The 121,896-nt window shown below is 42.3% G+C and overlaps 2 protein-coding genes across 3 annotated transcripts; one reads left to right on the forward strand and one right to left on the reverse strand.

Annotated features, from left to right (window-relative positions):
• Nucleotides 1-54,940: 54,940 nt before the first annotated feature.
• map1lc3c (microtubule-associated protein 1 light chain 3 gamma) lies at nucleotides 54,941-56,711 on the reverse strand. Its single transcript, XM_010905869.5, has 4 exons — nucleotides 56,551-56,711; nucleotides 56,410-56,465; nucleotides 56,226-56,332; nucleotides 54,941-55,307 (listed from the first exon to the last, which is right to left on the reverse strand). Exons 1-4 carry the CDS (start codon nucleotides 56,609-56,611, stop codon nucleotides 55,124-55,126), a joined length of 408 nt encoding a protein of 135 aa, XP_010904171.1. The 5' UTR covers nucleotides 56,612-56,711; the 3' UTR covers nucleotides 54,941-55,123.
• Nucleotides 56,712-59,267: 2,556 nt separating this feature from the next.
• On the forward strand, nucleotides 59,268-119,098 carry strn (striatin, calmodulin binding protein). Of its 2 annotated transcripts, XM_010905867.4 has the most exons (18): nucleotides 59,268-59,647; nucleotides 89,543-89,646; nucleotides 93,374-93,450; nucleotides 94,249-94,330; nucleotides 100,377-100,547; nucleotides 101,395-101,530; nucleotides 101,771-101,921; nucleotides 104,510-104,620; nucleotides 106,589-106,732; nucleotides 107,146-107,282; nucleotides 109,422-109,597; nucleotides 111,033-111,080; nucleotides 111,612-111,733; nucleotides 111,958-112,125; nucleotides 112,979-113,119; nucleotides 113,498-113,599; nucleotides 113,794-113,880; nucleotides 115,443-119,098. In XM_010905867.4, the coding sequence occupies exons 1-18, from the start codon at nucleotides 59,426-59,428 to the stop codon at nucleotides 115,610-115,612; spliced, it is 2,349 nt and encodes a 782-aa protein (XP_010904169.2). In that variant the 5' UTR covers nucleotides 59,268-59,425; the 3' UTR covers nucleotides 115,613-119,098. The 2 variants fall into 2 exon arrangements, with proteins under 2 accessions (XP_010904169.2, XP_010904170.2); XM_010905868.4 differs by lacking the exon at nucleotides 104,510-104,620.
• The last annotated feature ends 2,798 nt before the right edge of the window (nucleotides 119,099-121,896 follow it).

Consider the following 121,896-nt stretch of genomic DNA (forward strand, 5'->3'; position numbering starts at 1 on the left):
CTAAAGAATATTTCAAATTAAACCAAGAATTGAACCGGGCAGTCCACAAGTGCAAACCTAAGACTATCAAAGATCTTGAAATGTGTTACATTGAGGTATGGTCCAAGATCCCAACAAAGCTCAGAGCCAACCTTGTCAGACTCAGTGTTTTCTGGAAAAATATCTTACTACTAATTTAAAGATTTTGTGTTTGAGAAATTATTGTATTGAAATAAAAGTATACGTCTCGTCTTCTTGTTTGAGCCCAAAATATGACTCATTATGACACAATATATTCACTTTTGCCTAATTTCATGACAGGTGCCAATATGTCTTGAGTTCATGTTCATGTCCTAGGGATTCTATAAGCCTGTGAGTGTGTGGTGTTCTCCAGGTGCCCATTAATGTAGGTGTATATATGTGTGTGGTGTTCTCCAGGTGCCCACTACTGTAGGGGTGTATATATGTGTGTGTGGTGTTCTCCAGGTGCCCATTAATGTAGGGGTGTATATGTGTGTGTGGTGTTCTCCAGGCGCCCACTACAGTAGGGGTGTATATATATGTGTGTGGTGTTCTCCAGGTGCCCATTAATGTAGGTGTATATATGTGTGTGTGGTGTTCTCCAGGTGCCCACTACCATAGGGGTGTATATGTGTGTGTGTGGTGTTCTCCAGGCGCCCACTACAGTAGGGGTGTATATGTGTGTGGTGTTCTCCAGGCGCCCACTACTGTAGGGGTGTATATATGTGTGTGTGGTGTTCTCCAGGCGCCCACTACAGTAGGGGTGTATATGTGTGTGGTGTTCTCCAGGCGCCCACTACTGTAGGGGTGTATATATGTGTGTGTGTGGTGTTCTCCAGGCGCCCACTACAGTAGGGGTGTATATGTGTGTGTGGTGTTCTCCAGGTGCCCACTACTGTAGGGGTGTATATATGTGTGTGTGGTGTTCTCCAGGCGCCCACTACAGTAGGGGTGTATATATGTGTGTGTGGTGTTCTCCAGTTGCGCACTACCATAGGGGTGTATATGTGTGTGTGGTGTTCTCCAGTTGCGCACTACCATAGGGGTGTATATGTGTGTGTGGTGTTCTCCAGGCGCCCACTACCATAGGGGTGTATATATGTGTGTGTGGTGTTCTCCAGGCGCCCACTACAGTAGGGGTGTATATGTGTGTGTGTGCTGTACTGTAGGAAGATGTGACTACTCAGCAGACTGAATGGAAAATTGCCGGAGGGGCCTGCAGTGTCGGAGCAGATGGGTGGGCCAGCATGGTGCACCCACATGCCACTGCGTCTGTCTGTCTGTGTCTTTCTGTGTGTGTCTATGTGTGTGTGTGAGTTTGTGTTTGTTTCTGTCTTCATACTTGTTCTGTAAAGGGAGACATGACGAGGTCTCCCTAGTTATCATGTGACCGTCTTTTTTCCCCATTTGTCTCTATGCCCCATCACATTTGACTTGACATGTTTGGAGTACAGTATGTCAAAATGGGACCTTATTATCTCTTTATCATTTTGGAATGAAAGAACTTTAAGAAGACGTCATTTGTTTTTTGGACACAATAATTTGAATGACAAACACAAATACGTATTTTTAATGTCATATCAACCACAATTTTATATTGTCAACTTCTTATGCAAGTAAGGTTTGGTTACTGATCAAATCCTGCTAGGCTACCTAACATGGAAAAGCACCTGGTTACTTAGAGCACGTTGTTTGCCAAGTCCTACAAGTAGGGTGATTTGAAACACAGAAACACTTTAGCCATGAACACTCACTTTTTCTGTGCTTTCAAACACTCACACGAGGTGAAGGCATGTCCAGCTAACTGAAACACACAAACACGCACATACAGCTGGAGATGCTTTATATTTAAGTTATTTAGCAGAAGCTCTTGTCAGGAGCCACTTACAGTAGTGAGTGCATGTGATTTTCATACTGGTCCTCCTTGGTAATCGAACCCACAACTATAGGGTTACAAACCCCATGCCCTTGATCTACAAACACTACCAGGGCTAGAAAACACAAGCACATGCTATCACACGCAGCACAACAAAAACTCACAGTGTTACAACAGTTTTCAACATTTGTCCAGCGAGTATAGAAAAACATCTAGGATCAATGCGAAAACTTCGCTTCATGCAAGTAAAGGACAAGATAAGCAGGATCTCCTGCACAATGATTAGCAATAGCGTTAGGTATTCATTCTGACTGGTCAAGTTGTACACTCACCTAAAGGATTATTAGGAACACCTGTAAAATTTCTCATTAATGCAATTATCTAATTAACCAATCACATGGCAGTTGCTTCAATGCATTTAGGGGTGTGGTCCTGGTCAAGACAATCTCCTGAACTCCAAACTGAATGTCAGAATGGGACAATTTTGAGCGTGGCATGGTTGTTTGTGCCAGACAGGCCGGTCTGAGTATTTCACAATCTGCTCAGTTACTGGGATTTTCACGCACAACCATTTCTAGGGTTGACAAAGAATGGTGTGAAAAGGGAAAAACATCCAGTATGCGGCAGTCATGTGGGCGAAAATGCCTTGTTGATGCTAGAGGTCAGAGGAGAATGGGCCGACTGATTCAAGCTGATAGAAGAGCAACTTTGACTGAAATAACCACTCGTTACAACCGAGGTATGCAGCAAAGCATTTGTGAAGCCACAACACGCACAACCTTGAGGCGGATGGGCTACAACAGCAGAAGATCCCACCGGGTATCACTCATCTCCACTACAAATAGGAAAAAGAGGCTACAATTTGCACAAGCTCATCAAAATTGGACAGTTGAAGACTGGAAGAATGTTGCCTGGTCTGATGAGTCTCGATTTCTGTTGATACATTCAGATGGTTGAGTCAGAATTTGGCGTAAACAGAATGAGAACATGGATTCATCATGCCTTGTTACCACTGTGCAGGCTGGTGGTGGTGGTGTAATGGTGTGGGGGATGTTTTCCTGGCACACTTTAGGCCCCTTAGTGCCAATTGGGCATCGTTTAAATGCCACAGCCTACCTGAGCATGGTTTCTGACCATGTCCATCCCTTTATGACCACCATGTACCCATCCTCTGATGGCTGTATAATGTTTGGTGTAATGTTTGGTGGTAATGTTTGGGAAAGGCTTAAAACAAAATTCACACTCACACACACACAACATTCCTTTTTCGTCTCTGAACAGATTCAAGTGGCTGCCCAATCCGCAATGCCTTACAAAACCACCATTCTATTTAAAGGGGCACTGTTTAGAATCCCTCCTGTAATGTTTACAAGACTGAATTGAAACAATAACATGACTTGTCTCCACCTCTTCCCTTGCTGAGAACGGAATGGCTTTATAGGGTGGGAGGAATAGTACTAGCTAGTACAGGGTGGGGGAATAGTACTAGCTAGTACAGGGTGGGGGAATAGTTCTAACTAGTAGAGGGTGGGGGAATAGTACTAGCTAGTACAGGGTGGGGGAATAGTACTAACTAGTGCAGGGTGGGGGAATAGTACTAACTAGTGCAGGGTGTGGAAATAGTTCTAACTAGTACAGTGTGGGGGAATAGTACTAACTAGTGCAGGGTGGGGGGAATAGTATTAACTAGTGCAGGGTGAGGAAATAGTACTAACTAGTGCAGGGTGGGGGGAATAGTATTAACTAGTGCAGGGTGAGGAAATAGTACTAACTAGTGCAGGGTGGGGGGGTAGTACTAACTAGTACAGGGTGGGGGGAATAGTACTAGTTAGTACAGGGTGCGGGAATAGTACTAACTAGTACAGGGTGGGGGAATAGAACTACAAGTGTCTATAGCAAGTATGAAGTTGGAAAAGCAATTTTCTACCGGCTGAGCTACATGTTTTTCGCAGTTGGACAAACGGTTCATACAGATGTGGATCTGATGTGAAATGGCTCGGTACACATACACATACACAGACATAGACACACACACACACACTCACACTCATACAAACACTTTACACACATGCATGCACTTTCGTCTCTTATACAGATTACCAAGAGAGTGCATGTGCACAGTCAGTGGCATGCAAACAGTACACATTCTCACATGAATGCACAGATGAACAGTCATACCCTCACACGCAAGGACACTCAAACACAAACACAACCCCCCTGGCAGCTGCTCTTGGGTCTTATGCTTTCTCCCCCTCTGTCCTCGTAACCTCGGATTCACCCTGTTACAAACACAGCCGAAAAATCCTCCTTCCTCGCTCTCCGCCTCTCTCCCTGCTTTTCTTCTCTCATCCGTCTACCTCCCCTTTATTCTGCTCTCCCTTCCTCCCTCTTCTCCAGACCCTCATCCCTTTCTGCCTTTGCATTTAATCTACGGAGCAACAGAATCATCCACCATCACTCTCTCTTCCTATCTCTCCCACTCTCTTACTATAACTGTCTCACTGTCTCTGCAGTGTTCTTTCTACATCTTTATCCCTATCTCTTTCTCTCTTCTTCTCTTTCCGTATATAGCTGTCTGTCTTTCTCTCTACCTTTCTCTTACTATTTGTATCTCTCTTTCACTCTCACTCTCAAATAGTTAACCTCCATTCAGCCTCATAAATAATCGGTAACAAAACCAGAATATTTTGTATTGCTAATAAGGCATGTGTCTATCAATTATAAGCAGTGGTCAGACACAGACCTGTTAAGTGAGATCTGCGGGGGCCTTTCACACAAACACCCAAAACAACACCCACTAAAACACTTACACAAACACAAACACACACACACACACAGACCCAAACCTACCTTACCTGACTCATAGAAATGGTAAACTGCTGTAACTAGCGTTTTCCCATTTTTTATCTAATAAAGCGTCCCACTGAAGGGCTCTGGTGTCATCTCTTACATACACATGTACACATGCACACAGAACCATATACATAAAAACACAACATACACACACAACCATACACACACAACCATATACATACACACACAACCATACACACACAACCATACACACACAACCATATACATATACACACAACCATACACACACAACTATTCACACATAACAGCTGAACATCCATCCAAGAACTACTCATTCCAGACAGGATTACACTAGAGAAAAAATGAAGACGTAAAAAACTCTTGAAAACCGTAGAAATTGAATCAGTCTGGAATTGTGTATGGGCTTCTCAAACTGAGAAAGGGAAATCGTTCCATTCTGCCCTTAAGGAAAAAAAAATACCCAATTTGCTCCCAACATGCCAGCATACACACCTCTCCCATTCTGAAGTTTGGGTTAGAAAAGGGTCACTTCTTATCCGGATGGATCTTTTGTGCTAATGGCACCTAAAATAGTAGATCTCTTCAATCTACAACTAAATTAGAACATGAGCATCAAGCCTTATAGAAAAGAAAACAGCTGGCTACATCAGATGTATATGTTACATAAGGAACCCTGTTGTCTGATATTTATTTTGTTACTATTTTTCCTTAACAGGTAAGCTGATAAAGAACCAGTTATTGTTCACAGTTGCAACACACAGCTGCACTTGAATACAGTCACAAACACAAAGGTTCAAACGAATAGGCAAGAAATGAATTAAGTATGCCTATATGACGCCTTAGTCAGAAGTAGTGCGCTATTTAGGCAATAGGGCGCCAATTGTGACACATGCTGTATGTCTCTCCACCCTACAGGCTTCTGTGCTTTTCAACTTGATATTCTTCAGAGTCTAAAAACAAGTCAATGTCAGGGAATCAACCACAGTCACTCCCTATTGGTTTCTAAACGTTTTCCCCATCATGCCAAAGTCATGGCTTGCGGTCAATTGGTCGACACACCCCGAAGCTCCACCCTCCAGTAATAGTCTGGTTAGGGCCTAGTATATCAAGGGGACGGAAATACCGGAGACCATATATTCAAGAGCCGGCATGTTTATGTGCGTAGTTACAGTGGCAGACTATATATAGTCGCTTGCAGTGGGAGTATCACTTACATCGCCCTCAACTTTCAGCTGTTTGCAAGTGGAGGAGTTTTGATTTACGGCTGGGTGGTTTATGTTGCTGTGTTGAGGGAAATAAAAAAAAAGGATGTGCGCTCATCCCACGTTTTATAAGAGAGTGAATGTCAGTGTTGATTATGTTGATATTCCCTGAGACAGGGAACATTTACATACACAACATTTTTATGTATGCAATGCTTTTGTGGACTCATCCAAAGTAATGTGTGTGTGTGTGTGCATGCGTTTCTGCCCGCCTGTATTTTTGTCAGCTCGTCTGTCTGTGTCCCTGCTTACATGCCAGCAGGTGTCTGTGTTTGTGTGTGTCTCTGTGTGTATGCTGCTGCCTTAGCGCGTGTGGCTACTGAAACCTGTCCTCCCAGCATCCCTCTGTCACAGCTAGGCCATCTGGGATGTCAATAGGACCCCTAGTAACAACCCCATAAATCCCTCCACAAACACGCTTAGCCCACCTTACCCAGAATCCTCCATTGCACTGGTCCGGCTCCCTGCGGCTGACGCCAGGTGACAGGATTAGAGAGATTGGACACAGCAGGGAAGGTGTGTGTGTGCGTGTGTGTATGGCTGTGCGTGCCTGGGCATGTGTGTACATAAATTCAGTGCTCTCCAGCAACCTGGGTAAATATGAACATTCATTGTTGTAAAATAAAATGTAATTGTTGTTAATCAGCTTGATCTTACAGCATGAAATTCAAATGACTAAGATTTAATTGAGTGAACATATTTTTTTTTTTTATTATTCAAAAACCTGTGTGACACAATCATTGGCACCCATAAAAATCTTACGAACAAATCTAATTGATGTATATTCTGATGAGGATTTAATTTTTTTTAGTCTTTAGAAATAAAGATTTCCAACCATGCTCCAGTATACCTATCGACCTGTATTTTTCCTGTGTAATATTTATTTAGCCAATCTGATTTTATTAGCTGGCTAATAGGAAGAATCAAGTAAATGTGACAAACCTACAGGAGGGTAACAACATGAACATGGATGGAGTTAAACCCTACAGGATGGTAGGAACAGGGTTGGATGTAATACAAACAGGAGATCTCCCAGTAACAGGGTTGGAGTTAATACATACAGGAGATCTCCCAGTAACAGGGTTGGAGTTAATACATACAGGAGATCTCCCAGTAACAGGGTTGGAGTTAATACAAACAGGAGATCTCCCAGTAACAGGGTTGGAGTTAATACATACAGGTGATCTTCCAATAACAGGGTTGGAGTTAATACATACAGGAGATCTCCCAGTAACAGGGTTGGAGTTAATAGATACAGGTGATCTCCCAATAACAGGGTTGGAGTTAAAACATACAGGAGATCTCCCAGTAACAGGGTTGGACTTAATACATACAGGAGTTCTCCCAGTAACAGGGTTGGAGTTAATAGATACAGGAGATCTCCCAGTAACAGGGTTGGAGTTAATAGATACAGGTGATCTCCCAATAACAGGGTTGGAGTTAAAACATACAGGAGATCTCCCAGTAACAGGGTTGGACTTAATACATACAGGAGTTCTCCCAGTAACAGGGTTGGAGTTAATAGATACAGGTGATCTCCCAGTAACAGGGTTGGAGTTAATACATACAGGTGATCTCCCAGTAACAGGGTTGGAGTTAATAGATACAGGTGATCTCCCAGTAACAGGGTTGGAGTTAATACATACAGGAGATCTCCCAGTAACAGGGTTGGAGTTAATACATACAGGTGATCTCCCAATAACAGGGTTGGAGTTAATACATACAGGAGATCTCCCAGTAACAGGGTTGGAGTTAATACATACAGGAGATCTCCCAGTAACAGGGTTGGAGTTAATACATACAGGAGGGTAGATCTCCCAGTAACAGGGTTGGAGTTAATACATACAGGAGGGTAGATCTCCCAGTAACAGGGTTGGAGTTAATACATACAGGAGGGTAGATCTCCCAGTAACAGGGTTGGAGTTAATACATACAAGAGATCTCCCAGTAACAGGGTTGGAGTTAATACATACAGGAGGGTAGATCTCCCAGTAACAGGGTTGGAGTTAATACATACAAGAGATCTCCCAGTAACAGGGTTGGAGTTAATACATACATTGGACCTCACCAGGATCCTAATTCAGGAACAGACGTCTTACCCATTCATGGTTCAGATTCACATTAGCCATAGATGATCTGTTCCTAGATCTGTTGTCATACTGTAAGGGCAAGCTTTCTCCAGCATGAATGATAGAGAAGGGCACTCCAGTCCTTCAAAAGAGCCAGGCAGCAGGAAGCCTGATTGATGTTTGGGCTGAGAGACAGTAAAATCCTCTTTATAATCTCTCTCGTTCGTTCTCTGGAAGATCTAACAATAGCACTCCCTAATCTCTCTCTGTCTCTTTCATTCTGTCTCTCTCATTTCTCTCTATCTCTGTCTCTTTTTTCTCTCCTCTCTAGCTGTCTTTGTCTCTCTTTCTCTGTCTCTCTGCTGTGAATGGGATTGTGGTGAGATGGTGGTGGCACGCAGTGCGGTTTTAGAGGGGGAGCTGGTGCTGGGGGCTGGGGTGGTTGTTTTAGTGTAATGAGGATGTCTCAAAGTAGGACAAAAGTAAAGACTCTCTCAATTCAATTGACATTGCTTTATTGGCAATGCATAGTGTTCTCTCTCTGTCTCCTCCTCGCTTGTTGTCCATGACCCGTGCTTTTGGGAAAACAGCCCAGTGTTGGGATACTTCAGCCCCGTGACAAAACGCCTCTTCCTTATTTGTCCCTGTTCCCCCACCACTCCCTATCTCTCCGCATTACAGTGTTGGGTAAAATCCAGGCCACAGAAACACACACCAACACACACACACACACACACTTCGACATACACACACATTGGGCAGAGTCATGCCTTCATTACCCTGCCTAAGCTTTTTGCAGTGCTCCTCTGGTGTTCTATAGTGTTCTGTAAACCCCCCCCCCCCCCCCCCCCCCCCCCCCCCACACACACACACACACACACACAGTATAAGTTATAGACACCTACCTGTCTTGGCAGGCTCTAAATCAGGCAAGGCCATCCTGGCATTCTTCCCCCTCAACCCCTCTGATTTATCTGACTGCAGCCTTCTGAGAAAAGCCTGATGGTATTTGGGTGTATGTCCTGTTTCCAGTTAACTACCATTGTACTGTACTGTACCGTCTGAATAAGAATTGCTTTCCTTAAGGACATTTGTAAAAACCCAGAATGTCTTTCGCTGCAACGGCGCTGCTAGTGGTAAACAACAAGGAGAAGAAACACAATCTACACAACCTAACATGTATTTATGTGCATTTAACCATTCACATGTCCAGTATGAGTCTATCCAGACGCGTGGAGGTAAGCTAAGTAGGCATGCAGTAAGATGCAGCTGATCAGTTAACAGGTAACTGTTTGGAGGGATGTTAGCCCCCATGGCACAGATGGCTGGTTGCCGTGGGCCACAGTTCAGGGAAAGAAATTGCTCCTTCGATCTTGATTGACCTGCACTGCCCACATGCCCTTAGCAATGAGCTTGCCCGACCGCTTCCTGGATTTCGGGTCATGTCGGACCACGATGGCTGGGCCAGTGGCAGTCCATGTGAGGTTTTCACTGGAATGTTTTGTGTAATTACAAAAGCCAAAACTGAAGTTGTTGACATACGGCACTAAGCGTCGACGGAGACAGCCACACACTCTCTGTCTCACGTAGCTCGGCTGGTTGAGCATGGCGCCAAAGAGACGTGTATGCACCCGCTACTCTAAGTCGCTCTGGATAGGAGCGTCTGCTTCATGACATGGACGTGAAAATGTAGACTCTGACAAATGCCTGTCCCATTTCAAAAATGACACTGAGGCTGCGACGACCTTTCAATGTCCTGCACTCTTGTCCTTTAGCGGCACCGCTGAAACAAGCCACAGCGTTGGGTCCCTTTTGTGTGCGTGTGGCCCCAACCGTGTGACAGCGGGGCTGGGGGGGGTAGTGGGCCTCTCCTCCATCCGACTACGCCCTTCAGTGGGCTCTCTGATGTTACTGATCCTCTCGCTGTCCTTCAACCGAACCCCCCTCTTCGTCGCCCAACCGGCATCCACCCTTTGAAGTTCCGTATAAACGGTCGCGCGCACACACCACCATCCAACAGCTGTGACCTATCAGGCCCCCCCCGCCCCCACCCCGCCCCCGCCTCCCCGCGCCGACTGGAAAACGGATACCTTAATGGACCCCCCCCCCCCAAGGCCTCTGAAGTGTTTGGCAGGGCTTCATGGGAGTATTCCTGGGTGACCGGAATTCATTGTACGCCCCCCCCCCCCCCCCCCAACCACTCCACTTACCTCCCTTACGCCATATCAAGCCATGGGTGGAGGGGGGTGGGACAGGGATAGAGAAGGAGGAGAGTGGCGGCATTGCAGAAAAAGAAACACAGAAAGAGACAGAGTGAGAGAAAAACAGAGGGGGGGGGGGGTCGAGACCACTGCAGCATAGCACACAGTTTCGAAATAGCTCACAGCTTCCCTCCCCCCCTCCCTCACTCCCTCCCTCCCTCCCTCCCTCCCTCTCCTACAGCAGTAATGCGAGCGGCCACTTAACCAGGCCCCGGGACAAACTGGGGCGTTATTGTCGACAAGCGCGGCGACTGAACAGGAAAAAAAGGGACACAAGAAGTCCTGTATCATGTTTGCGTTTTCAAGGGTTGAGAACAAGGAGGGGCCTAAGAGGAGGAGGTTGGGAGAGCAGCCAGGAACAGAGGAATGCCGAAGACGAGAAGTCCATATGTTCGCCGGTGAACTGTTGACTCTGTCGAAAGTACCAAACAGCGACTGCCGCGAGAGGGGAAAGATTTTTCAAGGGGATCCTTGGCCTGTGCTACATTACCGTACCACACGTCGAAGATCTCCGGCATTCAAAAGACTGCTAATCTACGGTTATCTGAGCACAACAAGTGTTGCCTGATTTCAATCGACCTTCAGAAAGGGACGGAAGAGCAGCTGAAACAGACTGCTCTAAAATGTCGAGAACATCGGTAGGAAGTGTTTCCGACTACGAAAACAGATGGAAAACAGAGTCCAAACAGAGTGAGAAAAACGCAGAGAGGCCGATAGTGAAAAAATGCAGGGGTTGGATGTGAAGGGGGAGAGGGAAAGGAAAACACTGAGGTAGCTCTGGGCTGCGTCTCCTGGGGGTCTAGTCTGCTCCCAGCAAACATGCCACTGTTGACAAGCAGGAGGTGGATGAGAGAGGGAGGGAGGGACACAGGGAGGGAGGGAGACAGGGAGAGACAGACAGAAAGACAGTGAGCAAGAAATAGCAGAGAAAACGAGAGAGACAGACGTAGAGAGAGAGAGCAAGAAAGATGGAGAAAGGGAGAAGGACGGAATGAGAGAGAAATAGAGAGGCAGTGGGCGGACGTCTTCCTGAGGCACGTTACTATGGCTGCCAAGAAAAACATCTAGAAACTGACGGGCCGAGAAAGCAGAGGAGGGAGAGAGACGGATGGGGGGTGCTGTTGGGGTGGGGGGGGGGGGTGCAGAAAGACAAAAAAGTACTTTACCTCCAAGTAGTCCCCGGGCCCTTTGACATCAAGGCCCCAGCGCTCATCATAAGAGGGGTGGAACCAGAGACGAGACAACAGGAGCGGACGTAAGCCAGGTCAGACAAAGTGAGGAAAAGAGACATTGGGAGGGGTTCAAGAACTCCACGAATTGGCGCGTCGTCTGCTCTCACCGTGAAAAACCCAGCGTTCCTAGTGTGCCAGAGTTCGCAGGGGAGGAAGGAAAAAGATCTCAGACACACTGTTCCGACCTGAATCCAACCGAATTCAAACTTGTTTAAGAGACTGTACGTTTCCTGTGAACCTGCCTTGGTTAATGGACCGGTAAAACTATGCAAGCTAGAGCAAACACTAAAGTAAACCCTTAAAGTGTTTCAAAGATGTGTGACAGTATTTGAATACAGGTCGGAAAGTGTTGCTGCATTCTTGTGCAATGACTACAACGACCCCAAAAAGTGAGTGATTCGTTTTCTGCTCACCTGAGAAAATGTCTCGTACTGAAGAGCAGTTTTACAGCGTGAACAAAGCAGTTTATTTGACAGCTGCCGCCTCTCAAGTTCAATTGTGTTCAAAGAGCACCTTTTGACAACTTCAACCCTTGTTGGGGTGTGTGTGCGTCAATGCTTGTGTTGATTTAGCAAATTCCTCTACAGATCTCAACCTCCCAAACACACACCCCAAAAAAAAAGAACCAAAGAAGACAGAATTATGTAAGGTTGAAGCGTTCTGCTAAATCAAAGCCGCCAACGACGATCTGACACTGTCAATGGGCCTGGAATACATAAACAGGAACATTGCATCACCATAGTCAAACAAATGTTCTTCAAAGTGGACCGTGTTATCGGACAGCATGAAAACCACTTGTAGCTGGGAGATGCATTTTACACAGCTAGCTCCCTGGGGATGGGCTGTGTCTATATGCAGAAGGCATAGCACGAGATATGAGCTCGCATTCCGATGGGAATGTGGCCGTGCGGGCCAAGTAGCTTTCCTTTCCTGTCATCCGATGTTAATCCCCACATCCTTGGCATATTGGCAGCCCACGCTTCTGGGTGAGAGCAGGGTCACACGGCCCGAAAAGTCAATCATTTCGAAAGGGCCAGTCAAGGGCCCTCCCTTACCAGCCGTCCTCCACCAAACAAGGCCTCACATTCATTGTCTGCGGCACTAGTAGGAGGACTGTGTGCCTGGAATTCCATGGGCAGGGAATTTCTTTTCAAGACCTAATGAGCAACGCAGCGATGACATTTGGGTGCATGTTCTCACACCTGGTGACTAGTAGAAACCTGTTGAGTGGTTAAAGAGTGTAAATGTGTGAAGTTACAGATGCAGAAAAGGATTTGACGTTCAGGCAGGCTTTGACAGGGGCAGTCGGCAAAGCGCATGTCTCTATGAACTGGATGTACGGGTGCGTGCGTGTTAATGAACTAATACCACCTAAAGCTCTTCACAAGACGCCAGGAGTGGAAACCATGATTTTTTTATGGCCATCTGCCAATGTTACTCATTTATTTTTCACTCACAACTCTTGCGCCACATACACACCCATACAGTTGCATAGTAAACCATGGAGTCACCCACACACATATACATACACCTGCTTGTACAGTGACACACACACACACATAGAGTGCGGTTAAAGGTCACAACCGAAAATAAGTATGTTAGGAGGAAACATTTAAATAATAGTCATCTATATATTATAACTTCACCAACAAAATATTATATTGCATTGGACAAGAGGGAAAAAAAGAAAATCAGAGGTCAGCCACCAACCTGAAAGACAGGGAAATGAAACAGCACTGAGATCAGCATAATAGGTGGCCTGAGTTCGGACATATGAGCATGTGGGAACCTCAGTGGGCAGATGGGGAATTTTGGAGATATAGATGTGGAGTCGGTTACTACTACGAGTTAATGGAGGCTTGATGAGAACACAGACCGAAGGTCAACGTCCAGACGAAAGGTCAACGTCCGGGCAGTTAAATCCGAGCTGAGATTGGTGTGTGTAGGAAAGTGTGTGTGCGTGTGTGTGTCTGAGTGTGCGGGGGGGGGGGGGGGGGGACACACGGTATCAGACGATTGGTCAGCTGATAACACTGTTTACAGCATTGTCGAATCATCTTAATGTGGATGTGGAACATAGGCTCTCCTAGCCTGGCAGTTTGCACTTGAGGGCTTAAAGGTCAGGGAATCTCCCGGCAACCCGGCTCAAGTGATGTGAAATTACTTTACTGTGTGTGTTGCTATGTGTGATACACTTTTATGCAGACATGTAACAGCGTCACTAGGGAAAGTCTTATTTACAACATAGCAGGGTTAGAGAAGAAAAGTACAATGTTGCATAGTGTTAGAATTTAATTTACTTTCAGGTTAAGGCATTACAATTTAGGTCTAGAGTTAGGGCCAGGTTACGTTTAAGCAAAACATTATGGATTGGGTTAGGGTAAAGGTTAGGTTTAGGGCTAGGGAATAGGGAAGATGGATTTCTAGGTCAGGGTTAGGTCCCCATAAGAATAGATAGACAAACATGTGTGTGCGTGTGCATGCGTGCCTTTCAGCACGGTCATTTAGGATCCACAGTTTGAGTGCTCCCAAGGCAGGGTCGAAGGGCATATATTTCCAATGCCCCCCTCCCCCCCGAATATTATGGGAAGTACACTGTAACAGTCTTAAAGCGGAACAACCGTCATTTGATCATCCATCTGAAATCTCCTCACATCTAAAAAGTCCAACCTTGCAAACCAATCAGTATCGGAGAAGGGGGTAGGTCACTTAGAGAACAGCAGATTTTTCACGGAACCTTAGTCATTTGAATAGGGTGATCATATGACTGTAGTTCCACTTTAAAACCTCGCCAATTGTCCATGATTCATAGGCCTCATTGGCTTTTAAAGGTTCAGTTTAGTGAACAATGGTAGACATTAATAGATTATTTTCAGTTAGTTTCAGGCCTCATTCATGAACAAAATATAATGTAGGACAGGGTGTTAAAGTTTGTTAGTGCCTAGTTAGTGAGCATGCTCTGCATGAATGAACATGACTAACAAGACAAGGATGATATAGAATGTGATGATGACAAAACATTTTTAGGAACCTTCTGTAATTGCCACATCAGGTTGAGCAACTTCCTTTTGTTCCCATAGATCAGAAATGCTGTTGAGCTGGTGACTCGGGTCTATGGCAGTTTCAGTTGAAAGATGTCCATGTATCACGCAATTACATTGTCTTCTTGGCAACAATACCATATGCCAGAGGTCAGCGACTTTTTATACCAATGATTCCCAATTACCAAGGATTCACAAAAATACAATAAATGACAATATGTGATATCATTGTCAAATTGAGGCATGTGAGAACAGGTCAGCAGTTTCAGGAGTTAGGGTAGAATTTCAAATCTCGTTCATCCTTTCTAAATACGCTACATGGTAATTAGCCAGGGCCTATTTGTTATGGTAGGTCACAGAGCTAACTTCAGCTTGCTTGTTAGCTTGCTTCAGCTACTTTTACTAGCCAGCTCATAAGCACATGGGAACAAGTCAATGTGTTTAGCATGTTCTAATCTGTTTATTAGGCATGGGGAAACAAAGAGTGTTCATACCAGTAAACATCGAACACGGTCAAATAGGGGGAACTTAAAAGTGTTTATACTGTAAGTGATTGTGGTGTGAATTTTCTTTTGTGTATGTTTCACTGCCAGCAATAAGCCATTACTGACATCAACCAAGCAGCAAATGGTTTTAGGTCCCTTGTGTAAGGGCAGATCAACAAATTGGTTGCTAGGCTAAAACGGAAGGATCACATAGAAGTAGATAAAAAAAAATCCAGGCTTGATTTGTGTCAATTGTTAGGTAGCTACAATCCTAGATAAATCTATGCCTTGTTTGGCTACATTTGAGAAGTGCATAATCTGTCATATAACTGCCACTCATTGCTTTCAAAAGGGACACAAACAATATGAGTACATTTTTACTACAGTTTAATATAATATTCCACTAAGGACATGGGGTAGAAGAGTTTCTATACGTGTTTCTCAAAGTTGATGTATTACCAGGGACTATACATTCACATGGAAACAACATGGCAAGACAGTCAAGAGATAAAAATATTATGTTATTTGACATTACATTTTATATCTGAAGTGCCCCCAAAATGTCTGGATTCCAAAGATTTTCTGTCTGTCATTACACAATGGTTTATGTGCGGTCAATACTTTACGGATTTCTTTAAGTTCTGAAAGAAGTGAGTACCTCATTCCGTCACACAGCTGTTACATTTAGCAGAACTGCATTTTTGACTGTTTGCGATGTCTGGACAACCTTTGTCACTGTTAACTCTGGAGGAGATTTCAAACCCTCCTCCTAGGTACCTACACGTCACTCAATGACCTTCAGACACCCACTTACAGAGGTCACCCAGCCGTTACCTGGCAACCTAGCTCCAGCATTGGAACACCTTGTTGCCATGTCAACAAAATGAAATGCTGGTGGAAGTGGGCTGTTTTGTGCTCTGAGTCAATGTCGAAAGACTGGAAAGAAACCTCCTGCTAGGGTTTTGATCTTTGGACGTTCTTTCGAGACTGACGAGGGTTGCATGGGGATGTTTTCGACATTAGGCCACGCCTCTAAGTCACCCCCAAAGGCTCCTATTTCCTGCATCTCATTAGCAGAACAATGACTGTTGGCGACTAGCAATTTGTTCCACGTTCATTTTTGACATTGTGTGTTTTAATGTTATGACATTTTGGATCATTCTGAAACATTGGATTATTACTTTTTATTCAACTACACATTCTAAGGAATTCTAATAATGTTAGCTTCCCTCAAGCAGGCTTTAGCTATGTATAGTCTAATCTAGTTCCTCTTTCGCTTCCTAACTTATGGAAGGCACTCATTTCTCAATTCCTGCTTGTAAGGATATCACTACACTATGCACACACTCTAAAAGGTCTTCAAAGGGTTGGCAGCTCTTGAATTGTTGTCCTGGCAACCCCATCCCCCCTATTGACAGTATGGGCATTACTTCCAGGGCACGTTTCGAGGAGGTGACCAAACAATACACCACCAGCAGACAACAAAACAGGACTAGAATACTGAGAGTGAAGAAAACCCACAAACTCAGCTGTTGTGAAACTGATTCTACTTTGGGGTTTCAAAATAGTGAGTCGAGCTGCATGAGAACAAACAGTGCTGCCTTTCGCGAGGGCTAATGTTGCACTCTCACGATTGAGATATCAATGTTTATTCCTTCGCCAACTGCCAATGGCGGTGTGATGGATGAACAGATAAACAAAATGTGATACCAAAACAGCCATGATGAAGACCAAACGTTTGAAAGGGATTGATTACTGACACACCTGGAAAATATATCCTGTTGTAAAATACTATTTCCTTCCAATTTGAAATACAAATTTCTGGCGTCTGCACAAAGACATCCGTGTAGGCGTAATTTCCAACATCACTGAAAAAGCCTTAAGGTCCGCGCAGTAAAAAACCTCTCCCTGAACATAAAAAAAGAAATGAAGAAGCTCGTCGTGTACTTCGAGAGACATAAGAGAAAGCACACCACTTGGATAACGACAGTAGAGCTGTAGAGAGGGTCAAGACATAAATTGCTCAACCACAAAAAAACTATGTGGGGAAAAAAAGTGCTACAACGCCTCTTCGACCTCAGGTGGATAAAGAGGACCCCAAAAACGACTACCGATGCATCGGTGCCTTGTAAGGCAACTTCACCACCCACAATTGTATGGTTTTTTGGGGAGTAGTGATGTCAGCCCGATGTATCACGCTTTCTGACATCGAGTACATGTTCTCCACACAATGCCGCAGAAAGGCCGCTATGATTAGCATGGACCTCAGAACCTTGAGCCATGGGTTGTTAATGCTGCAATCAGGAGCATCATGGGCAGGACAGACGATAGGAATATCTACCCCTGGGACCATCACACTATTGAACTAAGAGCCTATTTTGACCACATCAATTGTCATGCGAACCATTTAATTTCACGAACACTAGCATAATGTGTGAAAACAACATTTGATTTGCGCTAGTAACAAAAACTATTGTTGCGTGTAAAGGATAAGATAAAACACAATAAGATGTTTTATCTCTGACAAAAATCTGGCATCAAATCTTGTTCATCTAAATAAAACTATTGTAGTGTAAAACTATCTATCTGCTTTTCACACTCACACACAAACACAGCGTCTAGCTAATTCACACACACTCACCATGAACACAGTTTGTCTCGCACACTTTCTCACACATCCACAGTCAACGTTCACACACACACACACACTTCTTTACACATACACACATCAAGTCCATGTGGTTGTCCCAGATTTATAATGAACACTGGTGCTGATGCAGAACACTGGTAATTTAACATTTCTATTGATGCCCATTATTTTATTTTGCAGTGCTTGTTGGACTTAGTTATACACATAGATACTGATAAGCAATGTGTAATTTTCATTTGTAAATACGTAGAATTTCTAGTTTTGTTGACACCTCCTTTTTCAGTTTAAGTCATCTTTAGTATCTTATTATTTTACAAGACATACATTGTTTAAATTAATTGGGTGCACACACAACAAAACCTGCTTTATTCTTATGCAATCAATAAAGCAATCAAACTCTTAAAGTTGTTTGTTGTGCTGTAGGTTTTCTTCCCCTCGATGGAATTGCCAGTGCCTGGGCTCTACCAAATGAACTGTCCCCAAAGGTCAGTCGGCCTTGATCGCACAAGTGGCAGTTAAACGTGAGACAGCCTACCTATTCTCCACAGCCAAATTAAGTCACAGAGTGTAACTGGGGATTGACCTTATCACTCTGGGGGATATCGCCATGGGGCGAAAAAAAAAAACGAAGAAGGCAGCAGATGACTGACAGACACTTTACAAAACTTGTTTTTGTTCAGGGTGTTTACACAATTCCAAACCAAACAGGCATATACTCACTGACAACTGATATATGACAGCTGTTTTTTGCTCGGCACGGAAGGGAAGAAAACCGGCCCGAAACAGGGAGGCTCCATCTGAAGTCGTTCAATGAGAAATGTTTTGTTACAGTTTTCCATTGCTCAATAATAATAATAAAAATGTCCTCAATGAATATGGTCCTGATATATACGCTACGGATAATCATTCCATCCTTGTTTTGCATGTGTTGGACAGCAGTTGTACAACAGCCCACTGTTCATCTGGTTATGTAGCTCGTAAATCAATGGGGTATGCTACGGAACAAGGCTGTGGCCGCCTCTATAGCAACATCAGCTTGGGACGACCTCACCATCTAAAAGACAAACAAGAGAGAGAGAGAGAGAGAGAGAGAGAGAGAGGGGCAGAGAGAGAGAGAGATGGATAGAGAAAGACACGTAACAGAGAGAGACAAACATTGCAAGAGTGACATGGACAATGACAGAATAGACAAAAAGAGAGAGAAACTGAGAGAAAAAAGAAAGACAGAGAGAAAGAAAGAGACAGAGGATGACCGAGAGAAAGACAGAAAGCGAGATAGGGCAAATGGGAGGGGGGGGGTTGGGAAGCTCATTAGTCATTACCAAGACCAAAGTGTTGTTAAACTGTTGATGTCATTCTGGGACCTCTCCCCACAGTCATCTCTCCAGGGTGTTACATCAGCCACTATGCTTGAGAGTGTGTTTGTGTTTTTGTGTGTGTTTGGGGGGGGGGGGGGGGGGGGGGGGGGCGGGGGCAAGATCAAACATCACATGCCATGCCTGAAAAAAAACAAGCAATGCATTAATTGATTTGTTAATTTCAGCTTTCTGTCAGTTTAATTCAGGAGGGCCACAAATTGGGGAAGACAGATTAGCTGCAAGTCTGAGATTTTGGGAAAATATGTGGAGGAAACGTAGGGTGGAGAGCCCACCAAACAAAGCAAAATGTTAATAAAAAGACATCCATGTACAACCCCATTTCCAAAAAAGTTGGGGCACTGTAAAATGCAACTAAAAACACAATGCAATGATGTGCAAATCATTTTCAAATTCATCAAATTCAAAGTGAGCACTTTTCTATTGAATGTAGGGTTTAAATGATTTGCACTTCATTCCATGCTGTTGTTCTTTACATTTTACACAGCATCTAAAAACATTGGAAACAGGGTTGTACTTGAATTTTGGTCGAAAGTTGAAATGACATCTTTTTCAGGTTGTTGAAAGGATGGATAATAAATCATTTTGAAATCAATATTTTAAAGGATTCAGCTGCGGAAAACTGAATTAAAAATGTATCTTACAAATCAATCCGTTCCAATTTTTTAATCAGAAAGTCATAACAGTAGTAAATGTGTATACTCAGGTATGCACCAATTACCTTAATGCAGGTTTTAATGCAGGCCATCCCAGACGTTTCATAATAAAATTGTAACCCTATACTGGCACGCCAAAGTAAAAGCTTGAGGATTAATTGAATACGTTTATATTATGGTAGCTTGCTACATACCGTTAGTCACACACACACAACAAATATTACTAAAATGTTTAACTTTAACAAACATATAATATGTTACTTATTCTGACCCTTATAGTCCATTTTCGATTGTCATGAACAAAAATATTTTATACAATTCATTCCCACCGTTACGCTTCATTGTAGCTGTCTAGAGAAAGTTTAAAATCGTTCTTGTTTGCCAGTGAAAACAAAAGAGGGTAAATAGGGAAAGATATGAAATAAACATCAATAACGTAGATGCCTAGCTATAAACATGCATTAGAGTTGTCATCAGACATGAAATTTCAAGCCTGGTCGGACACAAGCCTTATTAACTGAAGTCCAAACCCAGGCCCAGTCCAACATCACAGAAATATATTGATCCCCAACCCTTAAAAAGGCCCAATAAAAAGGGTCAGGACCTTTCCCTATAACATATCACTGTTCCGATAACATGGCAGAGAGTGCAGCTAGTTATGTGATTATAATACATAGCATCCATAGCCAGTATATCTTGGGAAATTCGACAGATGCTGGGTCTGTGTTGTTTTATTCAGTCTCAAACTCACGCAAACGCAAACATATCTAAAATGTCAGAAAAATCTATTTCCCAAATTCCATAATTTTTTATACTTTGACATGTTGGAATAAAGATTTTAATAATTGTTTTAAAGAAAACATATCCTCTTTGAAATCTGATAATATATTTAGCATGGTTTATGTTGTTTGGAATGTTATAATTAAAACATATTAATTTATGTGGGCTACACTAACACATTCCTCAAGACATTGGTTTTATGAATAAATAATCTTCAATATTCACTCCTTATACATTTTATTCTTCATTATACCACCAAAACTAACTTTCCTCAAATAGCTGTTCTTCATACACAACATTAAATTGTGACAATCAGTATAACACAATACATTTTAATTCTAAATAAAAAGTCATTCTCAGTTTGTTTAATTGAATTTAGATTCAGACAAATAAAATAATTAATGGATTACAAAAATTGTAAATTAATTATTAGAGTAATTAACTATTATTGACTACTGTATCAAAAACCTGCAAATCTCTCTAATACAGAGGTAGCTGAGGTTTCCAGTTAAGGACGGATGCTGAATTTAGTGACTGGTTTCCTTTTTCACATTCCTCTTAAGATTATTATTTAGAAGCATAAAGGTGAGTAAAGACAGTTCTTATTCATTTGAGAAGAGTGTGGAAAGCACATGTAATAAGCTAGCACAATTTACGATTAACAACGGTATATTCAAGAATCTTTTATTTTCCATAAAATTTGGTCCAAAATGGACAGACAAAACTTGACCCAATTTGGGACAATTGCTCTACTATTTTTAGGCAAAAACAATGGCTATGATGGACCATCCTGATATTGCCTACAATTTAGCACCCATGGACATCATGTGCTGAGTGTGCTATCTTGCTCTTGATATTCTACCCACTAGCGATTAGCTTTCGATCTCTGCTTTTTCTCTTCCCCCACCACCGCTCGCCGTTCCAATCTCCACCCCGTCACCCCTCCCCAGCCCAGCCGTCACATTGGCAAAACAAACACGGTTACAGTCGGAAAGCTTCAAAGCCCCTCGCGCTTCAGATAAAGACATCAAAAGACGGCTCTTTTCTTTTCAGATGTAAATTTGTTTTTTGTTTTTTTTCGCAGGGCTTCTTTACGCTTGTGTGCAAAAATAAACGTTTCAACGGTGTCACAATTATTCACTGGCACACATGCACACTCTCTCCCTCTACACCAGCTGAGGAGAGGATGTGAGGGGCTTTGTGTTTCCTTATTTGGGTATGGGGTTGGGGGGAGGTGGTGGTGGGGGGGGGGGGGTTGATGGACGGGGGTGGATTAGTCAAGCTTTCATGGGGTTGACGGGATTATAAGGGATACGACGGAGGGGGAATCAACACTTGTTTGCTGATGTGGCAGTATCTCGCTCTGCTAATTTGGAATGGGAGTGAGGGGTGTGTGTGCATTTGTAAGTGTTGTTTGTGTGTATGTGTGTGTGTGTGTGTGTGTGTGTGCCGATAGATGCACAGCCCATGTAACCCCAGAAAAAAGCAATGTGCGAGAAGCCTGTAAACCAATCGATCAGACCCTATTTAGGGAACATTCCATGACAGCGTAACAGAACCACTGTACAGGGTAAATCAGGCTTATACTGTTGATTTGAGTGGAAAGAAACCCCTAATAAGGACATTGCTTCTTCCTGATACAACACATTGAAGTGTAGTACGGACAGAATTGTCTCAATAAATGTCTCCCCACAATTCTGCAATTCTACAATTGAATTGTTTGCTAAACCATATATAAATATTCTGTATATTCTCATAATATAAAGAATATTCACACTGCTCCATAATATATTTAAAATATTCACACAGTCACATAGAATATTCAGAGTAATCACAAAGTTAATTAGAATATTCAATTTCCTGAATAATATTCTCAGTATTTAGACATAACTGTAAGGATAATTCTGTAGAACAGTCAAAATAGTCGTAAAGGCTGGCTGTGTGGCATAGTCAGAGAAGTCGCAAATGTCGGTCACACATTGACAGTTGTGTCTTGAACCGCAGCTTGTAATAGTCTGAAAATTCCCACAGAATTGTCATCTAGGGGATGGAAGAAGTTCCCCCGGCTTTTAAGGGTAAGGTAGGAAATGTGAAGTTACGTGTGGCAGAATACAATATTCATAGCGGGGTGAAGCGAGGCCTGTGGCCATTTTGACCACTGGCTCAGTGTGTCTGTCTGCGTGTTTGCGCGTGTACCGAGACCAACTAAAGCCACAGCATCTGTCGTTGCTCTCTTGTAACATGCACTCCGAGGACCTCTCCAATGACAACGTGACGAGCGCATGGCAGGGCGGGCTCCGTGGAACGCTTTCCATGTGGAAAGGGATATCAACTTGTTTGACCTTTCCTTGTCTGGGATGGGGGAGTGTTCCCTCTGCCCTCCCTTGCCCCCCCTCCAGTAGATTCCCCGTCCTTTGCATATGAAACACTAAAGGGGGTATTGGGGGACGACTATTTGACTATTTTTAGAAGAGGCTTTTTTTGGTGAGCAGCTGTACCTTGGAGACATTTTCAAAGGGCTGTTTGACAAACGACAGTGTTGGAATATGGGATCTGAAGACAACCCAGGAGAAGACCCAGCTGTGTGATACTCCATCAAAGGACTTGGGTCTGCAGCGCCGCTGCTGATGCTCGACGTGTGCCAGTTTCTCGGCCACACACGTACACACTTGCATGGAAATACGAAAACAGTCTCTCACTCTCTCTCTGTTGCAAACACCCATATCTTTCACTCTCTGTCACAAACAAACAATCACACACATATGCACAATAACCTCCCCAATGTATGATTACCGTCTAATCTAGCAGGTCGACTGCACCATCTGTGTTTGTGACACAACGTACCAGGCCTCAAATTAGTCTAATCTCACCATTGAGATCAGGATATGGGATAGTCTCAGGCTAGCGCTAATTGTGGTTCTCTACGCAGCTGCGTATATCCTACGCTGGGAGAATAGCCAGAACTGGCTGGGACTCTAAGCACAGAAACAATGAAAGAATGCCACATTTAGCTGAATATGACAGTTCGACTTCTGAATAAAGAGAGCAAGGCTGAATCCCATGGCTCAGAGTTTGGAGTCAGCGTTTTCAACGGTATATGCCGAACTGTGGCAACACTTTGGAGGGATGAAAATAATGCTGCCATAAATGAAAAGTCTGTTGAACAAAGTTAAAGGATAAGGCCACAGCCACACAAGGTTTAATCCAAATCCATGTTTTCCAGGCCTTTCTCAGTGGGAGCCATCAGACACCTGCAAAAAGCTCTGTTAGTAGAGCATAGCGCTTGCAACGCCAGAAGCTGTGGTTTTGATTCTGACAGGGGACCAGGTTGGAAATGTATGCATTCACTACTGTAAGTCACTCTGAAAAAGGGCATCAGTGAAATGACGAAAATGTAAATGTAAACCTGCATGGTCAGTCATGGTTGTTGACCACAGAATGGAATTTGCTTTTCTCCAAGAGTGTATGTTCTGGTAAATACTTCCTAGTTAAGTAAACTGCCTGATTAAGTGAAAGGAAGCAGAACGGCTTGGCAAAATGTGTATTGTCTCCTGTGAGACAATACCTATATTGCAAATTGGAAACAGAGGAAATTGGAAGGGGGAGTAGGAGTTTAATAAAATGTTTTCGGGTGCAACAGGGGATCACATTAATTTGGGCCAGGAGAAAGAGGAGCAACAGCACCACCGTTTTGCTGTTGCCTGAACACCTCTCATGAAATGAAACATTGGCAAGGTTCTTCTACATTACTATTGTCAGTGGTAGAGTCTAACCATTATGGGAAAATAATTGGTAGATGTTTTTACTAAAAGACCAACATTACTTTTGCACCCAATTGTCAAAATGATGGGAACAATTGGTGTGTCACTATAATGAAGAACAATTGATGTATACAAATTATGTATTCTTTTAGTCCTATGCATTCTTTATAAGGCAACTTCCAGCTTTCTCTTTGTGTATTAGAAACTACTTAAAAATAAGTATTAAAGTTTAGTTACCTTTGTCAAAAATGGAGGCTAATTGATGTTGTGTCGAAATTCCACTGTGGGGGCTTGAAAAAAACCAGGCCATTTCTAAAATAGGCTAATATTTTCTAAACAACAACATTGCCATCATCATCATATTATCAAACGTCATTTGATAGATGGCGATGTTGTCATTGGCTTGAAATGTCAGTGAAGAGTAGCTAGCGGGGCCAACGTTAGCTACCTGAAATTTGGTTCGACTCAACTCCTGTCAATATTAAATAGCTAGTTAACATTATACAGTATGAAAAATCTATTTGGTGACATTTAATTATGACAAAAGGTTTAAATACTAATTATTTGCTTTCTTTATAGGTGGATTTCTGTTTTTAAGTCTAAGTAATGCACTTTCGACCAAATCTACATTAGTTCTTATTGAGAATGCATTAAGTAAAATGCTAATAGCCCTAAAACAAACATTCAAAACCTGACTGTGTCGAAGTGTGCAATCCATGAATACAAGACAGTAATAATGAATGATTTAACAATGTTGACCAAATAGTCACCTTTGACCACAAATGTACAAATTCCCGTTGCAGTTTAAAGTATTCAATTACGTGCAGTGGAAGAACCTCAAACATTTACACAAAATCCACTGTTACACCACGCAAAGGAAATCCCAATCAGCTATTGTTGTCAAATGCAAATGGCCCTGGCCGCGCAGTATTGTATCCAGTCGAGGACGGAGGTGATAGCCTATGTTTATGCGTGCATGTGTGTGCGTGTTTGGGAGGGTTTGCAGTAGAAATGAACACTGCAGATGTTTGAGCTCATTCAAAACAGAGCGAGAGTGGGTGGTGCCTGAATAGGCTGAGACCTCAGAGTCAGCCGAGTCACACAACAAAGACAGACGGATGTAAAAAAAAAAAAAAAAAAAACAAGGAAGGAAGAGGAACTTAGTTTTTCTCTCTCTCTCTATTGGTGCCGTCGACATCAGACTAGAAATGGAGGGAGGGAAGGGAGCAGGGGCCAGGGAGTGCAGATTGCATCATATGAGGGCTTGTCTCTCTCATTTGGAGGTGCCCTGCCTTTAACAATGTAAACAGGAAACAAGAAAAGGGCTGTTTTGAATGTGAGAGGGAGGGAAGATTGAGGAGAAGGAAAATAAATATGTTTTAAATAAAAAAGGCTAGTGCCTTTTATCATCTCAGTTCTTCCCCGGGCAAAGTTGGAATGGGGGGGTGTTGCTGAAAAAGTAGGTGCAGCTCAGAAGGTTTCCGATACCTCCCAGCTCCGAACATACCCAATAAAACACAGCCTTGAGGCCCTGTTCCAAAATATTTGTATTCTGTAACCTGAAACAAAGACTTCAAAGCCTCTGAACATGATATCCACATTGTTTTCCTTAATACTTACAATATGATTTTGGTATTTTGTGGTATTAGAAAGTAATTTTAACCACCCAAAAACCCTTCCAAATCCAATTTTTTTCCAGTACCCCGAGGCGTTTAAATATGAGAAACTATATACTAATTAATGTGTTTTGATTTCCATTTCCCTCTGTAGGAGCTTGCTTACATGGGGAGGTGCGGTTCACTTAGCAACAGGCCCATAAGTTAGCCTTTTCCCCCTTAGGTCAATCTGTTGCGCTAGTTAGCAGTTAGCATATGTCTTGAGGAGGAAAAGCAAGATGGGTTACATATGCAGTAGTCTGGTTTAAGGGCTGTTTGTGTTGTGTTGCCAACTCTAATAGTCCTTGCCCCTAAGAGTTGGAGACACTGCATATACTGATCTAGGACCAGGCCTGACTACATATGGATGTGGACATGAACAAGGCTGTCTACCACACTTGGTAAGGCTGTAGAGGCTGCATGGGAACAGAGTTCAATGACATCAACAATAAATTAAAAAAACACAGCACAAACAGATCAGTCTCCATGGACTGTTTTTCTTTATTTGTATTGTAATAATCAGTCAGTTGTCCAATGACACCTGTCCTTTGAACTTGAAAGCCTTTGTTGCCCTCCTTCCCAAAGAGCCAGAATCATTATTAAAGTGATCTGACTGTCTTGAGATAAACTATCATCAACCGACAAATGGCATCCTATTCCTGATTGAGTTAAAACATTTAAGGCTTCATACAAGCAAAGCCGTATCGCAGTATTTCCACAGTAGCTCTTTAACCCATGGACATTAAATCAAACAAGATCTCCAGTTGGTCTAAGCCTTCTACTACTATATAGCAGACTATGTAAAAAACTCAATGATGGTTTTGAATGAGTACTTGCATGTACGGATTTGGGTACCTTTGGAACACAGCCTGTGAATATAAAGACACGTTCCCACTTCTGTAACCATAGACTCTGCCTCCAAACAATACTCGGTTATGACGTTACTGAAATCACATAATGTGGGGGTTAACTGTTGTCACAAAGAGGAAGCACAACGCTGCAGGGAACGTCGCATTTCCAGAGTTCCGTTTACAGTCTGGAGTAACAGTGCCATCTGGGGGTGTTCTACGGTACTACTACCTGTACTAATAGGACATCACAAGGATAAGACGTAATGAATGAAATGATGTTGCACAGAATTCTGTACAAGAACTATAGGTTTAAAGAAACATACATATGTGTGTATGCGTGTGCATCAGTGGTAGTGGGTATTTGTAGGTGTGTGGGTGTGTGTGAGTGGCGTGTGTTTGTATCTGTGCGTGATTGCATGTATGCGCCCATGCTTCCATACATGAATGTGTTTGCCTGTTAGTGTTGGCGCATGCGTACATGAACAGTTATGAATGGACATGCACGCATAAATGTCTGTGTGTGTGTGTGTGTGTGTGCCAGCCTGTGCCTCAGCATAAATGTGTGTTTGTGTGTGTGTGTGTGTGTGTGTGTGTGTGCCAGCCTGTGCCTCAGCATAAATGTGTGTTTGTGTGTGTGTGTGTGTGTGTGTGTGCCAGCCTGTGCCTCAGCATAAATGTGTGTTTGTGTTTGTGTGTGTGTGTGTGTGTGTGTGTGCCAGCCTGTGCCTCAGCATAAAGATGGAGGAAAACACACACTAGGTGGCTTCCTCTTCTTTTCCACTCTTCTTTCTTCTTCCATTTCTTCTTCTCCAAATCTGTCACACCTCTCAGAGGACAGTGCCATACAGGGTCCAGCAGCAAGATAAATGAAAGAAAACATTTACATTTCTTATGGCACTAAACTAGAAAGTCCTTCAATGTTTTGGTACGTTTTAGAACTAAATTCATTCAGGGTTTGTTATCAGACATTCTCCTCAGATGACAGGATTTGACATTCCTTGAAAGGCACAGCTGTGCTGTTTAGCGCCAGGAGACATCCTCCTGATGTGGCAGCCCCAAGAACCTCTACAATTTGAAGGTTAGGTTAAAATAGGAAGTCATATTTCGGCTGGACCTTGCATTTTGTGATTACTAAATTAATTTCATCTTTAATATTCCACCTATCCACTTATATGGTGCACTGAAAATACTTGCTAATATATGGGCACCATATAAAGGGATATTTTAATAAAAGGTGTAATTCGGTGGGGTTTCATGTCATTATTATTATTTATTTCTCTTTATTTTGTTTATTCAGTTTGTACCCCATATTGTCAAATTTTCCATTTGACTTGTCGGGGCAACTCCAAAGCAGATTAGAAGATCAAGACGTTCTCAAATGCTTTCAGATCTCTCAAAGCTGTTCTGCTTCTTACCATACTCCTTGCTTTTGATATTATTAACATATTCTTTCTAGACATTTTATTAAATTATATATTATATAGTCTTTTGACAACTTTTCTGTTCTCCCCAAAATGCCAGTCCATTTTTGTAATTTCCAAAATGCAAGTTTTGTTGTTCCATTAACATCAAGTGGAATTACTTACAGTTTTGTAATTATGTGTATACACACGCTCAAGAGGGCTTCACAAATACAACTCTGGAAAAAATTAAGAGACCACTGCACCTTTTTCTTTCCTTTCCAGATAAGTAGAAAAAGAAAGTTTTGAGTGAGGAACATAAGAGTTCAATTTGCAGTGGTCTCTTAATTTGAACCGTTCTGTTCCTCAATCAAAACCTTCCTTTTCGACTTTTTTGGAAAGGAAAGAAAAAAGTGCAGTGGTCTCTTGTTTTTTTCCGGAGCTGTATATACATAACATTTTGATTTATGCTTGATAAGTAATTTCTGTGAAGCAATATCTTTCAGATTTTCTGTGAAAATGTCACATCCATAACGTTGGAATAGCCCAGCATACTTTTAATATTTTTTTTACGCCATCCTGTTTTAGATGCTAACTAATGATTTTGCATGTTGTAATCTAGCTGGTGAAGTGAAATGTTAGTGGCTGAAACATCCATGGTAAGGAATCAGGCCAGGAATCAGATTCTATAGCAAATAGGCAGGAACATGTTGGTACATTAAGGTTCAAATATATAACGTACTTCAAAAAGGCTTAGTAAATTCATAACAGCACAAACAATACCTCACAAAGACAATTACAACAAGGACAAAACTCAACAGGCAAGAGGTGATGGGAACAGGTGGTGCAGAAAACAGGTGAACCAAATTGAGGTGATAAGGAGGAATGGCTGAAAATAACCGAGCATAGATGCATGCCCAGGAATGCATCTTTTCAGGGAACCCAGGATTCCTGGCAACAGCCTTCATAGAAAACATAGAGACCTAACAAAAAAGCAGTCTGAGAATATGGTAAAAATATGGATTAAAATACCAAAATAAAAACGTATATAAAACAATAGATATTTGAAACAACAAGGTTGACCATGCCCATGTGTCCTGGGCCTGGCAATAAAAATTAGTGCAAGAAAGGATTCTGCTTGAGATTTGCGTGAGATTTACTGAACTCCAGTGCTGCACTATGCAGAGAGAACAGATCTCACGGGTAAACACCAAGTTCTGGATATTACAGAATTGTTTATCCTTAACATTCTCAAGGACCTAAACCAAGTATATTTACAACCATCACCATATATTTTTTTGTAAAAAAATAAAATAAAATAAAAGCCAAAATGAAAAAGTGGTAACCATTAAATCGAATTCTGTAGAACTGGTCCACATGTGCTCACACTGGAGCTAGAATGCATCTGAATGAATGAAAGAGAGCAAACTGGCCATAAGCGTGAACACACTCAGTGCAATAAATTAGAAATCAATTTATTCATGTGCATTTTCTCGAGTCTACATGTGCAACTATGCTTAAATGAGCCATTACATTTACAGAAAATAGTTGTTTGGTGCAGTATTACCTCTATATTTAGGTCAAATGATAATTAGCATAGATAGTTTAACTGACAATGCCAATATTGCATATTTAGTACAACACATTGGTACCCATATATTGTCGCATTGGTAACCAAGAGATTTCAGTGGCTCTTTATACAAAAAGAAATAGAGAAATTCCCCATGTAACGCTATCTTTCCCATGCCAAGTAAGCATTATTTAAAATGGGGCTTTTGTTTTCGGCTGAATACTGAAATAAATTGCTGCCTACTTTAATTCTCGCTAATATCTCGCTGGAACACAAAGAACTTGATTTCAGGTTTTTGGCAAAGTTACAACTCTAAAAAATTGAAAGTACCTCTCCATAAACGCATCGGGTTTATTCGTATAGCACATTTCATACACAGTGCAATTCAAATTGTTTATATTAGATTTTCATTTTTTTTATAATAGTAAAATAAATTGCAAAATGACAAAGCATACAAATAAAAACATCACACTTAAGAAGGTTAAAAGATTATTAAAAGTTTCCTAAAAAGCAAAGTGGTCTATGTTGGAGTAAGTCTAAGATTTGCGGGCATTTTGTTCCAACCCTGGGCAGCATAATGCTGTCTCAGCAACCTCTGACCTTGAACCTTGATGACCTGAGGGGTCTAGAGGGTTCATACTGAGAGGTCAGAGATGTATGTTTGGGGGTCATCTACATAATTATGATAAGCACAGGGTTCCCACTGGTCAAGGAATTTTAGGAATATCATGGGATTTTAAAAAGTATATTCCAGAAATGGAAAGTCTTAGTTTTGTACTGAAAATGTCTGTGAACTAATAAATAAAGCTAGCAAATTGATGCGTTTAAAATACTTTGGGCTGGTTTTTGTGCACAAAACTTCCTTGGTTTTCCGTTCATTATAGAAATCCAGCTTTTTAGTCAGTGAAAGTCAGGGAAAAGTCAGAGAATTTGACAACTGACTTACAGTGGGAACCCTGTAAGCATTTTGTTTCTTTGCTTGATTTGGGCTGACGGTACCATATCATTGCTGAATAAAAGTGGCCCCAGTTTAGAGTCTTGCGGAACTCCACATTTCATTTGAACGGACAGAGCTGGGGGTCATATCTTTGCCGGTTGCTCTGGCACCCTCTATCTCCTGGCCATATTCTTTCACCGTTGTCTTGCAACCTGTTTCACCTGTTCCATCTTTGCTTCTGGCCTCCATCCTGACGTGGTTCCAAGGGTAGACAGGTGTGTAGGGGCGTGGCTGGCCCAGCTAGTTTGAGGTATTGGTGCAATGCTGATTTGAGGGGTGTGGACGCATTCATGCCACGCTAGTTTTTGGAAGGTGAACAAAGAACTACTTTTGTATTACATTTGCATGCCTGATGTGAATCGAAAAGTTCAAAATTATGTGCACAATAATGGTACAGTTAACACTCGCCTTCAGTGTGTTCTTAGCTTCAGGCAAAACTAGGAACTGTCAAACAAACGTTCTTATTTAATCTAAAAAGTAGCATTTTTATATTTAGATATAATCAATCCATTGGGGTTAGTGAATAAACAGCTCTGGAACAATCCATGTTTTTTTAGACTGCAGTTTGGGCCTCCTAAACTTTTAACGTTTAAAAGTTCGGTGTCTAGGGAGGACACCATAAAAAAGACAGAAAACCATAACAACTTGCAGCTCAGTGGTCTAGTTCTGTAACTGCCCATAGAGGCTTTTACAAATCTTGTTCAAATAGAGAGCAAGTAGCTTCTTGACCAGAGCTGAGGAAAATCAATGTCAGATACGACATCAAGCAAGCAGACCCACCAACCTCTAAATCTGCTATTGCACCAAAATAAGAGAAAGAGAACCCGGGGCTCCCACTGAGAGGCAGTGTGCTTAACCATTATGCCATAGTGCTACACATTTGCCCAGTGTCGGTATAGCGAAATTAGATATGCCATGCATTAACATCATGCCAAGTTTTAATATTTCACTAGACACCTTTATGCATTGTGTTAAACTGACTAAAGTTGCTTATTAAGTTTACCTCCACCACAAAAAGCATCTATAAAATGTATAGCTTTTGCCACTAACCATTTTAAAAGCTTATTAGCCAGTAACTACTAACTTATTAGCCAGTTTCTACTAATTTACTACAGGTAATAGTCATAACAATTGAGCAATTACTAGCGAAACTGAAGATGAACTATACACTGCCAAAGCTATTTAATTGCATGGCACATTTATATTTTTTTCTTTCATTCATGACATTGATACAATAACTATCAATATAGGTGAAGATAAATGACATTTTTGTCAAGTGAAAAGACGGGAGAATCGTGAAAACCCCTCATCTTTTACTTCCCAGGGTGTTTTGTTCCAGCTTATAATACCCCAAAAGCATGCACAGATGCGTACTTTGAAAATCCACCGGAAACGGTCGCAATATAACCTTAAACTGATTTATTTTAGGCTTACTATAACTGAGCTACTGAAGGTTGTATCCAGCAAAGTGTTTGTCTATCTGAAAAAAAATGACAAAGCTGTAAATGGCACATCATTAATTTTATTGTTAATATTAAGATACTAGCAGGAACAACAACTATACAAAGTCCTCATCCCTCAATCGATTTAAAATGTGGCTTTTCATTTTGACTTGACACTTGTAATGACGAGGCGTGTCAATGTAAATGAGGAGGCGTGGCCCAAAGGCTGGTGGGAGGGTCTGAAACGAAAGGGGTGCAGTGGCACCTTATGGACACCAGGGGGAGCTGACTGCTGGGAAGCACACTGAGTTTGACAGGACAGTATATACAGGTGCTGGTCATAAAATTAGAATATCATCAAAAAGTTTATTTATTTCAGTAATTCCATTCAAAAAGTGAAACATTCATTCCACAGAGACTGATATATTTCAATTGTTTATTTCTTTTAATTTTGATGATTATAACTGACAACTAATGAAAACCCCAAATTCAGAATCTCAGAAAATTAGAATATTGTGAAAAGGTTCAATATTGAAGACAACTGGTGCCACACTCCAATCAGCTAATTAACCCAAAACACCTGCAAAGGCCTTTAAATGGTCTCTCAGTCTAGTTCTGTAGGCAACACAATCATGGGGAAGACTGCTGACTTAACAGCTGTCCAAAAGAGACCATTGACACCATGTACAAGGAGGGCAAGTAACAAAAGGTCATTGCTAAAGAGGCTGGCTGAGCACTAGAGCACTTCATGCTTCCTGCTGCTGACCAACTTCATGGAGATGCAGATTTCATTTTCCAACAGGACTTGGCACCTGCACACAGTGCCACAGCTACCAGTACCTATTCTCAATTGGCCAGAAAACTCGCCTGACCTTAACCCTATAGAAAATCTATGGGGTATTGTGAAGAGGAAGATGCGATACGTCAGACCCAACAATGCAGAAGAGCTGAAGGCCACTATCAGAGCAACCTGGGCTCTCATAACACCTGAGCAGTGCCACAGACTGATCGACTCCATGCCACGCCGCATTGCTGCGGTAATTCAGGCAAAAGGAGCCCCAACTAAGTATTGAGTGCTGTACATGCTCATACTTTTCATGTTCATACTTTTCAGTTGGCCAACATTTCAAAAAATAATTTTTTTGTATTGGTATTAAGTAATATTCTAATTTTCAGAGATACTGAATTTGGGATTTTCATTAGTTGTCAGTTATAATCATCACAATTAAAAGAAATAAACATTTGAAATATATCAGTCTGTGTGTAATGAATGAATATACTATACAAGTTTCACTTTTTGAATGGAATTACGGAAATAAATCAACTTTTTGATGATATTCTAATTATATGACCAGCACCTGAATGGGGTAACAGCCCCCCCAAGGACTTTGTCTACTTGCGGATACAAAAATTCAAATGTAGGGAGAAAGAAAGAAATGTGGATGATGATTAGACTTAGGAGAATAAACTATAACAGAACCAAATGGATGCAATTTATATTTGTATAGATATTTGATGAAATGTTATAAGAAATTGTTTTTTGTACTGGTGTAACTGCCCCACCATGGGGTATCTGGCCCAGGGGGGCTAATTACCCTAATAGGGTTTTACACTTGTATTAAAATCCATTTAATCTGTTTTATGCATAAATGTATTGTAAATGTACTGAGCGTGTGATTGTACAAATGACATGCATAACCATAAAGGGGGTAATTAGCCCCTGGGGGCCAGTTAATCCTTGTAGAGGAATGGCCAGTTACCCCCAACACACTCATCTAACATATTACTACTTTATTTAAAAAGTATTCAACATTTTCTCTGTAAAAAAGTGGATTATTTATCTGAAGGCTTTACTACTTGTACATAAAAAAATCTATAAAACTTAATTGAAACTTATCTTGGGGGGGGGGGTTACACCAAGGGGCAAAATACCCCATCTTACCCTACTGTATGTAGCAAAATTATTTTGGGGGTGTACCCAGAAATCCTCACCAGCCCCCACCCCAAAATCTAAAACCTAATCATCCACTCTTAAAAACAAGATCTCCTCAATACAATATAGAATGAGAATCCTACATTTTGCGCCATAATTTCATTACTATATATAGGTCAATAAAAAAATTGCACAATTTCCACAATAATAGCAAATGTAGATGCCGCCTCCTTAAATAAATCGTCAAATACAATAATGTTTTGAAGATGAAAAGAAATCACTTCAAAACAATAGTTATTTCTGAAACACCAACTGGAGTATGCCAAGTGATGTTATGGCTGTAGAAATTACAAGACAATGCAGAAAAGTGCTATTTCCCATTTCGTTTTCTTGGTGCCACTAATATGCATTCATAAGTAACTACAACAGATCTTAAAGGGAATCACCAGGCACATTTACACATTTACCAGTAAAACGATTTTTTCTGTTGATAAATGCCTTGGCAAAAATGCAAACCTAAGTAGAAATAAGAATTCATGCTGTCCCAACTTCCTAATAAATCTGGTTGTTCTATAAAGGATGCTACAGTAGCTTGAATTACAGTAGCTTGAATTACAGCAAAGTAACATAATTGATATTTGTTAATACTTTAAACCAGGGGTACTCAACTCTGACCATACGAGCTCTGGAGTCTGCTGGTTTTCTGTTCTACCTCATCATTAATTACATGCACCTGGTGTCCCAGATGGGTCCCTGATTAGAGGGTTGCAATGAAAAAAACTTAGTGGACCTGGCTTCGAGGACCAGAGTTGAGTTGAGGGCTTTATACAGTACAATGTCGGCGACAGAACTCAACAGTTAACTTTACTGGCAAGGAAAGCTGAACTCATTTGCCATTCCAACAACAGTAACTTGTCAGCACTGAAAGGAACCCAAATGCAGACCGGATGAGTGAAGTGCAAAAATGAGTTTAATATGAAAGGGGAAGATCGGGGAAGGAGAGGGGTAGGTACGAGGGCAGGAGCAGGTGCAGGGTAGTCGTGGGCAAGCAGAGGTTCGGTACACGGGCTGGCGGCGGAGGCACAGGCAGGTAGTAGGCAGAGTAGTAGTGTGCGGGCAGGAGGTTGGTACATGGGCTGGCGGCAGAGGTACAGGCAGGGAGTAGGCAGAGTAGTAGTGGGCGGGCAGGAGGTCGGTACACGAGCTGATGATGGTCGTCAGGAAGATTCCTATAGTCACAGGGAGACAAGATAGTTTAGATCCAATAGCAAGGCGTATTTCAGGATTTCGTTATGAGCCGTAACACATACGAATGTGGATCAACGATCCGGCCGTCATCAGGGCTCCTCAGATATACAGCCGGTGATGAGCCAAGCGGGAACAGGTGTGTGATAGGTAATAGGGAACAGCTGGTACCGGCTCTACTCCAAGGAGTGACGCCACGCCCTCTAATGCGTTGCCCCGACAACCTAGAGAAACCAAAACATCTCAAGGGAGGGAGGACGTGACATAACTGGTCATATGTAAAAAGAGTAGGCTTCGCAATTTACTGTAGATAGACACAGATCTCAATATTTAGCTTCTTGGCTTAGTCAAAATAAAGTTTGTTTAGCAATAAGCAAGAAGCAAATTAGTAGAATTAACTCTCTTGTTTGACGCTTTGATCCTGTAAGTGTTGTTTTCCAAATATGATTAGTAAATTCATTATTTAATCAGTTTTTTAAACACTACCATTGTGTATCAAATCCATTGTACAGGAGCCTACTCTAGTTTGAACATGTATGGTTCAATATCACCAAGTATGATCACTTCCAAAATGAATCCTACAAATCACAAAACATTCCTTAGTCCTTCTGGACAATTATGTGAAAACCAAATATCACTGCCATAACAAACTCTACATACTACCTACAGTGGATATAAAATGTCTACACACCCTGTTAAAATGGCAGGTTTTTGTGATGTAAAAGAATGAGACAAAGATAAATCATGTCAGAACTTTTTCCACTTTTTATGTGACATATAATGTGAACAATTCAATTGAAAAACAAACTGATATCTTTGAGGGGGAAAAATGAAAAATATAAAACTCACAATAACCTGGTTGCATAAGTGTGCAAGCCTTAAACTAATACTTTGTTGAAGCACCTTTTATTACAGCACTCAGTCTTTTTGGGTAGGAGTCTATTTGCTTTGCAAAAGCAATCCAAATCTGTCAGATAGCGAAGACATCTCCTGTGCACAGCCCTTTTCAGATCACCCCACAGATGTTCAATTGGATTCAGGTCTGGGCTCTGGCTGGGCCATACCAAAACCTTCATCTTCTTCTGGTGAAGCCATGATTTTGTGGATTTGGATGTGTGCTTTGGGTTGTTGTCGTGCTGAAAGTTGAATTTCATCTTCAGCTTTCTAACGGACTCCTGAAGGTTTTGTGCCAAAATTGCCTGGTATTTGAAACTGTTCATAATTCCCTCCACCCTGACTAAGGCCCCGGTTCCAGCTGAAGAAAAAAAGCCCCAAAGCATGATGCTGCCACCAACATGCTTCACTGTGGGCATGGTGTTTTTTGGGTGATGTGCAGTGTTGTTTTGGCACCAAACATACCTTTTGGAATTATGGCTAAAACGTTTCATTAGACCATAACACATTTTCCCACATGCTTTTGTGGGACTTGATGTTTGTTTTTGCAAACTTCAGCTGGCCTTGGATGTTTTTCTTTGTAAGAAAAGGCTTCCGTCTTGTCACCCTACCCCATTCATATGAAGAAAACGGGAGATTGTTGTCACATTAAGCACACAGCCAGGACTTGCCAGAAATTCCTGCACTGTACATCCCCCGAGGGTAGTGATCCTGTAAGCCACGTGTTGAGCGTACAGTATACTGTGTTTGCTTACATTCACCTTGCTTAAACATCTGAGTAAAAACAACAGAATGTTTTGCAATCTTCTTGGGTACAACAGTTAATTTAAGCTCATGAGACATACATTTTATTCTTCTAGAATCCATGGGTATGCGGTAAAACATACAACCCGTTTCTCAAAAAGATGGTACGCTGCTTAAAATGTAACAGAAAGCAATGATGTGCAAATCATTTATCCCTATTTGTTATTGAAAATAGTACAAAGACAAAAATAAATTGTATTCTTTTTGGAGAAATACATGCCCGTTTTGAATTTGATGCCAGCAACAAGTGTCAAAATAGTTGGGACAGTTGATAGTTGATTCCTGAAAAGAATCTGACATTTTGATTTGTCAGACCACAGGTCAGTTTTCCACTGCCTCAGTCCATCTAAAATGAGCTTGGGCCCAGAGAAGGTGCTATCATTTCTGGATATTGTTTATATAGGTTTTCTTCTTTGCATGGTAGAATGTTAACTTGCATTTGCGGATGCAGCAACATACTGTGTTCACAGACAATGGTTTTGGAAGTGTTCCTGAGCCCATGCAGTGATTTCACTTACAGAATCGTGTCTGTTTTTAATGCAGTGCTGCATAAGGTCCCGAAGATCACAGTCATGCAATATTGGTTTTCGGCCTTGTCACTTGCGTACAGTTTACACCAGATTCTTTTAATCTCTTAATGATATTGTGTACCATAGATAATGAGATCCCCAAACATTTTATGTTGAGAAAGGTTATTTTTGAATTGTGGCACTATTTGCCTGTGCAGTCTTTCAGAGAGTGTTGAACCCCTCCCCATCCTCATCCTTATAATACCACATCATGTTACTGACCTATTGGCAATTTACCTAATTAGATGTGTGATATTCCAACAAGTTCAGTCTTTTAGCATTAAAAGTTTCCAGTCTTTTGGTGCCTCTGTCACAACTTTTTCTAAACGTGTTGCTGCCATTAAATTCAGTGAGCATCAATTCTCCAAGATACAATAATGTCTAATTTTCAACATTTGATATGTTTTATTGGTGCTATTTTCTATTGAATATACTGTAGGGTTTAAATGATTTGCACGTCATTGCATTGTTTTTCTTTACATTTTACACAGCATCCCAACTTTTTTGGAAACAGGGTTGTAGATAAATATCACAATTAAAGATTTAAGCTTTGCACCAATTTGCAACCACATAACATTTCTTAACTTTATGAGCTGTAATTTACAAAATCGTAATTGTTACACACAGTAATTTTGTTTTTAGGAATGTTTTTAGGAATAACTACAGTGTTTGTACATGAGTTATATTGTTTGGCCAATTTTTCATTATATTTTATATGAAAACAATGTTTTATCAGTGGGCCATTTAACTATATATGTTTTCTGGTGTGATGATATTTTTTTATACATTGACCAGCCTTGAACTCTTTACTGCCACCCACCAACATATCTCTGGGACGTTATGTATTGGTGCATCCAACATCGCTAATTAGCACCAAAGACTGAATCCTTGATCCAGGTCTGGGAGGAGATCCCCCAGGACACCATCTGCTGTCTCATCAGGAGTATGGGCAGACGTTGCTGGGAGTGCATCCAGGCACATGGGGGCCATACATACTACTGAGTCACATTATGAGTTGCCGTGATGAAATTCATGCAAGTTGAAACAGCCTGTGATTGAACCTGTTTACTTTGATTTTGTGGTGTGAGTTTGAATCCAACTCTTAATTGGTTGGTGGTTTTGTTACGTAATTTTGTTCTCAAGGAATTAAACAATGTACAGTAAAGATTTTGATCTTTAATATATTTAATTAATCAAGACCTTATGTGTGATTTAGATGTTCCATTACGTTTTTGGAGCAATGTATATACACATTCTATTACACGCAGCACCTTGCTAGTTGCTTTGCCTAAGTTTTAGACAGACCTGCAACATGGAAGCCACAAATTGTTTGCCTGTGACCATAACCAAGATTCCTCGTTTGGTTATTGTACAAACCAGTTCCTTAGTCATATGAAACACGTATTTTGCTCTAAATTTATAATCTCAAGCCTAGGGCGGTCCAGGCGTCTAAGCGGCTGCCTCTGCTATACTGCTGCAGCATGGGTTTGAAAACTCAGTCTAGAAAAACAAAATAAATATTTTCCATTATTACTTCATCACAATTATTTATCCCTCTTCCTCTCTTTCCACTAACCTTTCTCAGCCCCTCGCTCTCCTCTTCTCTCTTTCTTTAACTCTCCTATTCATCCCTCTCTCTCATTACTCCCACTACCTTCAATAGCATTCTGGGAAAATATGTCAGAGCTGTCTTAATCGCGAGAGAAAGGGGTTGAATAACTGAATAGTTAAGTGTCCCAGAACTCTCCTTCCTTAAAGACTCCTTGACTTCATGGGATCCATCAATTTATTAAACAAGTCAAAGGTCTGACTTCCATATCTCCAGTTGATAATTAGGTCACACACTGTATAGGCACATGCAGTGACCTAAAGAGAGTTAAGAAAATAATATCAAATGAAAGCTCCGAGCAGAAAACACAAAATAACACAGACTATGTTGCGAAATAGGACAGATGTTGGTTATAGCACAATAAATCGTTGACCAAATAGCAGACCGTTACCTTATATACTGTGTTGCCCTATGTGTGACCTGAGCTGGTCAACAAATATAAGGCCACCATTTCGAACATTCTGACCAGACCTGTCATGGTATCATGGTACAGTAATTAATTGCTGGGACTGAATCTCAGAGCTAGCAAGCAGTCTAGACTCCAGACATTAGATGAAAGTATAGCTTGGAGCTACAGAGTAGTGCCAGACTATATCCAGCTGCTTATATACAGGATAGGTGCGCTCAGGGTTCTGCCCAAAAGGAGTGCATTATTACTCACAGAAATAGTCCATGTCTGTGAATAATGTCGTAAAAGGGTAAATGTTTGAACATTTTTTATTTATCATGTTATAAATTTGGGCAAGACAAATCATGGGATCTGACCACCGAAAACTGACCACTTCTGTTTTTTCGGGCAGCTCCAACACATCCAACCCAAAAGCGAGAAAATAACAACAAAGATCAGTATTGTGCAACTGTGAAAACGTTGAAAATGAGATACATCAGGGTTCGACTTCATAAATATTATTACGATATTGACCTTTTATAACAAACAATACCTGAAATAAATTAATACAAAATATTCCATCAGAGTATACATGCCATATTTCTTACACCTATGAAGTATATGTGTATCAGTGGTTAGGAAACAAAAGAGATAACGTAAACCAAGCATTATTGATTGTTGTGCTATCCATGACATTTTCCACTGAATCATATTATGTTAGCTATGTTATCGACCGTCCATTGTCTGAATGGGTTCTACACCCTACTATAACGATTCTAGTACATGACACCTCACAACTACAGTCTGCACAACAAGAGAAAAATGAGGTAAAGTATGGAGTCCTGACCCTGAAGTTTGCACGACTTCTCAGTCCATGACAAGCTGAAAGGCATTTTCTGTTGCTATGACAGCTTGTTTATTACAACTGCGTGTGTGTGTGTGTGTGCAGATCCTGGGCTTGCTGGCAATTGTGACAGTAAAACACACACACACACCTCTGCATATTAGCAGACAGGACCCAGCCCGATGTCTGTAACCTGTCAGACTTTTCTCTGTGACCTCTCTGTTATGCAACATGACAGTCATCACTATTGTTATAACAGCTATATAACTGGTCACACAAAATAAATGGTATCTAATAATCAAGTCTAGTATCTAATAACATGTATAAATGTGTATGTTTGTGAAGGTAAATAATGAGCCAGTGACTTTGCTCAAAGTAAGGCACACCATTCTTGTTGTATAAAACATTTAAACATTGTCCAACACAAAGAGCCAGGCAAATGATGAACAAGTCTCTCTAAAGTTAGTTTGAAACATAAAAGCTGTACTGTGGAACAGCAGGCCTCATTAACGTTCAGTATTGTCTCTCGTAAGCTTGCTGATATCGATGCCACATTAAGCAGGGATCTTTATGCCATTACACAAAGAGGTCTGAGTGTCTACCTCTTCCCCCGAAGCGGAAAAGGAGATTCTGGCTTCCCCAGTCACTGGTAAAAAGGCTTTCATTGAAAAAGGGGGTTAGTAATGAACAGTGAGCATTTGTTGTTTTCATTGTTTCCTACTGAGCCAATGTACTTTGGTCATGTAAACAAAAGCCCTACTGGAATCAACCAAGGGGATCTGATGTTTCTGATTGCAGTGATCCTCCTTGGCTTTTTCAATCTCTGCTTCCCTGCCTTCCTCTCTTCTTTCCTGTTGAATCCCTCCTTCTTCCCTCCAGCATCCCTTCTCCATCCCCCTCTCCTTCTTGCCTCTATCCCTGTTTCCTTTCTGCCTCCACCCCCTTCTTTTTCCTTTAGTCATCGCTCTCTGAAAAACATATTTTTACCTTGTCAAAGTTAGAAACAGAAACCTTTTATTTACTGACCAAACAGTTTTGACTACTTGGGTATCTACTGAACCATCTTTGTCTATCTCCTGATTGAGTTCTGAGTCTCATCTGTAGAGTTATTTCTCTTTTCTTAATTACTGTCCTCTCAGCACTCGTTAGCATCTGTGGAAACAATTAAAAACTTTTTTATGTAGCAAAGAAAAGCTTCCTATATGGTATGGTCGATAGCGTTTGTACATAATACATTCAGTTAATCCCATGAAGATTAATGGACCATTAATGTTATGCTGCCCAGCCAATGTGCTGATCTGCAAAAATGCAAAGCTGGAAAGAGTAGTCCACAAAGTCTTCCAAGGGAAATGCAATACCTAATATAGTCTGAATGAAATGTGAAGGCCCGACAACTGTACCCTATAAAGAAAATGTATTAAACATCTTGGAGACTACATTTCAGATATGCCAGTGCTGACTGACTTTGCATGTAACCAACACATTATCAACAGTTAAACCATACTGAAGGTTAGAGGACACATCCCAGTATATTTCCCATTATGGAGTGTGTGAAGTCAAAGATATGGAAGGTGTTCGCCATTTTAAATGTTGTTTTTTTATTCTTTCCAATGACCTGGTTTGACATGACTCCAACTGTATCATCAGGCATGATCCAATCAGGGCCGGCTCCAGGCATAAGCAATATAAGTGGTCGCTTAGGGCCTCCAACTGCTAGAGAGCCATGAACCGATAGGGAAAAAGGGGCCCCAAATCAAATTTTGCATAGGGCCTCCAAAAGCCTAGAGCTGGCACTGGATCCAATGATGAACAGGAACTCAGGAGGGTTGGCAGGTGACCATGCATTTAAAATATCTGACCAGTACTAAATCAAATGCCTGAGCCAGTGAAAGTAAAAAATAAAATTCCATTCATGGACAAAACCATTAACCTTAATTGTGCCTCTAGCACCAAATATGGCTACCCCCAACCTCAATTTTGGAGGAGTTGGGTTGAAAGTGGAAGTGAAATTTAGATTAGACCTTGTGTTCAATCGTCAACTAGTGGAATTAATCCTATATTAAAAGGCCTTTAGGCTTCACTATAAGCTCAGCATATTTAATGGATCTTGGGCTCCCCCCTGTGGAAATGGATAGGTCTATTATAAGAATCTTCCTGGAGAAGCACATCAGTTTGGGTATCAGAAGACATTCAATTAAAGCTTCACAATTTACAAGCTATATTTTAAAACTAAGTAATAACCAACAATTTACTCAAAATAACCTTTCATATATTGTAGCTGTTCAAAATAGCTTTATTTCACAAGGGATTTTAACCTTTTGCCATCACTGCTATCCTTTTAAGAACTCTTCGGGAAATATGTATTTTAATGAATGTTTTAAATTGATATTACCCAGGGGTAAATCTACACAAGCTGGTAGTAGAACGTGTTGTTTACAATCACATTATTAAGTATTAAAATCCTAAATTAGCACAAAACCTTAAACATTGTACGTGTGTCTCTTTATCACGTGAAGCCCCTATGGCATAATAAACTATTTGCAGTATTCAAATGATCAAATTCATGTGGTACATAAACATTTGCATTCCTACTGGATGGTCATTACTGTACATGTGTTAAATCAACTTGCATGGTACAATAAGGGTTAAAATAGTTTTGAAACACAAACCTTTCAGTCCTACCTTTCTAGCCTTGGAATGTTGTTTTTAACCAGGAACACTTTTGTTCTGAATGCCATTGATCTTTATAATTACTCTAGAATAATCCTGGATAGTGACATTTTTCAACCATGGTTAATCTTAAGTCATTACAAGGCACGGTCACATTTTTGATTGGTCAAAGAAGTGATGTTTTAGGTAGGCATTTCTTGATCCATTTAGTGATGTATGTAATGAGATGGTTTGATATTCATCTGCATGTATATTAAGTTTACAAAACCTCTCGTCAGGCCTTCCCAGATGTTTCACATTGTTTTAACCCCAAACTGCCCAACCCTGTTCCTGTACAGCAACCGTCACGTAGGTTCTCTCTGTGACCCCAATCTAGCACACATTATTCTAATAACCAGCAGTAAAGCTAAACCAGGTCAGTCACATCTGGTTTTGCAGAAGTTGATACATTTTGAATTGATGATTTAGTTGGACATGACTATCAAAGTAATTTATCTAACTTCATTATCAGGCACTGAAGTTAGATGTCCCTGTCAGTTTACTACATGTACTCTATGTATGGGCAATAATGTGCAACCTTAATAGTTTTTCAAAATCACTAACACATTAAAACTGGTTCTATGACCTACAATACACAAAACCTTTTCACCAAGCTCCAGAAGAAAGACCATTCACGGTTCCAATCACAGTTTTTTGCAAAACTACACAAAACTCTGTAAAGCACATTTGTCAACATGTAGTCATGTAGAAAACACTATAATTCAATGTACAAATTCTGCAATTCTAACACTCTCAACAACCATAATTAGTTGATAAGGAATCAGGATGTTGGCATGAATAAAAAAGGCCAGAAGTAAATTCACTAGTGTTGGACCAATGGATGACAACATCAGAGAGAGAAAGGCAAAGGAAGAATGTGGGCAGATGGATGACAACATCAAAGAGAGAAAGGTAAAGGAAGGATGAGAGCAGGTGGATGACAGAGAGGAGGAACAAGGATCTCTAAGGAGATTCTTGTACATGGTACTGTATGACAATGAGGTAAACTGGGAAAGGTTTACTGTACTCTGAATCAGTATAGATTTGCAGATGAAGGACAGTACAGGACAATTACATGAACTTGAGCCTTGTATTCATATTCTATATAGTATACAATTGAGACCCACCAGTTGATAGTGACAGACCATGAATGATTTCTGAGGCCCAAAAATTAGCCATTGTATACATGTTTGTCAAAAACAACAATATCCATCCATCCATCCATCTTCTTCCGCTTCATCCGGGGCCGGGTCGCGGGGGCAGCAATCTAAGCAGGGATGACCGACTTCCCTCTCCCCAAACACTGTTTTTTTTTTTTTTTTTTTTTTTGTCAAAAACAACAATATGTTAAGGGAAATCCAGGGAAGAATAATTCAATGGCATTTTTCAGGGTAAAGCCACAGTCATAATAATAATATATTTTACTTGAGGTCATGTAGCTGTCTAATAATTATGCACACCTTGATATATATATCTCTGGCCATGAGCAGATACAGGATGCTGAGGCAGAATTTAAAAAAGTATGATTACAACGACATACCGGTCTAGAAACACTTTTCCCCCCTCATCTTCTTGGGCTAAATTCCAGTTGTTGGTTAATTACAATTCTAAACCACCCGAAAATGAACAATTATGGTATTTGTGTATTACACTTTAGCATACTGTCTAGACAAACTTTAAAGTATATAATACCATGCAAAGAGCAAAATTCAGAGGGTGAATACTTTAACACACAGTTGCTTTAATAATACATTTTTATAATAGTGTTTCAATTTCCCTCACCAGTGTGTAATGGGTATTCTGTAGTGTCATTATATTTGATGATTTAAAGTGACTTTTAAGAGAAATTTTCCTTTAAATGCCAGATATGGGTTTGAGTATAGTACTCAATTTTGTGTAAGTCTGGGGTTTGGTAATAATGGCACAAGTGTGTTTATAGTTTTGAGAAAGGTCCGCGTTCAGGAAATGTTTGTAAGTTGTAAAGAAAGTCACTCCAAACAGAAATATTCACTTGCTTTTCCTCCCCACAGGATGGTGTTTCCAGCAAAGGTTCTACACGTGCCTTTGAAATTCATCAGTGCAATTGAATCTAGGTTTCACTACACAAAACACATCAAGCAGTTACATTTGTTTATATATTTATGACCCTCCTAATTTCATATGTCCAGTTTGCAATAATGGCCCCATTACAACGGCTTGACAGCATGTGCAGAAGGGTCAACACATTTTTTTTTTTACAAACATTCAATAAGTTAATCCTTGCAAGACCCAGCTTCCATCATGATTAAACATTACAAAATTACAGATGAATTGCTGGAATACTACTGAGACTGTCAGAACAGTGTACGGCTGCTCAAGGAGAAGTATGGAGGGATTCCCTCTGTTTAGGTAAAAGACAGTGCTAAATGCTAAGCCAAACAGTAAAGTAGTTGAAAGCACTACACCAGAACAAACAGCACAGTGAACCATGAAAATTAAAAGAATACGGTATGTCCTGGCTTTTTGAGGAGCAGTTTTCTCAGCAGCTCAAATTCAGTATGCTGGCTTTCCCTGGCCCTGACTTCTTCCACTGCAAATGACCTGGGCCTATCATCAACCAGAATATGAATGAATGAATGGATAATTAATAAAAGTTGCTGCCCTGCATCAAGGACTGACTAAGGTAAGTAGCAGGGCATTAAAGATAACCTGTTGAATGTAATGCAGCAAGTACAAAAATATGTTGCCTTAACAGACATTCACTATTTAACGTGTGTGGGGGCCATGAACAAAGTAATGCTGCATACCCAAAGAAGGATTCAAATCTAAATCTTAAGCTAATATCAGAGAAGTAATCACTTTTGAGAACACATGTTCAAATAGCGATATACAGAATTCAATGCAATTTGGAATATGGCTTGAAATGACTGTAATTTGCTGCTGCATAGGCTAGCTTCATTAACTGACTGGAAGGCACCTTAGTAGCTAGCTTATATCTATAGCCCAATATTGATGTTTTCTTATCTACTCTCCCTCTCCAACCCCATCACTGACTTCCAATTCAGCTACTTTGCTCATGCTAGTAGGAGGCTCACAATCCCTGACTGACTCGGCTGGGATGGCGCCTCCCATTTGACGTGGGCCTGGTGCTGTGGTGCCCCTCGTCGCCATAGTGGTTTAGTGTACAGTACCAGAAGTGGCACCAGGTACTGAGAAACATTTCCTGTCACTATCAAGGTGTGTGTGACAGGGAAGGGGGCGGCGGTGGGCTGGCAGTGAGACCCTGCCGTGGGATGAATGGACCAAAAGGCCGGGCCCCAGAGGGAGTCAGAGATGCCCCAGTGAACACTACCTGCCATTTACGGCTGCGTAACAGGGTTAGAACAAGACAGCGCCTAGATCAACATAAAAGCATCATCTTAAGAGCAGAATGTGAACAGAACAGCCCTTCCACTTCATTTACAGGTGCTTGTGTGTTAATATGCAGCTGGATGTGAAGGTGGCAACTGAAACGCCTGCTTTGTTCAGTCTAGCGTACAGAACCAAGCGTGCATTAGTAGTCTGATGCATTAGGGAGCTAATGTTAGGGAGTTAGGGAGTCAGATCTCCTCTATACACACACAACACAACACATATAGAGACATTTCACTATATCACTTTGGAGAAGTTAATATTTAAATATATAATGAATCTATAAGGAGATTTTCATGCAGCAACACTTAAAGCTACATAACAGGCTAAATTCCTGTAATTAGTTAATGAATCCACTTGAAGGAAGGTCTCCTTTATAAGTACAACACAAATAATTTTTACTGTAGCCAATATGAGAAATGTGCATATAAAGGCATAGTGCATCTCCATGGAGATGTGGATGCTGTCACACTTAAAGCTACATTAAAGGCGCAATTAATATATTACCTAATGAATACACATTATTTTTGTTAAGGAAGGTCTCCTTTATATGTACACCATATATGAATAATTATTTTACTGTAGCATTTTTGAGAACATTGAATTTAAAGGTACTGGTCATCTCTACAGTATGGAGATGTGGATGCTGCCATACCTAAAGCTACATTACAGGCTCAATTCCTATTATTAGTTGATGATTCTACTTGATTTGAGTTAAGGTAGGTCCCCTCTATATGTACACCACACACATATGGAGAATTATTACTGTATCATTGTTGAGAAATGTATATTGAAAGGCATGATTCATGAAAAAAAATTATTAATCGTCATTTTGTGTTACTTATTTGTTACACTTACTTTTACAATTGAGAATAAACAAATGTCTTGGGAGAAATTATTTTTGTAATTAGTTGCTTAATCTTTTTGAACACCAATTGTTGCCTAATAATTCTGCACACTTATGTATTCCCCTGAGAAATATCAAAACTCACATTTCCTTTGTTAAACATTCAGGTTTGAGGTTCAATTACATTTTGGATTGACCGAGAGCATTGTGTTTGTTCAACAATAAAATAAATCTTGAGGAATATGATTTGCCTAATAATTGTGCATGCATAATTATTTGTAAAACCACAAATAAAGAAATTTTACTGTAGCATTTTGGAGAAATTCACATTTAAAAGTATGATTCATCTCAATGGAGACGTGAATGCTCCTACATTTAAAGCTACAGTAAATGGTCAAATCCAACAATTAGTTAATGATTTGACTAGATTTGAGTTAAAGTAGGTCCCTCTGTGTACACACCACAGAGTTATTTAATAGTAGCTTTTTGGATACATTCACACTGAAAGTTATAAGTTGTCTCTGTGGAGACGAGAATGCAGCTACATTTAAAGCTACAATAAATGCTCGGTTCCCATAATTACTTGACAATTCTTAATGATTTCATTTACGGTAGGTCCCCTCCATCCATCCATCTTCTTCCGCTTATCCTTATTTCTACATAATTAGTTAACATTTCTACATTGAGGTCCCCTCAATGTGTTATCCACATACAGAGCAATTTTACAATAGCATTTTGGAGAAATCCACATTGAAATGTACGAGGCATATCTATAGCGACTTGAATGCTTCTGCACTTAAAGCCACATTACAGGCTCAACTCCCATAATTAGTTGATGATTCTACTGGGTTTGAGTTAAGGTCGGTCCCCTCTATAGGTACACCACAAATAGAGCAATTTCCCTTTAGCATTTTGGAGAAATTCACATTGAAAGGTATAATGCATGTCTATTGAGAAATGGATCCTGTCACACTTAAAGATACATTACAGGATCAATGCCCATAATTACTTAACAATTCTTATTGATTTCATTTACGGTAGGTCCCCTCAATCCATCCATCCATCTTCTTCCGCTTATCCGGGGCCGGGTCGAGGGGGCAGCAGTCTAAGCAGAGAAGCCCAGACTTCCATCTCCATAGACACTTCCTCTAGCACTTCCGGGGGGACACAGAGGCGTTCCCAGGCCAGCCGGGAGACATAGTCCCTCCAGCGTGTCCTAGGTCTTCCCCAGGGTCTCCTCCCGGTGGGACGGGCCCGGGAACACCTTCCCGGGAAGGTGTCCAGGAGGCATCCGGAACAGATGCCCAAGCCACCTCAGCTGACCCCTCTCGATGTGGAGGAGCAGCGGCTCTACTCTGTGCTCCTCCCGGGTGACCGAGCTTCTCACCCTATCTCTAAGGGATCGCCCAGCCACCCTGCGGAGAAAGCTCATTTCGGCATCCTGTATCCGGGATCTTGTCCTTTCGGTCATGACCCAAAGCTCATGACCATAGGTGAGAGTAGGGATGTAGATTGACCGGTAAATCCAGAGCATTGTGTTCGTAGATTGACCGGTAGATCTTGTCCTTTCTTCACCACGACAGACTGATACATCGACCGCATTACTGCAGAAGCTGCACCGATCCGTCTGTCAATCTCCCGTTCCATCCTTCCCACACTCGTGAACAAGACCCCTAGATACTTAAACTCCTCCACTTGTGGCAGACACTCTCCACCAACCTGAAGTGGGCAAGCCACCCTTTCTGACTGAGGACCATGGCCTCGGATTTGGAGGTACTGATCTTCATCCCCACCGCTTCACACTCGGCTGCAAACCGTCCCAGGGCATGCTGAAGGTCCTGGTTTGAAGGGGCCAACACGACAACATCATCCGCAAAGAGAAGAGATGAAATCGTGTGGTCCCCAAACCTGACACCCTCCAGCCCCTGGCTGCGCCTAGAAATTCTGTCCATAAAAATTACCAACAGAACCGGCGACAAAGGGCAGCCCTGCCGGAGTCCAACATGCACTGGGAACAAGTCTGACTTACTGCCGGCAATGCGGACCAAGCTCCTGCTTCGGTCATACAGGGACCCGACAGCCCTTAGGAAAGGACCCATACTTCCGAAGTACCCTCCACAGGATGCCGCGAGGGACACAGTCGAATGCATTCTCCAAATCCACAAAACACATGTGGATTGTTTGGGCAAACTCCCATGAACCCTCCAGCACCCTATAGAGGGTATAGAGCTGGTCCAGTGTTCCACGGCCCGGACGAAAACCACACTGTTCCTCCTGAATCCGTGATCCCCCTGTAGTTGGAACAAACCCTCCGGTCCCCCTTCTTAAAAAGAGGGACCACCACCCCGGTCTGCCATCCCAGAGGTTCTGTCCCCGACCGCCTCGCGATGCTGCAGAGGCGTGTCAACCAAGACAGCCCCACAACATCCAGAGACTTGAGGTACTCATGGCGGATCTCATCCACCCCCGGTGCCTTGCCACCGAGGAGTTTCTTGACTACCTCAGTGACTTCAGCCCGGGTGATGGACGAGTCCACCTCTGAGCCCTCAGCCTCTGCTTCCTCAATGGAAGACGTGACGGCAGGATTGAGGAGATCCTTGAAGTACTCCTTCCACCGCCCGACGACATCCAAAGTTGAGGTCAACAGCTGCCCACCTCCACTGTAAACAGCGTTGGTAGGGCACAGTTTCCCTCTCCTGAGGCGCCAGACGGTTTGCCAGAATCTCTTCGAGGCCAGCCGATAGTCCTTCTCCATGGCCTGACCAAACTCCTCCCAGGCCCGGGTTTTTGCCTCCACAACCACCCGGGCTGCAGTCTGCTTGGCCTGCCTGTACCCGTCAGCTGCCTCAGGAGTCCCACAAGCCAACCAGGCCTGATAGGACTCCTCCTTCAGCTTGACGGCATCCCTTACTTCCAGTGTCCACCACCAGGTTCGGGGATTGCCGCCTCGACAGGCACCAGAGACCTTACGGCCACAGCTCCGAGCGGCCGTTTCGACAATGGAGGTGGAGAACATGGTCCACTCTGACTCAATATCTACAGCCTCCCTCGGGATCCAGTCGAAGCTCTGCCGGAGGTGGGAGTTAAAGATCTCTCTGACAGGAGACTCGGCCAGACGTTCCCAGCAGACCCTTACAGTACACTTGGGTCTGCCGAGTCTGTCTAAGTATCTAATTTAGGGGCTTCTCCATGCTTCATTGAAATATATAACTGATATCTTTCAGATAAATACGATTTAAACCAGGCTAGAACATGTCCACATAGCCCAATATGGGTTTCCAGTCTCTCTAAGAGAAGGGAGTGATCAAGAAGCAACAGGACGGATGCGGAACCTTTGTCCAAGGCCATTAGAAGGTAATTTGCTACCTTCACGAGTGCAGTCTCAGTACTATGATGGGATCTGAAACCGGACTGGAGTATTTCATAAATGTTAATTGTCTTTAGGAAAGGCATTCAGTTGTTGGGAAACACATTTTTCTAAGATTTTTGAGAGGAACGGGAGGTTCGATATTGGCCTATAATTGTTTAATATGTCGGGATCTAGATTAGATTTTTTTAGAAGAGGCTTAATTTCCGCAATTTTTTGTGAGTTTGGTACGCATCCGGAGGAAAGGGAGCAATTTATTATGTTCAGCATTGGCTGACCTAGCACAGGAAATAACTCCTTAAGTAATTTTGTTGGAATCGGGTCTGAGAGTTTGTGGGTTTAGAACTCATTACAAATTTAGTAAATGTGTCGAGAGATACGGTATCAAAACATTCAAGTGTCCCCATTGACATCTGGTCAGGGAAGTTCAGGAAATTCTTAGGACAACTGAGATTTTGAGGATGATAATAATTATTTAAGGAGGAGTCAGTTATTTGTTTTCTAATGGTGATGATCTTTTCATCAAAGTGGTTCATGTATTCATTACAACTAAAGTGAAAACCCACTTCACTTGCTAAGCTTTGCTTTTTTGTTAACTTTGCAACTGTATCAAAGAGAAATTTTGGATTGTTTTTGTTCACCTCAATCAGGTTGGAGAAATAAACTGATCGAGCAGACGTGAGTGATTTTCGGTATTGTAGTGTACTGTCTATCCAGGCTAGTCTAAATACTTACAACTTGGTGGAGCCCCACTTTCGCTCCAATTTCCTGGAGGCTTGCTTAAGTGCTCTAGTATTGTCTGTGTGCCAGGGAGAAAGTTTCTTGTTGCGTATTTCTTTAGTTTTTAGTGGTGCAACTGTGTCTAATGTATTTCGCAGTGTTTAGATCCTCGATTTGATCGTTTACAGATTTATTTACTCTGTCGTTAATGAGCGAACTTGTGAGAATATCAAGGAATTTATTTGTAGTCCGAGAATTTATAGTACGGCTTTTGAAACTCATTGTTTGCGGAGCAAGTGGATTTCTTGTTTGAACTGTAAATGTAATGAGACAGTGATCCGATAATCCAGGATTTTGGGAGGAAATTATTAGATCTACAATATCTATTTCTCGTGACAGGACTAAATCTAAGGTGTGATTGTGGCAATGTGTTGGACCTGAGACATGTTGGATACAACCCATTGAGTCAATTATGGCTTCAAAGGCTTTTTGAAGAGGATCATTGGACTTTTCCATATGAATATTGAAATCGCCAAAAATGTGAATACTATCTGCCATGACTACAAGGTTAGACAAGAATTCTGGAAACTGTGTATGGCCCGGGGGGCCTATAAATAGTAGCTATGTAAAACGATTTATCGGCCTGGTTAACTTTCATTAGTTAAACTTCAAAAGAATGAAACACAGTGATATGTTTGAGAGTTAATTTATATTTACGGTCATAAATACTAGCGACACCCCTCCTTTTTGGGACGCACGAGCAATATGATCACTAGTATAACCAGGAGTAGAGGCCTCATTTAAGGCAGTGAATTCATTAGGCTTTAGCCACGTTTCACATAAACCAATGACATCTAGTTTATGGTCAGAGATTAATTCATTTACGGCAACTGCCTTTGGAGCAAGGGATCTAACATTTAGGAGTCCCATTTTGAGATGAGAGGTGATACAGTCATTTTTATTTTTATTTGTGACCGAGGCGAAGGAAGGCTTTATCTTAATAAGGTAGTTTTTGTTAGCACTACCTTGTTTAACTTTTCTCAGCCTGGAACGAGTCACAGTGGCAATAGGTAAAGCTGTACTAACTACTCTGGCTATGCTATCGACAGACTCCACTATGCTAGCAGGCTGGCTAACAGCCTGCGGCCTGACCTGCACCCTCTCTCATGTTAAAGCTATAGGAGTGAGACTCCTGTCAATGTTCCTAGATAAAAAAGAGCACCACTCCAGCTAGGATGGAGTCCGTTGCTCCTCAGCAGATCAGGCCTGGCCCTATTTCTGGGAGAGTCCCAAAAAGAAAGCCAGTTATCTACAAACTCTACCTCCTGCGACGAGCCCCAACCCCGGGCCTGGCTCCAGGGTGGGGCCCCGGCTGCGCCATACCGGGCGACCTCACGGTCCTCAAAATGTTTTTCATCATTAAAGGGTTTTTGAACCACTCTTAGTCTGACCCGTCGCCCAGGACCTGTTTGCCTTGGGAGACCCTACCAGGGGCATAGCCCCAGACAACATAGCTCCTAGGGTCACTCGGGTACTCAAACCCCTCCACCACGTTAAGGTGGCAGTTCATGGAGAGGGTCCCCTCAATGCATACATGACATATGAAGCAATTTTGGAGACATTCACATTTAATGCATCTCTATAGCAACTTGAATGCTTCTACATTTAAAGCTACAGTAAACGGTCAAATCCCATAATTAGTTAATGATTTGAGTAAAGTTTGGTCTCCTCTATATGTACACCACATGTAGAGCAATTTTACAGTAGCATCTTTGAAAGGTTGAATTCAGTTCTGTGGTGACTTGAATGCTGCTACAGTTAAAGCTACATTACAGGCTCAATTCCCATAATTACTTGAGGATTTTACTTGATTTGAGTTAAGGCAGATACCCTCTGTATGTACACCACATATAGAGCAATTTCACTGTAGCATTTTGTGAGAAATATTCTACAGTAAAAGTGCTCTATGTAGTGTACATACAACCTAAAACAAGTCTATTCATTAACAAATTAAGGAATTTGAGTCTATTGTGGCTTTAAACATAGCAACAATCATGTATCCATAGAGACACATTATACATTTTTATGTGAATTTCCGAGGTAAAATTGCTCAATATGTGTTGTAAGTATAAAGGAAACCTTCTGTAACAGAAATCAAGGGGACTCCAACCAATTACAGGATTTGAGCATATAGTGTAGCTTTGAAAATGCTACAGTAGAATCGCTCTATATGTGGTGTACACAAAAAGGGGACCTAGCTTAAGTCAAACCAAGTACAATCGTTAATTATGGGATTTGAGCGTTTACTGTAGCTTTTTTTTCAAAAAGCTGCAGTAAAATTACTCTATTTAGTGGACACAGAGGGAACCTACCTTAACTCAAATCAAGTGGAACGGTTAAGTAATTGTGAATTGAGGCTGTAATGTGGCTTTGTGACAGTACCAATGTCTCCATATAGATGCACTGTACATTTAAATGTGAATTTCCCCCTAAATGCTAAAGTAAAATTGCTATTTTTGTTTTTGTTTACAGTAATAAACTTGAAACCATGATTCGAATTACGGGGGAGATTTGGGAGGGGTTGACCCCCTAGTTATGACTTGGGATGCGTCGAAATATGCCCGGAGAATAGGGTGACCCCCCGATTGTCATTGGCTATAGTCCGCATTCTGCTTGAAACTAGCCAAACCGAAAACTGCAGACCGTGCCTTCCCACGAGATCAACCTGCCTTAAAAAAAAGCCAGCATGTGTCGTCCGTCTTGGTGATGCCTATCGCTAAGTCGATGGGCGCATGTTGCCCAACGTGCGTTCAGCAGGCGGTATATCCGTACAGCCCTTTGTCATTTCGGCCCATACATCTGTGCACCGCCCCGCAAAGTTATAGCACCAGAGTCGGAATACAGACCAATCTCTAATCCTGTTAGATTTTAATTGCGTCGGTGTTAGAAGTTTCCTACACGCAAATAGAACAAGTGATAGGTTATTCAAACTTCCTACAGGCGTGCTTAAACCGTTGGTGGTATCAAATCATGGTTTCCACGCGTAAACGTAAATGCCGTTTAAGACGACATTTAGAGTCCCTTCTACGCAATGCTGACACAAGATTAAGAATTTTGAAGAGTAACTAAATACTGCAATTTGCAGAAACTATTTTGTGGTCCCATAAGTGTTGAACTACCATTAAAATAAAGTATTATTTTTTAAATGTAGCGCTTTATTTAGCCTGTTTGGAGGGCCACATTGTCATTTATCGACAAGTAACGGAGCCATTAAACCAGCCAAAAAGTACAAAGTACGTGTAACTCCATCTACTAAAATAGGTCCAGTCACAACCTGGCCTATTGATATTACAATAGGCATTGTCAAGTTACTGATAAAACAGGCTAGACTAACTACATTCAAGTGGAATAAAGAATTAGAGTGACTAGTAAAACTGTTTTAATCATCAAATTCAGTGCATGAAGTTCGAAACATTTATTACCTTAAAACAATATACAAACACTTTAAGAGTTATTAAAAGTCCTCATGAGTCTTATTTTAGAGCTACACAATTCAGTCAATTGTCCTGCCAGAAGCTGAGGCATCAAACATTTCCAGCAATCGGCTACAAGCTTCGATTTTTAACACAATGCCCGAACATTTCTTGAGAAGCATAGGTCATGTAGAGAAATCCATCGTCATCTTTATGGTCCTTGTAGACTTCCGCCATGGTAAGTGACATGCTGGCAAGGCCACTGTTATCAATTAGCAGGTAAAACGCCTGACTCTGCATCAGAGACATTCGATTTCTGAAACGAAACATTGAAGCCATAGACAAGACAGTCAAATAAGGCAAAAAGGATGACACTACCCGCTCCATGTAGGCTACACATCGACATACAGTTCCATGCACACGTTTTAGTCACTAACGTTGAATACCTAATGTTTACATGGTTTTCAATAATTCTGTTTGCATGTAGCCTACATAGCGCTCAAAAACATTCACTACAAAGAGCCAAACCATGAACGTTGTCCCCACTACCACTCAGTTCCAGCCAGGTGGCCAATAACAAAACGTCCATCTTCCTAAAGCAGCACTCGAACGTAGAGTAGGCGAATTTGGAACAATCGATAACTAGGCCTACATAAGATGCATAATTCTGAAAAGTTCCTTTTATTTCCATAAAGGCTTCGTCAGCGAGTTAGTTTGCATTTAGAGACCGCTTACCTCCCAGTAAATAGGATGCAGGTCATTATCTATGAAGGGGGACTCATTGGAAAATCTGAAACCATGCTGTGTGTGCAAGATCAAAATAAAACGTTCTGCCTCCGCGACAAAGTTAGGGAAGCCTTGTGTTAAGTTATCAAATTATTCTGTGTGTACGTTGAGGTTCTTCCACTGACTAAACTTGCAAATGGGACAATATGCGTTACTGTTGCATGTATATGCGCAGAGCGAATACACAGCTAAAACGCCAATTAAATGATCATATTTTGATATTACGAAGAAAGCTCGGACTCTATACGTGACAAAATTAAACGATTGTTTGAGAGGGTGTAGGCCTACTGCAAACATTTTAGATAATTCGTGCATTCCAAGAGGATGGCTCCAGTCAGGTGACTAGCCAACCAAGTTTAAAGCCCTAAATACAAGGTTTTCCCTCAACTAAATGTGACGCATTTGTCATTCATTATAGTACGACAACTGATGCAAATTTGAGACTCACCTTATAATGGTGACAAACTGAGTCATGGAGAGTTCTTGAGGGACGAGGAATTTAGTTTTATCAAGAGGTGGCAAGTATTTCTCCCGTTGATATCTTTCAATTATAACCTGTGGAGAAACGGTCAATTTGATGTCCCAAATTAAGTTAAACGTCAAGCTACAATGTTTCATGAATACGAACGTACCGGTATTTTAGTCGGAAACTTAGATCGGATTCCCGCTACTTCCTGCTTTCTTGTTGCTGTTTGGAATTGAAAATGTAAGAATATTAAGAAACACATACCACAGGCTATCACATTGAAATCATAAAGTTACAAATTAAGCACCTAAGCTTTTTCGCTGCTTAAAGGGAATGGGGTTCTGTGATCTCTCAAACGGCGGCATCATGTGGGCGAAATTACTCCTTCCTTAAATCCTGCAGTCTCGGAAAGAAAAGTTGGCCATGCAGTGTAGACAACAGAAATTAAATACTGTGGTCTCAGTGACGTAGAACCTAATTATCATGGGTTTGTGTCAGAATGCTTTATAGAGCTATTGGTTGAACGGACCATGCGTAATGACTTGGCTGTGAGTTCAACCAACCCAATTGGTTTATGTCTAACAAATGAACTTCACACAATTCGCGAAAGTTCGTGGAATAGAAGTAAACGGATCGAAAATAGACTACATATTAATTACTCAACTTTATAAGGACGAATTGTATCCTATTAAATGTAGTATGAAACGCTCATTTAAAAATATATACACTACAGTTTTTACATTTTTTCTTGAAATCCATTCATTTTAATGTGTAATGTAATCTCAGATTAAAGCATATTACAAATAAACAATCGAAGAGAAAAATAAATAATGCAATCGTTTTGTTTAACAAACTGTAATCTAAAATGTTGCTCATATAGCCACCTTTTGTAGACAACAAGCGAACAAACTCTTGGCATTCTTTCTACAATGTAAATCAAATCTTGTTTGGAAAATTCTTCCCAGCAATGTTGCTGAAGTACTCAGAAATGTGTTATATTTGTAGGTTGCTTTGCTTTAACCCTTCTGCCCTGTTCATCCCAAACCAGCTCGGTGAGGTTTAAGTCTGGACACTGTGCTGGTCAATCCATGATTTGAAGCCTGCTGTCTGTTTTTCTTCTTTAATGGGAGTTCTGACCTAGCATTGAGATATGTTTTGGGTCATAATCATGCTGTAGGATAAACCCCTGACCAACTAGATGTACACCAGAGGGTATTGCATAGCACTGCAAAATGCTGTGGTTGCCATTTTGGTTCAGGCTGCCACTCCAGAAGTGTCCCAGATCATCACGCTTCCTCATCCATGTTTGACAGTTGGTACGACATACATACTCAAAGGTTTACAAAAATCTTGTGTGATGAACTGAAGATTTAAATTTTTTATTAATCGGTCCATCAGACCTTCCTGTTTTCAGTAGTCCACTGGTGGTGCTTCATGGCCCAGACAAGCCTCTTCATATTATTTTGCCATCTTAGCAATGGCTTTCTTACTCCCACTTGACCTTAAGTGGGAGTAAGAAACCTGCAGCCCGAAGTCTTCTTCGAGAAGTGCACAGTTGAAACTAAGACTTGCTTACTTTGACCAGTGTTAAGCTGTGCTTGAAGCTGTCATCATGTGAGCCTTCCTTTTATAACTGTCTTTCTTTCGCCATTATGATAGCAGTATATTACTTCCTGCAATACAATACTGTCCAAATAATGCATAAGAGGGTGTAGTAACAGTCTGTTCCAACACATATTTTATACAAATAAAATGTTTGTAAGGAATCCACAACAGTTGGGACACCTGTAGGAATTTCCCACTGATGCAGAACAGCTGTACATTGTTAACACATTACTTGTTCCCTGAAAAAGGCATTTATATAACTGAAATGTACAATGATTTTTCTGTTTTGGGTAAGGTTTTTTTCTACCTCTGGCAGTTTACTACTTACCTTTGCAACATTTCAGGTTTATCACTGGACTTGATCTGCTTAAATTTCAATAAAAACTGGAAAATGGGAGTTTTCTAAAACATTTTACCATTACAGTAGTGTATAGTTTAAGTCAAATCATGTAAATAGGTCTTATCTCACAAAAAAAGACGACTGTCATGCGTAGGCAGCATTTCTTCCCCATTAACTGCAACACATGTAATTGTCAGGGAGACATGAATCATAGGCTGTTTTGTATGTGTGTGTGTGCATGGTGAGCAACTGGATAAATAGATAAATAGAATGCATAGATACATATGTGATGTTTAAGCATTAAAGCACAGGGATGGTGTTACATGGCTGAAATGCCACGGCTAAGAGCTTTTCATATGCAGAATGCACCGCGGAGTGCCTGAACACTGTGTTTAGCCATGGTAATATACCACAAATACCAAAGACGCCTTACTGATAAACTGGAACGCAATTTATCCAACGCAATCAGAGCAGGGAAAAGGGATGTGGATACATACCTTTTGTATACACAACTATCAGACAGCCAGCATTCAGGATTCAACCACCATTTTTATAATAAAGCAATCATTTATGAGGCTCTGTGGCCAATATAACATGCCTAAGGGTTGGCCTTAGGCATGTAGTATTGAGGACTGCCTGAACACAATTCCTCACGGTGTATTGGCAATATACCACAAATTGTTCGGTGCCTTGTGCTACTATAAACCGGTTAACAATGCATATATGATCACGGTATGACCTCATATACGGTGAATTTCAGCAGCCAAGCACCATTCAGAGTTTGAACCAACGCCTACAATAAAAAGGATTGCCTACTAAACCAATATTCTGACATTTACAATTAAATAACCAAATCTGCTCCTTAGGTCTACTTAATAAAACGACAGCCAAAAACAAGAGAACATTTGCATTTGAACTTCAAATTCCATCATGCGTAGGCCTCTACGGTGTTGTAAACTCCACGCGCATTTATCTCTGATTGGCTTATTTCAGTGTTATGCGTGATTATTAACCAATGGCGAAATCAAACTTTGGATGTGGGTGGGTGCTAAGTGTGGACGTCACCAATTGACAGAAAGCCTGGCTCAGACAAGAGTGCTCTGTCTGCCCAGTAGAGAGAGCTGTCGATAGCTATTTCCTTTCATTTCATATTACTGGGGCGACTAGAGATAAAACCATCCGTCTGAGCACAGTCGTGCCAGCTTGCGTGAACCGAACCCATATACCTGGCCTGGCCATGGACGAACAGGCAGGGCCCGGCGTGTTCTTTAACAACAACAACAACAACTCGGGTTTGCCTGGCGCTAGCAAAGGACCTCAGCAGCCGGGCGAAGTCGGTGGCGGAGAGGCGGCCAGGGCTCAGTACAACATTCCGGGGATATTGCACTTTCTGCAACACGAATGGGCCCGCTTCGAGGTGGAGAGAGCCCAGTGGGAGGTGGAGCGAGCCGAATTACAGGTAAATCACTTCACAAATCACCCTCTTATTTCGTGTGTTTACGGTGTTGAATCCGCTGGAGGATTATTAACGTTTATGCCAGGAAGCCTACTCGCGCGCTATGGTCTCTGTGGCGTGAACTGTTCGAGCTACGTAGCTAGATCTTTGTCGGATGACGTTAGTCACACGATAGCAGAACACTGCCTGCCACTACTCTGTAGTGTATTCCCAAGAATACACTATGCAGAAACCTAATTTCCTTGTGTCAAATGTTACTACCGGTTTGCTAATTATTCACCAACGTTGTATTAAAGGCCATCAAAAGTGGTCCGACAGGTCTGTCTGTCGATCATACTGGAATAGATCAAGCAAGTATATTCATGCATGATCCATTCCAAATCTCTTCATCCTATTGTCACTCATTGATTATATCGAAATTAAAATCGCGTTTAACGTAAACGATTGTATTGAACAAGTAGGCCTACACAGTACCATATTTATTGACAGCAGGGTTCTCCTGTGTAGCAGCGATAGCTTGTCAAATTAAACCTTCACTATTTGACAGTCATTCTTATAAACAGTACAACTTTAATACAAAACCAACTTGAGTGTTCAGTGTTCCTTCAGGCTCCTTAATTGCCATATAGTGAATGTAGCAGAGGTTAGGCTTATGTTGTGTAGGCCTGAGTTGCAAACCATGGTCAGTGTTCTCTCCAGAAATGACTGAAGCTTTCTGTACTGCTTTTACACATTACATAATTAACAGCCCACCATATGGCTTTCATGGCAGTGCATTTAGTAAATAATATTTAATAAGAATGTTCAAATTTAAATGCTTCTTCTGGATCCAAAATAATTGAGTGTAATTGCATGGCATTTGGTCATCGTTTTCTTTGAAAATGCTACTTCCTTTTATTGAAGGCAGTCTTTGTTTCTTTCATGTTATACCTGGACCAAAAAGATGGAATAGGATGTCCAGCATGTATTGACAATATGGCAGATAACATCTTGACTCTGGAGTAAGATTTTGTTTTACATTTTCCTCCCAATTGACTTCTAGAGCTTATCAGTGCTAGAGGGAGCTTATAAGCGAGCAGTAAACATTTTATAGCTGTTCCAGTGGCAATGAACAGAAACTATCTTAATGCATTTGTTCTGCTAGCGCGCTATTATGTAGTTTAGTCCTTTATTCCATTATAGCTGGAGTAATGTGAAAATCTAAAAGTTGGACAGTCACATGGGGTTTACTCTGCCAGTCTGTCAGCCTCTTCAAGGTTGACACATAGTCTACTATGAAAAGCAATTTATTTGCAAAGACTTAGTAACAGGGGGCATCACCAGCATGGATTTCCTGATATCATCATGCTCCTTTGACTCCATCAGGCAGCTTGGGCGCCTACAGAGCCTAGGTAGTCGGTGAGTTAGCGTGCTGTCACTAGTAGACACAAGAGACATCCTGGCCAGCAAAAAACATTTGAATGGGTTTGTGAGAATGCTTATGAAGAAGCCATGCCACAAAATGTAACTCTACTTAATCCGATGATACAGGTACATACAATGGGATTTGACAACATTTGGAAAGAGAGACAAAAAGTCATGCTGAGGGCTGTGCATAATGGCAAGTTGTTGTCTGTAGAATGCACTCTCCTCCATGCACATATGTGCAGCCCATTTCTTCCTGGTTGAGCATACAATGTGATAAGGAGCAGCAACTACTCAACAGCAGTGACCTAAATGACAGTAAAAACAAACATACAGAATACATATAAACATACTTTTGTTTTGGATTTAGGCTTAAGTGTGTTACTGCCTACTTATTTTCAAGAATGGTGGCGGCTACATCATGAGATGTGAATGCTTGGCATTAGCAAAGGCTGGGGAGTTTTTCAGATGAAAATAAACAGGATATAGTTAAGCACAACATATTATCTTTTGAGGAAAACCTGCTCCACTCTGCTTTACCCAAGACACTGGGAGAGGTATTCACCTTTCAGCAGGACAATAACCAATAACCCAAGGCCAAATCTACACTGGAGTTGCTTACTGAGTAAATACAGTAAATGTTTCTGAATGGCAAAGTTAGTTTTGACTTATCTGTTTAAACTATGTGGCAAGAGTTGTTATATCTAGGGTCCGCAATGCCCTGACAGAACAATTTCTAAAAGAATTATGGGCGACATATTTTACAATCCATGTGTGCAAAGTTTTTTAATTATATAGCTTAATGGAAGAAAATTTGTATTTTACTTTTTTCAGTGTATCATTTTTATTTTTTTTACAGCTTCTACGTGACCATTTTGTTTTTGTGGTGATTAAGCACTAATCACATTTAAATGCATTTCAGTCAAACATTGTGTGAAAATGTCTAAGGAGGTACAGGGCGATCCAACAACCCAGAGATGGTTCTGGAACCTCTAGCTTTGCGATGCCTGCGGCGGTGGCTCGACAAACACGTCTGACGATGACTGAAAGGCGAAAGCCTGGCGTTCGGTCCTCTCAGCGCTGTTGCACAACCCTGGGCCTCCATGACGTCACACCAAGCGTGTGCAGTGAGAGGGTTAAGGAATCGCTACAAGTCTCCCTGTCTGCTCATTCTTTGCCCCAGAGGATGTCTGGCATCATCAGCACTTTGTTTCCTTCCCCTCATTTGCTGTGCTATAAATACATCCCTGAAAAGACAATGTTTGGGAGTTCAAGAAGACACAAACAACGGGAGAAAGAACCGACAAAGGCGCACCATCAGCTCCTGTTGGGGCGTTCTCACTGTTTTACCCCCACGCCCCCCACCCCCCAGTAACACACTCTTTTGTAAGTGCTGGTCCTCTGAGGCAGAGCACAAGGGGCCTGTTCAGTGTTCTCCTTTTCATTTGCTCTTGTAGGCACTAAGCAACAATTTCCCTCCATCTGAGCTGCCTGTCAGCAGTTCTGTTCTCAACTCGTTCCAGACTTAATTTTGATAGGCTCCTTTTCCTCTGGCAAAGACTTTCCTGGACCTCAGGGATATTATGGCCGCGCAGCTTCCCGCCCGTTTCTCGGTTAGCCGTATATAGTTTTTGGTGTCATTGTTTTAGGTCCAGAGGATTGACTCATGCTAAAAGGTCAGCGAGAAAGCGTCCTCAACGGCACTCCCAATGCCTATGGAGCTCTTGTCCATAGTAGTGCTCTGTAAAGGAACTAGGGTGTTATTTGGGACATTACCTGAGTTCCTCAAGGCGTTGGGTTTACCGCAGTCCAGCATCAGACTGTGAGTAAACCCGTCTGGTATTCTAACAAGAGACCCACTTCTGGCCCTCTGAACCCCACCCATTTGTTTTACAAGCATTTTACCGGAAGGTTCTGAATGTGATCTACAAAGCACTGTGCCAAACGTAATGTCACGCCATAGGAACATTTAATAAAATGGCTAAGTGGTCACTATAATGAGCCCACAGGCTCCTAGTAAAGACACTGCTAAGCTGTGTAATTTCCAATGCCCTTATCTTTATGCTCATTTTTGACAATTTCCCCCTCACTATTACAGTAAGTCACATCGTCAAAAGGCAGATTTGCGGCAGGCCTCTGCTCCACAGTATGTGTGGATAGGCAGGCCTCTGCTCCACAGTATGTGTGGATAGGCAGGCCTCTGCTCCACAGTATGTGTGGATAGGCAGGCCTCTGCTCCACAGTATGTGTGGATAGGCAGGCCGGGGATTACGCATACCGCGCCGCATGCAAAAGTGACGTCTGACGGTCTGTCATAGCAGCGCTTGCTGAGAATGTAGTCGTATTTTGTATTTTATTTACGGCTTCCCTTCCTATAGCCCTTCTAACGAGGTGGTTCTTCACAAGGCACAGACTATTGTTGTCTGGCCGTTTGTTTGGCCAGTCTTCGCACCGTGTTATGATGACATGACACACACGGGTGTGCTCTCCGTTCATCCACAAGACCGATGGTCACCAGGGTAGCAGCTTGGCCCACTCTGAGGGGGAGGCCCTGAGCGCGTCAGGCTCTGGGATAGTGCATCCGTAAGCAGTCTTTCCGGCTTCCGGAGGGTCAGCGGAGGGGTTCAGTTGAGACAGTGGCCCAGAGGCAGACAGCCCTGCTGTACTAGCAGCATCTGATCCACTTCAGTCCCTGCCTCAACATAGAGAGAGAATTTTGTCCTCTGGAAATATATTCTCTTGTAATTTGCATAACCAAGGTGCAACTGGTAACTCGCCACAAAATATAGATTGAAATGGAAATGTGCTTGTGGATGCTTTCTAGCACGCGCTAGAGGCTCTCCGAGCACAGATTTGTCCTTTTCTCCCCAACATCAACTTGTGACCGATTATTTTCACACAAAAAAAGCTTCTCCTGGTTTACTCAAGAAAGTTTGCTGGCACGTATTATATCTTTTTTATTTTATATAAGTTGCCCCGGTCCCACCAAAAAGTGGTTATTGGTGGCCCAACTATGTTATGTCTTTCCAGTCAGGTGTAATGTGTCAGAAGCGCTTCTGTTTCTTTTGGGGGAAGCTGGTCGGAGGTGCAGGCTTCCTCACATATTTGGACTCGCAATGCTTCACTCTTGTGGAAACCATAATTGCCATTACCGATGCCACCAAGTCTTACGCAAATACCTCTTTGTGTGTTCATTTGGTTAGCAACCTGTTGTGGATTTCAGGGTGGGTGTGTGGGGAAAAGTATTTTATTCTTCCAGATAAACCTACGGGTCCACGTTTTCCTCGGCAGACACGTCAAATGCCAATGCGAAGCGCAGGTTTCACACCTTTTCACGTTTACCTCGTTCAGAGGCTGCCTTGTAAGGAATGGTATGCACCCCTGCTTGTTTTTGCAGGTTAATGTGCACGGCGGAGCCAGGACGCAGGGCGACCTGAGTCACGCCTAACTGCCGTAAGCCCTCTGCTGTTGTTGTGAGTAACAGGGGACTGACAGAAGGCATTGCCACAACTCTCGCCCTGGAGAATGGCACACAGACACACAGACACACACACAGTGTTTTAGGCCAATGCTAAGTGGATCGGGCTCACATTTTTGGTCCTGTGAAATGAAAACTTGTTGTAACTGTCAGGGCGTGAACATTTTTTGGTGAACATACTGATGCAAGTTCTGGCACGCAGGGTTATCTTTTTCACCGCAAGTCTTTGTTTTCGGAGGCAGATCCTCCCGAATAGCAGAAATTATGTAATCCGTTAACTCGGTGAGCTTTCGCTCCAACTCTGAAGTCTCCCACTCGAAGATGAAATTGAAAACAGATGAGGTTAGGTAAGGGGGATGACTTCACCAGGCACCCCTGTCCTATGTGCAACTTTTAGTCTTAATGGACATAATGTAAACAGAACTAGGATATCTGTACAACCACTTTTTTCCCCCATGGGAATCACATGTCACTGATTGATTCTTCAAACGGATTTCCTATAGTGTGGTCCAGCAGTCTTGGCCTTTACCTGTGGTGCGCTGCAGCCTGGGTTTGATTCAGGCCTACTGTTCTGTCAGCTAAAACTCTTTGGTCTACTGTTCTGTCGACTAAATTGCTCAATCTCCACTGTCTCTGTCAATAAAGCATAACAATGCCCCCCTCTAAATGCATGCCAGTACGGTAGGACTTCCTTTATAACGATATGTTATGAGGCATTTAGGCTTTTTTGGACAGGAAAGTGGTGATAGAAAGAGGAGAGTGTAGTTGTTTTTCCCCGCAATGAGCAGTGGATTTGTATATCCCGAATTCTCATTAGGCAACTGCACTGTTGCCTGCAATGTAGTCAGGAAGGTCATGGATCTGGCCCTCTGCTTGGGTCACTCCAGCTCCTCCATAGTCACTGAGGCACCTTCCAGGCATCACGTGACAATGGCTGCAGCGGTGACGCATTAGTGACTGATGCGATTGGACCGGCGACCTGATTTCGGTCTTCGCTCTCTGAGGGATATCCAACCGAACTCGCCGCTCCACTTAGGCAAACGCTCCAGCTCAGAGAAGCGTTGGTCGGACATGAAATCATTCATTAAACCACCTGGATGTTTTGCGGGTCAAAGTCATTCCACATGTGTCTGAGGGTCTCCGTGTCCACCACGTGCTTGATTGAAGAATTGAAATCGCTAATTAGTAAGGTGACTGCCCGCCCCTTATGGTCTCGGGCTTAATTGAATGGAAAATAACCAGCAGACACTAGGCTCTCCAGGGAATTAGTTTGTCATCCCTGTCTCTGAGGGAAAACCCTGCTACCATTTTTGCTTTCCATGACAAAAAGGAGAGGGGGTCTTCTGGAAGGGATAATAAAGAGAGATCCTGAATCAGTTTTCACTAAAGATCTCATATTGTAACATTTTTATTAACCCCGCAAACGTCACCTTCAGTTTCCGGTGTGCTCGTTCATTCCCCTGCAACAAATCACAATGAAATACTGAACGTAATCAGTTCTGTTAGTGAGCACGAATGTCTGAATGGGGGAACAGAAACAAAGGGAAAGTGTCCAAAGGCATACAGAATTGTGTATGCTCCAATTCATATGTTGGTTCAAGCAAGAAGACTAACAAACACCCAGGCGCGCTCACCCAAATATTTACTTAATATCTTGATATCTTGTGAAATTGAGTGTTCCTCACATGAGGCAACCCATTGGATATGGGTATATTGAATTAACCAGGGGTGTGTTGAGTTTGCACCATATCATTCAACGTAAATGTTTCCTTTTGATTTGCTAAGAAATAACACAAGCGTATGCATGCTCTCGCATTTGGATGCCCTTCCTTGCCGGTTGTCAGGAGAAAATAATTTGTTCAGATCTGTCTCTGCCACCTATTCTTGAGGTCCTCATTGTCCAATTGGCCCCCAAATAAAATGTTGCTTAGGGCCGCCAAAAGTCTGGAAGCCGGCCCTGGACGCAGCATTGGTGTTTACTCACTTTGTTTATGCGTGCTGCCGCCAGTTCATCCAGAGTGTGCCAGGGGACCGCTCCAGCTGCTTCAGAATTAATCAGAATGAATTAAGGATCAGCACTGGAGAGGGACAGGGCCAGCGTTAATCTCTGCTGTATGTTTTAGCTGCTGATCACCACTTTGGGTAAAACCTGTTGGCGTGCTACTGACGCTTAGTATTTTATGTTATTTTTGTATTGGAAAGATTTCTCCGTGCTCAAGTTAAAAAGTTAAAAAGGTTTATTTGTCACAGCAATGAAATGTTTGGTTTTCCTACTCCTGACTGCAGTTAAAAGTTAAAAAGTAACAGTAATTATATATATATATATATATATATATATATATATATAATATATACTTTTTTTTTTAACACAATCAATCAGTAATAACACTATACAAAAACACACATCAATATTAATAACTATACAACCGTAATGCATTGTAAAAGTGACAGGTGTGCATGGACTATGGATGGAAGGGAGGAGGGGTTCCTGAGTTGAGCAGCCTTACAGCCTGTGGAAAGAAGCTGTCCCGTAGCCTGTTTGTTTTGGACTGAATACCCCTGTACCTTCTGCCTGACGACAGCTCGGTACTCTGTGTTCTCTGTGTTCTTTTGCCAACATGCACTAAGCTGGCTCGTTAATAAATGCAACATAGTTGCTCTAGAGAAAATAATAAAAGTAAAATATTTGACAGTTTATTGTGAAGGGGGTATGTCAGCAGGCGTCGAGGTACAACTGGGAGAGCCTCAATTTTGATGCGCTCTATTCCGCTAATATTTTTCGAATTAACCAGGGGAATTGTCTTCCAAAGACTGCCCAATAAATGTATACAAGCTGGCAAGCAATCGCGTTTGAAGCGCTATGTTGGTAAAACCTATACCAACTGTAGCTGTTTTGGGGTTGAGTCATTGTGCATTTCTGAGAGAGATTGATTTGGGAATCAGAAGTGCATTTAGGATGCTACGTTAGTAGTGTAGTTTAGTCAAATGAAATAGTCTACCCCCTGAGAGGGGGACTGTGGAGAGTGCGACTCTGTAATGACCTTTGGCCGCCCCTCTGCTCCCAGTTGGCTCTGTCGGCTCTGATAGCCGCTGTGCGGCCCGGAAATGGCCTGTTGGCCGCTGTCTCATCCAAGTTATTAAACAAAATAAATTGAGGCGCTTTGGGCCACTGCTGGTCCGTGAACTTCCATTTCACTGAACCCTGACGATGGCAGAAGAGGAGCATCCAACATCGCTTTGTAACAGAGAAGGGAAAGACTGCAACCGACTGATTTCGAAAGAGTTTTTCTTATTAGTTCATAAGGAATAAGATCACATGGACTGGAAGGAGGTGATGCTAGATCAGTGCTCTGATTCTGAGATGCTTGGTACTCATCCAGAGTAATGACTGGGTGAAAACCACTGACTAATGAATGCCTTCTCATCATGCCGTTTGGACATGATTGAATTTTACATTTCGCTTGTCACAGTTTCCTGGTAGAGAAGTCAGACCTTCTTGAATACAGGGGCTGTCTAGTTCCCCTGCTTTTATTTTAAATATAAAAATGACCTACATCTGGGATCCTGAGTGACGCAGCGGTCTAAAGCAATGCAGCCTGGGTTTGACTCTAGGATGCATGCTACAGCCGGCGTGGCAGAGATTCCCATAAGGCCGGACCGTATTGGCCCAGAGCTACCTAGACCCACCTGGTACCCAAATTTATTATGCAGCTGAGAATCCAGCCGAGACTAATGGATTGACTTCATCTAGTGCAAGAACATGTTGCTAAGTAAAACTATGTTAATTATCTGGATGTCACAGTGACATGCCAATTTGCTAGTAATGACTGATGTGTGCAAAGGACAAGTTCAAATGTGTTGTATTGAGATCCTTGCCAATCTGACTCCTTACCACTGACTAGCTGTTCCTTCCCACCCGCTAACATTCACCGCTGTGCGGCCAATGCGTTTAATCTTGTCTCCTGATATTACTGTTTGAATGAAAGCTGCTTCGACGCGGAAATATGTGCTTACAGTACGTGATGGGGTCTACTGCTTATTCCCGGGCGAGATTGTGCTGCAAGCTAGAAACCAATTGGGTTTAGATGGTTCAGTGTCTTGCTCAAAGGCACCACAACAAATGTTTCAGCATATTTGCTCGGAGACCGGAACCAGCGACCTTTCAAATAGTGGACCTATACTAGGTTATCTGCTGTCTCATCGCATGTCTCGGTGTTTGCTTCTGCTTGTCAAAGGAGAGGCAATAATCTGGATTGTGTGGCCAATATCTGGCCAGGTTGACTGCTAACCATCAGACAAGGTCATAAGCACAAATCGGTAACCACATTATTAATTCTTTTTATCAAATAAAATTTGACATCCCTACTTATTTCTTTGTGTTATTATCCATGTATTATTATTTTAATAATTGTTGGTATTATACATTACATGTGTATCTAGTGTTATCTTAAATCTTATCTAAAGCTGTCAGGTAATGTTTTGTCACACATCTAAACTGGCCACTTTGATCTCTCTGTCTTTGCCCAGAAGCACCTCTTACCGTTTCAAAGCCATATCGCTCAGTGTGACGTGTATATGAACCACAGGCACTGGGTGACCCCATGCCCTTAACGCCTCCCCCTTCCCAGCACCCCCACTGCTCCTAAGTAACACGGATCCGGGGAAACATTGATTTGGCCCACTGTAGCCATGGTGACATCGGTCGTACCCTCTGCCCTCACCCTATTGTTCAGATAGGTCTATATCCAGTCAGTCGTGGTCGCGCGCAGTATTCCACGAAGATGGACAGTGGTTTTGTACGGTGCTCGCTAAATCTAGTAGATGTCACTATGTAGTATTTTATGACTTCCTTTCAGACAGCTTCTTACCAAGTAAAACTGAGTATAACATTACACCAATAATATATTAGTAAACACACTGTAGTCCTTGGATCAGTACTTGAACAGTGTTTTTCAGTGAATGGCATTTTGTGTTTTGTGTACTGGAATAGTGAAGGACACATTGAGCGTGAAAATGAGGCACGGTGTGTTTGTTTGAAACCGTTCCCTTGACGTCTGAGTGACAGCAGATATGCTTTGTAACTTCAAAATATCTCAACATTGATTTTTCAGTGGGACTGCATCACAAATGCCACACTTCGTATTTCACCCTGTTGCGTGCCTCCAGTAGGGAACGAACCTACTGGATGTCAACAAGGCCTAACCACCCTAACCTGAACTCTCGCCCTCTCCTTTCTGATGAACTCGGACCCGTGTTCACCAGGATTCTCGGTGTCGGCACCGTGTCAGTAATCCTCCGGAGATCGGGCTTGTCGGCCACCGCGATTCAGAGGTACAGCAAAGGCTTTGTGTCTGTTTCATACTACAGCCTCTGCTGTCAAAACGCTTGTTAAGCTCGCCCGCATACCATCTGTGGCCACTTCCTGTGTTCGCAGCGTTGGGTTCAATTTGTGATTCCTGGGTGTGCTCAAGTAGAAGGACCCACAGGGTCTTTGGTGCCCCACTTCATTAATGTCAGCGCTTTGAGATGTTAACTTTGGTTTGTTATATAGTTTAGTCCTTATCTGACGATGTCTGCCACCACCTGGTTTTACCTTTCACCTGATGGAGGGTGTGCTTTGTCAGGGAAGGAGTGTATGGGTGTGAGGTGGAGGGGAGGGAGTGTGTCAGCGTTTACGTCAGCCAGCGAATGCCGGATTTTGGCCGGGATTTGGTGTAGTTGCCAGGTAGATTAAAATATCAATGGCCAAAATGTCTGGTGGGAATTGTGCCAAATTAATAAATAAATGGATTAATAGCATATTAAATAGCCTAATATTGTGTGACTATGATCTGTTGCCAAGAAATCAGCGAGCCTCTGCTCGCTCTTACAGTAAGACAAAGTCTAGTGTAAACTCTGGTGTGTGTGTGGGGGTGGGTGGGTGGGTGTATCGGTGGGAGTCTGGGCGTCATGGATGGAGGGAGGGAACTGTGGACTGGGCTTGGGGGGAGTGGGGCTCCATGATGCAGGCCAGGAGTGTGCCACAACACTGCAGACTCCAGGATCTATTGACATTATCAAATGTTGACTGATGGCCCTGAACTAGCCTTACTGGGATATCCAGAGTCAAACCGAATTCACCACAGTCATCGCGACGGGCTCATGTGCAGCTGCTCTCTTCTTTAATGACCAAGGAGGCTGCCACATGCTTTCGTGTAGCCTTAATCCTGTAGCAATTGATTAATTCTTAATCGTCCCATAAATCAATGTGCTTTAAGTACATATCTAGATGTAATTTCTCTGACTGACATTGAGGCCATATGTGGTTTTAAACATACATTTATGTTCACAAGTGTGGCCAGGCCCAGATGAATGCAGATATGCTACTCCTACCCAGCTGGGCCAACTTGTCAGAGATTGAAGACTAGTGGGGCCAACCCGGAGCATCAGCAATGAAACAGTCTTACCTGTATTTAAGCACTCATCCCAAAGCACTCAACCCACTCAGAAAACTGCACGTTTTCCCCAGATAATGGAGCTGCAAGGATTTGTCAATTACAGTCTTTCGCGTCTTTGTCTCACTTCATACTTTTCTTCATCACTTTTTGGGTCCCCACCAAATGGGAAAAAAAAGACCAAGATTTGTTGGATTTCTACACAATTGAATACATTTTGTACATTTGCATCTAAAAAGATAATTTATAATGAAGCAAAATTAGCATATTTTAAGAAATTGAACTGTATCCTAGGCTCCTTTAAGACACCTCATATTTTTTTTTTATCTGCAGCTGCTAGGAAGCTTTAACACTTGCTCTATAAAATGAGTAGTTTTTTTGTTTTAAACCAGAACAGTCCCATGAATCATGAGGCTGAGGAATCCGGATGTTTAGGCATTACCAGTTTTGGTATATAAGATGTGCGTGTGTGCTATGCCGAAGGCTATGTGGTCCCCCTCTTCCTCTATTGCTTTTGTAAATGTCACGGAGTGGTTCCAGGTTTTCTCCAACGACCTTCCCGCTGATTCCTATTAGCCTGTTCAGTGGATGGATTCCATAAAACACTTGTAAAATGCTCAGAGGATTGATTGGTGTACATCAAACATCCTCAATTTTCATTGAATGAAAAAGCATTACTGACAGTTTGAGTGAATATGTTCCTCTTTATATATGTGTTTCTTTAGGAGAGCTTTGTTGCTGTCCTGCACCTGATCAATTATCTTTCTGTTCATCTCCAGGGCTCTGAAGGTAGGGTGGTCTTTTAGGAAATAAAGGACCAGTGTAAATTTGTTTTCTGTCAGGAAGGTGAAGACCCAGTGAACCAGATCTGTGTTGACATTCATGTTCTGAAGCATTTGACCCTGTAAGTATTCATGGTTTTTGTCCAATGGTACGCCGAACCCACAATTTGGTCCCAGTTCGGTAAGTTTTTGGTACAGCGCAAAAATGTATTCCTCAACAGCTGCTGAAGGTCAGGAAGAATATGCCTAATGAGAGCACTATCCAAAATAAAATGAAGTGCAATAAACATTGTTTTACAGGCATATAGTGTGGGTGGTACCTGCTGTAATAGGTAGGATAGGGACATTCGTAACGTGAAGGTGCTGAAAAATTCTATTCTCAACCGCAGAGTGCAGGCGCGTATCTGCAGCTACACACACACACACACACACACACACACACACACACACACACACACACACACACAGTGCAGGCGCGTATCTGCAGCTACACACACACACACACACACACACACTCATTGCTTTTGTCTTTTTATTTTGCCCGATTAGACTGATCCTTGAAGGCAAGGGCTGCTTGAATGCATTTGGTAGACAAAGTTGTACTTTTTTTTGCGTTTCTGGGTCACTCCGGGGTTGTTGTTACTGGGGCAGTTTTGGAATCGATGTGTCAACATGTTTGAGGTGTTAACAGCTGTGTAGGCTACTGCAAGCAGTGGCAACATACGGTTAATGTTTTGCCAGTGTCTCTCTGTCCATCGTTGTTGTTGTCTAATGGAAAGTCAAAATGCTGTAAAACTGGAGATTTAAACAAAGTTAGTCTATCAATAACACCATACCTTTGTTGAATTACCTATTCTTCTGTGATTTCGGCTCACAAAACAACAGTTGGAATAGTGCCACAAATTACTTTAATTTAAATGACGAAGTGTGCAAAGGATGTCCTTTAAACGGAATAGCCTTATATGTTGAGAAGAATAGCCTTACATCTCAACACAGCGTATAGTAATTCATTTTGAATGTAAAAAAACTAAAAAAGATGTATACATTGGGGTTCACATGCAGAGTTACGAGCCCCCTTTACCGTCCAGTCTCTAACACTTACAGCCCTAGACAGTAGAGAAATCCACACAGCATCCTGATGTATGTCTCGAGCTTCTCCAGGTGGGTGTATGCACCAAACTGCAAACTGGAGCATGCCAGTATAGGATCACACCTCCTTTCTTAGCTGGAGTAGGACCTGCTCTTAATCACTAAGGATGTTAACTCTATAGGGAAGTAGTCATTGTGGAGAAGAACCGGGCTTAAACACTATTCATCCCTACAGATGTGAGGGGTATATGGTGGTTGTCATTGTGGAGAAGAACCAGCCTTAAAAACTCTTCATCACTAAAGATGTTAAGGCTATTGGGCGGTAGTCATTGTGGCAGGTGGGTTTGCTCTTTTTTGATACACAGCATAATATATTCAAATGGAAAGCTCCTTACAGGCAGTTTAGTGATCAGTGTCTTATGGACTGATGCATATGATCCAGAGTGGAGGAGCTTTTTTACCGACAGGCTGATCTGAGTCAACAACAGCTTCCAAGGCTGAAATCACAGCGTGGGCCGTTTAAGGCTCCTATGAGTGACAAATCTACGCAGTCTCTTGATTTGTCCCGCATCAAGGATTCTATTGACTCTGAAAATCTTGCCAGGCAAAGAGCTCACCCATTCTGGGCGGTTCCCTGGAGAGAAAAAAGCCCGGAAAATCTCCACTCAGAAAGTACTGTTTCTCTTTTTCAGAAGCACAGATCTTTAACCGGAACCTGTGGTTCCCAAACAATAAGATGTTTTATTTGTCCAATATTCTAGCCTAAGAAGTTGTTGTCCTAAAGGATCATGCTACGGAAAATAACAAGAATGAATATCTGTGGACTTGGTATAGGCCAGGGGTATTCAACTCTTACCCTATGAGGTCCAGACCCTTCTGGTTTTATATTCTACCTCATCATTAATTGCACCTACCTGGTGTCCCAGGTCTGATTCAGTCCCTGATTAGAGGGTTTAAAAATTTATTGGCACTGGCTTTGAGGTGTAGAGTAAAATGTTGGGGGTATAGGCTATTCTTAAAAGCACTTTGAGAGAGCACTTTTTTTAAGATGTATTTTTGGGGATTTTATTTGACAGAAAAGTGGGGAAAGATAGTTTTTGATGAAAGAGCAGTAGGTGGGATTTTAACTTGTACATATGCACCAAAGGCAGCGTCACAGAGTGCTGGGCCACCGCATGCCACACAAACACAATTCCTATTGACTATTGTTGTATGTCTCAAGTTAAGCAATTGTTATCCAGCTCTGAAGATTGTTGACGGCTTCTGTCCACAACATGATTCTTAACCAGATTAACTAAAGTTCCAGACATTCTGTCCAGTTTTTAGTTTAGTACTGCACATCTTTGCACTAACCTGTCCAGTTTTTAGTTCAGTACTGCACATCATTGCACTAACCTGTCCAGTTTTTAGTTCAGTACTGCACATCATTGCACTAACCTGTCCAGTTTTTAGTTCAGTACTGCACATCATTGCACTAACCTGTCCAATATCTTTCTGTTTGTTCAGAATGTTAACCAGCTGAATGTTCTTGTTTGGATGCAGGCTTTGTGTTTACTCTTTATACTCACAAAGTTCCACCCCCCACCCTCTCCTTCGCTGCCTGGTATCTAGAGGGTTGTGTTGTTCTAATTAAAGAGTAGCCGCTCTGAGGACTATAGGCATGACACCCACCGATCCAAAAAAACAAGTAGGCCAGGGCTGCTGCGTCACTAGGCTGTTCTAGCGATTCCAGGCGCCCCGCTCACTCTCACTCACATACACACACATACGCACTTGCTAACACACCTCCTGCTAACACAAAACGCCTGGAGCTGTGGAGCTGAGGTTCGGTCCCGATGCAAGTGCTGCTGGTAACCAGCTGACAAATTTCCTCTCAGAATGCGGACCATCCAGACTTTCCAGACCAGAGATGCAGGACAATGGGTCTAGCTGGGCAGAAATGTCTGTTTTAGTAAAACAAACCTGTGAAGGGAAAATTGGCATGCCAAACATGCATGCCTTTGCTAGAATGGCAAGAAAGAGGCCCAACGCATACCTTTAAAAAGTCAGTGTTTGATTATATCAAAGTTAAAATGCGACCTTTCCTACAAATGGCCTTCCTCAGACTAATCATAGAAAGACATTGTGGCATGTATACCGGTCTGTCTTGCAATGCTGTTTTTTTTTACTTGTAAGAACATAGTCAGCATTGTTCAAGATTTACCTAGGCGCTTCCTTTGTCAGCTTGTTGAATTGTTAGTCGAGTATGACCGTAACTTTTTCAGGGCTTATAGATCCTTTTTGCTTAACTTGGGTTTCTCCAATCCTTTGTTCTTTTCACACCAAATCATGCTGGCAGCATGTTTCTACAGAATGTTTGTGGTGTCTGGGTAGAGTGAGAGTGATGTTTTGTTTGAACTAAACCAACTCAGACGGAATGGATCAGGCATTATGGGTGGGTAAAAATGTAATCTTAAAACTTTACAGGGAGGTCTATGAAAAGCCAAAAAATTGTTTATCAGTGCGGTTGGAATGAAAGATAAACATTGATTTTAAGGAGAGAGATTTCTGATGGTGCAAATGTTTAATAGAACAATTGAATACTTGGCTTGTTTTCTTGTTCAGGTATTGTACCAGCAGGGTTTCCACTGCCTGTTGACTCAGCTGATATTTGTATGTCTCATCTCCTACCCTTGTATGGTACGTTGGGCATAGTGCTTCTGTCAAAAACAAAAGACCTCACCCAATTTTGTTTTATCTTGTGGCTGCACCTCGACTATCTTTGGTAGAGCGCTCTCCACTCCCTGCCATTCCTGGTATGAAAGAATTCCACATACGCTGTTGTTAAAAAAAAAAAAAAGACTATTGAGTTTTGCTGTCAGTGTTTTATGTTTATCTAAGTTATTTAAAGCACAGCTCTAAATGTTGTGTTATACAGGAGTCCAGACACTAATTTTTGGGGAGGGGGAGATTATGGTAACATAAACACACAGAAAAGTAGTAGTCCAAAAGTTGATACAGTCAGTTAATAATTGATTGCTAAAACCAGAAATGGAATCAGGCAAGCCTAGTTCAGCCGGACCGCAATTAAAAGTGGTAAATGTTATTCAATGGATTTGAACCCAGGTCTCCCACATGAGAGGCTGTCTTTAACCACTACACCACAAAGCTATACACTTGCCCAGTATCGGTATTGCATCCTGACATTAGATTATTTTTGTCACGCATTAACATTACACAAAGTTTGAGTATTTCGCTAGACACCATTTTTCTTTCATTTGTGAATGACATTGATACAATAACTATCAATTTAGGTGACGATAACTGCCTTTTCCTTCAAGTGAAAAGACGAGAGTATCATGGAAACCCCTACTCTTCAATTTCTAAGAGGTTTTGACAAACCTATATTTACCCCAAAAAGCATGCACGGATGCTTACTTCTAAAATCCACCAGAAATAGTCGCAATATAACCGTAAAAAGTTGTATTTTAGGCTTACTATAACGTAGCTACTGAAGTTTTAAGCCAGCAAAGTTTTTGTCTATGCAGAACAAATCCTAATGCATCATTTTTGACGAGATTCGAACTTGGGACCTATTGTTTGCAGGGCTGCTTCTCTAACCACCACGCTATTTAACAAGGGGTAGTCAGGCGCTTGCTCGACTAAGTGCCTTCCGGGAAGGATGGTTGAGAGGTCCAACAGAACGGCCTTTTCTTGTCACGCTCTAGCGACTCCTTGTGCTGGTTTGGCTTCCTGTAAGATCATGGTTCTTGGCCAGTAAATGCGCTCTCCTTCCGACGTGTGTGCACCGATGAATACTTCCAGCTGATAAGAATCAGGACGAGGTTTTGTCGTAAATATGTCTCAATCTTTGATCTCGAATCTCCTGGGGAGTTGTCACAATAAGTCAAGGCCATAACTGTGAACTGGACAGCACACATTTTTTAAGGTAAGAAAAAGAAACTTTTCACCTGCGACTCTTTCAACCAAATGTAAAGTCTTCGCCTACAAGCTGGAGTCAGTTCTCTGACTAACATACTATTTGTCATGCACCGCTCATTCTCTACCTCCATACATCCCTCTCTCCCTCCCTTCCTTTTCTTTTTTTATTCCCCTTCTTGATGAATCATCCCATGCTGCTCCAGAATTTCAGAAGTTGCCCTCAAGGAGTCCACCACTGCTAACTTTATATTCAGAAATTAGTTTTTGGGATAAAAATGGGATAGTGGGAGAGTGCTTGCTCATTCCCACCAGGCTAATGATCGACCCAAGGAATACAATCCATGTTTGGTTAGTTAGGATAATTGAGGTTTGGATACCCCTTCGGGATAGCGGCTGTGTACTGCTTGGCCACCTGGTTGAACCTCAGCGGCCTCGTCTTGCCCTGTGCACTAAGAAGGTGGAGCCGACCCATATGGGTTATGACCGATGCTCCGCCATGGAGATATTTCTTAACCTGGACAAAAACAGAACTGTCATCATTCTTTCTGCATTCACTGTGTATGACTGGTGATTACTAGCGGACCTCTGTTCAATGCCCGGTAGCTCATTAACTGAATGTGTCCCATGTGATCAGTTAGGCATCCAGCCACAATCCAAAGGCTACCGTTTTAGGCCACCTATCCTTCAGACTATTTTCCAGTGCATGTAGGTCAGCCTTGACACTGTAGATTTTTTGGAGGATCCTTCTCAGTGAAACAGTGGCGGAACCTACGCTTTTCAACAAAGTACTCCATCAAAAATCTGCCCCAAAAGGTTCTTTGAGCAAATGGGTTCCTTGAGTAACTAAGTTTTTCTAAGAACTTGCCTCCGTTTCTCCACAGTTTGAATAGGAGGATCTCCTAAAGGATCCTTCAAATTAGTGTGCATGTGTTCTCAATTGTCCTTGCAATGCATAATGCGTTAAGAAAACCGGTATGAAATGGGAGGCCACATAGTCGAACGCTGTCAGTTCTTTTATAGTTCTGAATTGTTGAAAGACACAAATACTCTGTTGAAAGGGTACAGCATGAGATTATCAGAGACTCTGTCTTTTATAGGCACTATTATAGCTGGGTTTTACTGCCTCTGTCTCTAAATGTAGAGCAACAACTCCTAAAGATGAGACAAAAGGAATTTTTAACAAGTGGGTCACCCAGTTTCACTGCATATAGGCTAAGACTGCTCCGCAAGGAGGCCCCCGCTAGCACTTGTTTTTTTTTGTCAGAGCCCAAAAAAGATTTTCAGGAATCCATTTTCGGACTAGCCTTTATTCATAGGTGTGGGGAGGTGTGCCTCTTTCTGTCCAATAAGGTAATTCCCTAACAATTATCCAAGTCCATTTAGAGGAGACGTTTTGGTTGAACACCTCTAGAGGCCGTAGTCCCAGCATCTTCATAAGGAATCTTAATTAAATGTTATGTAAGCCTAACTCTTGAAAATAAGTATGGCTGTATGTCAATGTATCTCTCTACTCTTAAAGAACTAGAACATTAAGGCCTCCGCTATGGGGCATCCTGATCCCGTCAAAGGTAGGAGCATATCAACACCCATCTGTGTCAAGTTTTTACAAGATTGTTCAACTACATCCACTAGTGACTCAACTGTGACAGAGTGAGATATTTTGGAATCTGTTGCTGTGTTGAGTTGTTTGTTAGAGCAGGACTGACATTCACATTTTGGTCTTGGTCTGTTTCTCTCAATTTCAATTTAACAGGCTTTATTAGTTGTAATAATTAACAACAATAAAAACATTAAATAAATATACCTGAAATTCTACACCAAGGTTTAAAAGGATAAAGGAATTTTAAATCTTTAAGCTACAGTACAAAGAATGAAAAGTAAGAATGACAAATGGGGGGGAAAATACATTGTTTATGTTCAGTGTTGTTTGTGCTCCACTGGTTGGCCTTTTCTCATGGCAGTGGGTCACAAATCATGGAGCTCTGATTGCACATAGCTGTATTTCACGTAATGGATCCAGGAGTATCAATGATTTATGTTTACATTCAAACATTTGTCAGGAGGTTAAAAAAGTCCAACCCTCTGTCTGCATCTGTCTCTCTGTCATTCCCTGTCTTTCCCTCCCTGTCTCCTTCCCTGTCTTCCTCTCTAGCGGTCTCTTGGTCTGTCTGTGTTGTCCTCTGCCTCTACAAAAAAGGGTTGCCTTGGTAACCTTAGCATTAGACTGCCAGAGAAGAAACATTGTCGTCATGTGGGTGAAGTTAAAAGTTAGGTGCATATTTGTGGATTAAGCATAGGCCTGTATATTTGCGCAAATAACGCACAGTAAGGTCCAGAAGTATACAACTACAGTAACTTTGAATTAGGGGTGAAAACAAATATTATGATTAACTTGTCAATAAAAAATCATATATATTTATAATCAAATTTTCAAAAGTTACAAAAAATCTGTACTACCGATTGACTTACTTGACAACAGTAATTATTTCTTACAGACTAAACAAATCTGGCTAACGGGCAAGTACAGGAAATTGTCACTACTAGTGAAAGCATACCTGTGCATCCTGGCAACATCTGTACCGGCAGAAGGAAAACCATCTCTGCCTCACTCCATCCCATCAGTCAGACCTTTTATGGTAGAGTGGCTAGATGGAAACTTGCCAAAGTAAAAGGCATATGACATGACACCTGCATGACACCTTGAGAGCATGAGAAAAAGATGTTGAGAGCATCCTACTGTGGGGATGCTTCTCAGTGGCAGGGACTGGGAGACTGGTCAGGACTGAGGGCTGTATAACAGAGAAACATACAGAGAGGTCCATGAACAAACCTGATCCCACATGCACAGGCCCTTAGACTGAGGAGAAGAATAAATGGATTCAACGGCCTAGATGATGCTGGAGTGGCTTCAGGACAAGTCTGTGAATGTCTTTGAGTGGCCAGACTTTAAAAAAAAATTTTTTTACATATGGTGCCAAATACTAATCTTTGGATAACCTCAATACGCTTAATTGACCAGCTGAATGTATACTGTATAATCTATACTCTGCGTAAGCAGAGCCGGCTAAGAAGTGCGAATGTGTCTGACTGACTGACTACCCACCCACCCCTTGTTAAATAACGTAGTGGTTAGAGACAACAGGTCCCATGTTCGCCTCCCATAACAGTCAAAACGCATTGTGCCTGAGGTTCAGGACAGAAAAACCTTCGCTGGCTACAACTTTACGTAGCTATGTAATTGGAAGACTAAAATAAAACGGTTCAGTTGGATATTAGGATTTGTTCAGGACAAACACTTTGCTGGCTTCACGATTTTCTCGTCTTTTCACTTGACCAAAAAGTCAGTTATCGTTAGTGATGGACATTTGAAGCTTCATTACCGTTCTTCTAGCAGCAGGATATTATGCTAGCCGGGCTAACTCAGATATTCTTTTTCAAAATAAAAGCCATCATTGAACTATATACGTTTACAATCTAGTCTGTACATTTTATGTTTAATGTCCGTTCCAATGTTATTCTTGTCTGTTCTTTTTCACAGACTAGATTGTTAACTATATTGCTGTATATGTTTCAATTATGGCTTTTATTGTGATAAAGATAATCTGAGTGCTGCCAGCATAATATCCTACTGCTAAAATAACATGAATGTAGCCTCGAATGGCCATCACTGGTTATCATCTCCTATATTGATAGATACTGTATCTATGTCATTCATAAATGGCTAATTAGCTGTTAAAACGGCCAGTGGCAAAAGAGGATTTGTTCCGGATAGACAAAAACCTTGCTGGCTACAACCTTGAGTAGATATGTTATGGGAAGCCTAAAATGAAACTGATTACTATATTGCGACTATTTCTGGTGGATTTTCGATTTATGTCTCAGGATTTCTTCAAGATAGACAAACACTCGCCAATATTGATACTGTAGTTATTGTATCAATGTCATTCACGAATGTCTAATAAGCTGTTAAAACGTCCAGTTGCAAAAGTCATACAGTTCATAGATGCTATTTGTGGTTGAGGTAAACTTAATAAGAAACGTCACTCAGTTTAACGCTAGTTAATGGTGTCTAACAAAATATTCAAACTTGGCGTGATGGTAATGAGTGAAAATAATATAATGTGAAGGGGCTATGCTAATGCTCAGCGCGTGTGCTAATCGGTGGCGTAGTGGTTAACCACAATGCCTTTCACGTGGACGACCCAGGTTTGTTTATTGAGAGGGTAGCCACGGTTAACACATTTTATTGCGCGCCGGCTGAACTAGGCTTGCCTGGTTTCAAACTGACATTAAACATTAGATCAATCTGCTCAATAAAGACTCTTAAATAAGGTTCAACATCACTTTTAATTATGTGTTTTCTTCTAGTAATTTGTCAAATGTGTGTTTGGATGCATTAATGGCTGCAGGGATTCACAAATCTTCTCTGAGCGTTGTAGACGCACACTGGGTCGTGCTGAGAAACATTTGCCTTTCTATATTCCCTAGCAGCCATGGCAACCGGCAAAGAAGTGGCAAGAGCAAACAGCAGTCTAAGCAGAGATGCCCAGACTTCCCTCTCCCTAGACACTTCCTCTAGCTCTTCCGGGGGGGACAGAGGCGTTCCCAGGCCAGCCGGGAAACATAGTCCCTCCAGCGTGTCCTAGGTCTTCCTCCGGGTCTCCTCCCGGTGGCCCGGGAAGGCGTTCAGGAGGCATCCGGAACAGATGCCCAAGCCACCTCAGCTGACCCCTCTCGATGTGGAGGAGCAGCAGCTCTACTCTGAGCTCCTCCCGGGTGACCGAGCTTCTCACCCTATCTCTAAGGGATCGCCCAGCCACCCTGCGGAGAAAGCTCATTTCGGCCGCTTGTATCCGGGATCTTGTCCTTTCGGTCATGACCCAAAGCTCATGACCATAGGTGAGAGTAGGGATGTAGATTGACAGGTAAATCACCACGACAGACCGATACATCGACCGCATTACTGCAGAAGCTGCACCGATCCGTCTGTCAATCTCCCGTTCCATCCTTCCCTCACTCGTGAACAAGACCCCTAGATACTTAAACTCCTCCACTTGAGGCAGGCACTCTCCACCAACCTGAAGTGGGCATGCCACCCTTTTCCGACTGAGGACCAAGGCCTCGGACTTGGAGGTACTGATTCTCATCCCCACCGCTTCACACTCGGCTGCAAACTGTCCCAGTGCATGCTGAAGGTCCTGGTTAGAAGGGGCCAACACGACAACATCATCCGCAAAGAGCAGAGACAAAATCGTGTGGTCCCCAAACCCGACACCCTCTGGCCCCTGGCTGCGCCTAGAAATTCTGTCCATAAAAATTACAAACAGAACCGGTGACAAAGGGCAGCCCTGCCAGAGCTCCTGCTTCGGTTGTACAGGGACCTTAGCAAAGGACCCAGGACCCCATATTCCCGAAGCATTTCCACAGGATGCCGCGAGGGACACAGTCGAATGCCTTCTCCATATCCAAAACTCCCATGAACCCTCCAGCACCCTGTAGAGGGTATAGAGCTGGTCCAGTGTTCCACGGCCCGGACGAAAACCACACTGTTCCTCCTGAATCCGAGGTTCTACTGAATCCGCGAGGAGAATACGGCCAATAGTAGAACCATATTGACTATAGGAAATAGATATTTGTTTTTATTCTCAGAAGTTTTGTATTAATGTTTAGATTTCCTGAAGGAAATTTCTGAATTATCTTTTTTACATCTCTAAATTTGGATTTAGTGTGGAGGTTTTGCGTGGATGTTCTTTGTGTGAAATATTATAGTTTGCAAAAAGATAAAATGTGTTAACATTCTGAAACACACAAACACACCTGGAAGTGCACAACTATCAACCGTGCAACACGCTCAAAAACACAGAAGATTACCTCAAGTTCACTTCTGGATAGTCCTGAAACAAGTGAATAATTGAAATTAGGGAGTCTGAACAAATCTGAAATGCACACAGTGCTATCTCGAACAAACGTGTGAATATCTACACAGACACATCTACACATGTCTTTGTCTCCTCCCTCTTTTTCTCTCTCACACACACACACACACACACACACACACCCACACACACACACACACACACACACACACACACGCCGGCCTAGTTATTCTCCCTGTACACAAACAAATAGGCCTGTAGGAGGCAAAGACGAAGGAGTGGGGGGAATGGTAGTTACAACCACTGTGGTGTCACCCCAGAACGCCTTGCTAAATGCACAAACATATGTGACCCATATGTTTGTGTTTCGACTGTTGATGGGCATGACGACCGTTCTGAGAAACCAAAAAATATATATATAGCGCTTCTCCACAATGCAAATAGCTTTGCAGATCAAGGTGAATTGACCCTCCAGTCATCCACCACACAAAGAATGAGTTTAAATGATATCGGCCATTGCAGCCATGTTGGAGGATGGCGTGGGGTGTGTAGGGAGGATAGTGATTTTCCCCTGAGGGGTAATTGACAGCGAGTGATTGGAGAAAAGAAAATCAGGGCACTGTTGCATTCTGGGCCCTGACACCCTGGGGGGCTGCAGAGGGTGACGGGCAGGCGGGGCGGTGGGGTTTCCGGTGTGGTGTTCCCGAGTTGCGATTTGGGTTTGGATGCATGTAAGCTGGCTGGCTGCATCCCACCACTCCTTTTGGAAATGGTGGGTGTCGTGCAAACAGAATCTGGCAGCAGGAAAGGCTGTGGAGGAGTTTTGTTCTCCCTAGAGAGCCGACCGGAGAAGAGAGGCATAGGAGCGTATATTGGGCAAAGGGAGTAGAGCGTTTGAGCATTTTGGTAAACTTTTTGCTTTCTACAAAAGCCAGTTAGCAACACACACTGCTGGTTCTCTTACCCAGATACCAGTGACAACACTTATCAATCCGGTATATCCCAGACAATCTGGTTTTTGTTAACCACAGCGCTTTCGCTGGCAAATAATTGCATCGCACGAGCGTCTGCACTTAATGACCCAACTTTTGTCCGGTATGCTAAGATCATTCACATGTTTGGTTTTTGTTTCTCCCCACAGCTAAGCTAGTTTTGTAAGTCACACTTCACAGGGTCAGCGACCACCATTTTGGGACGTCACTTTCGATTGGAGGAATAGTCAGAGAATTGCCGTGATCTGTCGGCTCACGTCCTCAACGAGGGTAACCAGTCCGAGATTTAGAGCTACACCCCCCACTTTCCCAGGCGGCTTGTGCTCTCTGGAATCAGGCGAGGAGGCTTAAAGCGAGAGAGAAAGGAGAGGGAGATGGAGGCTGAGGGTGAGCGAAACCGCAAGACCAAGGGGAAAAAGGGATTGCGGACAAGACCTGGGGATATCCACATCTGCAATTTCCAGAGGTTTCTCAATAGGAGGAGTACGCTGACAGACGACAGTCACATCGTTCACATCCATATGAGTTGAATATCACCGTCCGACGGACACGGGCGCACAGACCGTTGGTCAAAGTCCATTGATTTAGATGTCTGTTGGTCAGTTTGGCGGCGTCCTTGGGCAGTTCAGTCAGTAAAGCATGGCGCCTGCAACTCCAGGGATGTCAGTTTGATTCCAACGGGGGGAGGGGGGGGGACTTGAATGTAAAATGGAAGGATACGGGACAATGAGAGCGATGGAGTGGGTCCGGAAGTTGGAGGCAGAAAAGTTGAGTGATGGGGAGGCTGAGGGAAAGGCACAGGGGAGAACGAACGACAGACACTGAGAGAAAGATATAGGGGTAGAGAGAGGGAGGCCCAACATGTCTTGATGCTGACTTGGTCGGACATTTATCAGCCAATTAACAAGACGACTGCGTTCTTTCCACCATGCCAGAAAAGCAAGGGTTATGGGGGTTCTCAGCAGCCTAAGCTAAATATACACCAGCCTCAGCGCTGCAGAATAGTCTGACCCTAAGAGCTTGACGAGAATACAACCTTCTGGTCCCCAATCCGTTTGTCTTGTCATAGCCAGGTTGTCCCAAAAGAACACGGCAATAACCAGGCTAGCAAAAGGAAAAAGGAGCTTTTCTCTGGATGTGATTCATCTGAGAGTTTTCTTATGTCCTCACTTTTAATCTACTTCCAAACTCCATTGGTGAAGGTCAGAGGGGAGGGGGCATCCGGCTTTCTCATCCAATTAGTTTTTGTGAAGGAGACCGGATAAGTTCACATCTCTGATCTTCCCTTGGCATATGTTACACCGTAACAAGTGAAAGCCAAAATCGGACCTGATCTGAAAACATCAGTTTGTTGTTCATTTAAACATTTAAATTGAGGTACATTGCCATGTTCCCACAACACATTTGAGTTGACATAACTCAACAGGCTAGAATCAGGTTAGGTCAATGATCTGAGTGTTTGTGTACAAAGGCAATTTTTAGTACACTGACTAGCTATTTAGTTAGTTATCAAGTGTGATTCATGGCACTGATGGAGCTATAATTGCCTCATGTTTAAATATGTTTAAATCAGATCAGGTAGTTGGCATTTGCACTTGGTTAGCTTGAAGTTATCAGCTCATGTTCAGAGAATTGACCGTCTTTTGAGAACCGCATTGTTGACTTCAGCACAACAAACATTTGGCTACCTCAAAAGACAAACTGGAACAGGAATTCTAAACCACTCAAAGTCGAAAAGGCTCACAATGGTTGATAACAGGACGAGACATTTTTGCACAGGGCTGTCGTTTTCATACCAAAGGGGGTTTGTATTGGCCGAAGTGCTTGGTGTGTCAGTGCATTCCCATTTCCAGGGGCTGCGTGGGGGTTGAAAGCCCTGTGGTCCTAGCTACAAACCCACAGGAATGTGTGAAGTGCCAAATAGACTGCAATTTTTGAGATGAATAGCGCCGATACCAGGGTCAGCCGAGCCTCCCTTGACATCAGCAATTGGCTAACTGGAATGCAATGTAGATGCTAGAACACTCATTTTGGCTGGATTGAGGATAGTGTGTGTGCGTGTGTGTGTTAAAATAGGCCTGTCACTTTAATTAGGCTATGATTTCAACTAATTGCAAATTATGACAAATGAATAACAAGTTAGGTATTTGAAGCAGTATTCAATTTGTATTCCACCACATCTGTGTGGGTGGAAGTTATTAGGATGTTGTGGTTGAACAAAATACCTCATTATCTCGATTTGGTCTGATGCTGGTCTGTGAGTTGTTGTTGGGTTATGCCACAGCTTTTTGACACACTATTTATTATCCTCTCAGTATTCTCTTGAAGTGTGTGTGTGGTTGTGTGTGTGTGTGGGTCTTTTGTTAGTGTGTGCATATGTGCACAAGTGTGTTTTTGGTTTCCCTAACGTTTAGGTCACAAAATGTCTGAGATATCTTTATTTATTTTTTGGAAACCTGACTTTTCAAATGCTTTATGGGTTTAGGCATAAATGTTGGGTTATTGAGGTTATGGTTAGCTTTAGAAAAATGCTTTTGATTGAAAAAAATTTTAGTCCTGAAAAGTCCTAGGACCATTAAAATGTTTACTCTTAATTAGGGATGCACTGATATATCAGCCATCACCTACAGGACCAATTACTACAGGACAACGCAGGTGCTGTTGTCTTCGATACTAAGATAACATCTGTTCAGATGCAGCTGAACTTTTCCAATCTGTGATATTTTGGCTTAGAGTAGTATCAGGTGAGGTTGGAATATTATTTGTACATTGTGCAGCAATATACCATGTTACTTGTTACAAGATATACTCTTTTTTTGAATCATTACACAGCACACTTGTAAGATCCACCTCCAGTACTCACTGTCTATCTCCTGAATGCAGCTCTCGTCCCAGGTCCACCTCCAGTACTCACTGTCTGTCTCCCGAATGCAGCTCTCGTCCCAGGTCCACCTCCAGTACTCACTGTCTGTCTCCCGAATGCAGCTCTCGTCCCAGGTCCACCTCCAGTACTCACTGTCTATCTCCTGAATGCAGCTCTCGTCCCAGATCCACCTCCAGTACTCACTGTCTATCTCCTGAATGCAGCTCTCGTCCCAGGTCCACCTCCAGTACTCACTGTCTATCTCCTGAATGCAGCTCTCGTCCCAGGTCCACCTCCAGTACTCACTGTCTATCTCCTGAATGCAGCTCTCGTCCCAGGTCCACCTCCAGTACTCACTGTCTATCTCCTGAATGCAGCTCTCGTCCCAGGTCCACCTCCAGTACTCACTGTCTATCTCCTGAATGCAGCTCTCGTCCCAGGTCCACCTCCAGTACTCACTGTCTATCTCCTGAATGCAGCTCTCGTCCCAGATCCACCTCCAGTATTCACTGTCTATATCCTGAAATGCAGCTCTCGTCCCAGGTCCACCTCCAGTATTCACTGTCTATATCCTGAAATGCAGCTCTCGTCCCAGGTCCACCTCCAGTATTCACTGTCTATCTCCTGAATGCAGCTCTCGTCCCAGGTCCACCTCCAGTACTCACTGTCTATCTCCTGAATGCAGCTCTCGTCCCAGGTCCACCTCCAGTACTCACTGTCTATCTCCTGAATGCAGCTCTCGTCCCAGGTCCACCTCCAGTACTCACTGTCTATCTCCTGAATGCAGCTCTCGTCCCAGGTCCACCTCCAGTACTTACTGTCTATCTCCTGAATGCAGCCCTCATTCCAGATCACCATCACCAGAATTCTGAACACCTTTTTTTCCTGCCACCTGTTCCTCATTAGTGTTCATATATACAGCTCCGGAAATAATTAAGAGACCACTGCACTTTTTTCTTTCCAAAAAAGTTGAAAAAGAAGGTTTTGAGTGAGGAACAGAAGGGTTAAAATTAAGACACCATTGCAAATTGATCACTTCTGTTCCTCACTCATGTTACTTTTCAACTTTTCTGGAAAGGAAAGAAAAAGGTGCAGTGATCGCTTAATTCTTTCCGGAGCTGTTTATTGCCTTCTGTTCCCTCTGTCCCTGTGAAGTATTGCAAGTTCTTCTACATGCCAAGCGTTACCTCCTACTTGTTGACTTACTCAGATCTTTCGACCTTTCTGCCTGCTTTGCTTAGACTTGGTTTACCTGCCTGCTGGATTGCCTGTGTGTTTGGGCACTGCCTGCATTATGGACTTCGATCTCGCCATTTATTAAAACTATCTGTGCTGTGGGCTTGGGTTCACACTGCCCCCGTCTTCCATTCATTACACTGGTTAGTTTTGTGTTATGATATAAAGGGATGTGGATTGGCTGTCAGAATGACTAGTTGGTAGATCTTGATTCTAAGAAGTTAATGATCTCCAGAAAGCTACTCAGCTAATTTAAATGACTCCTTACAAAATCATATAATTTTCGCATTTTCCATTCAGTATCGGACTTATTTTGGAGAGTATTTTGTTATTAAAATATGTAGTAAGATGACTTTACTATGATTTAATTTATATTTGTTAAAATAGGAAGCATCATCAGAAGATAATTTTTTTTCATGCCAGGGTATACAGGTACCGAAATGACAAAACATCTGTACTGGTATCAGGCGATTGTTCTATATGAATATCGGCGGTACATATTGGCCGGTCATTTTATTATCAACGCATCCCTGTTCTTAATGGGATTTGTTGCACGGAGTCCTGTCCCTGGATGGCCTGGCACAATTAGCCTGTTTACCTGAAGACAGATCTGGGACAAGTGCAGGTATCTGCTGGATTGACTCTAAAGGCAGAGAGCATCAAGTAGAAAACGCTGCCGTTCTAAGGGATTAGCTGTATGGATGTACACGTGGATATAGAGGATCCTTGGATATAGAAAATGTTAATTTTATGTTAATCACTACTTGGAATGATTGCTTTTCAATTAACCTGTCAGTGGTTTGTGTTATAGCCCTTTTGTTATTTGGGGCTAAATGAAAAGAACAGTCATGGTCAAGGAATATTTACAATATACGAGCTGTCAGTATCACAACCGAAAGCTCAGCTGAATCATATTTAAATGTGCATTGATCCTACATGTGAGGAGACTTTCAGTTTAGTTTTGTTCCTTAACCACTGGTAGCTTGAAATTGGAAGTGTGACAGATCCTTCTCAAGCGGTACATAGAGTTACCATGGGTCATATGCTAACAGAAATAACAAAACAACACTGCCTCACTACTCGCACGGTTAATGATTGCTTGGCAACTGAAGTCATAAGGTTAATCACCTAGATGTACAGTAGGATACTGTATTCATTTATGCATACAAATACGTACAAAGGAACCTGTGGATATAGGTTCACCAAACTCTAAAATTGCCAGCCTATCCCTTTAAATGTAGTTTTCCCAAACACCCATGTTGTGAATCAGTCAGTCAGTCAGTCAGTCAGTCATGCACAGTATTATGTAATGAATCGGCTGACCAGCTCCGATGCCTGGAAGCAGTCGAAAGAATCCAGACCAAAACAAACAACGACGAGTGACTACAGTCATGTTAATTAGCCAAAGACTGAACTGAAAAACAAGATCCTGGCATTCTGTTGAAAAGCTGATCCAATGGCCCATAACAAACATTCTGGGCCAGACTGTTGATGGCCGGCTGTAACCTCAAGGCCGACAACGACTATTTGTGGTTGAGACTTTGCTAACTGGCCTACACATGGGCTTAGTTAAGCACTTGGCAGGGATTTCCCACGCTGTGTTATGTTTAAGGCCTGATAAAGTGATTATTACCCAAGACCAAGCTTCTGCTGTATTTGTATTGAAAGCTGGAGTACTTTCTCTTGTCTGTTAGTGGGCACTGGTTACTGGTTGAGAATTGAAACGCCACATGCCTCTCTACTACATGCCCAGACAGCGTTACTGCATGCAATCGGGCAAATGTTTATCAGAAGATTGAAGGTCCTCTCTCTCCCTTTTCCAGGCCCAGATAGCATTCCTGCAGGGCGAGAGGAAGGGCCAAGAGAACCTGAAGAAGGACCTTGTCAGGAGGATAAAGATGCTGGAGTACGCCCTCAAACAGGAGAGGTGAGGAGCCACACCTTTAAGCCTCAGCTACACCAGATGTGTGAAACACATTCCACAGAAGGTTGAGTGCCTGCTCGTTTTCTTAATTTAAAGAACAAATTAATAAAAACAAACAGCAGATAGTCCTGTGTGGAATGTGTTTGACCCCTCTAGTCTATACGCTAGAGATTGGCAGCTATATTAGGAGGCTAGAGGCTTGTTTCTAAGGGCCCTGAATGCACACTTATGCCCTTTAACTCTCTGTCATCATGGCCCTTCTCTTACCTTAGTTTGAGACTGTCCTGATTCTGCTTGAAGTTGCTGTGATGAAGCATGGCCTTAATCACAAATTGGATATCATGATATTGGGGGGGAAAACAGGGGGAAAGTAAAAAAAGAATATATAAAATGACATTGAAATTGGCCCTTGCTAAGGCTTTGTTGCGTAAGAGCTTGAGTCCACATGAGTCCTCTAAAGGAATTATACAAATCGGAGAGGATCTGTGTAATGAATCTAAAGTGCACAGGTCTGGGCGATGCAGCAAAACCAAAATTCAAAACACACGAGCGAGTCTACATCATAATGTTTGAAAAGCAATACTTTTAATGTTTTTTATTGGTCTATTCAATTGCTGGATTGAAGTAACTGGATTTTGACCCGTTTTTGATTAATTCCAAATAGTCAATGAAGTAATCTAACAAATGAATTTAATATCTAAAGATAGTATTACAATTACAGTACAAGTATCAAAGATAATTTTTTTCCGGAGCTTCAAGATGTTTGCAAGAGCAAAGATGCAGGCAGAACAGAGGAAAATGCAAGCAAGAGCTTCCCCAAACCCGGTTCTGGTTTATATCCCAATACTAAAGACATGGGGGTCGGTTTTCTGACCAAAGGATAACAAACTAGTCCTGAAAAACAGACCCCTTATCATCTAGGGACACATTCCAATCTATGCCTCCTGACACCATATTGTAAAACAGAGTGATCTACTCATGGGTTCAGCATAGGGTGATTAAGGTATGACCTTAGGTTCTGTAGTCAGACCAGAGAGAAACATTTGGGACATAAACATTCTGATAAAAGAACATGACCAGACACACAGAGTTTAGGCTAGGAAAGGACAATTGAAGACATGATTATAAATGGCTATACTAAATACTGAAGAATCATCAAATATGGAAATAAACATAGAATTGACCATTTCTTTCTTCAGGACCTTGAGATGCATTGTGGAAGGACCTGAAACAAGCAGGTCATGCGTAAAAACCTATCAATGTGGCTGGGTAAAGCAGTAATGGATATACTGTCACACTCAAACACTGTGGTATAACATTGAACCGCGGAGGTGCGGTGTCCTCCATAATTACATCCACTGTCATGTACTGCTCACAAACCTAATGAACCCAGCATGGCGCCACACCCCTTTTCCTCCTGTCTGACAGCATACCGGACAATTAGAGCAACTACGGTTATTTAATGGGATAATTATTCCTGCCAGAATACAGCAATATAGCATGTAGGATCCTTATTTCCACCACACACTACCCGACAACCTGTGGATTAGACGGGGCTAGGCTGGCTGCCTGGCTGGCTGCCTGGCTTGCTTACTCACAGACTGGTTCTATGGTTTGGGAGGCTACCCATGAAAACATACCGATATGAAGAGAATATTGTCTTTTCCATACCCGTTTCCATTCCAAGCTTGATAGCCCACATCCAGGCTTTAACCTTTTCAACCACATGTTCAGTCTCCCACATCGGTTTGGATTCCAGGCTAGCTCATTTCAAACTGAAATACTTTGGGAGTCTGGTTGGGTTGTTGAGAAGAGGAGGAAACCTGAAAGACACGTTCTTTTTGAGAAACTCTCCCATGCGCCGCTATGTGATTACAGCCTGAAGACAAGCTGTTCCCAGCTACTACTCCATGAGAAGCAACTACCGTTCTCTTGATCTCTTGTCCTCCCTCGTTCCTTCTCTTGCCCCCTCTGTCTGTCTGTCCGTTAGACAGTCTCTGTCAGTCTTGTCTTTTCAGTCTCAATTTAAAGTGCTTTATTAGGATGGGAAACATCTCTTTCCTTTTTCCTCTTTTCCTCCCTGCCCATCTCCCTCTTTCACTGTCTCTGCCTCTCCCTTTTAACATACTTATCCTTTTCTCTTCCCTTTTCTCCTGCTCTCTCCGTTTCCCTCCTTCGCTCCCACTCTCTCTCCGTTTCCCTCCTTCGCTCCCACTCTCTCTCCGTTTCCCTCCTTCGCTCCCACTCTCTCTCCGTTTCCCTCCTTCGCTCCCACTCTCTCCGTTTCCCTCCTTCGCTCCCACTCTCTCTCCGTTTCCCTCCTTCGCTCCCACTCTCTCTCCGTTTCCCTCCTTCGCTCCCACTCTCTCTCCGTTTCCCTCCTTCGCTCCCACTCTCTCCGTTTCCCTCCTTCGCTCCCACTCTCTCTCCGTTTCCCTCCTTCGCTCCCACTCTCTCTCCGTTTCCCTCCTTCGCTCCCACTCTCTCCGTTTCCCTCCTTCGCTCCCACTCTCTCTCCGTTTCCCTCCTTCGCTCCCACTCTCTCTCCGTTTCCCTCCTTCGCTCCCACTCTCTCTCCGTTTCCCTCCTTCGCTCCCACTCTCTCTCCGTTTCCCTCCTTCGCTCCCACTCAATTGAACATGAGTCATTCCACATCATTCCGAGTTTGGAACGGTATCATACGTTTCTCTCTGCTTTTGCGAGTAGGAGGAACCTGGAGCGTCCGACCCTGCAGTTCAGTTCATATCTCGTCAGCGATAATGGAAGCCAACGTGGGATTGCACATCCATCAGTCAGCGCCTAGCTACTGTGCGTGGTTTTTGCATTTATTGATTAATGCCAAAGTGCTTCAGTCACGTGTGCTTTCCTTTGTCTGCACTCTACGCCGGTACAATGGATTGTATTAACCCCAGTTTTGACTTATAAATTATTTTATTTTGTTCAATAAAAAAATTGGCACTGACACCCCCCCCCCCCATCAAATCGACCACAGAATTTAATGGTAAAGTGAGAATAAAATTGTACTGTGTAAACTAGAATTTTTACATATTCTTTAAAAAAAAAGGCATTAAAATGTTTTTTTGTATTTCAAGGCCTTCACTCACCTAATGGTATCTCTTTCTTTGCACTCGTTACAGGTTTGAGTGACAGATCATCAGGCCGGTGTCTAGTCGCGGTCTAGCTAAGATCTCTTTTAAGCAACCCATATTCATACAGTACATTTTCTCAGAGTAGGAGTTTCTTATTTTCTATCAGGGTGGGATCTGATCCTAGATTAACACTCCTACCCCTAATTTATTAATCCAGTTATCCCACACAAAACCTGTAAGAAATGGCATTAGGAAGCCTTGTAATGTTTGTGTGCTATCTGGGCATGAAAAAAAGTATTTGTGCAAAAACCGCTCAAATGGCTTAATATCCATCATTACGTTTGGATTAGTTTCACCTAAGTGAATCTACAAATCCATGTTTAGCTTCCCACCACCTGATCTTCACGTATTATGCCTTCTATTAGGGCTTTCACTACAGGTACAGTATGTATGCAGGCAGTTCATTTACAGATATAATCAACAGTGCGATGTTGTCTGTGGTGCAGTAATTAACCGTTAATTCACTGTAGCTGCCTCCTCATTAAAGCCTTTACTTTCTCTCTTTTTGTCTCTCTTGCCCTTGCTCTCTCTCTCATCTCCTCCCTTCCTTTGTGCTTTCTCCTTTTTACTTTTACCATAAGGGCAAAATACCACAAGCTCAAATACGGAACAGAGTTGAACCAAGGAGACATGAAACCTCCCAGCTACGATGATTCTGGTAAGTTCAAAAAGTTTCCCTCTGTCAGAAGCCCAGCAATTGGTCCCTTTCAGCCCAATCTCAGCAGCTTCTTTTCCATTGCGGGCACCACAAAAATACAGTCATGCTCTTGAGGACGAAAATTTGCTGTGTCCCAAAATAATTGAAGCGACATGCATGAGATGATAGGTTTGCATGTAGCGTAAATGCAGCTTTGTAAAGAGGCAGGACCCCCTGCAATACCCCAGGGCTCTGTGGACCCCAGATTGACCGCCACTGTGCGTATGTATAATGAATGCGCTCTAAGTACTGTTAAAATGCCTTATTTATGAAATAGATGCCCTTCTCAGACTCACAGTCTCCCAATATGTGTATCCAAGGCAATGCAATAACTCATTGCCTTGGATACACATATACGCAATCACGCTCTGTCGAAATGCGGAAAGTCTCAAAAAGGAGCAGAACAAAGACCTTGGGTCTGGTGTGGTGGGTGACGGGCCAGCTAGGTTGTAGATTTAACCGTGACTTTGCCGATCTCCATAGCCGTCAAAACTCGAGACGCATCTGTATTTGAAACGCAGCTTTGCTTTCTTCGTGCACCTGTAAGCGGTCACGGACTGCTTTGTGTCCCATGGATTTGTGTGAGAGATTATATTTCAAGACTGAGTTGACAACATTTGGCTTTTCTCGTTCTCTCTCTCTCTCTCTCTCTCTCTCTCTCTCTCTCTCTGTCTCTCACTCCTCTCTTATCTGGCTCTTGTTTTCCTCTCGTCTTTGTCGCCCCCTCTCTCTCGTGCCTCTCATGTCTCTGTCTCCCAGATGAAGGAAATGAGAATGAGGCCCCGAGCCCCCCCCACAGTAGTCAGCAGTGCTGGAAGCAGGGACGGCAGCTACTGAGGCAGTGAGTGTCAACCCACACAAACACATGCAGCTTTTATAGAGTCCTGGGGATTTAGCCCTGCTCTAATGTTTGTTAATTAGACTTTAATTTGATCTTTAATTCAAACCTCAATGTTTTTTTTGGGGGGGGGGGATCCCCCGCATTTCCGCAAGTCTTGGAGGTGTGTGGCGATGTGGACTATTGATTATTATGCTTCTTCTGGGCTTTTCCGATTGCAACCAGCTCAGTGGGAGAAACCTCTGTGAGTGGGCTACTGACTGTCACCACTTGAGTTTAGTTGAGTTTACTCCACACTGGATATTGATTCTGGAGCTGCCACTCTTCCCTGGGTCCCCATAAAACATCAAATACCAGACAGACTACAGGACAGTTCATCTATCATGTTCTTACAGTGTATTTTATCCGAGTTTTAAGAAGAGGATAGAAAATGTGATCCATTGTTTTAACACGCTTTTCTTTTTTCTAAACTCATCTGGCTTTCTGCGTGTGCGCAGCCTTTGGGCACGGTCAGCCGCAAGTGTCGGCGTTGAAACAAAAAGCCGACAAAGGGTGGACAATCTTCTTAATGCAATTTAAGAGCCTGGCTTTCTAATGGATGATTAGTGTAATCTCCCTGAGACTGGTGTACGTGTGCAGCAACACACACCCTGAGACAGATGCATGTAGTACCGCACGCACACACAAGCTTAGACACACACACACACACATGAGCTAGGTGTTTAAGGCCGTACACTTTGAACTGACACTTCCCACTGCTTTTCCACATGTAAGATAAGTACTCTCAGCGGGCTCTTATGTCCATGCACAGGACCGTCTAGCATGTGAGGTAGGAAAGCTGTTAAAGGGGTTGGAACCTGGTGGCCTCAGGGTGTTAAAACTGGGAGTACTGTGGAGCACTAAAATGCATGGACCCCCATGGATTCATTCACAAATGATTGAATGCCCTAAATGGAAGTTGCTCTGAATAAGGGCTAAATGTTAAATGTAAAAAAAAATTATGAATGGTAGTAGCTATTATGAATGGAGCGAGCGAGATCAATGATAAGGACACAAAGAATTGTTAGTTGATAACCATGGTAGGTTTCTGTGGGTTTCTTTGAGAGTTTTATATTTTTGAAGCACTCAAATCTGAAATCATGACAGTATCAAACATTTTTAATAAATACTGACATTTTGACGTTGAGGACCCCTCCTGTTTTATTGTCAATGCACGATACCTTCTTTTTTGTTTAGTTATTGTATTCAAATTTGACATTCTAGTCATTTATCAGACGTGACAAACTGCTGAAGCGCTGTAACTAACACGCACCCTCTCTTTTTCCGGATCTCTGCAATGCATTCTAACAATCCGCGCGACTTGCAGGCAACAGCACACATGGCCCAACCACATCCCGGTTCCATAGAGCGGTTATTGATTTCACATGTCAGAGCACACACTCCAGCCAGCCCCTACCCCTAGCCCCATCTGGTCAGCCCACAGTGTGGAACAAGGCTCTGTGTTGATGGAACTCCAGGCTCACTGACTTTGTCCGCAGGACCTATGCATCTCTGTCTCCATGCTTGTCAGCGTGTGCGCGCACGCGGGTGCGCACACTTGCGCCTGTGTTGGTTTGAAAATGTTAAATTCACCCTCAAATGAAATTTGTGTGGGTGTAGACACTGTTGGGCGTTGCACTGCTCCACTACAGTTAGTTACATCTGAAAAAGCAAGTACACCTTTCTGGAAAGTTGACTGTTTTTATATATACAGTGGGGGGAACAAGTATTTGATACACTGCCGATTTTGCAGGTTTCCCTACTTACAAAGCATGTTGAGGTCTGTCATTTTTTATCATAGGTACACTTCAACTGTGAGGGACAGAATCTAAAAAAAAAATCCTGAAAATGACATTGTATGATTTTTAAATAATTTATTTGCATTATATTGCATGACATATGTATTTGATCACCTACCAACCAGTAAGACTTCCGGCTCTCACAGACCTGTTAGTTTTTCTTTAAGAAGCCCCCCTGTTCTCCACTCATTACCTGTATTAACTGCACCTGTTTGAACTCGTTACCTTTATAAAAGACACCTGTCCACACACTCAATGAAACAGACTCCAATCTCTCCACAATGGCCAAGACCAGAGAGCTAAAATTGTAGACCTGCACAAGGCTGGGATGGGCTACAGGACAATAGGCAAGCAGCTTGGTGAGAAGGCAACAACTGTTGGCGCAGTTATTAGAAAATGGATGAAGTTCAAGATGACGGTCAATCTCCCTCGGTCTGGGGCTCCATCTCACCTCGTGGGGCATCAATGATCATTTGGAAGGTGAGGGATCAGCCCAGAACTACACGGCAGGACCTGGTCAATGACCTGAAGAGAGCTGGGACCACAGTCTCAAAGAAAACCATTAGTAACACACTACGCCATCATGGATTAAAAACCATCTGGATGATCCAGAGGAGGAATGGGAGAAGGTCATGTGGTCTGATGAGACAAAAATTTAGCTTTTTGGTCTAAACTCCACTCGCCATGTTTGGAGGAAGAAGAAGGATGAGTACAACCCCAAGAACACCATCCCAACTATGAAGCATGGAGGTGGAAACATCATTATTTGGGGATGGTTTTCTGCAAAGGGGACTGGACGACTGCACCGTGTTGAGGGGAGGATGGATGGGGCCATGTATCACGAAAGCATTGAAGATGGGTCGTGGCGGGGTCTTCCAGTATGAAAACGACCCAAAACACACAGTCAGGGCAACTAAGGAGTGGCTCTGTAAGAAGCATCTCAAGGTCCTGGACTGGCCTAACCAGTCTCCAGACCTGAACCCAATAGAAAATCTTTGGAGGGAGCTGAAAGTCCGTATTGCCCAGCGACAGCCCCGAAACCTGAAGGATCTGGAGAAGGTCTGTATGGAGGTCTGAGACAAAATCTCTGCTGCAGTGTGTGCAAACCTGGTCAAGAACTACAAGAAACGTATGATCTCTGTAATGGCAAACAAAGGTTTCTGTACCAAATATAAAGTTCTGCTTTTCTGATGTATCAAATACTTATGTCATGCAATAAAATGCAAATTAATTGCTTAAAAATCATACAATGTGATTTTCTGGATTCTTGTTTTAGATTCCGTCACTCATAGTTGAAGAGTAGCTATGATAACAATTACAGACTTCTACATGTTACAGACTCCAACACATTGATATTTGAGATAACTTTTAACCATATTCAGTGATTAAGTTAACCCAGTTAACATCACATCACATAACATCACACAAAAAACTTTGAATCCATTTATGCAATTAAACAGAAACACAGTTGACATATGTGAAAAGGTTAGCTTATAGAAAACTTTAGAGAGTTATTTGGGAAGGTCTTCTTTAAGGCCTGATTTGGTACCCTATGGGTGAGTGGTAAGAAATCACGCCAACATCAAAAGATCTATCAGAGGCCCTCAGAAGATTATTGATACCCATGAGTCTGTGAGTTACAAAGCCATTTTCAAGCAGGTTAATCTTTACACTGCCCGGCGTATTAACCTCAAGCGGAGAAAATTCAAGACTATTGGCAATCTGGACAGGTTGTCCCTCCAAATTCAGGCCAAAAACAGATGAATGATGCTTGTAAAAGTCTAAGAACCACAGGGTAACATCAATAGATCTATAGGCCTCTCTTGCCGCAATCAATGTTAAAGGTCAAGAATCAACTGCCCCGAAATGGTCTGCACAAACTTGGCCTACATGGGAGGTCAGGAAGGAAGAAGACTTTGCTCTCAAAAACGAATATCCGGAGACAACTGAACATTGTGTTCTGGTCAGATGAGTCAAAGGTGGAGTTTTTGGACGCAATGGCAAATATTGTTTGGCGAAAAAGAAACACTGCCTTTGAACGGAAGAGACTGTAAAACACATGGAGGCAGTTGCATTATGTTTTGGGGCTGCTTTCCTGCCTTATGGTCTGGCCAACTTGTCAACATTGAGTCACCTATAAATTCCATATTGTACTTGAGAATTCTTGAGGAGAATGTGAGCTGAAGCTGAACCGAACATGGACCTTGCAACAGGACAATGATTGGAACACAGAAGCAAAGCTACAACAGAATGTCTCAAAACAAAGAAATGAAGGGTTGTCAACTGGACACTTGGCCAGTAGACGAGTTCAAAAATGCCATTAGAGGACTTGAAGTGGGCCTCGCATGCAAAAAATACCTAAAACATGACACAGTCGAAGCAGCACTGTAAAGAAGGGTGGGCAAAAATGTCTCCCAGTTGATGTAGAGTACTAATGGTTAATTCAGCCAAAGGAGGCCCCACCAGCTATTGAAGCTAGAATGAAATTGTTTTTCGGTAAGTTTTGGTTAATAAATGATTTCAGAATGCAAGTATGATCTTTCAGTGTCATTTGTTAAATTAGGTTAGTGGTGTTGAAGTGAAGATTACATATCCATATGTCCAATCATGTTGCATATAGTATATGTTGTGTATTCCTTAGTGTGTCGCATCTGTCAGCTGTATGTTTGCACTTTAAACAGTGGCAGCTACAGGCAGGCACAGAACCCCACAAGGGACATGCTCACCCCCACCACCACCATCACCACCTCTCTTAACAAATGAACTCCCTGAACTGGACATGAGTGAGAGAGAAAGTCAGCTAGAACAAGAGGGTAGGGAGATGGTAAGGCAGTGACGGAGGATGAAGGCAGAGCAGAGAACTGTCTAATACCACCGGTCTGACGGGACCATTGAGTGGAGAGAAGGGAGGACGTTTGCAAACAGACACGTTGCGTTGATTGGATGTAGTGGCCTTTCCATAACTGGGGAGATGCTCTAGCCTGTTTTACTGCGGTTGTACTTTTGAATGCAGTTTGGGTGGTGGGGGGGAGGGTTTGTTAAATACTGGGTTTTTGCGACTTTGGATTCATCTGTACATTTTATGAGCACTTTTTACCCACGGGGAAGTTGAGAACTGTACATTGAAACGATAAACATAGCTCCAATAGTCAGTGCATACAAGACTTGGTGTTATACAGAGTAATGTGCTTATTTCAGAATAGATAAAGCAATCGATCTGGGCACCAAATTATATTATTTTTGGATGACGTCCTTGGATGTCAGAATAAGAATGCAGTGTGTCGTAGAGAGGAAGTAAGTTTGTGTGTTGATTTCTGATGTGTATGTGTGTGTTAGGCTCTGTGTGTGTGCATTTGTATTCCTCTGTTTAGTGTGTTCCTCACTTGTGCATTGAGTTGAAGTGTGTGTACATGTGTGTCTCTTGTCTGTGAGAATGTGTTGTGTGTATTGTCTCTGGTGTATCAGTGTGTGTCTGTGTAATGAAGCCCAGAGACAGAGATGGTGTTAGCTTATGAATGGATGATTGTGTTGGGGCATTCAGGCCTCCTGCGACTGGAGAGCCTGGTACAGCAAGAGGCTCTGGGGGAACGTTTTCTGTTTTTTCCCCTGCTTCCGTTGTCTGTTTAAGCTCGCACAAGATGCTGTTTTACCAAAACCTCCAGCTTTAAGGGATCTGCAGCAGAACTCAATCGCATCTTTAAGGAATACAGATAACCCGGGTGATTTGGTTGCGCCCAAAGAGGTCTGCGTGTTGTGTTTTTAGGAAAGCTTTTGTGAAATTGTTCATTTGAGCTTAAGTGTTTTTTCTTTTAGTTTTGTGGTTTTAAAGGGGGATTTGGTCTTAAAGCTTGTTTTATAGTTCAATTATCCTCAGGACTGGGACATTGGTGTGCAGTGACTGAAAACTGATGTTTTCCTCTCAAAGAGAAATTCTGTTTTTTACAGGTTTACTTTCTGTGCTGTCTAAAAGAACTTCTTTGTTTTCTATAGAGTCTCTATTATGAGAATTAGGGCGTATTATATTGTTGAGCTTGTAGCTTGTTTGGTTGGTATTTTCTCCAGTTAATAATTTCCTCCCTAAGGATTATGGTTAGGATTTAATAATTAGCTTAGGATTTAGAGTTGACGCTGGTTTGGTGTTTAGGGTCAACATTGCCTAATTTACTGGCTTATCTCTCTGAAAACATTCAGTGGGTCCTCTCCTTCTCCAGGTACCTTCAGGAGGTGGGCTACACGGACACCATCTTGGATGTGAAGTCCCAAAGGGTCAGGGCGCTGCTGGGCCTGGCTGGAGACTCTGGAGAAAGGCCGTCGGACAAGAGAACAGAACCCATGGTCAACGGCACCGAGCCATCCCTGCTAAAGGACGCCGGCATGATCAGGTGAGCTACCGCTAATGGCTACTGCTTTTATAGTTGTAGACATATAGTTCTAGATTTAGTTAAATGTATAGCTTAATGTTGTAATTGCCAATGTTACTGCGATGACTAATGCTATTGCTAATGCTTTTGTTTCATGCTTCTTGTAGTACATGATGTAAGTTGAGCCAAAGCTACTGTTTAAATGCTGTACCGTAGCTAATGCTATTGTTGTACTTCAATGACGCTGTTGTATTAACTGTCGCTAATGTTATAGTTGCAGCTATCAGTAATTACGTTATTATTTCTTTCAGCAATGTTATTTTCTTTTCATAGCTTATGGCTTAACAGCACTTGTTATAGAAGGGCATGCAAGTGTATGGTCCTTGAATTGTTCTTTTGCTCTCACAAACATCTCTTTCTGTCCTCTGTCATTATCGCTCTCTCTCTCTCTCTCTCTCTCTCTCTCTCTCTCTCTCTCTCTCTCTCTCTCTCTCTCTCTCTCTCTCTCTCTCTCTCTCTCTCTCTCTCTCTCTCTCTCTCGTCTTTCTCTCTCTCTCTCTCTCTCTCTCTCTCTCTCTCTCTCTCTCTCTCTCTCTCTCGTCTTCCTCTCTCTCTCTCGTCTTCCTCTCTCTCTCTCTCGTCTTCCTCTCTCTCTCTCTCGTCTTCCTCTCTCTCTCTCTCGTCTTCCTCTCTCTCTCTTGTCTTCCTCTATCTCTCTCTCCCTGAGTTTCTCTCCCATAATTTTTTCCCCTCTCTCTCTCTGGTCATTCTCGATATCTCTCTCATCACGCTGCTCAGCTCTCACTCCCCGTAATTATCTCTTATCTTTTTCTTTCTGCTTTCTCTTGGTCTCGGTTCTGTCCACCAGTAAACCTGACATGTCTGACTCGGCCACAGTCCTGGAGGCCTTTAAGTTCATTGAAAGTGCCGCTGCCGAGTTCAGCGACGAGGAGGAGGACGACGACAGCGAAGGGAGGGACAAGACCATTATGAACTTGGCCACTGTAAGCAAGGACACACACAGACACACATTCATGATTGGGCTTGGGCTTCTTTAATGAGCCAGTAGCAATAGCGTTAGCAATTTATACCAGAATTGCATACCGCTATTGCATTAGCAAAAGCATTAATGTGTACCAAGCATTTGCTTTGAATTGCCTTGTTCAGACCTATACTTCAATGGTTGACTCGTTCAGTTGCTCGGGCCTTATCTCCGTCTCTCTAATGTGGTCGGCCCTCCACAGATGGTGAGGAAGAAGACGTCATCCTCTTCCTCGGACATGAGTGATGACCCGGACACCGAGGAGGCTCTGAAAGGGTTCGACTTCCTAGCCAGCCCAGACGAGATAGACTGCTCGACCGATACCCGGAGCTCAGAGGACACCGGGGACTGGGGTAAGAGGAGGGTCTCTAGTGGGGTTGAAGGAGATGGGGGAGTGGGGTGGGAGAGTGGTCATGTTAAGACAGAGGTATGAGGAATGGAGGGGTGAGTGGGTACAGGTTGGACAGGATGGAACCTAAAGATGTGTGGAAATACTAATTAGTTGACTAATTATTTAGTTGAATTAAAACAATGCAGGAACTAAAACGTGCAATCAACTTTGTGTCAACCAAGGCTACTTATTGGCAGCAACTTGTTTTTACTGGTAAGCCAGGTCAACTGTGTAGGGGAAGGGTTGAACGCAGAACATAATTCAAACATTGTTCTCTAGTGGAAAGTGCAAAGGGAACAAGAGTACCATAGAGGACAGTGGACCAATAGGAGCACTGGCGAGCAGTCAGGCTCAGCGAGCGTTGCGTCCACGTCAAAATCCTCTTTAAGCTCCGACGCTGCAGAACCGTCCCCACTGAGAGGTCCCAGCCTTTCCTCAGTGGCCAACTCTGACAGAAACCAGCGTTCTCCAACCTAGTGTCCTTACAAATACTCAGCTGGCCACCTTGGTCGCCCTTAGGACCCCGAGCTTCACCGCAAACAGAGGACCCACTTCATTTCTGTCGCCTAGCAACTCGCTGTGTTTATCTTGACTCAACCACAAAGGGCATTCCCACGCAATCAGTGAGTCAGCCTGTCACAGGTCAGGCAGCAGTGGGAGATCAGACAAAAAGGAAGGGGAAATTGTCCAATAAAAGGTTTGAGCCAAAAAGAAAACTGCCTGCTGAAAACCTTTCCTTGGTTAATACTGGTCCTTTACAGTGTAGCCAAAGACAAAGCGGATTGACTTTCCAAAAGCTGATGAGTATTCCCGAGTTGTCCAGTCTCAGTTCAGACTTTCTTGCTTGGAAGAAATCAAGGAGATGTTTTCCAACGACTCCTTACCAAATTTAGTGAGCTTGAACATTTTTGTCAGACGCACTTGATATCCCGGAGGATTTGTGCTTCATTTGTAGACTAATTCAACATGGCTCAGAGCTGTAATGACTGGAAAAGTTACTTCCACCAAGTATTAACGCCAGACTGTGAAGTCATAAGCAATGCACCTTTATCTCTGAATAGACACTAGCGGCTGTAATAGACTGTGCCAGCATCACTTCCTGTATTATGGGTGTACCTGGGAAAAATATCTATCAATTCCTCTACCCTGGGCGGTACAGACCCAAGGAAGCGCAGATGGAAGGACGGATCCAAAATAGGCTCATCGGCAGCGAGGCGTTTAGCCGCTCCGTTATGAAACACATTTGTCATCAGCAGCTCTGAAGTGTTCATCTCCTCCGCTTGATCCCACACACTGCCGCCACAGGCCAAGGACGGGTGGCCCAAATGGCACATGATTCCCTATGTAGTGCTCTAGTTTTGCCATAGCCCTTTGGGCCCTCATCAAACGTAGTGCACCGTCTAGGGAATAGTTTGTCACTTTGGACACAGCCTGACACATCTGTAGCTGAGTTTTGCAAGGAGAAATTGGAATATAATTATTTTTGCCTGTGTGATATAATCATGCCTGCTTCTGAGGTATCCATACGTCCTGATTCTTTGTTCTTTAGCCAATTTATGTTATAAAACCTACATGGTTGCTGCTTTTTAAGACACATTTATTGCCATTCAATATATATTGATATTGCTCTATTTACTTTTTTCTATTCAGATTTAAATATATTTGGTATTTAATGTTACTGACAATAACATTTTGCTGGAATTAAGTTTTCTGCTATTTGCGTCGCACAATTGACAATGCCTACAAAAACAGACACAGGCGTTTGGCATGATGGCTGTTCCACCATATGCTTTGTTCTTCTATGTCAAATTCAACATTTGTATTTGATGTCAGCTGTTTATTTTTTGTGTGTGTTTGCAGAGCCAGTCTGGCTTATTTGCCCCCAAACCCTTGTCAGTTTTGTGTTGTTCATGTTTACGGTTGTCCTTGTCGAATGGTGCAGAGACTGTAACCATGTAGCATGACTACTTTTCCATTCCATTCCTGTGTGTTATCAAACAAAAAGAGAATATGGCAGATTAAATTCCTGACCCCTATCCCAATGTGTTGACATCATCTCCCTAAAGGGGCTTTTAAAGGACTTGCAGAAAACCACAATGGGAAGGGGAAAAAACCTTGATTGTGAATTTCTCTCAAAATGTATTGCAAAAAAATCTAACAATTGACTTCCCCCTAAGACAACATAGTTGTTACATACTGCAGCAAACGCAAGTATTGCAGTTGCCTGCAGCGGGTCTCAAACCTGGGTCGCCCACATGGGTCCCCTGGCCTCCCTGGCTCTTAGGCATACTCGCTAACCACTGCTTCATTAGGGCTAACACACTTGGGATGGTAGGCCAGGGTCTTCATAATTCATTCGGACATTATAGCCAATGTGTGCGTATCAAGAGTGCCAAATAACCTTTAAAGAGGCCATCTTCACCTCATTTCGTGAGTTTTCATTTGGTCCGGTTCAGAAGGAAGTCGCTGGACACTGACCGGCTTATCGGTTTCTGCCCCCCCCAATCCAATCCACCCCCCCCCTCCCCCAACCCCTTCCTTTGGGTGTAGAGAAGGAAGAGCAGTGCCCCATGCCCGAGGCCTGGGACGTGGACCAGGGCCTGATAGCCCAACTCAAGGAGCAGTACAGGAAGGAGCGCAAGGGTAAAAAGGGGGTGAAGAGTAAGTCTGTCAGGCCTCCCCTTTTCTCTTTCTTGCTCTTCATAGTTTTCCATCTCTCTGTCTTTCGCAGTCCTCTTTTTCTTTGTTTTTCTTGCCGAGGGTGAACTGTAGCGCCAGTAAGCTAACAAAACGGAACGATATTTGGAGCGCCCCCTGTAGGTTATGTTCAGTACGTCGGCCATCTTGCGTCCCTTCTTCTCGTGTGTCTGTGCTCCAGTGCGTGCCGGTTTGTGTTTTGTGCCTTTCACTGGGACTGTAATACTTCTTCCGACTGTCACCACCCTCATGCGGGAGATTTTGGATCTCTATTAAATGGGTTAATCCCCATAGCCGTGTTAACTGCTAGCAACGGGCTCTGAACTGCATTCCTAAACCTTGTTATCTCAATTGCTGGTTGTTGTTTTGAGTTGAATTTATAGTGAATAGAAAGGCCATAGCCCATCAGGTCTTTAATGTCATCTTTACTGGTATCTTGAGGACACGTGAGATAACGTTTAACTTGTTCTGGTACTTCTGACAAATCAAGATTTTGGATGGTGTTAGTACATTTCTTGATGTGCGTAAATCAGAGGGGGATGCTCTTCAGTGAAACACGTTCTAGTTCTGACTCTTCTCGAAAAGACGATTCAGACAATTACAGTGTGTCGTTTAGGCTTATTTAGGCATGCCACTTCTAGTAACTCTGTGGTTACCCCAGACCACATTTGAGGCTCCGCCTCCCTGCTTTCTCATGTGTTTGTACACAGCTTTACGTTTCCCGCCACTGACATTCTATCATGCCTTTTCAGCTACACCTTTATCTTTGAATTTCTGCTGCTCTCATTTTTCTGTCTCAATATTTTTCAACCATTTCAACCTGCTTTCTCTGAAAGTATCCTGTCTAAATGCTCTTCTTTTCCTCCAACTTTAGTTGTTTCTTTTATTCTAAGTTATCTACAGAGTTTTCTTTGCCAAGCATCAGCAATGGACCTGGTCTTCAATCTGCTCATTTAAAGGCTGCGAATTCATAAAGCGTGCTTTATGAGTTGGAGTGCTGACCTGAGATCAGCTCATCTGAGTCAATAAAATCATATCAGTTACTAAAAGGCATAATGGATCTTAAATCAGCACTCCTGCTTTGTGTAGTTTATGAATATATGCCCTTTTATCTTGCCCATTCTCTGCATCATCTTGTACCTGCTGATTGTCCCCTGCAATAAATTCAGAGTTGGTGGTATGGGGGGAGTGCGTGCATCCAAGGCATTGCATGTCATTTCTCAGACGTCCCTGGCTTGATTTTAATTAAACCTGGATGAATTATGTATTTGCCATAGAGATCCAACTCTTTCAAAAACGACACATTTGCCAGATGGTAGTGTGAATAAATGCAAACATTGCACGAACATGACCCTTGCGGGGGGGGGGGGGGGGGCACCTCCGGCTCCTGTCTACTAGGAATGCAGGCTTTTGTTCCAGACCAGCACAGGAGACGATGAGATGATCACTGGAAACAGGTCAAACTAAAGCCTGCACACCCAGGGTCTTTTCAAAGAGACGAAGACCCCTGCGCGGCCTGCAGTATTTAGGGCATAGGGGAACCGGTCTGGATCCGTATGCACACGGACCACCAACCAAAGTTCCACAGTTCACATTGACTTTCTTTTTCGCTCCATGTTGGTCCTTAGGATGCAGCCTGTTCTGCTCAATGATCATTCTGCCTTCTCCTCTTCCTGGTCCCTATCTCTGTTTCCTTGTGCACTACCATTTCTCCCCTTTCTCCTCATCTTCCACTCCTCCTCTTTCACCTCCTACTCATCTTACCCCCTCCTTTTCTTCCTAACCCTCCTACCTTTTTCCTCCTTTTCCTCTGCCTCCTGTTATTTCTACCTCTACCTCCTCTTCTTTCTCCTTCTTTTTCCTACACCCGTTTTTACGTCTTCTTCCTCATTTCCCTCGTCCTCTTTCTCCTGTTCCTCGTCCTCTTTCCAGGGCCTAACCGGTCCAAACTGCAGGACATGCTGGCCAACCTGCGAGACGCGGAGGATATGCCCTCCATGCAGCCCCCCGTGACGCCTCCGTCTCGGCCCATCATGCCCCGGCTCAATGAACACGAAGCGGGCCGCCCCGAGGAAGGTAAAACTTTTGAAAGTCCACATGGCAATTTGCCCTGCCTGTTTTCTTTTTTTTATCAAAATGTGTGTTGAGTTTACAGGACTTACTGTGGGTAGTATCATTTAGTGGCCTGGGTTGCTCCAGGGGTGTGAGCTGTCGCATGTGTTTGAATTCCTCCCACCACTGTTTAAGCACGCTTTTGTCTGTCTTTGCCACTGTCCGGTCAATAAAGCATAGCAGCCTAAAATTATCTGTTTGCATTTTTGATTGAATTCAGCAATTGAAAGTGTTGACAGCAATGTGCCCAGAAACAGTGAAATTCAATTTCTTTTCGCAAGTCTGTTTTGGTATATACTGCATCCGTTTGTCTAATACATCTCTCTGTCAATCTACCTGTCTCTCCTCTCCCATCTGTTTATTTATCTGCAAATCAGCGGTGACCATGACGTTTCCGCCCACGTCCGGGAAGTCGTTCATCATGCGGCCCGACGAGGTGGGGGAGAGCGAACTGGGCCTCGGCGAGCTGGCGGGCCTCACCGTGGCCAACGAGGCAGACAACCTGGCCTACGACGTGAGTACCCCATCTCTGGGGGAGAGGGCATAAGGATCTAGTGCCCTACCTCTGGGGGAGAGGGCATAAGGATCTAGTGCCCTACCTCTGGGGGAGAGGGCATAAGGATCTGGTGCCCTACCTCTGGGGGAGAGGGCATAAGGATCTAGTGCCCTACCTCTGGGGGAGAGGGCATAAGGATCTAGTGCCCTACCTCTGGGGGAAAGGGCATAAGGATCTAGTGCCCTACCTCTGGGGGAGAGGGCATAAGGATCTAGTGCCATACCTCTGGGGGAGAGGGCATAAGGATCTAGTGCCCTACCTCTGGGGGAGAGGGCATAAGGATCTAGTGCCCTACCTCTGGGGGAGAGGGCATAAGGATCTAGTGCCCTACCTCTGGGGGAGAGGGCATAAGGATCTAGTGCCCTACCTCTGGGGGAGAGGGCATAAGGACCTAGTGCCCTACCTCTGGGGGAGAGGGCATAAGGATCTAGTGCCCTACCTCTGGGGGAGAGGGTATAAGGATCTAGTGCCCTACCTCTGGGGGAGAGGGTATAAGGATCTAGCGCCCTACTTTACTAATTAACTGAATCAACCCTTGATTTCAAGGGTGAAACCTTGTGACCCAGGCATGGTCCTGTGGCCTAAGCAGCTGCGCCAATCAGTTTGCATACAGCCCACTTCTACTTTAGCAAAAACTCTCCTATCCTGCCCCACTGTCTCTAATGAAGCATAATGAAATCTATCAAAGTGTAATGAAAGACCAAGCCGTCATTGACAGTAATGAAATGCACATACTGAATACTGAGAACACTTGGAGAAGCTTCATCATATGCCCCTCTCGTTTATTCACCACTGAATTTGATTCTGATCATGGATCAGTTTGGGATTTTGCTACTAATGATTAATTTTAGGTGTGAGGGAGGAAAAGCAATACTCCTATGATTTAGGGATCTTAGAGATTGACTTGGGGTTCATTAGCAGAGTAAATCCTCCAACTTTATTAGCTCTCTTTGTTTGCATAAGCTTGCCGGCAAGTGATACTGCAAACAGAAGCCCTGGAATAGTAATGCAACCCTTATGTAAGAGGCTGCTTTCTCCAGCTTTCGAAGATATCAATATTTAAACAAGCCGGTTTGATTAGCATAGCTTTCTCTTTTGTTGACACACAACGGGACACCTTTGTACGCAAAGACACATGGGCACCCCCCCCCCACACACACACACACACACACACATATGGTTGGTCAATTACATTTGAAGTAAACTCTGCTGTTGTTTTTTTGCACACATCTAGTATGCAGAATGAGGTGGTAATTAAAGCGAAAGACCTACTGCTCAGTTAGCCCCAGTGTGGGAGGACATTGTGTATTTTTCTAATTCTGCTTGCACAAGATAACATTCAAGTGTGTATGGTATCAAATATACTCCAGGATTGCTGCCCTAACTTTTGAACATGCAGGAAATTAAAAGGACATGAAGACATAAGCCATGGCTAACTATGGGGTAAAAGGCCTATGTGGACATATATTTAGCAGACTCAATAAAGAACATATTAAGATGGGGTGGGGAAACAGAACTAGCTTGGACTTTGCAGATCGCTACAATATTAAGATTTTTACTGGAAATGCTTTATGAGGTTATGTAAACTGGCCGCCTTAGTACGAATGCACTAACTAAAATCAAATTTACACCAGCAGACAAATTCTGTTGTTATTCACGAGCAGGTCTAAAAAACTGGAGTGCAACATAACACAAACTGTTTATAGACCCTAGTACTGCCTCTTAATTTTCATCCGCCAGCAAGTAAACTTTACTTTGGAGAATGATCAACTGAATTGAACCATTGTTGGTCCCTTATGATAAGCTTTTGTTAGTAAGTGTTGGGCATACAATATAGCACGCTGTGGCCTAGTACTGGTCTGTGACCCAGTGGTTGGGGAAAACCCTTACTTTCCCCAACCACTGGACTGCCATTATCTTTTCTAAGAACAACATGATTTGGGAGTGAAAACCATGCAGGGACCTGCAGCTAGTGACTGCTAACTGGCTATATCCAAACAGAGACAGACGTTAGGTTTGAATCCCTAGGTAAGATGTGTGTTGATAACTGTTTTGGTGACAATCTCCACTTGACATCAGTACTTTTTGCCACCTCAGGTTACAAACAGCCAGGATGCGCTACGGAAAACCTGGAACCCCAAGTTCACGCTGCGGAGCCACTTTGATTCCATCCGGGGCCTGGCCTTCCATCCTGTGGAGCCTGTCCTGATCACCGCCTCCGAGGACCACACCCTCAAACTGTGGAATCTCCAGAAGACTGCGCCTGCCAAGAAGTAAGAACTCACATGGGCACTATCCTTTGGGTGAAATGCCTTGGTTGCATTCTCTGAACACCAATCTTTCATTTACCCAATAATTAATTACAGTGTCATAGAAGTTAGTTTTCATCACTGATTTCCGTGTGGTCTTTCCCCTACAGAGTTTTGTACAAATGTATGCGCAGTGTGGGTTCAATCTGTGCCACTGCTCTTTCAGAGCTAATTATTTCTCCACCGTCCTGCATAAAAAAAACAGGATTATTTTGAAAATAGAATGTTCTGGGTGGTAAAACGTTTGTTTGTGTGTGTTTGTGTGGGAGTGCGTGTGCGAGTGCGAGTGATTGATTGAGACCGCTGATTGGCCAAATTATCCTCTGTGAAGACATCGTACTCTTGAGAGGAAATACCAAACATTGTTTTTTGACACTACAAGAATGTATTAGGTTTGTGAATAATCATTTCTAATATATATTCTTTGGCCACAAGATATTTAAAATGAGGAACCTCATTTTTAAGGTTGGAGTTTACAGAATTTGAACATTTGAGCATTTACGTTAAAGAGAAGATTCACCGAAAAACACTGTTTTTTTTCAGTCTCCCCACATAATTATCAGTCTTTGGAATTATTTTAGACATTATATGCACCACAGCATACATTTTTATATTTCAACCAATGACATCATTAGTTGATTGAGTCTGATTTAGAATGCCGTCATGTTTTGTAGCAATTATTGTGATCTTGGTGTTTTGCCATTTGCTCGATCATACTAGATAGATATGGTTGTCCTTGTTCAATAATACCATTAGACTTATCTCTGCAATGTTTCTGTCAGCCACGATATTGCAGGATAGCCTGGTTGACACATTTATCTCTAGCTTTGTAAAGAATACAGCCCTGTTTCTATCCTCAAAGGCAGGCTTTTTCGAAAAATGGCAGTGGTACTAGTTCTTAAAATATTTCCCAGGAGCTCGCTGGCTAATCTGTCTTTTTCATATTGCAAAAACAATTGCTGCTTTTGATGATTCCTCATTACAAGAAGAGCATAATATTGCTATGGGTTCTGGATATTGTAGTTTGCTAACAATCAGGAAATATTATAGATGTTTCTGTAAGGCACCAAGGCAGGAGATGGTTTTGGCCCTGCTTGTGGCATCTGGAATGTCCTGGAACCTGCCAGCATTTTCCTTTTGGGGTGTTGGCGCATTTTGGTTACTGGTCAAAACATTTTCCATTGGATTTTTGCAGTTACAAGGGCATGTGGCCTGGTTATTGTTTTAACTACTGATTAATGTACTAAAACCTAACGTAGCAAAAATAAAAAATAAATGTGAATAGCTAAAGGGGGAAAAAAATTGTATGGATTTGTTAGCTTCTATGGGATATGTTCATTCCATTTAGGGTATGCTGGTTTTTTGGATGTAAATGGTCATTATTTCCCTGCCTTCCTAGGTGTGCTGCCCTGGATGTGGAACCCATTTACACTTTCAGGGCCCATCGGTAAGGAATCTTTCTCATTCTCTGTAATACTTCAATGCTTTTGTATTTTATGTGCAGCTTGCCTGAAACACATGTTCACATGAATAATATAATCTTTACATTTGGTTCCTAATTCCATGTGTAGGAACCCAGAGTAATTTTTTTCTTGCCTTCTAATCAGTCAGTGATTTTGACCAGGGGTGCTAGGTGAATTCAATGAACTGCCACAAAACTAGCCGTACGTCTGGGTCCCCAGGATTTTAGAGGCTTTAAGAGTCTGCTGTTTTATATCAATATACATAAATGGGAATGCTACAGTATGTTGTATCAGTTGTGTTCCATGACTATTTGAATGTTCACCTAAGCAAGACAAACATTAGTAGCTTGCACAGCAAGAGGTGTGGGTTCAATTCCCACAGGGGCCAGTACTAACAAATATGGATATGTATCGAGTCAGTGAATATTTTGTCGCTTGGTAGTACTGTGCTTTTGTGTTTCCTAAGCCATTGGTTTAATGAGTTGGTTTTTGGTTTGTTTTCCCATCCCATGTAGAGGCGCGGTGTTGTGTGTGACCATGAGCTCCACAGGGGAGCAGTGCTTCAGTGGAGGGGTGGACGGCACCATCCAGAGCTGGAACACCCCCAACCCCAACATCGACCCTTACGACTCATATGGTGTGCCCCCAAATGTCTTAGCTACACCGCTGGTTATCATGGTTCTGACTGGCATTTGGTCACGTCTGTGTATTTTATCACTGGTTCTGACTATGTGCTTGCCCTCCATTGGTCCTCCAACGTTCTCTTTCTCATGGCTTGGCTGCTGTACTTGGCCTTAATCTCCCTCTCCATCTCACCCTCGCCCCCCACCCCTCTAACGCTTTCTTCCCATCCTGTCGTAGAGCCCTCTGTGCTCCGGGGGGCGCTGCTCGGACACACAGACTCTGTGTGGGGTGTTGTCTACAGCGCGTCCCACCAGCGACTGCTCTCCTGCTCTGGTGACGGCACCGTGCGCCTGTGGAACGCTGCCGACACCTCACCCGCCCTGGCTGTCTTCAACGAGAGGGGAGGTGAGGCACCAAGCGCACATCGGATCGGATCCTCACACACCCAGCTTTACAAAATATCTCTAATTTCATTCTACAATTTTCTAGAAATTAAGAACACTGTCCCTCAAAACAGGTCAGCCCCGGTCCATAACATCAATACCCCCTTACCCATTACAGCTCTCCCCAATCCCTCCCAACCCTTCTAGTCCTGATGCAACAGGGCTAGCCCATAAACCCCTCTACTCCTGATGCGACAGGACTAGCCCATAAACCCCTCTACTCCTGATGCGACAGGACTAGCCCATAAACCCCTCTAATCCTCATGTGACAGGGCTAGCCCATGAACCCCTCTAATCCTCATGTGACAGGGCTAGCCCATGAACCCCTCTAATCCTCATGTGACAGGGCTAGCCCATGAACCCCTCTAATCCTCATGTGACAGGGCTAGTCCATGAAGCCCTCTAATCCTCATGTGACAGGGCTAGCCCATAAACCCCTCTAATCCTCATGTGACAGGGCTAGTCCATGAAGCCCTCTAATCCTCATGTGACAGGGCTAGCCCATAAACCCCTCTAATCCTCATGTGACAGGGCTAGCCCATAAACCCCTCTAATCCTCATGTGACAGGGCTAGCCCATAAACCCCTCTAATCCTCATGTGACAGGGCTAGCCCATGAACCCCTCTAATCCTCATGTGACAGGGCTAGTCCATAAAGCCCTCAAATAAGTGCATCACGGTTCTAATTTAGAATGTTACAGCAGTCTTAATTATTGTAGCATTCTGCAGTATTTCTAGGGTTGTCAAATGCTAATCGAAACCACTGAATGTTGCTCTACAATCAGCTCACATCCTTTCTGACTCTGTCCATTTCAGAGCTGGGCATCCCCACATCAGTGGACCTGGTGTGCAGCGAGCCGGCCCACATGGTGTCGTCCTTCAGCACCGGGGAGATCGGACTCTTCAACATGGAAACGCGACAGCTGGTCCTTAAGCTGGACAAGACCGGCGAACCTGGTAAGCCTGCCGGTATTTCTACGCCACTAACAAGCAAGAGAGTGATGTGCTCACTTTCTATTGTTTTATTTTGCTCTAACTCACAACACAGATGGTTCTGTTTGGACATTTTAAGTCATACCCATATTTGGCGTCACGATTACAATAAAAACAATTGTGTTTGACCCAAGGGGGAACGCTGCACAACTTGTGGACAAGAAAGTCTTTACTGTAGTTTTATGCTTTGGATGTTCTTTCCAACCTCCTCATTTGAAATAATTTTTTATCAAGTTTACTCACATTTACCCCATTGTTCTGATAAATGCCTGAATGTAAATACTAACAGCAATAAAGCAATGTTCCAGTGAGTTTGATATCTGTCCACTCCCACACTAACAGAAGCCCTGTGCAAGATCAACAAGGTGCTGAGTCACCCCACTCTGCCCATCACCATCACAGCCCAGGAAGATCGACACATCCAGTTCTTTGACAACAACACAGGTGAAAAAAAATTCCAACGGGGGCAATTATTCAGTGTTTTCCCTTTTTTGTCAAAGAAATGCATAATGATATTATTACTGAAATAATTGTTGGGTGTACATGTAGTTTAAGATACACAGTGGTTTACCACAGTATACATGCTCCAATAGGAATACAAGTAGACCTGTGATTGATGTACTCATTTGTACTTTCAGGGAAATGTATTCACTCAATGGTAGCCCATCTGGATGCAGTCACAAGTTTAGCTGTGGATCCCAATGGCTTATACCTGATGTCTGGAAGTAAGTATTTATCCTGCAAAGGATTACTACAACTGTTTACGATGTTTAGTCAAAGTCAGTGTTTTTATTAAATGCACCGAATAACACAGAGTCATTCTGATCAATGAAATTCTGGTGACATGGCACACTGCATTTTAAGCAGTAAGAATATAGAAATATATCAACCAAAAATATAGCAAAAATATACAGGGAATGTAAACTAGCAGCATTTTTAAAGAGTGTAGAAGGGGGAATATGAACAATATGGGTAGGAGTAATGAATATTATAATTAATATGCATGTAATATGCCTATGAATGGTACATAAAAATATTCTAATATACCTTGAATGTACATGGAAAGACATCGGAGCATTTGAAATGTTCATATGATCAGTATGATCATAGATCAGTGTTACTGGTTGAGGAGCCCTATGGCATGAGTGAAAACAATTGAGTCTGGAAGTATGTGCCAGGTGGCAGCAGTGTGAACAGACCATAGCCTGGGTGGCTGTAGTCTTTGATGATGTTCGGTGCTTTCCTAAGGCATTGTGTATGGTAGATGCCTTGCACAGAGGTGAGAGGGCAGCCGATGAAGTGCTCCGCAGACTTCACCACCCTCTGGAGGGTTAAGGGCTTCATGTGATTAGTTTGTTAATTGAATGACCGAAGGCAGATAAAGCTAGTGGTTGGTCAATCTGACCAGTAACCAAAATGTCGATTGATCCTATCCTTGAGCCAGCAGGGTGGAATATGTCATTCTGTCTTTGATCAAGGCCGCTAACTGAATTGCTCTTGTAAGTCACTCTAGATAAGAGCATCTGCTAAAATGACAAAACATGTTAAAATTGAAATAATATGAAAACCAATTGTTTTATTAAAAGGAATACCATTTATGATGATAACCTTGCCTAAAAGAAATGTTGCTATTAATTATAAGTACTGTATTTTGCTTGTATATGATGTATTAAATAGGTCTTTATATGGTTGTAGGTTTCCACTCAGGCTTTGTCATACTCTATGCAGTATGGGTATATGTAAACTGGCCGTCAGTGTTTGGCTGTCAAAATAGAAACATTTATTATAGCACTGGAGGTTCCTAGTCTGCAGCTTTTGGTTTTATTTTTGTGACTACATGGAACTCTGCCACCCCCAGGTAACTCATGTTAACAACACATTCCAAATGAAACTAGTAGCTAAAAGACAGACACAGCTTGGTACTATTTATTTTACTTGTGTTATGTATTTTATTAGTTGATTTTGGTTATATACAGCTCTGGAAAAAATGAAGAGACCACTGCACCTTTTTTGCTTCTGTTCCTCACTCAAAACCTTCCTTTTTGACTATTTTGGAAAGGAAAGAAAAAGGTGCAGTGGTCTCTTCATTTTTTCCAGAGCTGAATGTGTGTGATGTTTTATGTTTGGACCCCAGTTAGAGTAGTTGTTGTGTAGGTTGCTGCTAAGGGAAATGAATGGGTAAATGAAATACAAAATGCCACACTGTAACATCTCCATTTTTCACTCCCATCATTTTCTCCTACTCCCTCTCGGTGTCTTTCCTTTTGTTTTCACCGTCCCCCATTAGGCCACGACTGCTCCATACGCCTGTGGAACATGGAGAGCAAGACATGCATACAAGAGTTCACGGCGCACCGCAAGAAGTCGGACGAGGCCATCCACGACGTGGCGTTCCACCCCACCAAGTGCTACATCGGCAGCGCTGGGGCCGACGCACTCGCCAAGGTTTTCGTATGACCTCAAACCCCATTGGCCTACAGCTGAATCCGGGCTCGAAGGACCATAAAAAACGTGGAAGAGGATAATGTGTGCTATAACTAAAGGGAGAGGTTGTAGTTGGAGCCCAAATCAAAGTTCTAACAGAAGGAACATAATGAGTTGGATGGGTTCTTATTCACTGGTGTCTGGGACTTCAGTGGCAGTTGAGAGGAGTTTTTAGACACCTGATGATTAGAATGATAGCAAGGTGAACATGAGGGAAGGAGAAAGTGTTATCTTTCCACTGTATCCTTTCTCTTCTACACACACACACACACACACACAGCTAACCCGGGCAGGCCTGGGTTCAACAGCCAAACCAGAAGGAAAGAAGTGCTTAAACATGGTAAAAAGGCCAGGTGGATTTTCAGGAAATACTTAGGACCTGTACTCTGATTTAGGAACATTGTGTTTGTGTCTGAGGAGATACACAAGACTCACATTCGCCTCCCCCCACTTACCCCTGCCACCCCCAAGACTGCCTGTGTCTTCATTGCTGTCATTTTCAAAGAAATGTGCCTTTTTTGTCAGTCGTTTGCAAACGTTATTTTATGATTTGTGCGCAACATAGGAGTGGGTGGGGCGTTCTACAAAAGTTATAATTACCTTTTTTTTTTTTATATATATATATACCTTAAAGAGCCACTCCGGTCACGTGATAGTCTAACTGATATCTTCTTCCAGCAGAAAAGTCACACTGTGTAAACCATTAACTGATTGAGAGGCCAACATAAGGGACAACTGATTCAATCCTATTGAAACAGACATACCAGTGCATCCCCCTTCTCAACCCGCTCAAACCGTAATTTATTTTGATTCGGATCGTGGTGGGTGGAGATTAGCTGAGGCTATCAAGAAAAGTGTGTTTTTGGAGGAGTTTGGCAATTTCAGTGGTGTATTCAGGTGACCGAAGTACACCTCTAAATTTGCACGGAGTATGTATGGCTAGCGTTGGAAAGTCACAGTACTGTTTCATGACCGAAGTATTGATTTAGGAGAGTTAGAAGCTGCTATCCCCACCGAAATATACAGTGTCCTGCAGAACTGGAGTCAGAAAAGAAATTAAAATAACCTAAACATTTGTTTGTCGAAGCAGAGGCCATAAGACTGCATTCATAATAGAATTTTGATATTCCTCTGTGGTTTTGTATGTAAACAAATTAGAATTCAGTACGTTATTCCATCTCTGTAAATCAAATGTAAATGGATTCCTTCTTCCTACATATTAGCCCATATGCATCTGACACCTGAGTAAGCCATCCTTGTTGCTTGCTTTGACTTACTATTACAGTTTTCCCATCCAAATTGCCTGTACACGGCCAACAGTAACAACGACTTACCCAGGCCATATCCATTCGTATACCTTGTTTCCAATTAAATTGTAAATGCTTTTATGCTGTAGCTTAAGTTCTCCTAGGTGCAACAAGTGTCTCTGTTGTGTTTGAATGTCATATTCTTTACATAAGTAGGACATAAATAGGGCAGCATTGTAATATAATATACCCTCAAAAGCAAAAAAAATTTTTAACAAGGTCTGTTGTACTGTGATCCTTGGCTAGCAGTAGATCACTTCCACAAACTTAAACAATTTAACACCATTGATTATTGTTGTTGTGGTGTGACCTAATATGAAAACATGCTGCTTTATGGTGTTTTTATAGTTGAACAACCAGACAAACTGCACCAAAACTGGTCTGCGGTGATAAGTGGAAATTAACTTTTTATATTGAACTGTGTAGTTATTTATTCCTCCACAAGTCATTTAAGCCAAAATGATCAACTGAGTGTTGTGTTAAAGCGACAAGATGCTTTCCATAAATCCTGAAGATGTAAAGTTTCCTGCGACCGCTAAGATAGCCCTTTTAGCTAATTATGCTAAGTTAGCTAATACTAAGTTGCTATTGCTTAGTTAAAGCTCATGCCAAGTTGGCCCCTTAGCAACGACTGCTAAGGTAGCTTCTTTATAGCCAGCCTGCTTGCCCATGTGCTGAGTTAGCCCCTTAAATCCTGTATTTGACAGCAGAACTGATGTCTCTCAGTACTCAACTGTACACAAAGCTCCTTTTCCGTACCTACTGTAGGTGACATGACCAGCTCTGGTCAAAAGGCAGGTTAAATATATGCTTTATGTAATAACTGGTTGAAAATAGTATTTTGTGTAATTATTTACTAGTTTTTTATTTACTTACTATAAATGGTTGGTGAAAGGTAAATCTTTGTTAAATACAGCTAGATATTTTTTTAAAGAATATTTTCTCTTTTACTTGAACATATAGGAGTTATTCCTTTGGGGAAATTGTGTACTTTTTTCTTTTGTAGTGGAGTGGTTGGAGATTTGCCGGTCTTATCAAAAATGTTATGCCTTTGATTGTGAGCACTACAAAATTATTATCGTCTGCAGTTCAACAGAGAGAAATTAGGATTTTACTATCTACCAAATGCCTCCATCTTTTAAAGGACTGTTGAAATACAGGGATGGATCGAAATCTGTGGAGACTTCGGCGTGCTACTGTTGTACAAATATATTTTTTCATTTTTATTTACTTTGGTGTCAGGTCATTTTAGAACATTTAAGGGACATAACAAGAATTTGTACAGTTTTAAAGTATAAAAAAATCTATCTATTTATTAATGCAGTGTATATTAGGTGGCGAAACATGGTGACGTGAAATGGAGTCAGTATTGTCGTGGTAACTGTACAGTAGTCTCGTCACAACACTGGGCGGTTAAGCAAAAGTAAAGTATAGGGCCCCCCACTGCTCACAATTTAGAAGAATCACATTTCGGAAGATTGGCTGGCATTTCATGTCATTTTACAGGCTGTATGTCTGTTTTTAAATACCATATTATGAGTGTTGACCACTGAGATTAGACTGGTGTGTTTTTGTCAGAGGGAAGCACTTTTTAATGCATTTTTTTGATTGAGCTGTTTTTGTAAAACTAATCCCATTGTTTGCTCTGTATCCAAGACGGCAAACAGTCTTCAATTGGAATAATAACCAAACATTTGAAGTGGTCGCCATAAATGTTTGTCTTGAAAGAAAAATCAAATAGTGTAATCGTACTATGATAAGCGGTTGGAACATAAAAACTCTGCTAGTTTGATTAGTCTCTGTATGTGTCTGAAATACTTGTCTATTCTGAGCAGCTGGGGGAAATACATACAAGCACTACAAAGTGTATGAAAGAAATATCATGAAACAAAGAACCTATTAAATAATGGGATAAAGAACAGGTCCTGGGCAAAATTTGCCTGGTGTCAATTAAAATCATTGCCCTTTTACCCTCCAGTTGTATAGAGAATTTGTTAAAGATTATATTAATTTGATAAATATGCTAATTGGACTGTACAGTAAATATTATTGTCATTATAGTTTATTCATTTTTCATGATGTATTCTCTTATTTCTCATGTGGGAGAATTGACAGGTTGATCAATAACAATAAAGGAATATGTTGTATATTACACTTGCAGTTTGAAATATTTTCTACCAATGTATATTATATGTATATTATTATGTATATTATAATAGCAGTAGGGGGTGGGGGGGCAAATCAGCCATGACTCAGATGGAGACTACCTGTAAATCATGAATATTTGCATAATTTCCTAATTTTCATTTGCATAACTCCCCCTTTTCTCCTATTTTTGGTGCACGCACCCACCCAATGCACCCTGAAACACTCAAAAACAAATACACCCCATAGGGCGCCAACCATGGCACAACAGGCACTGGGACACACCCTGTGAACAGCAAAACAGGCAGTAATTCAGACATGCCCGACTCAAAGAAGATTGTGAATATGCTTGAACTTCTTTCTCTCAGGGCCTCACTCCATCACCATCCACAGGCTGTGAAACTCATTTAAATGTATTTCGGTTTGTTGTCTTGTTTCAGCGCAATGTGCTTGTATGTGTCCGTAGGTACATAGGTATATGAAACGTATCTAGATGCACGGCGGTGCCTGTCTTAGGTTGTCCCAGTATCAAAGATTGGATCTTAATCGCCTTTGGCTAACCAGCCCTTATGGAGTTGGATATCTGCCTAAAGGTTAAATATGCGTATTGTTGGGATCGTAAGAAAATACATTTGTAAATTGATATTTAAAAAAAATATATACATAAAAATATATCTGAACATACAAACATCCCTTTGCGACTTTTCACGCGTTAAATTCTTTATGTCTGCATTTATTTGTGACAGAATTCAGGAACGGGGGCTTATGAGGCATGTCACTACTTTTCGGGACTGCTGTTTGTAAGAAGACAAACATGTTCTGGGACATTTTGTCTATTGTGCAGAAATGCTTTCTTGAAGATGTGAACTTCAATATGACTTAATAACAGACTAGTATGCAAAGTGTAAATACAAATACATTTTAAAACTCAAACCCTTGTTTAAGCAGTGGAAAATACAGGACTTTTCCTGCTAGACATGATTGGCTAAGATAATGAAAGGGCTGGACATGCTGACATACTAAGTTCTGATTCGTCTGCACCCTTACTTGTTCAGTAGAATTGCAACCCCAGGTTTTTCAAAAATGGACAACTGTGATATTGCATTGCTACAGCTGTGAAAACATCGCTGCCCTGAATTTAGCTGGTGTTATCAACAAATCTCAAGTTGTGACATACTCATTGAGGAAATCCCAGACTTGGATACCTTTCAAAACATTCCGTCAAAATTGATGCATTTCATTGCAATGCCAATGGTGGAAAGAAAACACTGGCTCATCTTGTATAAAACAACTGTCCATGGACAGGGTTGGGTAGGTTACTTTTTAAATGTAATCCATTACAGTTACAAGTTACCTGTCTGCATTTGTAATCAGTAACGTAACTTTTTGATGACTCAAACTCAGAAATGTAGATTACATTATTTTCATTTTAAGAGGCATTGGGAAAAAATAGGAATGGCATAAAACCAACTGAACACCTTTTGTGGGATCAATCAATGTTAGAGTTTACATAGCTGGCCAAAAATAGAATTAGCATTTTACCTTATGGGTTGTGTAGGCTACAGTGCCTTTGGAAATGGGTTTCTAAACAATTGCTTTTTACTTCAATATGATTGGGCTACATCTCTACACACTAAATGTCTGTCAGATATTCAGTCATTCCAATTAATCCAATAAACCTTGATCTTCCAGAATCTGACTTTGCATCTGAACATAACCCAAAATCTAATGATGCTTAAGCCTGTTGTATATTTGTGTTATATTCATGTTTTCAAAACATTGTTGAAAAATAAATGGCAATTACTCAAAGGGTATTGACATTAAACGCAATTGAAAAAATAAACTGTGATTATAAACCTGCACTCTGCCAATGAACGCCAATAAACATGATTGTCAGAGATGCAAAGCAAGCAGAATCACATGGCCTACCTGTATGGACGGAGTTGATGTGGCCGCATCAAATGCAAATAATCATCCTTTGGTTTCCCAACACCCCTCTTCTCCTTAAATGTCATGGTAAATTCCATATAATGTTTTATCTTGAAGGCAGCGCCATGTTACAACTATCTAACAAATAGTTGCCTAATCTATTAAACAATTCCTGTAAAAGTTATTCGGTGCAACTTGTCCTAGCTGTGTTGTTCAGTCCATTGGACAAATAAACTTTGAAACTTGAAAAAGATATAACACCAAGTAGGCCTATTGCCTATCATTGTTCTGAGAATTATTCGTCCAGTAGATAACTAAATAACATTTTATATGACTCGGTTAATTTTATCGAAGACATACTCTGAAAGACGTTTTTAAAGTTGTATTGTGTAGAAGCCCCTTCAGTGACTCAACAGACAAGTGATTACTTTCCTTTGTCCACTGGCTTTGCATAAGTGAAAGAACTCTTTCTACATTTGCATTGTGAGAAGGAATAGCAAAGAAAAACATTCCTACATGTATACAGGTAAGTCAAACGTTAACTAACTAGCTACAGATAATTCCTTTTCAAAAAGATTTCAAAGTTGTTTGCATTTCTAGTTATCTAGCTATAGCTACTGACGTTACCGTTAACTGGCTAGGTAACAATGTTAACTTACCAGCTAGCTTACATTTCCTAGTTCCTAGCTTGTTCGTTGGGTAGCTAGCTTTTCACAAAAGTCACTTAGTTTGATAATAAGCTTCTTGATTTACAGGTCATTCATCCAAGTGTGTGTGTTCATGCCTAGCTATTATTTTTACATTGTCTGATTCTGATGCGTGATGTGGACAACCCAGTCCATCAGTACCATAAGAGTACTAAACTCATTGGCTGTC

The sequence above is a fragment of the Esox lucius genome, chromosome 9 (genome assembly GCF_011004845.1).
Source record: "Esox lucius isolate fEsoLuc1 chromosome 9, fEsoLuc1.pri, whole genome shotgun sequence".
Lineage (NCBI taxonomy): Eukaryota > Metazoa > Chordata > Actinopteri > Esociformes > Esocidae > Esox > Esox lucius.

What these genes read in the sequence shown, in the direction of transcription:
- map1lc3c (XM_010905869.5), bottom strand. Translation starts at nt 56,611, where the DNA reads ATGATGCCGCCGTTTGAGAGATCACAGAACCCCATTCCCTTTAAGCAG. An exon ending in TAAGCAGCGAAAAAGCTTAG is followed by an intron (nt 56,466 to 56,550) that starts GTGCTTAATTTG and finishes AATTCCAAACAG; the next exon opens with CAACAAGAAAGCAGGAAGTA. An exon ending in CAGTTTGTCACCATTATAAG is followed by an intron (nt 55,308 to 56,225) that starts GTGAGTCTCAAA and finishes GTTTCGTTTCAG; the next exon opens with AAATCGAATGTCTCTGATGC.
- strn (XM_010905867.4), top strand. Translation starts at nt 59,426, where the DNA reads ATGGACGAACAGGCAGGGCCCGGCGTGTTCTTTAACAACAACAACAAC. An exon ending in TGGAGCGAGCCGAATTACAG is followed by an intron (nt 59,648 to 89,542) that starts GTAAATCACTTC and finishes TCCCTTTTCCAG; the next exon opens with GCCCAGATAGCATTCCTGCA. An exon ending in GGACGGCAGCTACTGAGGCA is followed by an intron (nt 94,331 to 100,376) that starts GTGAGTGTCAAC and finishes CTCCTTCTCCAG; the next exon opens with GTACCTTCAGGAGGTGGGCT.